This window comes from Cervus canadensis, chromosome 29 (genome assembly GCF_019320065.1).
Source record: "Cervus canadensis isolate Bull #8, Minnesota chromosome 29, ASM1932006v1, whole genome shotgun sequence".
Taxonomy (NCBI): Eukaryota; Metazoa; Chordata; class Mammalia; order Artiodactyla; family Cervidae; genus Cervus; species Cervus canadensis.
Genome location: NC_057414.1, coordinates 24,334,305 through 24,458,013, shown reverse-complemented (window position 1 = coordinate 24,458,013; position 123,709 = coordinate 24,334,305). Strand labels below are relative to the sequence as shown.

Below are 123,709 nucleotides of genomic sequence, written 5' to 3'. Positions count from 1 at the left end.
AGATAAGGAAAAACAGCAAATGTCTATTTACACTATAGTGTACATATATATGCTTCTCTGTCTACATATACACACCCCCGACAACATCACTAAATGTGCAAACACATACATACACATAAATAATGCACATGAATTAATAAAGATTATGATAAGATAAAAGTTGACAAATGTGTCAGAATCACAAGTAAAAATTTGTAATGGAAAAGAATAGGGAAAGGATGTCAGTAGTTTCTTGTTCCATATTCCATCTGTTAATAATCCTATTGTGACCTTTTATTTTCCATATGATTTCTTTTTCTCTCAGGACTGCACCTCTTTTAGGGTTAAACACTGTGGTTTTAGCAGTTGGCCTGGGAAACTACAGACCCTACTAATCTCTGGAGAAAGGATTTTCCCCAAGATAAGAAATAGAAAATGTTCCATCTCTCCTGCAACTGTAAGAATAGCAAATAGAACAAAACCTGTATCAACAAAGGTTGTTTCTAACAAAGGAGTTTTTTTTTTTTAATGACAACAAAAGAGACACCAGAGACAGTCACGATGTCCTGTGACAGCAACCCTCTAATATTTTATTTATAATTTAGATATTAATTTATGTCTTTGAAGCAAAATTCTTTTCTGATGGAAGCTGTTAGACTGGAAAAGTGGATAGCTGGTTCATGCCAAGGCAAGAGCCCAGAGCTATAGAAATCCTCACCATTGCTGTAGGGTGTGTGAGCTGGGCTGCCCCCCTGGAACGCAGAATAACACTTCGTTGTGAAACTAAGGGTGTGCAACCAGCCCTGTCCCTATTTTGATATACATGGCACAACGCAGGTATTATTTGTATTGCTCTGACATTTAAAACATGACTGCTTGTTGGTTTATTTTTCTGGTTACTAATGATTTGTGCATCTCTTTGTGAGCTTATTTCTTATTGCATGTTGTCCGTAAACTATTTTTTTTTCTAACACTTTATCCATTTTTCTATTGGGGCTACCATCTTTTCCTTACTGACTCAGAAGTTCCTTGTATTTTGGAAATATTAATCCCTTGCCATATTTTAAATATCATCTTTTCCCACTCTCTATCTAGAACTATGTTCTTATTGTTGATGTAATCAAATTCACCACTTCCTAATTTTGGGTTTGTGCCTTTGAAATTTAAGAATTCCTACACCATCTCTAGATTACAAATATATTATTTGATATTATTTTTTATTAACTTTACAGTTTATCTTGCATTTACACATTTAACACTTCTGAAGTCGACTTTTGTATGTGTATTAGGTAAGGGCCTAATTTTCTAGGCAAGAATACTGGAGTGGGTTGCCATTCCCTTCTCCAGGGGATCTTCCCAACCCAGGGATTGAACATGGGTTTCCTGTATTGCAGGCAGATTCTTTATTGTCCGAGCCATCAGGGAAGCCCTGTTAGGTAAGGGCCCAGCTTTATTTTTCTCTTTCCAAAACTATCAAATCATCCTATGTTTAATGATTTGTAATGTCTTCTTGATCATATACTATACATGTGGTCCTAGCTCTGCACTCTCTATTCTTTCCCATTGGTCACGTGTCTTTAGTTGAGCAAATACTATTTTTGTTACTGTATTTTGCTGTTTATCTTAACTCCTGGTACGTTAAGTTCCTCGTCTTAATACCTTCTTTTTTTGAGGCTGACTTTTTTATGCATTGACTTTTCTTTCTTTCTTTTTTTACTTTTTTTTTCCACTTATTTTTATTAGTTGGAGGCTAATTGCTTTACAATATTGTAGTGGTTTGCCATATGATTGACATGGAGTGCTAGCCAATGGAATTTACATGTGTTACCTCATCCCATTCGCGCCTCCCACCGTCCCTCCTCAAATCCCCATCCCTGCTGGGTCTTCCAGTTGACCAGCCCAGAAGCACTTGTCTGCATGCATCCAAGCCTGGGCTGGTGATCTGTTTCACCCTTGAATTAGTATATTTGGTTTCAGTGCTGTCTCTGCTGAACAATCCGACGCCTCGACCTTCTCCCAAAGAGTCCAAAGTCTGTTCTGTACATCTGTGTCGTCTTTTTTTCTGTTTTGCCAATATAGGGTTATCATTACATCGTTTTTAAAAGTAACCATAGATATGTGTTAGTATACTGTATTGGTCTTTATCTTTCTGGCTTACTTCACTCTGTACAATGGGCTCCAGTTTCATCCATCTCAATAGAACTGATTCAAATGAATTCTTTTTGATGGCTGAGTAATATTCCATGGTGTATATGTACCACAGCTTCCTTATCCATTCATCTGCTGTTGGGGACTTTTATTTCTATATGTGAATTTTAGAATAATAATCTTCTGTTCCAGAAAAATTCAACTGAAATTTTCAGTATTACATGTGTGGATTAATCTGGGATCGAATTAACATCCTTAATGTTAAGTCATCCCATCAGTGAGCTAGAAACTTCTTTCCACATTTGAATCATCTTTCAAGGTGTCTGTTAGAGTTCTGACACCTTCTCCATTGGAGTTCTGTGAATTACTGGTGAAAGTAATTGCTAGGAATTTTATAGCTTTGCTGTTACTATGAATAGTTTATTATTTTGGTCATGCTTTCTATTTGCGTATTTCTACTATGGAAAAACCTGTTGGTTTTTGGATCAAGTGTGGGCCATCTTATTAAATTTACCTATTAATTGGAGTAATTTGTTGATATTGAGGTTTGGGGAGCTGATGATTACAGTAATGAAAATGATGACAGTTTTATCTCTGCCTTTCCAATTCTTATATCTCTTCTTTCTTTTTATTTTCTATGCCTTGGCCAGGGCTTCCAGAACTGTGTTAGACAATAGTGGTGACAGTGGGCATTCTTTGCTCATTCCTGATTCTTCAAGTGATGGGCTAAAAGTTTTTCCATTATAAAATCTGTTAATGTTATGAAATTAATTTAATTTTAATATTATTTCATCTTAATTTTATAGAACTAAGAAAGTTTCCTTTGAAATGTAATTTTCTAAAGGATTTTTCTCTTCCTTTTAAAAAATTCTTCTTATTGTTGATTTATAATGTTATGTTAGTTTCTATATGCAGCAAAGTATATCAATTAGATATATATCCACTATTTTTTACATTCTTTCCCCCTATAGGTCATTGCAGAGTATTAAGAAGAGTTCCCTCTGCTATATGGGTAGGTCCTTATTTATCTATTTTATATATAGTATTATGTGTTTGTCAATCCCAGCCTCCCAATTTATTCCTCCTCACCCCCTGCTTTATCCCCTGGTAACTACAAGGTTTTTTCTCTACATCTGTGACTCTATCTTAAAGGAGTTTTTAAAAGAAACATAACTTCAGCTTTATTAAACTCTCCTTTTTTGATCAATCAAGCTAATATTATTTTTCTCCTTTAGGCTAATAATGTGATGAGTTACATTAATTGTAGTCATAATGTTGACCAATTCTTGCATTTCAAGAGGAAACCTCATTCAGTTATGAGGAATTTTTAATGCTCATATTTGGTTTGGTAACACTATGCTCTGTTTTGAATTGCTTGCACCTTTAGAGGTGAAATGGGACTATTGTTTTCTTGTATTGCCCATCTTTCACTTTAGAATCAAGTTACTCTACTTTTTTAAAATGAGCGGTATATCTTTACTCTTGATTAGTTTTCTACACCAACCTGTGTAACATACTCTTAACTGTCCCCTGAGATTTTAGCAGACTCTCCTGGAAAACCAGTGGCCTTAGTAGGGGATACCGGGGAGAAGAGATCTGTGACAGCCACTTTTGCTTATTTAATAATTAACTAACTTCCTAAAGACATCTATGTCTCTTTGCAACAAGAGTAACAACAAAAAGGTGCTTACTCAAAGTTTGAGGCTGTTCCTTCTAATCCTTGCTAGTCTAAATTAGCAAATGATGTGCCACTGTGAGTTGATGAAATGGAGATCTGAGGCTCCATATTAAGTTTAACTTTGAACCGGGAAAGAGGAATTCAGATTAGTCTCACTCACTTGGGTCTGTGTGGAGAGTCTACCTCTGCGAACTGGTTTTAACCAGCTCAGAATACTGCTGCTGAACAGCTTTTATGCTGAGAAACACTAGAGTCACTGCAAAGGGTTTCATGTTGTGTTGAGTTGTAGCTATTGTTGGTGTTGACTGTTGCGGCTTCTGCCAGAAGTCACTGGGTGTACACGCATGAACTGTGGGTGTTGTCTTACCTGTGAGTTGCCAGCAGTTTGCTGAGAGGAGAAACGTGGTGGATCTGGTCTCAGATGGTTGTTTCCAGGTTGGGAGTGACTGGCGTCAGATTAATGTGCGATTCTAGGAAGTCGGTCTTTCCTTATGACACCAGCAGTCAGTGGAGGCTGTTTTCCTACACGCCTGGACCAGGGCAGAGTGAGGAGCCCCTCCTAGCAGGTCACCTCAGAATCAGGGTCGGCTGCCCTCTACCAGAAAAACAGAGATCCTCAGGAAGCTCAGCGCAGATGTGCAGTGTATCCTTCTTCTGGTGTGTCGATTCCACGCTCATGTGTCTTTTCTTTTTTTGAGAAAAAATAAAAACATGCAGCCACATAATCAACAATGTACACGGCATTAATAATTTCTTCAGTGCTATTTTCTTTTAATCTCCCTGGTGAACTGAAGGATGAAGAGGAGGGAAGCCAGCCTTTCTGGTCCTAGAGCTGTGCTTCTTTTCCTTTTGGTAAACTGGGAACTTCACAGGCCTCTCTCTCTCTCCTCTCTCTCTCTCTCCCTCTCTCTCCCTCTCTTTCCCTCTCTCTCTCTCTCTCTCTCTCTCTCTCTCGGTGCTGTGTAGTAGAATTCCAGTTTGGCGTTAGAGAAACTTCACACCCTCGCAACTGCTGGCAAAAGAAGAGCTGTCAGTGTGAGGAGAGACTATCCCCTCTTCTCCTGCAGCTACAACAAATACAGGAGGGTTCTCTGTCTCAAAAACTTTGGGCCTGGTGCACTGGGAAGACCCAGAGGGATCGGGTGGAGAGGGAGGTGGGAGAGGGGAATCGGGCTGGGGAACACATGTAAATCCATGGCTGATTCATGTCAATGTATGACAAAAACCACTACAATATTGTAAAGTAATTAGCCTCCAACAAATAAAAATAAATGGAAAAAAATAAATAAATAAAAAGCAGAGATGTCACTTCACCAACAACAACAAAAAAAAAACTTTGGGACCTAGGCCCCAAGTGTCAGGGTATCCTGTGGGGTTTTGTTTTTTGGTTGCAAAGCTTTGGTGTTCTTCTCTTCCACTTAATTATAACAGAAAATGAAGGTCTCTTAAACCTCTCAGTAGTCTTATCACACATGGCTATTAGGAGAGGGGTACCTTCTAATTTATAAACCAGGTCTCTTTCAAAAATAAAACAATTTGCTAATTGTCTCTCACTATTAACTATTAATCTGGGACGAGAGGCACCAACAGAGACCATCTCTGCAAACCAAGACACAGCTTCTCATGGAAGACTCCTGGGAAATCCCTTTAAGGCCTGAAGACTCTGAAATCACCATAACAGGATGGTTTTCTATTGCAAGAGAAACAAGTAAAAAGAGCTGACCACTACAGTCGTCCATTGTTCTAAGCATGGCCCTGCAAAGAACTGGGTGTTCCTTCCAGAAGTCTGAATGCCTTAAGTTAACAAGGAAGTGAACTTGCAATGCTTGACTTGGTGTTTAGAAATTGTACTTGCTTTGTCTCTAATGATTCTATCAAATAAGAAATGACTGGAATGATGCAAGAAAGTGGGAAGTGAATTCCAATATCAAATGGCTCCAAACAGAGTCAAGAGTTGCAAAAGAATGTGATCTCTGGCCCATGATTTCTGCCCCGAGGAAGGTAGAAGAAGGGATGTGGACATCACAACCCCCGTCTTTGGAGCAGCCCCAGGGCACATCTAGGGCCAATGACTATAGACAGTTGACAACATCCCCTCTCCCCACCATGTCTACTCCTGGGACAAAGTCAGCTAAGCCAGCTCAGGGACCTAGGCTACCCGAACCACAGTGAACCCCAACTTTCCCAAGGAGTGTAAGTTCTGTTGAGAATATTTAAATACTGCTTAGCTTTGCCTTGGATAAAAGCCAGACAGAGAAATCCTTTAGACAGTTATCTGCCCTACATGTTCATCTCATTACACCTACAGGAAATAAAACATGTCCCAGACCCAGAAAGAGGCATCATCCTGATTTTGAGAGGCTCTAATCTAAGACAGGGCTTCCCAGGTGGCTCAGTGATAAAGAATCTGCCTGCAATGCAGGAGACATGGGTTCGATCCTGGGTCAGGAAGATCCCCTGGAGAAGGAAATGTCCACCCACTCCTGTACTCTTCCCTGGAAACTCCCACAGACAGAGGAGCCTGAGGGGCTACAGCCCGTGGAGTCACTGAAGAGTCCGACACGGACTTGGTTACTAAGCAACAACAAGTCTAAGACCGTGGTTCCCAGACCACAGGGTCATCCTCACCTGCTGTGCTTCCTCCCGGGCCAGTGCTCTTTCTAACATCCTGCTCATGATTCCCTGAGTCTTGTAACAAATTGGCAATTCTTCGCCCTCCTTATTCTCGGGATTACTACTTGAGCACAAGCCCCATGTCCTTCTAGACTCTAATTTACCATCTCCCCTCGTCTCAGTTCGCAAGTCTCCGTGATTTGCTTGCATCTGTCTTGGAGATCTGTGCCTGTGTCTCCAATGTACGGCTTACATTCCTTCTCTCCTGTGAACACTCCAGGGAAGAATCCTGAGGTGGGGCTCCTGGACTGGGCCTCACTTGGCCTCCTGCCGTCCTCAGGCTTCCAACCCAGGGTCCCAATGTCAGGAAGAGCAGTTCCATGTCCTCTGGGTCCCCCCCGTCTCTGACATATCACACACGCATCATCCCTTCTCCTCTGGGAAATCCAGTGACTGAAATTTCCCTTTGAGATGAAGAGGCAGAGATGGGGCAAGGAGTTCATCAGAGATGCCACCCCTGTGAGAGCACCTGCATGAAATTTCCTCCCAAGACTGCCTTCCTGAACTCACAGAATAAAGCCCAGTCCTGCTTTTCTGATTGAAACAGCTATTCTCTGACATCATACTCTCCAGCATTCTTGTGATAAATCAGCTTTCTCTGTAACCGTCCTGAACCATCTATGCTGATAATTTAACAGACATCTGGACTTTTCCTGTTCATTTTTATGGTGTCATTTCTACACAATATCATAGCAAATTTCCTCACTGTAGTTCAACCTTCCTGGGATTGCAATGACCTCTCAATATGGTCGACCTACTGTTATGACCATCAACAGCATCTGATCATGAATACACTTGAAGCTGGAAGACTCCCTTTTCCAGTGCTGGATCCACCATGTGGGTGCTGGAAGTTTGATTTTCCTGAGTTTTATCTCCTTCCTTTCCTGCTGCTGTACCCTGAGGTCCCAGCTTCACCCTGAGGTCCCAGCTTCACCCTGAGCTGTTCCTTGTAATGGACCCTTCTGCTGGTCCATTTGCCCTGTATGCTCACATTCTTTACTCAACTCTCTTTTTCTAATGTTAATCTTTGGAATTCCCAAGTGGCTCAGGTGGTAAAGAATCCACTTGCTGTGCAAGAGACCCACATTCGGTCCCTGGATCAGGAAGCTCCACTGGAGAAGGCAATGGAGTGTTCTTGCCTGGTATTCTTGCCTGCCACTCCAGTTATCTTGCCTGGGGAATTCCAAGGAGAAAGGAGCCTGGTGGGTTACAGTCCATGGGGACCCAAAGATTTGGACAAAACCAAGCGACTAAACACACACATCCTTCACAGCAAAAGTCAGTACATTAAAGTGGGGGATGAAAAACACATTTGTCTCCTGGAGTGAGACTAGAAACGGGCAGGAAAAAGCCCAATATGCCACATTCTGAAAGTTGCCAGATTGCACAATCTAGGAAAATTAGATGTGAGTGAAGAATAACACTGCTGTTTTCAATGCTGTGTTCTGGTCAGGAGGGATTTCCCAAACTTTCTTCCCTTCTTTCTTTCTTTGCTTCCACCCCGTTTCTCATTTGCTCCACTGGCCAAGTGTCCGTATATAAAGCACCGGCCCGTCTCCCTGGCAGGCAGCACAGGCAGCGCAGCTTCACCGGGAGCCTCAGCAGGAGGGCACGGCCAAGGGTGAGGTGCTAGAACTCTCCAACACTTTTCCTCTTCGGAGACTTTCTCTTCACCAGCATTCTTGTGCTGCAGCCCAGCTCTCTGCTTCCTTCTTGAATCTACTGTTCATTCTGACCATTAGAATCCTCCAGGCATGAGCACGTCAGGGGGTAGGGCTCCCTTGTCTGCTTCTTCTGTGAAGGCGGTGATGGGGTGAGCACGCGGCCACAGACACTGTGCCTCATCCACCTCTTCTCACATCACAGACAGGCGGCAGGAACTCACTCCTCGTGCCTCTGGGAAACTTGCAGTGCAGCTGGGTTTCTGGCTGATAGAGGATGAGGGGACTGGAAAATGGTTTATGCTAAAAGCCCGTTGCAATCCTCCATGCAGGAAATCACTGGGATTCCAAGATTTCACATGGAAATGAGAGCTGAATCCTCTGTGTTACAACCTATCGTCTATCTATTGAGATAAAATTCAGAGAGATTTACATTTGGAATGTAAGAGTGTATCCACATTACAACTCAGCCTCAAGACCTGTCATTCTTGGTTGAGTCTGCTCATCTCTCTGTTGCAGGATGAACCTTTCCACCAGCATCATTTTCTGCTTCCTGATCCTGGGTGTCGGCAGCCAGAGATGGGGGACATTCCTCAAGGAAGCTGGTCAAGGTAAGGACCAAAGGATGGGTCGGGGAGGCTGTGTCTGCTTCCCCAGGATTCACCTGAGCAGAGGACACATCCCCACAGGGCAAAGGCCATCAGTGGGCAAAAAGGAGCTTGGTTTGCATGGTAGCACTTCCCGAGGCTGTTCTGGCAGCTTTGCACTCTTTTTGGGGATCCCCAAGCCTGAGGTCACATAAAGTCTGGGCCCCAACTTTCAGCAGGAGTGAGGAAGATATCTGGGGGGCCGGGTGCGTGTTCCCAAAACACCGGCAGGGCTCTGCTGCCCCCTCGTGGGCAACTAGAGATGGCTCATTTCCAAGTCTCCTGTAGCCAAGAAGTGGGTGCAACCGATGAATACTTTTAACTAAAATACCTGAATTTTAGTAGCTGGTGAGGACTGTCTAAGAACTTTATGTGCAGGAATCGACTCATTTTCCTCCTCAAGGTTTAATCCTTGAGCCCTGCAATGTAGGGACCATTACCCTTTATCAGAGAACCTGCTGCCCCAAGAGATTAAGATAGGTTCCAACGTCCTCCAGCAGAGCAGGATTGAACCCAGCATCCTGAGACCTTGCTGTTAACCTCGGCCCTTCTACTGCCTCCCAGACAAGAGTACACGTGGAGAGTGAGGGGTCTGTGAACACGCGTCCTGCTCATTATCTGAGTAGATGGCAGAGAGTGGGGGTTGGTGCCTCTGGAAGGAAACCGGATAGAGTTCCCCTCCACATAGTAAATGGGAGCATGAGTTTTCTTGATGATGGTTCTGCTGAGGCTGAGACCTGGTGAGAATCCTATAGCAAGAGACATAGACCTCACTAGCCAGAGCAAACTGGCCATAATTTATTTCTCAAAACTATTTGCTATTCTTATTTTTCTGTGATAATTGCTGAATAGTTGTTTTAAGAGTTTGTTCTTAATTCCATCTAAATTCACACAGGCCCAGATAAAAGTATCTTTTCATCTCCTAGGTCAGTGTTGTTCAAGGGGCACTCCAGGATGACTTGCATGAGAATCACCCCTGGTCTGGGTGCTTTGGGGAACGCAGGGGTCTGGATCCACACACAGTCCCTTCCCTGAACCACAATCCCTGGGGCTCTCTGCAAATCTGTCCATTATTAAGCACCCCAGTTGATTTTGTGCACAATAAATATTGAGAATCACTACCTGGTTTTGCACCCAAGGGACAAATATGTCGTGCATTTGGAAGCACTTCTTAAGCAACTCTAGACTCCAGGGAACTATTTAAATCTGTAACTCAGGGTGAATAGCTATAGTAAGAATATCATAGCCCTCAGCAAAACTATTTTTCTGAACAGTGGAAATAGCTAATACCTAAAATAAAGATAAGTTATCTCACAGAGATATTACATAAACTGTGATTATAATCCACGTTATATTTTCCTCTTTTCCCTAATGAGCTAATCTTTGAAACCTTTGCCATTTCATTCTACCTAGGTTGGGTTCTCTGCCCATGCCTCCCTGATCTTCATTCTACTTTATTTATTTTTTTGCCCTACTCATCTAAGGACCAGCGAGGTGATAGTATAGTGAGCACCTACAATGTTCTCCAAACTCAACCTATATTTCCTCAGTTCTGCTTAACCACCCTGAGGGAGGCATTACTCCTCCATTTTACTGGAGAGGACACTGAACTTTAGAGCTGGTGGTTCAGTTGCCCCTTTTCTGCATCTGATTACCCTGTTTCATCAAAGCCCTCTTAGGGAGCTCACCTTTACCACCTGCTGATTTAATTCTGATGGTTGCCCATGTGCAAACATGCCCTCAGTATTCAGATGTACTCAGGCCCAAGTTAGTCACCAGGGCGGGATTTCTCCCCTTGACCAGGCTGGGAGTATCCTATATTCACAGCCTTTCTCAGTATCGTCCTTCCTCTCAAGCTCTGGTCAGAGCCTTTCCTGCATCTTTCCAGGTGGAGGTTTATTGTGTAAGCAAACATCCCCTAAAGAAACAGCATCGACCTCTTCTTCCCACACATCACACACCTCCAGAAACAAAGTTCCAACAGACTTAGAATGAAACCAAACAGAATAAAACTTGCACCAAGTGTGATACTCACAACTTCAGATCAGGGAAGTAAGTGAGAAGTAGAGAAGTATTCATTTCAAGCCAATATAATAATCTCCAAGGGCATAGTTGAAGGCTGAAACCTAGAATCAGTGGCAGGAAATAATTTATTTCTGTCTTTCACCAAAACACAATCACATTCATCTCATCATTTTCTTTTCCTCCCAGGGGCTAAAGACATGTGGAGAGCCTACAGAGACATGAAGGAAGCCAACTACAAAGGTGCAGACAAGTATTTCCACGCCCGCGGAAACTATGACGCTGCCCAAAGGGGACCAGGGGGTGCCTGGGCTGCTAAAGTGATCAGGTACCAGGGTCCCTGGGGATGCAGGGATGGGTGGGCAGAGCTTGGCTGCCTTGGACAACCTGGAGGGGCCGAGCCCTGGAGAACTTTCCTGTAGGGCTGTGGGCCCCCCTCTTCTTGCCCACCCTCCTGCTCTGCGCCCAGTGTGAGGTCTGGGTGTCTGAGGAGCAGAGCGAGGCTGGTGGGCCAGGCGACTCTCCACCCTCCCGCTCTGGGTGTGTTCACGTAGCACAGGGCTGAGGTGGGCTGAGCCCGGGGAGCCTCAGGGTTGTGGCCCCTCTTTCCTGGGCTCCTCTCAGAGTCACTGATCCCTTGGAAAGAGGAGAGATGGGAAGGGTAGGGCTGGGGCTCATAGTCCTGGATTAATCCCCTCCTGCCCTCTTCCTTTCCAGTAACGCCAGAGAGAATATTCAGGGAATCACAGACCCTCTGCTTAAGGGCATGACCAGGGACCAGGTACGGGAGGACTCGAAGGCCGACCAGTTTGCCAACGAATGGGGCCGGAGCGGCAAAGACCCCAACCACTTCAGACCTCCTGGCCTGCCTGACAAGTACTGAGCTGCCTCTCTCTCTGCTCAGGAGACGGGGCTGTGAGTCCCCAAGGGCAGGGACACTGAGCTAGAGCGTTCTCTGCCCACAGAAGGCAGCGGATCTAATAAATGCTTAAGAGATGGCATACTGAGGCTGTGTGTCCTTCCTGGTATGAGGACAGCCTGTTGGTTCCAGGGCTGATGGCAGGACAGCCACGTGAAGCTCAGCCTGTGCCTGTGTGTGTGTTTCCGGGACACACCCTCAGCATCACTCAGGACAGACCCCTGTCCAGCCTTCCCCCAATCAGACCCGCTCCCTCTCCAGGCCCCTCTGGTTCCCCCGGGGCCGTTTCCAGGCCCTTCTCAGTCCAGGCCTTCTCCCTCCCTGCAGTTGTGTCCTGCCACCTCCTCTGTCCCCGGGCCAATCCCCTAGCTTGTCCTCGGTGCTGTGAGGGGTCAGGGACACAGTCACGGGAGGACTGGATGCTGGAATTGTGCTTCAGAAACTGCCACCTTGCCCTTCTAGTAGCAGCACCTGCAAGTCCAACTATGAACCAGTTTCTGTCTGTGCATCCAGAACCACCTCCCGTGCTCCTTCCCCTCACTCTAGTTTCCTTGCCTTATACAAGTTCCCAGGAACGACCATGTCAAGAAGTGGAGGAATAGTAACATCAAAATTCAGAGCCAGGAGGCTTTGTTTGCGTTGGATACGAGTCATGTCCTTGAGAGGAAGTAATTTTCCCTTCCTGGTCCTTTCTCAATGCAGGGAAGCCAGCAGCAGTTACTTCTTATTGTGGAAAACTGTCCCTTATGGCAGGGGTTTGGGTCTGTTGTTGTTGTTTAGTCGCTAAGTCATGTCTGACTCTCTGTGACCCCGTGGACTGTAGCCCATCAGGCTCCTCTATCCGTGGGAGTCTCTAGGCAAGAATACTGGAGTGGGTTGCCATGGGTCTGATAGAGTGCAGGAATTATAAGTGATTCTGGAAATCATAAATTCCTAGAAAACCAAGAAACTTCTTCCTCAGAGAAAAACTTTGGTTTTGGTGTTCAGTTTGTTTTGTTTTGTTTTCAGATTTGATGTTTACGAATTTTTCAGATTCCAATAAGTAGAATGATCTAAAATCTTAAAAAATGGTGAATACATTTCTGTATCCAACTTTCATATCAAGTAATAATACACTTATTTTTCCTTTTTACAAAAATTTGGAAAGCTTCTGTATCCAGCCTTGCCAATCATCCTCTCTCTAATGTTCCCTTTCTTTCCCCTCATTTTGCAAAAATTTTAGACCTTCAGCACCTGGGATAGAAATCTAACAGTAAAGAATCTCATAACAAAAGGCTTCTTACAACCTGGGGTCCATTCAGACTCTACCATAGAAACCCCTAAACTCAGCAGAGCTTTGAGCCTGTTCTCAGCAGCTGATGGGCAGCCACATTCTCCTTAATCCCAGCTAACTTTTTTCCCTGCTTTATTTTGTCAGAGACTCACTTTTCTGAGATACAGCCATAATCCTCCTTAAACTTCTACCTACATCTCTGACAAGGCCTTCTGATGGGACCTGTATGAGAAAGCTCTCTTGTGACTACCTTATACTTCTTCTTCCTCCTTGACAGGGAAAGTCAACATGTCTTTCCTCTCTAGAGATCATTTTCTCATTAATCTTCTCCCCTTGGAAGTGCTCCTCAAACCCACGTTCAGAGTAGAAGTGTGTGTTTATTTACTCTGAGCTCCACACCTACCCTTCTTTGCCTGGCTTGTGATTCTGGAGCTGGACCCTACGAACACATCCCCAGTGCCAGCTGGCCACGGTCCTAACCTCTGCAGTTTGGGGTGCTAGAGGGACGTTGCAGGAGAAGACACTTTCTGGTTAGTGGTTCCCTTCCGCCCAGCTCCTGTGGCGCGCTTGTCCTGCACAGGACACCTGGGGACATTCACCTCAGTGAGGAAAATGTGCTTGTTCCTCATGATACACACCACACCTCAGAGTCCGGACCCTCTGTACCTGCTTCCTGAATAAATTCCCACATTGAAAACCCAGACTTCACTCCATGTCACTCTTTACTCTGGTACCTTCTCCTCTTCCTCTTTATCATCAAACTTGAGAGTCTGTCCATCTGCACTTCCTGCTTCCTCACTTCTGACTCACACTAGAAACTACACCAGCCTGATCTCTGTCCCCACCACTCAGCAAAACAGCTCTGGTCACCACTGACCTCCGTGGTGCCAAGACAATTGACAAGTTCCTGTCTCATATCAGGAAGGCTCGGAGACATGCTCATCACAGTTGTCCTCTTCCTCCTTTCTGGAAGGTTCTCTCTTGGCTTCATAATACCGTATCCTCCTTTTGTTTCCCTTTAATTTTCCTTTATCTCCGTAGCTGGGTCTTTTCATCTCCCTAAACTCTAAGGGTCCCTCAGTCTTGGTTCTGGTTCTCACTTTCTTTAAGTTTTTTTTTTCTCTCTTTTTTTTCCCCTAAACTTATTTAATTGAAGGAAAATTGCTTCACAATTTGTGTTGGCCTCTGCCATACATCAACATGAGTCAGCCATAGGTATACACGTGTCCCCTCCCTCTTTACCTCCCTCCCACCTCCCACCCCTTCCCACCCCAGGACTCTCACCTTTTAAGTCTCTAAATTTTCTCCAAGTGCAGGAAATAGCACCTATACACTGATGGTTCTGAAAATTACACCTCCCCCATTCAGAAACCTGGTTTCCCTGCTCCGTGCTTGAATATCCGACTGACCGCTAGACACCTCTGCTTGGATGGCTTCCAGAGATCTCACACTCACCGTGTCCCAGAGGGAACTCTCATCTGCCTCCAGAACTTTTCACCTGCAGGCCTCTCCATTTCAGCAGATGACATCACTGTTCCCTCTGTTACTCAGCCCAGAAATTGAGATATATGCCTGATGCTTCCCTTGCCTTTACCCCACATCCAATCCACTAGCAAGTCCTGAGATTCTATTTCCAAATTTCATCTCTAATCCATCAACCTGCTCTCACGTGCACCTCCAACAAACACAGTTTCTCACCTGGGTTCCTGCAGCCACTGTCTAACTAGTCTCCCCATCTTCATGGTTTCCCCTTCTGCTTAACTTGTGTATAACTTACCATCTAAACCAAGTCACTTTCCAGAAAGAAAAGGGGCATTAGTAATAATTATGCCAGGATGACAGAAATAAACTGGGACTGTCACAGGCAAAAGAGGCCTGTCTCTCTAGCACAGCTGATCTCTGTAAACCATAATCTGATCATGTGTCCCTTCTACTTAAAACTCTTCAGCAGATCTGGTCCCTGGTCATGTTCTGGCATAATCTCATGCCATATCCTCCTAGCTCTCTGCTCTCCAGCCACATTGGTCTTCCCTCAGTCCCACCAATGAGTCAAACTCTAATTTATAGGTATGTGGTATTGCCTTTGCCCAGAACATGCTTCCCACCCATTCTTCTCTAGGCTGCTTCCGTCTTTCCTGCACCTCTCACTTGAAATTCCTCTTCAGGATGGCCTTCTCCGACTACTCTGAGTGGCCTACCATAGCTATTACTTCTTTCCCAACAATTATCGATATGTGAGATGATTTTATTTATTTCTCTTTTTTTTTTTTAACTTCTTCTGTTATTTGGTTCCTGGTGGGGGGTGGGGCATTGTTTTGCTGGTTTTCTTGGTCTGTCTTCAACCTTAGATTGTAACAATTTCTGTCTCATTTAACTTTAAATATCTAGCACTAAGCAAGGTATCTGGCATGTAATAGGACTTCAATGCTTATTGAACAAGTGAATGAATGAAGGAATTAATTTTTTTAATTAAAGGGAATTTTTTCAGGGTAATACATTACAAAATGTATTTCCATTATACCACATCATCTTTATGCATTCACTCACTGATGGACTTTAAGGTGCTTTAGATGGTTTCCATATCTTGGCTGTTGTGAATATGCTGCAGTTAACACAGTGATGCATGGATTTTTTTTTTAATATTTTTAAATTGAGGTATAGTTGATGTAAAATATTTCATAAGTTTCAGATGGACAACACAGTGATTCACAATTTTTAAAATTTATACAGCATTTATAGTCATTATAAAATACTGGCTATATTTCCTATGCATCCTTATAGCTTATTTCATACAGAGTAGTTTGTACCTCTCAATCCTCTACCCCTATCATGCCCTTTCCTCCCTTCTGTCTCCCTACTGGTAATCACTAATTTGTTCTCTTTAACTGTGAGTCTCTTTTTTTTGTTATACTCAGATTTATTTTATTTTTTAGATTCCACATGTAAGTACGTCAAAGTTGTCATCACACACACAAAAACTGTCATTGTGTATGGTGATAGGTGGTAACTAGACTTATCTTGATGATCATTTCACAATATATACAAATATCAAGTCACTGTGCTGTATATCTGAAACTAATGTCATGCTATATGCTAATGACATCTCAACTAGAACAATAATAAAAGCCATTCCAATCATCACCCGGTATCACTGGAAGAGAGGAACCAGACAGCCTGAGCTTGTGTTTGATCCATTTGGAGTCACGTCCCTAGGCACCCCTCACAGAAAGTTCTTTTTCCAGAGCAAATTTATTTAAGCCTAAATAAACTGAGAACAGAAAGAGCTATAAAACCATCATCACCCGGGATTTGGCCAGAAATGCAAAATCTCAAGCTGTACCTCAGATCTACCACAGCAGGCAGGACCAGTTACATAATGTGTGGTACCAGTCCCAAATAAACATGTTCAGAAATTCTTAAAAATTCCAAGATGGTGAAAGCGGGGCATTAAACCAAGCCCAGGGCTGTGCTAGGCGTGGGGCTCTGCATGGGTGCACAGCGTCATGCCACGAAGACGGGCGGTTTAACTAGGAAAAGCCGAGGAATTCAAAACACTGATGTAAAGCCATGAAACCCAGGCTTTTCCTATTAGTATCAGATAAAATAATGCCTAGATCACTAGTATATGTTATCTTGAATATTCAGACGAATTCAGAGTAGTCCATCTGGAATAATATATTATTACCTGGGCAAGATGGGAAAACCCCAGTCCAGGAAAATATTCTCTGCATTCAGGACACAGCAGTGCCAGTATTTTTCTGTGTCTTCTGGGAAGAAATAGCAAGAAGGAATTTCCAGCCTCTCTTGCGGTTTGTGTTTGATCCACTAGACAAAGGTTGACTGGAAACTCCAGGCTAGTCATCTCTGCAAAACAGCGTTGTGTTGTAATTCTGTACTGTTCCTCAGGAAGTTTCATGGTACCCAGATTTCTTTTAAATGAAGGGGTGAGAAAAACTGGAGTTTGCTCTAAATTTTACCCTAAAGTTACTGTTCCCGGCAAAAGGGCAATTTCAGTCCCTTGTCAAGCCACAAAACAGTTAAGATGGTAAATTTTATATTATCTGCATTTTACAATTAAAAAAAAAAAACTTGCCATGGGGAACTGGAAGGGACAGAACCCTGGTGGAATTTCAGCAGATGGGCCCTGGGGCAAAGGGCGGGTCAGGGGTGAGCAGGGGGCACGACCAGAGGGCAAGTGCAGAGCATGTCCATGAACAGCGCCCAGGATGAGAGACAAACCTGGGCTCTGAAACTGAGAACAAGAATCTGGGAACAAGTCATGGAGGGCCTTGTCAACAACTGTTAATCAATACTCAGTCTAAGAAGAGAGGGGGGAACTCCCCTGGTGGACCAGTGGTTAAGACTTCACGTTCTAATGCAGGAGTATGGGTTCAATCCCTGGTCAGGGAGCTAAGATTCCACATGCCTTGCAGTCAAAAAAACAAAACATAAAACAGAAGCAATATTATAAGAAATTCAATAAAGTGTTTTCTTTAAATGGTCCACATTAAAGAAAAATTTTTTTTAAAAAGAAAGAGAATTTTATTTGAGCCAACATGAAGATTACAACTCAGGAGACAGTCTTACAGAAAGTTCTGAAACTGGTGGTCCCTGGTGGTCCAGTGGTTAGGACTCTGCCCTTTCACCACTGAGGGCGCAGGTTCGATCCCTGATCAGGGAACTAAGGTCCAGCAAGCTTTGGGATGTGGCCAAAAATAAACAAATTATTTTAAAAAAAAAAAGCCCCGACTGTTCCACCCATTAGAGGTCAAAGCAGTTATATGTTTTTGAGACAAAGAGTTATACATCAAAGTGTCACACTGACATTGACATAGTCCAACAAGGTGACCAATGGGTCATTGTGACTCTTACAGAGTCAAGGAAGGAAATCTTAACTCCTAAGGAGTTACCTTGCTGGTGCCAGGAGGAAATTGCTTTTTTTTTTCTTTTTGGCAAGTAGGCATTCCTGTGTCTTTTAAGGGAATCTAGTTAATGTAATACAGACACACAGTGTACATGAAAGGGAAGAGGATAGTAGTTCAAAAGGCAGAGAAATTTTTATGTCAATTTTTTTTCTTCTCCCACCTTAAAATAATTTTTTTTTAATCAGTTTTAAATACCAAGCATAAGGATTTGGGCTTTAATTGGAAAGCCGAGGGGAGCTACGAAAGTTTCCAATTGGGAAGGGGTTGAAGGTTATGTCTCAGAGGATAAGGATTTTGACAGAGGGTCTCCAATGAACTTCCCATGAGACCCAAGGAAACATTCACTCTCAGGGGCTGAGCTTTATCTACCAACTAGGATAACCTGAACAATGTGGGGATAGGTGACAAGTTGAAGGAGGTTAAACTAGTCCTCGGGTCTACACGTTGAAGTCTGGGGCAGGATTCCCACATTTGTACTTGTAACGAGACCCATGATGATTCTAATGCATGGCAAGTTTGTGAATCACCTGAGTGATACTGAAAGTGGGTTCCATTGTGGAACTGAGACTGTGTGCCGAGACTGCGTGGTGTGGGGCAGGGGGGGAGGCAGAGTTTAGAAGCGTTAGAGAAAACCACAGGACCAAAATGGTGCCACTCGTGCTAAAGCCCATGGAACCGAGACTTTAGTACAAGTTGCAGTTTCAACCCTCCCCGGAAATGTAATCTTAACCAGTGGAATTTTCTGGTCAGAGGTAATCTGCCCGTGGGCCTTCTCCATTCATCCCATCTCACCACCTCCACCCACAAGAGGTAATATGCATGATATAACAGTCTTAATGGTCCCTTTTCCACAAAAATATATCCTGACCTACAAATAATTCTTTCTTTTCTTTTGCTAATAACTCCCTTGTCTCACCCTTCTAAAATTGCCCTCCCCTTCGTATACCTACTCTTCTAGTTATTAGATGGGATGCTGCCTGATTCATGAGTAATTGAATAAAGCAATTAGACCTTTAAATTCACTGTTGAATTTTGTTTTTTAACAGAAGTGAAGAAAGTTCCCTAAAGACTGATGTAAGTGTCTCAGAAAGAAGTAAAGACAATGTGGGCTGGTGGCAATAGAGAATATAAAAATAAATAACTATTGGAAATAATCTCCAATGTTGAATTGAGGGGATTTACCTAGTAACTGAAAGTGAGGGTTGAGGAAAGGGGAAGAGACAAAATAAGATTTTGAGCCTTGATCAGGGCAGTGACAAATACAGACAAGGAAATTATTTCAATTTTGGGCTTCCTGCTCTCGTCCATTCATGAAAATCAATTACATAGGTCTGATTGACTATGCCAAAGCCTTTGACTGTGTGGATCACAATAAACTGTGGAAAATTCTGAAAGAGATGGGAATACCACACCACCTGACCTGCCTCTTGAGAAACCTGTATGCAGGTCAGGAAGCAACAGTTAGAACTGGACATGGAACAACAGACTGGTTCCAAACAGGAAAAGGAGTACATCAAGGCTGTATATTGTCACCCTACTTATTTAACTTTTATGCAGAGTATATCATGAGAAACGTTGGGCTGGAGGAAGCACAAGTTGGAATCAAGATTGGTGGGAGAAACATCAATAACCTCAGATATGCAGATGACACCACCCTTATTGGCAAAAAGTGAAAAAGAACTAAAGAGCCTCTTGATGAAAGTGAAAGAGGAAAGTGAAAACGTTGGCTTAAAGCTCAACATTCAGAAAACTAAGATCATGGCATCCGGTCCCATCACTTCATGGCAAATAGATGGGGAAACAGTGAGAGACTGTTTTTTTTTCTGGGCTCCAAAATCACTACAGATGGTGATTGCAGCCATGAAATTAAAAGATGCTTACTCCTTGGAAGCAAAGTTACAACCCAATCTAGATAGCACATTAAAAAACAGAGACATTACTTTGCCAACAAAGTTCTGTCTAGTCAAGGCTATGGTTTTTCCAGTAGTCATTTATGGATGTGAGAGTTGGACTATAACGAAAGCTGAACGCCAAAGAACTGATGCTTTTGAACTGTGGTGTTGGAGAAGACTCTTGAGAGTCCCATGGACTGCAAGGAGATCCAATCAGTCCATCCTAAAGGAGATCAGTCCTGGGTGTTCATTGGAAGGTCTGATGTCGAAGCTGAAACTCCAATACTTTGGCCACCTGATGTGAAGAGCTGACTCACTGGAAAAGACCCTGATGCTGGGGAAGATTGAGGGCAGGAGAAGGGGATGACAGAGGATGAGATGGTTGGATGGCATCACTGACTCAATGGACATGAGTTTCAGTGGGCTCTGAGAGTTGGTGTTGGACAGGGAGGCCTGGCGTGCTGCAGCTCATGGGGTCACAAGGAGTTGGACACGACTGAGCAAGTGAACTGAACTGATCGTTACTGGGTAAAATGATATTCCAAATATTTCAAATAAGAGCTAGTATTTATTACCCAGACACTGGCACTCTGTCCTGCATTTTGTAGGTAGTTTTGCTTCACACTTATTATCTCATTTAATCCTCTGCTACCTAAGGTAGGGCTACTATTAACCCCATTTCACAGATGAGGAAACTGAAACCTGCAGAAACAAAGCAACTTACCTGAGGTCATTCAGATAAAGAGCAGACATTCAAAGCCAGTCTGCCTCAGAACCTGCCCACTACAAACTGGCACTTGTCAATTGCTTCTGCAAGCATTAAATCATGAAATGCTTGCTGACCTTCAACATGCCCGGAAAGGAATTCAGGGTGGAGATCAAGAATGAAACACTCCAGTGATCTGGGAAAAACTGACTGAACAAGTCTTCAAAGATAGCTATTTTCAGAAGACTTTATGAGCTCAATTCTAGCCTCTCCTCTGAAAGAGCACTAAAATCATTAATGGTGACATTTGTTCCTCCTGATCAGCAGCAAGGTTCTGCCAAAATGTGTGCTTGGCTGCAAGCACCCTGCTTCACTGAAGTTATTTCTAACACTCCTCACGCCTACCTCTTTGGAAGTTTCTTAGAGCTATCGGAAATACCATCTCCCAGATTATAGTCGTCATTTTGCCTCAAATAAAACAACTCACAACTGTCACATTGTGCTTTTTTATCCCCCACAGTGGACAAACCCAGGCTAGCAGCCACTATGCCACTCTGAAGTCCTGTTAAACACCAGGCAGGCCTGGGGGCAGGAGGAAAAGTGAGACAAGCACAGGGCAAGTGAAAGATGACAAGTTGTCCTTGCAAACACTGCCTAATATCCAAGTAGGCTGTTCAAATATAAATGTCTAACTGAACAGGATTTTTGCCAGCTGAACTGACCGTGGCTGTATTGGGTTACTGGACCTGTGAGTCTGTACTAATGTAAAGGGTGAAGGCCCTCCTGTCACTATCAGACTTTGTCATTACACAATGACCATGCAAAAGATGGTCTAGAGGAAATCCCAGGAGGAGGAAACTGCCTGAACTGGCACAACTGTGCAATCTTTTACAGCCCATCTTTCTAGGGCACATCTATCCTCATTTATCAAAAGGGTACAAAGAATTTTCTAGCATTAAAGGAAAAAAAAATTTCACCTGAATTTATTTTCCAAGGAAAACAAGCAAAAATCCCATTCAGTTGGTAATGGACAGGGAGGCCTGGCAAGCTGCAGTCCACGGGGTCACAAAGAGTCAGACACCACTGAGCAACTGAACTGAACTGATAAGAAATCTATTATATTTGATCTTCATCCCCTTTCCTGGGCACAGTTCAGTTCAGTTCGGTTCAGTCGCTCAGTCGTGTCCGACTCTTTGCGACCCCATGAATCGCAGCACGCCAAGCCTCCCTGCCCATCACCACCTCCCAAAGTTTACTCAAACTCATGCCCATCGAGTCGGTGATGCCATCCAGCCATCTCATCCTCTGTCGTCCGCTTCTCCTCCTGCCCCCAATCCCTCCCAGCATCAGGGTCTTTTCCAATGAGTCAACTCTTCGCAAGAGATGGCCAAAGTACTGGAGTTTCAGCTTCAGCATCAGTCCTTCAGAGTTCCTAAAACCCTTGGAATTTCCAGTGACAGGTATCTTTTTGATGTTAATGAGGTGACTTTCGACCACACCTAAGGATGGGGGCTGGCTGCCAGTGCAACGAACCACGTGATTAGAAGGCTGGAACTTTCGGTCCTGACACTGGCCATTGGCCACAGAACTCAACCTCCAGCCCGTATCCCCTCTCCAGACTGCCGCTGCTTTATCTAGAGCTTCTGCTTGGTGAACATGTAGTGATCCATCTGAAGTGGTACTGGGAGAGGGCACGGAAATTCCTTGCCCGTTCCCCATACCATCCCCTCCATCCAGCTGTTCCTGAGTTACAGGCTTTTATAATAAACTGATAAATCTAAGTAAGTAAAATGTATCTCCAAGTTCTGCAAGCCACTTTAACAGATTAATCGAACCCAAGGAGTGGATCGTGGGAATCTCTGGTTTATAGCCAATTGGTCAGAAACACAGGCACACATGTGCAATACAGTGGGTTCAGTCCCCAGACCACAGCAATAAAGCGAGTCACATGAATTTTTAGTTTTTCAGTGCACATAAAAGTTGTTTATATTCTACCATAGTCTATTAAGCATGTAATAGCATTGTCTTAAAAATCAATGTATAAGCCTTAATTTAAAAATATTTTATTGCTAAAAAAAGTGCTAACTTTTTTATCTGAGCCTTCAGCAAGTTGTAATTTTTTTCCTGGGAGAGGGTCTTGCCACCATGTTGATGGTAGCTCACTGATCAAGGTGGTGTTTCCTAAAGTTGGGGTCACTGTGGTGATTCCTTAAAATAAGACCACACTGGAGTGTGCCACGTCATTGACTCTTCCTTCTCTTCCTTTCACAAAAGACTTCTCTGTAGCACGCAATACTTTACAGTATTTTACCCATAGTAAGAGTTCTTTCAAAATTAGTCAGTTTTCCCTCAACCCTGCCACTGCTTTGTCAACTAAGTTTATGTAATATCTTAAGTCTATTGTTGTCATTTCAACAATCTTCCCAGCTTCACCAGGAGTAGACTCCATCTCAAGAAATCACTTTCTTTGCTCATCCAAAAGATACTCTTTTCATCCATTAAGTTTTATCATGTGATTATAGTAATTCAATCATATCTTCAGGCTCCACCTTTAATTCTAGTTTTCTTGCTCTTTGCACATGTGCAATTACTTCCTCCACTGAAGTCTTGAGCCCCTCAAAGTCACCTATGAGGGTTGGAACCAAATTCTTCCAAATTCCTAATGATGTTAGTATTTGACCTCTTCCCATGAATCATGAATGTTCTTAATGGCATCTAGACTGGTGGATTCTTTCCAGAAGGTTTCCAATTTACTTTGCCCAAACCCATCAAAGGAATCATAACATATGGCAGCTATAACCTTACAAAATGCATTTCTTAAGAAATAATATTTGAAAGCTGAAATTATTCCTTCATCCATGGACTGCAAAATGAATGTGTTAGCAGGCATAAAAACAATGTTAATCTTGTATATCTCTATCTTGGGCAATGCAGTACATTGTCAGTGAGCAGTAATACCTTGAAAAGAATTTTTTTCTGAGCAGTAGGTCTCAACAGTGAGCTTAAAACATTCATTAAACCATGCTGTAAATACATGTGCACTCATCCAGGTTTTGTTGTTCCACTTACAGAGCACAGGCAGGGTAGACTTAGCCTAATTCTTAAGGTCCCAGGATGTTCACCATGGTAAACAAGCATTGGCTTCAACTCAAACACTATCTGCATTAGCCCCTAACAGGAAAGTAAGCCTGCCCTTTGAAACTTCAGAACCAGCCACTGACTTTGCCTATCTAGCTAGATGAAAAGTACTAGACGGCATTCTTTTCCAATATAAAGCTGTTCCATCAACACTGAAAATCTGTTATTTAGTGTAGCTACCTTCATTAATGATCTTGGATCTTCTGAATAACTTGCTGCAGCTTCTACATCAACACTTGCTGCTTCACCTTACACAAAAGTTATGAAGACAACTTCTTTCCTTAACCTTCATGGATCAACTTCTGCTAGCTTCAGATATTTCTTCTGCAGCTTCCTCATCTCTTTCAGCCTTGCTGTGGATCACGCTCTGGCTAAAGGGAATGCTCTGGTTGGCTTGAGCTTATGTCTAGACTACTAAAACTTTCTCCATATCAGCAACAAGGCTGTTTCACTTTTTTATGTATTCATCAGAGTAGCATTTTTAATTTCCATCACATACTTTTCCTTTACATTCACAATGTGGCTGTTTGATGCAACAGGCCTAGCTTTCAGCCTACTCCAGCTTTCAACATGCCTTCCTCACTTAGCTTAATCATTTCTACCTTCTGATTTAAATGAGAGATGTATAACTAGTCGTTCCTTTCACTGGAAAGGAATTATAATTATATAATTATAATTAAAATATAATTAAATATATAATAATAATGTAATTATATGTTTATATAATTATATAATTTATATAATTATAATTAAAATATAATTAAATATATAATAAATATATAATAATAAAAATAATATAATTAAAAATATAATTACAATTATATGTAATTATAAGGTTATTAATTGGCCTATCACTGTGTGTCAGGGAATGGGGAGGCCTGAAGAAAGGGAAAGAGATGGGGAATAATCAGTTGAAACAGTCAGAACACACATTTCTCGACCAAGTTCACTGCCTTCCGTGGGTGCAGTGATGCCACAGAACATTTACAGCAGTAACAATAAAGATCACTGACACAGATCACCATGACAAATAAGAGTGAAAAACTCTGTATTTTGCAAGAATCACAAAAATGTGACAGAGACACAAAGTGAGGAAATGCTGTTGGAAAACTGTACTGATAGACTTACTCAATGCAGGGTTGACACAAATCTCCAATTTGTTTAAAAAAATTACAGAACAGTATCTGTGAAGCACAACAAGACAAACTGCAATAAAAAGAGGGACGCCTGTACAGTTAACAACCTGGACTTGTGACTGGCGTCTTAAGGGCTGGCAGTTTTGTGGGAATGAGCCTTAACCTGTAGAATTCAATGCCATCTCCGGACTGAACTTTCAAATGAGTGGAAAGAACACTCAGCTGGTATTGGAGAACTGCTTGGTGTGGGGAAACACACAACACACACACCCTGCCACACACTGGTGACCAAAACTGTTAGGATTTCCTAACAGGAAGGAACGAACTGTCTGAACTGTTAGAGACAGAAACTTGTGTCTCTAGTTCTCTAGCTGTGTTAGAAATGAAAAAAAAAAGAAGTGAATCATTCAATGTATCCAACATTTTGCTTATTCCACGCTGAGTTTATACCACACCTTCCTGCAAATTACACACAATGAGCCTCATGCCTACATTCTAGTCAAGTAACATTTTAAATCAGATTTTACATTTATTATTAATAAAACATGCTGTGTAAGTATACAGAAGCCTGAAAATGGTAATCTAGTACTTGGCTTAAATAATACAAGTACTCCCCGCAGTCTTTATCAATACTCAGCCTGCCTTTATTATGGCTTTTAAAAAACAAACTTTAAAACTGCATGATTCCTTTGGGCTACTTTATTTAGGAAAGACTGGAGTAAAACATGTCTAGTAATGAATTAGTTTTATATAGGTTCGGATTAGAGAATGTCAAGCACTAGAAAAAAACATATTCTAAATTAGCTCAATTTAAATACAGGGCCATTTCATTTATACATTTAATTTGAAACTTCAGTGGTTCACTTATTTTAAGTGTTAATTCCATTCTACCAGGTCTTACTTTCGTAATTTCTCAAGTATCCCAGAGAAGATAAGAAAGCAATTCAATTTCTATCAACTACATTGCTATGTCTTCATGTGAACAGGTTGAGAAACTTTTGCTCCCTGCATGGCAGTCACAATAGGAAAAGAATTCCTCCAGTCCACCAACAAGGAACCAACAATACTATTGTCCAGCATAAGGGCTGCACAGCTGGGAATATTCACATTCTGCTTCCTTCCAGAGCATTTCATTTTAGCAAACAAGGACTGATTCCTTTCAAAATTCAACTTTGGTTGAAAAACACTGAGGTCACAGACAGAGCCACAAATGCAGAGGTATGAAGGTGCTCCCAAAAAGGTGCTGGGACCTCCGGTGGGGCCCTTCCTTCAAGAACAAATGCGTTCAGGAGGCTCAGGAGCACAATTCAGTCATTCTCAACATGTCGTGACACCCTGCTGCGTCTTCTTCAGCTAGGCCTGCTGAGACCAGAGAAACCGATCACATTTTTCGAGCATGCTTTGTATCAAGGCTCTGAAATCCCAAAGAAAAGAAACAAGCAAATTTAGTTGTCATTGTTCATTCTTCACAGAAGTAAAGAATTCAAAAAGCTGACTGACTCTGTGAATCAAAAGACAAAACTAACAGAGTAAAAAGGTATCCTGTGAATACGGCACCTTGTGCTATATAGTAAGGGAAAATATTTGCAAATCATATATCTCAGAGGTCAATATCCAGAATATGTAAAGAATTCATATGACAGAAAACAACGCAATTTAAAAGTGGGCAAAAAACTTGAACAGGTATTTTTCCAAAGATGACATTCAAATGGCCAACAAGCATATGAAAAGGTGTTCAACACCACTAATCACTAGGAAGATGCAAATAAAAACCATAATGAGATATCACCTCATGCCCATCAGGATAGCTAACTATCAAAAAATAATAACTAGTGTTGGTAGGGATGCGGAGTAACAGGAAGGCTTGAGCACCACTGGTGGAAATGCAGAATGGTGCAGGATCCATGGAAATTAGTGCAGGAGTGTCTTAAAAATTTAAAAACAGAAGTACCATCTGATCCAGCAATTTCACACCTGGGTAAACACCCAAAAGAACTGAAAGCAGGGTCTCAAAGAGAGATTTGTATCCTCACGTTCACAGCAGCATTACTCACAATAGCAAGAGGTGGAAGCAACCCAAGTGTCTATCAAGAGATGAGCAGATAAACAAAACGTAGTTATACACATACAATGAAATATTATTCAGTATCAGAAAAAAGGGAAACTCTGACAAATGCTACAAGATGGTTAAGGACATTATACTAAGAGAAATAAGCCAGCCACAAAAAGACACACACTGTGGTCCCAGACAGAAAGAAGAACAGTGCTTGCCAGGGCGGGGGCAGAGGGAGGAGAGGGGAATCGTGGGGACAGAGCTTCAGTTTTGTAAGATGAAAAGGTTCTGGAAATTAACTTCACAATGACACGAACATACTTAACATTACTGAACCAACTACTCAAAAATGGCTAACAGTAAATTTCATGTTATCTGTATTTTACCACAATTTTTTAAAATTAAAAAAAATTTTTTTTAACTGACTGAGCTGATCAGGGCTGTGTGTGTGTATGTGTGAGTCGCTCAGTAGTGTCCGACTCTTTGCAGCCCCATGGACTATAGCCTGCCAGGCTCCTCCGCCCATGGGATTCTCCAGGCAAGAATACCAGAGTGGATTGCCATTCCCTTCTCCAGGGGATCTTCCTGACCCAGGGATCAAACCCTGGTCTCCTGCATTGCTGGTATTAGGAATATGGTACAAATAATATTCTTAAAGAATTGAGTACACATCATATTTGGGTATTCACATCAACCTACAAGTATCTTGGTCATGACTATGAACAAAGTATTACTTTAGCCTCTTCCCTTAATCACCTAAATCAACAGAGGAGTCTCTGGCCCCCCATCTGTGAGTGAGGGGTTGGGACTATGTGATCTATACAGTCCCGTCCCCTCTGAAAATCTGTGGGATTCTACACTCTCCAAGCGCTTGTGGACAGGGCAGGACAAGGGCAGGACAGACAGACATTACCTCTGCCTTTTCTCGGCAATTCTCAGGATATCGCAGGTTCTGGTAAACCTCTCTGAGAGCTCCAGGGTCAAACCACATTCCTGAAGCAGTGACCAGGCCCGGTCTGGGCCCACGGCCTTAGCTAACAGGAGGGCCACAGTCTCCACAGTGATAGGGGAAGGCCCGTCGCTGAAGTTTCCATCTGGTGACTGCTGCGGGGCTGGCTTCGTGCTTGTGTTCTGCACCAGATGTAGGAGAAGCTTCCATTCTTCCACAGTTTCTGGGATCCAACCTACTCAAACACACAGAAACAACGTGGGCTCTGAGCACCCTGCCTACACACAGGAGAAACCGTTCGGAAAAACGTTTCATACCAAAACATAAAAATATTAAAGAACATAATCTCACCACCCCGACACAAAGCTGTTTTCTGAATATGTGTTGAATAAATAGCTCATGAGAAGGAGAAGCCATGAAATTAGCCTCTACATTCTTTCATCTGCTCACGCAGTAATAACCCAGGGCACACTCCATGCTAGGCATTGAACATGGATGTGAAACAGACATGATGAGTCCTGCACTGCTGCGGCGCTCATGGGCTAATAACGGAGAAAGAACTTAGTAAACTCGTAAACAAACCTATGCTCATAAATTGTAGGAAGTGCCTGCTATAAACGCGAAGATCAAAGAGCCATCAGAGAGACTGGCAAGTTCTGGAGAGGTTTTTTTTTTTTTTGAGGATCAGAGGAGGGCTCTATGAGAGTGACATTTAAGCAAAGAGCTAAAAGATGAGACAAGTTTACCACGCGTGTGCATGTGACCCGTATGCATGTGACATACATGCACGGAAGGTGTCAGGAAGGAGGGGTAAAAGAGCTTACGTTTCTGATCAGAGAAACATGGAAGATGACACAGGAAGAAACTAGGTGAACTCAAGGAACTCAGAGGTGTCGGTGAAGATTGAGAATGAGATGACAGGGCCAGGCCATAAGGGAATAGCTTAAGAATCTAGACTTTGAGTCAAGTGTAAGGAGTTTCAAGGAGGAGAGCCACATAACCCAATTTTTGTTTAAAAGAACCATTCTGAGTGTCAGTAACATGGTGGAGTGAAAGGCTACCTTTGTCTCTGCCATTCATCCTACAACCAGTAAAACATTCACAAGCCCACAGAGGTGCCTGTGTCCAATACACCGAGACGCTGGAGAATTTCCCACACAAATGCACAGCTGAAGGTGGCGAACGGGAACACACAGAGGCAGCAGAACCACAGGAACAATGGAGATGGTGCCCGCAGTGCCCAGACCTCCGGCCGAGAGAGGCTGATAGCAGCAGGGGAGGCGGTGCACAAGACTCCAGTCCCCCCACCACCCCCAGCCCCGCCAGAGTCGCAGAGCCATGAATCTTAGAGCACTGGACACGGCTACTCCTCCCTACTCCCCACTTCCCCACAACAGCAGTGGAACCTGCCACTCAAAGGATCCTGGACAGGAGGCGCACCAGGCGGCTACGCCAGCATCACCGGCAGAGGTAAGGCATCCGTGGCCCTGCAGGGACAAGAAGTGATGACGAAGGCCGCGTGGCAGAGAGAGACGGTGAAGGGCACCAAGGGCTGACTTTCAAACATAAACAGAAGCAGCTGAGGGAAGAGAAACCCAAAACGTGTGCTGCGGCGCCATCTGCTGGAAAACAAAGGAAAGGCCTCTACCTTGTAACCTACTGTGTTATCAGAGTCAAGCAGAGAGGGTTATTTGCTACTTAAATGTGCCCACAGAGGAACAATTTCATCAAACATCAAGAAGAACCATAGTAACACTTTATCACAAAAGGACAATGACACTTCTCCAGTAACCTAACTTAAAGTTACAGAATATTGTGAGCTAACTGATAGGAGAATTCAAAACAGCCTTCATGAGGAAAGTCAAAGAGCTACAAAAAAAAAGGCAGAACAGAAAGGCAGTTCAATGAACTCAGGAATAAAAGTGAACAGAGGGGGAAAAAGTGAATGAACATAGGAATGCTTTACAAAAGAGTTTAAAACTCTAAGAAAGGAGGACTTCTTTGGTGATCCAGTGATTAAGACTCTGCATTTCCAATTGAAGGGGCACAGGCCTGAACCCTAGTCAGGGAACTAAGATCCCACACACCATGGGATGCAAGGAGGGTTGTGTCCACAAATCAATTCACATGATACACCACATTAACAAAATCAAGGATGAAAACCATGAGATCATTTCAATAGATGCAGAAAAAGTATATGACAAGGTTCAATGCCCATTTATGATAAAAAAGATTTCAATAAAGTGGGTATAGAAGGAACATAACGCAACCTAAAAAGGCCATATACAACAAATCCACAACTAATAAAATTTTCAATGATGAAAAACTGAAAGCTAGTCCTCTAAAATCAGGACCAAGACAAGGATGGCCACTCTCACCACTCTTATTCAACATAGTACTGGAAGTCCGACTTCCAGTAGAGCAATCAGGCAAGAAAAAGAAACGAAAGGCATCCAAGTTGCAAAGGAAGAAGCAAAATTCACTGTTTGTGGATGATGTGATTTTACACACAGAAAACCCTGAAGACAAGAACTATTAGAAATAACAAACGAATAAAGCTGCAGGGTACAAATCAACATTCAATAATCTGTTGCAGGGGTTTCCCTGGTGGCTCAGTGGTAAAGAATCCATCTGTCAATGAAGGAGTTGTGGGTTCGATTCCTGGGTCAGGAAGATCCCACATGCCACAGAGCAGTGAAGTCTATGCAACACAGCTACTGAGTCTGTGCTCCAGAGTCTGGCAGATGCAACTGCTGAGCCCACATGCTGCCAACCACTGAAGCCCGGGCGCCTAGGGCTGTGCTCCACAACAAGAGAAAGCCATGCGGCAGTGAAAGCCTAGCACAGCTACAAGTAACGAAATAAAAATTATCTTAAAAATCTGTTGCATTTCCATATGTTAACAATGAGCTAGCAGAAAGAGAAATTAAGAAAACAATTCAATTTACAATGAAAACGAAAAGAATAATTTATTTATTAATAAGTTTAACCAAGGAGGTGAAAAACCTGTACACTGAAAACTATCAGACACAGTTGAAAGAAACTGAAGGCGGCACAAATAAACGGAAAGACACTGCCCGCTCAGGGACTGAGAGAATCCACGCTGTCAAAGTGTGCGTATTCCCAAAGCACGCTGCAGAGTCAACGCAATCCTTATCGAGATCCCAGAAACATTTTTTTTCACAGAAATAAGACAAAAAATTCTAAGATTTATATGTAACCATGAAAGACCCCAAATATCCAAAACAATCCTGAATGAAAAGAACAAAGCTGGAGATATCACACGCCTTGATTTCAAACTATATTACAAAACCACAGCAATCAAAACAGCATGGTAGTGGCAGAAACAAACAGATACACAGATCAATGGAATAAAACTGAGAGCCCAGAAATAAACCCATACATGTATGGACAATTAATACTAAACAAAGGAACAAGACACATCAACAGAGAAAGGATAGTGTCTTAAATAAATGGCACTGGGGACACTGTTGGGGACATTTTTTTGCATGAGGCAAGAAAATGAAAATAGACCACTACCTCACACCATACACAAGAATCAATTCAAACTGGATTGAAGACTTAAATAGACTCAAAACCATTAAACTAGAAGAAAACAGAGACAGGGCTCTCTTTGACATCAGTCTTAGCAATATCTTTCTAAATAGGTCTCCTCAGGCAAGGGAAACAAGCAAAAATAAACAGAGCTACATCAAAGTAAAAAGCTTCTGCATGAAAAAATTTTAAAAATTTAAAAAAAAAATAAAAAGCTTCTGCACAGCAAAAGAAACCATCCATAAAATGAAAAGATGATCTACCAAATGAGAGAAGATATTTAAAATGGTAAGGGGTTAATAACCAAAAACACACAACTAGATGAAAAACTGACCAAACGCGCTAAATAGACATTTTCCCAGAGATGACATACAGATGCCAACAAGCACAAGAAAAGATGTTACGCATCACTGATTATTAAAGAAATGCAAGTCAAAACCATATGAGATACCACTTCACACGTCGGAATAGCTATCATCAAAAAGTCTACAAACAGCAAATATTGGCAAGGATGCAGAGAAAAAGGAACTCTGTATACTGTTGGGAATGTAAACTGATACGGCCACTGTCGAAAACAGGGAGGTATCTCAAAAAACTGAAACTAGACCCACCATCTGACCAGCAATCCCACTTCTAACATTTATCCAAAGAATATGAAAACAGTAATTGGAAAAAATATATGCACCCCTATGTTAACTGCAGCACTATTTATAACAGCCAAGATGTGGAATCAACATAAGTGCCCCTCAATAGATGGGTGGATAAAGAAGATGTGATACACACACAGAGATTACGGACTACTCAGCCATAAAAAAAAAGAAGAAATCCTGCCACCTGTGGATCACAGATGGACCTTGAGGGTATTATGCTAAGTGAAATAAGTCAGACAAAGACAAACACCACATGATTTCACTCATAGGTGGAATAGACAAAACCAAAAAAAATAAAATAAAATAAAATAAATGAACAAACCAAACAAAAACAAACATGTAGACGCAAAGAACGAAGTAGTAGTTAGCAGAGGGGGTGGAGCCGGGGCAGGGTGAACTGGGTAAACGGGAACAAACTTGATGACAGATGGAAACTCAATATTCAGCAGTTAGATTATAAAAAAGTGAAAAATGTTGTACACATAAAACTTATATAATGTTATAAACCAATGTTACCTCAATAAAAGTTTTAATTGGAAAAAAAAAGACCCAGAAGGAAAATGAGTTAAAGATGGGTAAGAATAGAAATCTGATGTCCAATTATAAAGTTATTATAGTATCTAGACAAGTAGCTGGGACCAGAATGATGGTGGCAGAATAAAAGAAAGTAAATAGCTATGAGATATATATTGGGCAGTAAGATCAACAAGCTTTAACGTGATAAAATGAGTCAGGAGAGAGAAATGTCAAGAAAAGACCCTCATTTAATATACCAAGGGTAAGACCAGCTATTATTATTATTATTATATTAACAAAACATTAAGAGTACTTGTATCTGGGTGGGAAGAATTTTAGGTGGTATCTTCAGTTATTATTGCTATAGTTGTGATATCTGAAGCTAACCCTTGCCAGTCACCTGGTTTCTTTGCTCGGTTCTAACTTTCCTTCTATACCAACAGCACTGAAAGAAGCAGGTGGTCACACTGCTACATGAAGGATCCTGACGTCACGCTATGGGTATCTCTGCATTGAGATGAATAAAACAACACTACAAATCCGACCGAGACCACCTCTCTGAGTGGAGGATAAACCCTCAGACTTCAGTTTGTCAAAATCCTGGCCTCCTGCCATTTTATCTGTACTGAATTGATGAAAATTAAAAAAAAAAAAGTACCTAAATACTTTTAAAGGCTTAGGAAAATCTGACTGCTACTCTAAGTTCACCTTAATGATCTCTAACTGGGCTGTGTAAAAAGGCAACATGATGAAGAGAAAAAAACCTGAGCACGAGCTTTAGAGATGGTTGGACCTGGCCTGAATACCAGTTCCAGCAGTAACCAGGTGTATGACTGTGGGGAAACTATCCTTTTTCTGGGCCTCAATTATAGCTTCTGTGAAATAGAAGTAATAGTAACTATCCCACAGGTTTGTTATTTCATTTAAACTAGATGGAAAAGCATCTGGTAGAACGCCTCACACATTAGGCACTCATGAAACAGAAAAGTTGCCTGCAGTTTATTTCTAGTTACGATTTCACGATATACGAAGTAGTAAGGATCAAAAAAACTCCACAAATTTGACAAGTAGCTAGAATGAAGAATATGATCATTCAAATGATTACCACATTTCTTTATTAGAAAGTCTGTAGTGACTTCTAAAATACTATAACCAAGAGTAACCAACTGGAATTTACATACCATTGTCCCCTTCCATCAGGCTCATATCATTCAGATACACAATGTTGGTGAAGGCCTCTCTTCTTCTCTCCAGCTCCAAACAGAGAATAAGATATCCAGGCCAGAAACTTTAAAGAGACCAAAGTTGGTGAGAAGAATAAAAGGCAGTGAATTTACATGGCATTCTGCTGTCCAACACAGTAATATTAGCCACGTGTGGCTATTTACATTTATTTATTTTTGGCTGTGCCATGAGGCATGTGGGATCTCAGCTTCCCAACTAGTGATGGTACCCATGCTCCCTGCACCTTGGAAACACAGTCTCATCCACTGGACTGCCAGGGAACTCCCTATTTACATTTAAATTAAGTAAAATTTAAAAGCCAGTTCTTCAGTTACCAATACATATTTCAAGGATTTAATGGCCACATGTGACTAGTGACTACCATATTGGACAGCGTGATAAAATATTTTTAGAATACTTTCATTCCCTCAGAAACTAGAGCACTTATGAAAAAAAGAAAATTAAAGTTAGTGATAAATACTAATTCCCTGGTGGCTCAGACAGTAAAGAATCTGCCTGCAATGCAGGAGACTTGGGTTTAATCCCTGGGTTGGGAAGAACCCCCAGGGGAGAAAATGGCAACCCATTCCAGTAATATTGCCTGGGAAATCCCAGACAGAGGAGCCTGGCGGGCTACGGTCCATGGGATCACAAACAGACACAACTGAGCAACTAAGCGTGCACTCAAGGCCAAGCCCCAGCTCTGAGACGTTTAAGCTCATATACTTTATAAACTTTAAGGTTCAATACAAAACGAGCATATTTCTTCCCCAAACATGCACACTTTGGCAGTTCTCCTTGACCTTCCCCTTCCCTCATTTCCTATACCCAGTACCGAGAGCTCACTGTGTGTATCTTTGAAATGTCCCACTGGCTTTGCTCTTTCTGTTGCCCTGGAATCAACTCAGTCACATCTGAATTACTGCACCAGGTTCCTAGTTGGCCTTGATTTCTTGTCTCCATCTTCCTCGTGTATGAAACTAGAAACCTTCATTTGTCATGCCATTTTTGTACCAAAAAGTTTAAAAGGGTCTCTGCAGATCATAAATTCTTTTAACCACCTTTCAAGGTCCTATATGATCTCATGACCCACCACCTAGCCAGTCTCACCCCTCATTACCAATGAACAAATATGCATCAAGTGTCTACTACTTTATGAATTATGCACCGATGGAAAAGGAACACGCATGCTCCTATCTCCAAAAGACTGTAATCCAGGGGAAGCCAAAGATAACACGAGATAACACCTTTGGGCTATAAATAACTGACTAATAAGTGATATGAATAAAAAGCCATGTCAGTTTTCATGGCCTTGATCTTGCTGTTTGTCTCAGCTGACCTGCCCTCTACCTGGCTCATTTTTAAATACAAACCCTCCCCATTCTTAGGACTTACCTCCAAGTCTCACCTCCTCCCTGAGTCCTTCACCAGAAGTTCTACTGAGCCCATTCTGATCTCTCCCTTCCCAGAAACTGTATCAATTACAACTTGTGTCACACAGCCTGGTACTTAATTAAATACACCTGAGAACTGGAGTGACCGACTAAGCAAAAGGGGGAGAGAGGGAGAAGCAAGGACCAGTCTCATGGACACACAAAACAAAATATGCTCAGAATTTAAAACAAAAAAAGATGCTTACTATCACTTAAAACAAAAAGGCACTTCAGCCAAAAATAAAAAAAATGACAAAGCATATACCTTCAATCCCTGAACTACCAAGTTATTAACTAAAATGACTCTAACCTTATAACTTCAGCTTCTAGGAAAACTCTCACTTACCCATGAGACCTACAGATGTCGGTCATCTTCTCTTTTGTTGTAAAATCTGCAGGAAGTTTAATCAGAAGAAGGATGAGCTGACTGTAACCCCAGGAAAACAAGTGGGAATGAGGCCTGAGAATTGAAAAAATATCAGTAAATTAGATAGGAAATAAACTCTGTAAAAACGCTTATTCATCAGCTAATAGGCAAGGATAGAGTTTAATTCTATTTCTTCCATCATTATATTTTTCAAACATTTCAACTTGGCTTTCAAAACATTAAAATTGCTATTTTTCCTATGACAAATACCTGTTTATTTTTTTAAATTATACATTTTAGAAATCAAAAGAAAATTCAAAATTCTATCACTCACAGAGAACCATTTTATATCTTTTCAGACCTTTTTTCTAGGCATGTAAGATAGGCATTTTGGGAACTTTTAAAAGTTTCTTTAGGAAGAAAACATAAGGAATATATCTGATATATTACAAGCATCAATGTGTATTTTTTATGAATTTTGGTTTTTTTTAAATACCTTATTCAAGACTCTATATTGTATTTAGTTGCACTGAACAGCTTTAGCTGCATGCAACAAATTCTGATAAATTCTCTTTTCATTTTTGTTCTGTTACAAATGTTTTCTAATTTTCCTTGTTACATACAGATTCTCAGATACACTCATCATTCCAAAGTGGACATTTAATTTCCAAATACATGGGGCTTTTGAAGTATCCTTGATATTAACTTCTCATTTTTATATTAATTTCTCATTAAATGCTTCTCCTCTGCAACCACCATCTATGTCTTTTCTGTCTTTTAACTTTATTAAGGCCTTCAATGGCTGAGTCAAAAATCTCTCTTGATAAATGTCATATTGCACTTGAAAATACATGAGTTATTTTCAAATATCTTTTGATATTGCTTTCTAACATAATTTCACAGTGATAAGAGAACAGACTCTATGATTTCAATACCTTTAGACCACGAAATTTTTGCACCTTGTTTTATGTCCCTGAATATGTTCCAGTGTCTCCTGGTTTATAATCTTTGGGAACTTGAATAGAATTTGTCCCCTGCTGTTGTGTGAAAATTGTATAAATCTTAACTATGTTGAATTGGTTCATAGTGCTTTTCAGGTCTACTAAATCCTTCTACTTTTCTAGTCATTCTATTAATTATTCCAAGTTTGATATTGACATTCCAACTAAAAAATAATTGTAACATATAGTGGAACTATATGTAACTTTGTTCTGTATTTTCCAAGTCTCCTATAAAGGTGTTATCATACTTTCACAATTTAAAAAAGAAAAAAAATTCCTAGATTATGTATTGTCTAGAAATCCCTTGGCAAATTTCTAGGAAGAAAACATGCAAACAAATACGCACACACTTTTCCCTCTAACACAGGTTTAATCACCAAGAGTTCTGAATGTTGGTCCATAAAAGAGTTTCAGAGGCCAAGTTTAATTCTCTGAAATCATGTGCAATATTCTCCATGAATGTGTATTTTTCTGACAGGAATCATCAGATTCTCAGAAGGTCTGTGATTCAAACAAATGTTCAGAACTACTAGGCAGTACACTCAATTTGATTACTAACATGATTTGGGTAACTCTCTTCCACAGCTGTTCCTAAAATAAGCCCAGAATGCTCTATGTGAATAAACTAGTTCCATTCCAAAGGAGCAGCCAAGCTTAGAAATGACTCCTTTATACCTGGGGTTTCCTTCATTATCCATAGTGCTGGTGCTTGGGGGAGCATCATGGGACACAGCCAATAGCAGCCAATCCAACCTTAAAGACTCTGGTTGTAGAAGGGACTCAAGGAAGGATGGCCTAAGAGAAATGAAAGTTGGAGAGAAAAATCACCAATATTCGTGTTGAGAAAGGAAAAATAAAATGTGCAGATATGAAGAAAACGTTATTAAGGGATCAACATAGTGGACAAAACAACTTGAAAAACCTTCTCTACAAGATGTATAGAAATGCTGGTGAACATCTAATAGCCTTTTAAATGAACAGTTGAGCCTCAAGATAACACCAAAGAGCCAAAAAAAAAAGAAAGAAAGAAATACCAGTATATCAAATGTGAGCCAATCAGAAAAGGAGAGGGGAAAGTTGCCGTTCTCAATAACCTAGAGACATGTGTGTTTACTGCCATGGAAAGATAGGAAAAGAGGCCTCAGCCCAAAGAGGCTGAGAGAGCTGGAACTGACAGTCACCCACAGAAAGCTGGGATATCATCACAAAAAGGTAGCAGAAAATCCACTCACTGGCAGGGAAAACAAGGAAGTTTATCAGTCTTAGCCTAGGCCCTGAAGCGGGAGTTTAATTTCACACTGTTGATCTGAGACTCTCTGAGGGAGAGGCAGGAAAGAGAAGTGTGGTTAGGTGCACATTTGTGACGTGTACTGTGAATCGTGAAAGAGTGGTACATGACTGCCAAAATCCTCCTCTTCTACAGCAGGTACCTCAATTCCGTGTCAATTAATAGTAAAAATGTTTCAACTGATTATATGAGAGAAACAATACTCTATCAAGAGAAAGTGAAAGTGAAAGTCACTCAGTCCTGTCCGACTCTTTGCGAACCCATGGACTATACAGTCCATGGAATTCTCCAGGCCAGAATTCTGGAGTGGGTAGCCATTCCCTTCTCCAGGGGATCTTCCCAAACCAGGGATCAAACTCAGGTCTCCCACATTGCAGGTGGATTCTTTACCAGCTGAGCCACAAGGGAAAGGAAAGTCTTTAAAAAAAGAGAGAGAGAGTCTGCAAATATTCTTTCCTTCTCACCGTTGATCTTCGGGCCTTGATTTCACCAGACTGTCTAAATAGGCCAAAAACTGAACAGGATTATGATGACAAAGTTGCATGACATCTGAAGGCAAAATGGATGGGTAAAACCTGATTAAGGATCGAAGGGCTGATTCTCCAAATTTCTCATACAATCTGCATTTAAAAACAAAACACGTTAGTCTCCAACTTCAGTAAGATAATATAACTTGGTTACATTATCTACATATTTATTACAAATGAAAATAAATATACTAACAAGAAGCTGCTCAACATGTGATAGAGGAAAACTTTAGAGACTAAGACCAAGAAAACGCCTGGGCTTTAATGCATATGAACAATATATAGGACCACTCACCGGGTAGCATATGCAATCAACAAAGGACTGTCAAAAGGAACCAAGTCCTCCAATAACTTTAATCTTGTTGGAAGGTCTCCTTCTTCCATCTTTGTATGTGTAGGACTGGAACTCACCATTTCTAAAAGACAAAGCACACCCTTTTCCCTTCATCTCATAGCTGAAAAAACTTTAATTCATGAACACATTAATCAACAATCACTAGTCATCTACGTACTGTGTGAAAGTCCCAACAACATTTGTAAAGCATCACAGGAGAGACAAAAAAAGACAAAAGAGACAATCTCTGCTTTTAAGAACCTGAAAATCAAACTGGGAGACAAAGCATATTCAATAAGACAAAGGAATAAATAACCAATATGTAAGTGACTATTACTATTGAAAAAGCCTTCTTTTTATGTGTGTTATCCATATTACATATATAAGCTACTATATATATATACACATAGTATATATATAGTATATATACATAGAACATAAGTACCATTAATGCCAAATTCCATAATTTTTTTTCTAGAACTGGTATCCCTAATCCATCTTTTGGAACGTCTGTCCTAGGTGGATATATTAGCAAGAAATAAACTATTCTATCTGCATTACTATGAAGTATCACAGCACTTGAGCCTACTCAGCTATTATGATCTCTCTCTGCCTTACTTTCCTCACCTACTAAAGATCCACTCCAAGTGTTGGAAGGAGGAAATGAAACAATGCCAGAAAAGGGTTTAGCGTTAATATCTAGCACATGTAAGTACTTAATAAACAGGACATACGATCTCTCTATCAGTAAATTACATTAGGGATTTTCTGGTTTTCACACATCAGCATTTATGAAATTGTGCTTAAATCCAACTTCTCCAACACTGCTATATCATTTTCTCAATGACTGTGAGAAAAATAAAACCAATTTCTTATAATAGCTGCAAAAACTATTAAAAACTAAATTGAGTTGTAGATCAATTTCTTAAAAAAGGGAACACTCTCAACAGAAAACAAAATTAAATTGAGTAGAAAACTAAACGAATGGTTGACCAGAACAGACATGATTTTCTACTTAAATATTTTTCTTTAAACTTAAAAATGTCAACATGCTATTGACCTCTACACAAATTTTATCTTTAGTAAGGCAATCTGATTATTACCTTTCAATCCTTCAATAAAAGTATCCCAAACACGAGGACTTTCAGGGTAACTCAGCTTGATGCTCTCCTTTGCTCTTTTCAAGTCCAGAAGAAAAAAGTACTTCTTTAGGAACTGACAAGTCAGCATTTCAAGAGAGCACTGTTGCAAAGTGTGGTCGCCATGTCCACTCGCACTTTTGATCTCAGAATTCAATACACTCAGTTCCAAACACAATGTTGTCAATTCAGCCAGATCCTTCTGAAGACTGTCTGCAATACTCCAAGGAGAACATACTTGAAAAAGGTCATCATCCAAGGGCTCCCTCAGACTATTTACAGATTCACATGCTGTTTGATCAATAGTTTCTTCATTGCCTAAAGAGTCCCTTTCTTCTTTTTCATATTCTTCATCTAACATTCCCTTTTTTGACTCATCAAGCAACAGCATATCCTGGTTTGATTCCACGGATGAGCTGCCAGTATCTGAAATGCCTGAAAAGTCCTTCATAGCAAATGTCTTTTCTAACTGTGAAAGCCACTCCCGTAAAACCATTCTCAGGGACTTCGGTTCAAACAAAACCAGTGGGTCCTGTAGCTTGGTCCTATACAAGACAGACAATTATGAAACTTATGTTTTATGTGGTTTTCCAAAAACAAATTGTTTCATGTTAAATAAGCCTAACAGAGACAACATTACTTATCTGAATAAATGTCACTTGTCAATATTTTTTTTTCAACTCTTTAAATAAAAATGATCTTGGTATAAAGATAACACAGAAAATATTAACTTAGTACTAATTCTTGAATTTCAATTCCCAGTGAAGGTACCTCTGCCCCATACTATCTCAGGACCATTACTTATGATTTCAAAAAGTCATTCTCACTTACTATAAAACTTCATTCACAAATACTCACATTGCTTCTGCTGTTGCCATTTTGAGCTCTTGGAACTTGTCCTCTTCTGGAGGGTGACTAGTTATTTCTTCTTTTCCTCTAGAAAAGTATGAAAAAAGTTAGAGGGGATTAGAGCTTCCTTGGGTAAATACTACTAAGTGCTCACTAAATGGTATCTATTGTACTTAATGTTACATGAAGCAAACAGACAAGCATAAAAAAAAAATGGTCCATGGCTTCAAGATGAGTAAGCTCAAGTCAGAAAGAAAGGCATGAAAAAAACTCTATTATAAAAGAGAACAAAATAAATGCTAAAGAGCAGAATAAGCACTGTGCTCTGGGCACAGAAAAAGGAACAATTACTCTGACTAGGCAATCAAGAGGGTTTCACAGGGGGGCTAGTGGTAAAGAACTCTCCTGCCACTACAGAAGACATAAGAGACACGGGTTCAATCCCTGGGTCAGGAAGATCCCCTGGAGAAAGGCATGCAACCCACTCCAGTATTCTTGCCTGAAGAATCCCATGGACAGAGGATCGTGGCAGGCTACAGCCCATGGGGTCACAAAGAGTCAAGACACAACTGAGCGACTTAGCACAGCGCACAGGCAATCAAGAGAAGCTTCCCCGGGGAGGTAGTATTTGCCTTAGGAAACAAGGGGAGAAAATACTGCAGCGGGGAGAAACGGCATGAAGAAAAGCAGTGAGGTGCACACACCCAGTTCTCTGATAGGACCAGAATCTCAAGTGCTTAGAAGGATGTGGCTAGAAATGAGGCTGGAAAGGTGGGCTCAGGTCAGGCTGAGGGCTGCCTTAAATACAGATGCCACAGCACTATCTGTACTTTTTCCCGGTATTTATATATATGGTTTCATAACTAAGTTACCCTAAGGGTATCACCCTTATATCTTATTTTATAAAAAACAGACACTGGCCCCCTGGGTCTCTCCCAGTTCCTGGTGATGCTGGGCTTGTGTACTTCCAAGGCCCAGATCCCCTGAACTATGAGAAAAGCCAGAGAAAAGATAAGATACACTGTGCCAGTCCAAGAGCTCTGCTGCAACTCCACAACACAAGGACCATGCCACCAGCATATCACTGGAAGTTACACGACGACATCGACGCCAAAGCTCTCGTCTTACAGGCCAGAGGGCATCACTCACCAACATCACTGTGCTAGTCAGAAGCAGAATCGGAACAAGGCCTAGATCCTTGGTCATCCTATCCTAATACTCCTTTAACACCCTAGACGTTTGAAGAGACTTGGAGGTGAGGGAAGTTGTTCAGCGGAAAGATAGAAGAGGCGCTCAATTAAAATTCTGTCTCGGGAATTCCTTCCTAGTGGTCCAGTGGTTAGGACTCTGTGCTTCCACTGCAGAGGACATGGGTTTGATATCTGGTCAAGGAACTTAAGATCCTGCATGCTGCACGGCACGGCCACACACACAAAAAATATCTGTCTCAACAGACTTGCTCTTGGTTGATGTAATTTTCCAATATTTACTTTGCAGTATTTACAATTTTTATAAGCTACACAATCTACAATGAGGAGAGTTACTGTGCACCGCCGCCTTTAAAAAAAAAATGTACTTTGTGGTTCTCTCCAAACTGACAACTATGTCCTCTAGAATTTACAGACTTCTCGGCAACAACTTACTCAGTGTCTTCCTCCTTTGGGCAAGTGACTGGACTCATGTCCTCGTCACAGGACATCTCATCACCCCGAGGTTCTTGTCTCACTTTCAGATCAGGGCTCGTGTGAAGGGTGCCAATCTTCTCAGTAGTCTTCCGCACAAAGCTGGAGACACTGGAAGTCAAATACCAATAAACTAGCATTAAAAAAGTCTCATTACTGCCAAGAATGAAAATTTCAGGGCACGAGTTCTCCAGGTTCCTGTTAGTCTCTGAAGGGAACTGGGACTTACTAACAAGACTCTGTCTATTGTAACTTCCCTAATCAAACTACATATTTCACATAAGGCCCACACAAATTTTATAATATAAAAAGGATGCACATCATTTACTGAACTACTTTGATTCAGCCCTAAAGAAAAGGTCTTTAATTCCAGCTGTGCCTGCAATGTTTCTGCATGTGATCATCCTAGTCATAGAACTTCTTCATGAAACTCAGCTGCTAACTTGTCACATTTATCCTTCTTGGAAAGCAAATATGTATCCAGTAGAACTCAGATTAGCAGCCCTGGCACAAAGTCTTCTCTTTCATGGTCAATCCCAGGCCCACAGAGTAGTTAGAAAGATTTCTGAGGAGTCTCCAACTCTGAGCCCAAACTGAGAAATGATTAAGAAATGACTAATGCTATGTGGAAACTTTTCCTATCAGGGATGAGGGCAAAAAAAGATTTTTAAAACTTTTGCTCAGTCTGAGGGGGAGGGTGGGGGTGGGAAACCCATTTGTAATAACTCAAATATCCAGCTACTCTAACAATCTTGAGGGTAGTTAAATTCCCCAAAATGGAAATGAGAAGTTTAACAACTTCATATAACAGGCTATATGAGGAATAACCTAGTGACTTCCTTTTAAGTCATTTAAAATGTCTTTCTATACTCAGCACAGACATGCCTAATATGACAACAGAAGTAAAACCAGAAATAGGATTAAATGACAAGACTAACGAGCTTACCTTTCCTTGACAGCCTGAAGAGACACAAGAGGAGATGGAGAACGAAATGATAACGGAATGCCGAAGGGGAGAAAAGTTTCACTTTTATCCGCCTCAAACGTCACTGATGCGTGAGAAACGTTGTCTGGATGAATGGAATCAGGGAAAAGAAACAAAATCTCATCACATGAAGAGTTTTTTAATCTTTAAAGAAATTCTGAAATGAATAAACCAAAGGAAATAAAAGATTCAATACCAAAATCACAACTGACCCAAATACAAATGAGTGGAACACAGGTTTACAAGATGCCCAAGATGGTCCACATATAAAACACTTAGACAGGTACCTTAGTTTTTCCTACTAACCCTGAATCCCCATAGTCATAAAGGAAGGTTAGAGTCTCTATTAATCTCTTCTCAAGAGTTCGGCCACAGGAATACTTGAACATCGAAAAGTGAAGGCAATGACCCCCAAAACTGTAGTAATTTTTCATTCCTAATGAAAAATAATTCAGTTAGTTAGGATAAAATTGTTCCACTCTTTTGGTTAATGACTTCCTCTCTTAGCCTTTCCTGCACTTTAATACAAGATCAAAATTAGGAACTTTACCAAATTTAGTTAGCTTAAACATGAGAGGGAAAAATTCCAACTAAACATAAACCCATTCCTCTAATGGTGAAGAGATCAATAAGTCTGGATGGAAAGTCTATCAACTTAATAAAAATTATTAACACCTTGTAGAAAAAAAAAGAAGCCACAGAAAATAACTGCTTCACATCAGCAATCAATAAAAACACTTTCCTTTCCTCACCTTCACTTCCCTGGGAGCCACAGCAATGATCTGGTTGGTCCTCTTCTTGATGTGAGGCGAACTCTTTAAGTCTCTCATCTTCTGAGAGCGTTTGGCTATGAAGGGAACAAGAGTCCTCATCTGACTGACTGCCTCTTCTACTATTAATGATGCGATAAATACCAGAGTCCAAGATGCTGAAACTTTCCTAGAAAGAAAGAGAATTAAAGAAAAACTAAAATGTTTATAACACGATATAGCTCTTTTAAGGAAAAAGTCAACACTAAAAGAAACAAGTCATTAATGACAATTATGGCTTATTAGAACAAAACGGTGAGCAAGGTCTAGGCACCTGGCAGCCAGGTCCCTCTCACGTGCCTGCGGCATCATGCGACCAGATTTCTCTAGCCAGACTCCACAAAGCCTGGCAGTGAGAATGAAGCCTGGCAGTGAGAATGAGGATTAAACGAGACGATCCTGAGCTGCCCTGAGACTCAAGCTAACATGAAGCATCTGAAACCACATACTAGGGGCAATTTAACTTGTCCTGAAGGCTACATAATGTACATTTTCAAACAAGATATAATAAACAATGACAAAACAAAACGCAGCTCTAAGACACACATAAAGAGGTGCTTCAGAGGGCTGTCCAAGAGCTGAAAGCAAGCCCCTCTTGACACCCGCCAACTCCCCTCCAGTATAAACATTGGAAAGAAGTTAAGTTTGGGGATCCTGGAAGTTAAGTGAGGACAACCTAATGGAGAACATCTCACTGTACAGCAAAGCCCTTTGAAAAGTGCGAATACCTACATGTGATGAAATGGAGCTTCTTCTACTGCTACACGCTGAATCCAAAGGCTCCAATTTTAAAATTAACTCTTCCAGTTGGGAAATTAGATCACCATAGGTTGTTAAGTCCAGCTGAGATTTCAAGTGTTCCAATTTATCTACAGTTAAAGTTTTTCTTCCCTAATAAAAATGACAAGTAGAAATCCAATAGGAGAGCTTTCCATTTGGAACTAATTTCATCTTCAAATTGCCAATACATTGACAGAGGTCTAACATAGAACATAAAACCTCAAAGGTGCTTTAAAAGGGCTTTAAAGCTAGTGAAAGACTTAATGGGAATTTTCTTAGGAATTAAACATTTAATTAAGAGTTACTGCACACATAATAATTTCACTTAAAACAAGGCTGGAAACTAATATAAATTTGTTGGTAAATTTTATTTGGGGGCTTCCCTGATGGCTCAGATAGTGAAGAACCTGCCTGTAAGGTGGAAGACCCAGGTTTGATCCCTGGATCGGGAAGATCCCCTGGAAAAGGGAATGACTACCCACTCCAGTATTCTTGCCTGGAGAATTCCATGGACAGAGGAGCCTGGAGAGCTACAGTCCGTGGGGTCACAAAGAGTAGGACATCACTAAGTGACTAACACACACAGGTACAGTTTTTCTCACCCCCACTCCCCATCCCGGACTTCTAGGTCACGCTTCCTTTGGGGATTTCTTACTGCTTGATCTGCAAGCTAATGTGCTGTTCACAGTTGCTCAGTTGTGTCCAGCTCTTTGCAACCCTATGGACTGTAGCCCACCAGGCTCCTCTGTCCATGGGATTTTCCAGGCAAGAATACTGGAGTGGGTTGTCATGCCCTCCTCCAGGGGCTCTTCCCCACCCAAGGGTCAAACTCACATCTCCTGCATTGGCAGACAGATTCTTTACCCCTCAGCCACCTGTGAAGCCCCCTGCAAACTAATAAATACAAGCAACTGTGTAGCATAATCCCGAAAGCTAGAATGATCTTAACAACCCAGATGAACATGTAAGCTCTCCGACTCACTCTGCTGGCAATGACAGAATTCTGGAAAAGACAGCAAGTTCGAGCAGCCAGGTTCCACAGGCCTCTCCTTATCAGACGTTCCACACAGCGCTCCACAGACAACAGGGAGAGATGTGAGACCTTCCCATTCAGGTGTAGACAGAATAGCTCATTCTTGCAAACAGCCACATCCTGAATATCTACAAAAATCATAGGGGAGAACATGCAGGATGCTAACCAAATATTTTTCCATTTTTGTGACTGGACGAAATTACTTTAATATATTCATTTTATATGGTTTGGTTTGATTGAATTTCACCTCTATTTTTATATTTTCATTTCAATGAGAAAATCATATTTTAGACACTATTCTAAAAAGATCAAGAATAAGAGGAATACCTGTCTGATCTAAAACCCTATGTTTAAAAATGCTATTTTTTTGTGAAAAGAAGGGCACTTTTGAGACCAGACTATCACATTTCTGAGAGTAACAAATTTGATGTCAATGAACAGACTTTAACACATATGTAAACCAACAAACTATTCCTAAAAAAATACCTGTCTTGGCAGAACGTCATGAAAGAATCTAAAACACTAGTTTTCACAGGAGACCCTCAGGAAACTTAATTCACAAGAAATCAATGTTGATCAGATCATGAGATAATGGTTCCTTTATCTTTTTTATGTTTTTACAAAGTACAAAATGACTCGTAAGTCAAGATACAATCTCTGGGCAATCATACTAAAAATGCTAGATTTATTTCTTTTGTTTTTGGTTTAAACCTGAATAACACAGTGACTGATACTCTTTGCCTCAGCCACATAAAATAGCTATTGCCCCCATAAGGACTTTTCAAAATCCCCCCTCCCCTGCCCCCTGCCCTGTTTTTTGCACACGAAGAGTATTTATTAACTCAGGGACTCCCCAATATGTCAACCCTGAATTATTAAGCCACAAAACAGGAGTTAAAGCAAGGTTTCTAAAAGAGATAAAGATTAAGGGTAAGTAGAAGGGGAAAATTAACCCATTCAATCCTTAGCAGTGGTTGCTAATACTTAAGAATAAATGAAAATTTTATTTAAAATAACTAACTATAAATTCACAAATGTATACTTGGGAAGTATCTTATAATGGAATACACCTATGACATTAATCTTTAAAAGAAATGTCACCTCTTTCTACTTTCTACTTCTTACACTGCAAGAGAATCCTCCTACAATAATTAAATCTTTCACAAGCATGCGATTAAAAATTATGTAAGAAAAAAAAACACAATTACCTTTGACTTCACTCCAAAGAAGAACTTGAACATTCTGAGGAATGAAAATATAAATTCCTCTTTCTGTCCAAGTCAGCACACAATGCTCACTGCAAGAAAACATGGAAGAGGTCAAGAGAATTCTGGTCTGCTCGGAATCAGAAGTTTATGATGTAATTCCCTGAATTCAGATCCTCACATTAGCTATTAAAGCAAGATCTGCCTGTACAGAGAAAACCCAACAGTCAATTAGGCTAATCATGTCCTATCACCTCTTTTTTGTCTGTGACAAGAGCCCACCATAACATAACATGATGCCAAAATGGGAAAAATTCAGATACACTAAATATCTTCTACAAAAATAAAAGGCTGATATCTTACCTGATGTTTGTTAAAATATCTAAACCTTCCATATCTAGTATGACAGGGGCCCATTTAAAACAAAGACTAAACATAACATTTTACCATTCCTCACTGCTCTGGTGAGCTACTTTTAGGGAGGGAAATACTTTGATGTCCTTAGTTTTATGTGGGCAATAAAAGGTTGAAAACTCCCAGTCAACTCTGGGAGGTTTTTTTTGGTTTTTTTTTTTAATGAAAAGCTATACCTGTATTATTTAACCTTGCAGCAACTCATCAAGATAGAAGCATTATTCCTATTTTGTAAAAAAGAAAAACTGAAGCCCAGAGAGATACATAATATGTCAAAGGCCATTCAGCATGAATATACAAGAGTCCAAATTTATCCCAAGGAGTCTGGGTCCAAAATCTGGATTTTTTTCTCTACACCTCACAGAATCTACTTCTACCCTCACTGAGCCTCAATGACCCACCCACTGTTATCTGGAATCCTGAACATTCCACTTATCTACAGTCTTGAAAAGTCACAGATTTTCTAGCTGCCAAACCCAATAGCCTCCTTCTTCATTTTCCTTCTTGAGCCCCAAGCAGAGGCCAACCCTGCACATTGTTCCCTCCTTCCTGAATCTCACTTTCCTAGACTCTGGACATGCTTCTTCATCCACCTCCCTTCCAGTCCTCTGGCACTCTCTCTTAGCTCACTTCCTTCTATATTCCTTTGTTTGTATACCTCACTTACTCTCTCCAGGCTGCTATTGCTTTTTTATACACCACTGGTAATTCCTACTTCCTGTTCCTGGTCAGAGCTTTCTCCATATATAACATTCTTATCCTAACCACCTCTCAGGATTAGCAGCGGTTTTACTCCCCTTTGAAATCCTCCCTGACAGCCCTCAGCCATTGCTCACAACTCTTACTTTTGATTGCTGTTAAACATTTTCTAGAAATAAACTATATCTCTCCAAAAATTATGATCTTGAGAACAGGGACTTTTATTTAGTTTATGCCTCCAAGTGCACTACAAATGGTAGGTACCAGGTGGTTACAAAACCAAAAGTGATATTTAACAGGAACTGGGTCATCACACAAATATTAAACATTTTGCCAATATAAGATCAGATTTCTGTCCCTACAGGAAAGTAACCTTTGTCACAAAGAAGAAAGAAATGGTCAGAACCATAGTTAAAACTAAAATTGGAAGGTTGCCTTTAGGAGCCAGAGGGGAAAAAAAAAATCAGACCAGAAGATCCCTGAATACAGACACACAGGATCATGTTTTTGATACTGAACTTCATACTCAGCTTGGAAAAATTCTGTAAAATAGATATGGGATGGGGCAGGGGAGGGGGAATTACATAAGAGCTGAGACTTTGTAATTTATACAGCCTTTCATCCCCTTATAATAAACAAAAAGTGACACAAGCCTAACAACATTGTGTGAAAAGTTAAAGAAGGGAGGGATTTCCCTGGTGGTCCTGAGGCTTAGACTCCACACTCCCAACGCAGGGGTCCCAGGTTCAATCCCCGGTCGGGGAGCTAGAGCCCACATGCACAACTAAGAGCTCACACGATGAAATGAAAGAGCCCGCAATGCAGATCAAAGATCCTGCGAGCCACAACCGAGACCCAGCACAGCCAAGTAAATAAATACAAATTTTTTTTTTTTTTTTTAAGTTAAAAACAGGAAAGTGGTATCAGTGTACCCAAAAGGAAATTAAGTATACAAATTTGCTTCCTCGTGGGATTTCCTCATGGGATTCGTGGGTGTAACAGTGAAAGTTATGATGATACACAAATGGGGGGGAAAAGGTAACAAAAAGTCCTCTTACTGACTTTTTTATTTAGTCATTATTTGAGAACTTTCTACGTGCCGAGCACTGTGCCAACAGTGAAGGAGCTAACAGCGTGGTGCTGGGATGGAGATGCACAGTACATGAGACAGGATGGTGACGGAGAAATGAACAAAAGTGACAAGGATGCAAAGGAGCAAGCGTCTGATGTAAGCCACCGGAGGAGTCAGGCAAGGCTTCAAAGTGGCACTAATTACTACTTAAGCTGAGGAGTAGGCAGAGCCAGATCATGCAGGGCTTCGTTAGCTAGGCAGGAGCTCTAACGGGAGCTTTAAATAGCTTAACTCAAAAAACTAACACTACCAGGAGAACCACGCAGACTGTGGCCTTACCATTAAAAAACATACTCTTGGGTAAGGAACTTCCCCCTACACCCCACACCACAGTCAACAAATGTTTAAGTGTCTATGATGTACCAGGCATTATGCCAAACATTGAAAAAAACACAGTAAATAAAACAGACACCAAGCCCTCATGGACCTTACTGTCTAGGAATAAGATAGGCATAAGTATTCTTGCCTGGAAAATCCCATGGATGGCAGAGCCTGATAGGCTACCTTCCACGGGGCCACAAAGAGTCGGACACGACTGAGCGACTTCACTTTCACTTTCACATATATTTGAATATGTAATGATAAACTGTGATAAGTGCCATAAAGAAAGAGTTTTTAATATGCTTCATCTATGAGCAAATAACTAGCTTTCTCCAGTTAACTTTCAGGATAATTATGGATTTATCAAAGAGTTACACTCTTTACAATTGACTTCCAAATATTTCAGTGTAGGTAGTGCAACATATACATACATTAGTTAGGGGTCATTAGTTGACATTTCAAGTGCTTTGTTTTTTGTTTTTTTAATTACATTCAAAGAGAGGTTACTTAGCCTTTGAAAAACTCAATCAGGAGCCAAACTCCAGACTACCCTGTAAGAGCTCTACAGAATGTTTCCTGAATCTGCATTAAAGACCTTGTTAATTAGCCTAAGGGATATTAGAAATAATATCCTATTGCTGAAATAAGAGAAGCTCAAGACACACAGGCTGACTGGAAACCATACACTGGGCACTCCCACGCTTGTAGAACGAGCTGGAAGAACTGGCAAGCCCAGCAGCTAACCGCTCTCAGTGGCACTCTGTGCTACCACTTAATAGTAGACTTTTTTGTACCTAACCCAACTAGAAAGCTAGCTAAACTCTGACGTCAGAACATGGCTGGCTGGATCCAGCTTGAGCAGATCTTTCATGCAAAGCAACTAAAGAACAGGGAGCTGAAATTTCATGTTTACAAGAACAAACTCTACAACTACTTTTGCACCTGCTTGCTAAGAAACATACATATGCAGCAGATTCCGGTCTGAGGCTTGCTTTCATTGTTGTATTCCACCAGGGAGGGGAGGTTATGAAAGAATGTGTACCTACAGCTCTGAGCTCTAGTTGTCAGATGTACCCAACAACTATAAAGTGTTCAAGTGGTTTAGGGCAGTTCAAAACAGAAAGGGAAGTGTATTTCTATGCTTTTTTTTCATTCCTCTTATATATAGCACTTTACACAGTCGTTTCCTGATTCTCTAAAAATGATTTAGTACAAAAACAAACTTAAAAAGCTAACTGCCTCTGAACAAGAAACAGATGAAGTTGTCTTTTTTTTTTTTAAAGGCTCAAAGAGAGAAACTTACCTAAGATGTAAAAGTTTGGGGAAAGATAAAGACTGGGAAGATCCAATTGTATGATCATACTGAGGTTCTGATCTAGGAAGTAAACATGATTAATGATTTAATCACAATATAAAAGTATCTTTTTCAATACACAGGAAAATTTCTGCCTACAAAACAAATTCAAGAGCCAGTTCACTGTATTTGCTCTTGTTCAATTTGCTTTAACCATACAAAAAATAATTGATTAAAGACTTTTAGGTTTCTCTGAATCTTTTTAAAAAAATTCTATTTCACTCTTAAAAGGTATGATAAAATCTTTGCTGCATATAGAACGTCAGAGGTTTCAACCCAACCTCCAACCCATGTAAGTTCCTCAAATACTTTCTGCTGAACATACAAGTCATTACCTTGGATTAATCACAGGAAGAGGTGGTGAGGAGAGGAGTTTCTTAAACTGATGTGTGCTTAAAACTTCTCCATCAAAGTTCACCTCCCACATCCTGGAGCCAGGGCGAGCACAGTATATTAGGGGCTGCTGGCCTGCAGAGCACCTTCCCGGGAAGAAACAAGCTCCATATTCTCCATCTCTTTCCTTGTTTCCAATTTTCCAAAATTTTTCTCTAATACCCCCCACGAAAAAAGAGAAATCATGTTTACTGACAGAAACGTCAAAAGCACTGGCACTGCAAATCCGCATGGCTATAATAACCCCACCACAACATCCTCCCTTTCTTCCTATTAGCAATTTACTGGAACGAACAACAGAATGGAAAGATCAAAACAGGGTTACAACTCTCATTTGCCATTAACTATTTCTGTTACAGGAAGCAAAACACTTCAGGTTAGTACTCAGTTTATTAGCCACAGAATGAGGGTCAGAGTTAATGTGAAGGCTCTTTTTCAAAACTAAAAGATGAGTGCTACCAAACCATTTCCTACACCCTTAAATCCTACTGACTGCTCACGTTGCTTTTCAGCTACCCTGTGGAGGCCACTCATCTACTCTCCAATCCTGTCTCCAGGCCACTCGTCTGTCACAAATACCCAATAAACGCCTCACTCTTTCCTCAAAACGCTAAGTCCTTCTGGAAGTCTGTACCTTGGAACATTCCGTTCCCTTAGGATTACACGAACTAGATATATAAAAGAACAGCACATACAAGTATGGCTCTTCCCAAACACTCCTTTATTTTTCACGAGCTAACTCCATCCTTCCTCCTCTGACAGTCTTCTCTGACTCCTACAAGCAGAATTTCAGGCTTCCCATGCCATGTTTTCAAAGCATTCACCCCACTGTATGTGGTAGTGGTGTCTACTTGAGCAGTAGGTGCTAGTGGTAAAGAACCCACCTGCCAACGTAGGAGACATAAGAGACTCTGGTTCGATCCCTGGGTAGGGATTTTGATCCCTAGGTAGGGAAGATCCCTGGAGGAGGATTCTTGTCTAGAATCCTCCAGTATTCTTGTCTAGAGAATCCCCATGGACGGAGGAGCCTGGCAGGCTACAGTCCACAGGGTCGCAAAGAGTCAGACACGACTGAAGCGACTTAGCACCCACACACACACCCTGCACTTAACTTGCTTCATGGATAAAACAAAACATCAGCTTTACTAGAAGAATAGTTTTAAGGATTAACTAAAATAAGCCAGAAATGTATTTTACTTCCCAAATAAGGAACATAAGTAATGAACTTATGTTCATAACTACTTCTATTGCTCTGTACGCACTTCAAAGCACTTTCACATCCATATTCTTCTAGTAAAGCTCATTAACAATACTGACAGAAAGTAGCAGGAAAAGCAACCGCCTATCTCACTTTGGTTAGTTATCAGGAGCCTTGGTTTGAACAAAAAAAATGTTTGTTTGGAAAGGAACATAGGTTGAAACAAACAGAACTTTAATATAAATAAAAGATTTTCATTATTATACTATCCATGTTCCCCCAAACTGAATTCTAGCTAATGAAGAAGGCATTTCTAAAACATGTTATTTTTGCAGTTGGCTATCCTCATAACCAACTCTAGTCACAATCCTGTGAAATGGAAATTAGCAATTATACTGCACAGAGATAAAAATAAACCTCCAAAAAATAAATAAATAAATAAATAAACCTCCATTTATTTAGCTCTTTATACCATTTCACTAGATTCTCAAAACAACCCCAGGAAGGTGTTAATTCAGTCCAGTGTTCTGACCACTTGTCAGAATGTTAGTCAAATTTCTGAACTGGACTGTGTGGTAAACAGGAAAAACCACAGATGAAGAATATTTATGAAATTTGTGAGGTTAATTAATATTTTATCAAAATCTCAAGGGTAGATTTAATGGCTAAAAGGTCCAATGTCAAAGGATATACTAGAGGTAACTGAGGTACAGAAAAAGCACAAAGTCAAGACAGAAAGATTCTATTCTGCCTCCTCCAGCTGTGTGATGTCAGGCAAGCTCTATTACTCACTAGGTCTAGGCTAAAAATGAACAGGTGACACTGGATGATGTCCAGTTCTGTAAGTCTAACTTCATCACTGATCCACAGTCTGAAATAAGTCAGAACCAAGTACATCCCCCTTCCTACTAATTCCGGGTAAACGGACCCTTTGCGTCTCAAAGCCTTGCTCCATAGCTGTATACCTAGGTTCTGATACCAGACACCTGCAACCTGCTATTTCTGGTCTCATTTCCACAAGTCTTTCTCATCCCAAGACAACAAAGTGCAACCTCTCCTCACTGTCTCACGAGATAGAAGAACCCCCAGAAAGACATAAAAAGTTTCCAATCCTGGATAGTTCTAAGAGGACCAATTTCCAAACCCTGATTTTCCACACGTACACTTCCTTAAAATGATCTGAGAGCCCATGTACTTAGTTAGAGTGACATTTAGAGCTGTCACTCTCAGTATGGTGCAAACTTACCAATGTGATCCCCAGCAACTCCCATCTCAAGCCAGCTGGACACATCTTGGAATATGCCTAATTCTTTTTCGCTGCTCCCCAAGAGGCTGTACCTTCCTACTAGAACAGCCTCACCCCTCCTACCCCTGTGCCTTCAAACTTCACCTACTAAACCTCCTCATCAAGTTACTGAAGCTGGCTGGCGGACTCACAGGGGGTTATTAAGCAATTCTCTCTTCTTTTATATGTGCTCAAAATTCTCCATAATAAATTTCTAAAAGAGGGAATGGGTTCAGAGGAATATGGTAGCTGGTCAAGGCTACTGGAAGGGAAAAGGCAGGGTGGGGGGCAGTGAATATTTCTATGCAGTGAGAACGGCTGAGGAACTTAAGCACAATGATACACAAGATTTATTCATTTCAAGCCACTTCCCGTTCTGTTCTGGTATTTCACAGCCACCACCAACACATTCCTTTGCCATTCACAGGTCTTTTGGCTTGACCCTTGAGATTTCATTAAATAATTGTCAGCTTCACAAAGTTTTCAATTATTCTTCACCCAATTTTACCTTTTAGTAAAATTCTATTAAATACACAGCAAAATTCCCTATCACCATAAAACCTGAGCTTCTGAGCCATGTGGGAGAGCAGTTCTCCTGGGTTCCATTATCCTTGTTCTCCACCTGGGCACCTTTCCCAAAAAGTCTCTTGCTTTTCCAGCAAAAGAAAAAAAAAAAAAACAACTACACAGCCAATTTCAACAATAACAACAAACTCAATCAAAGAAGACTCCCTGATTCCCCATGCAGCAACAGGCCTTTGTTCAGCCTTCCTTCATGGCACTTAGACCAGGCTTCTTGGTAGAATGGAGTATTTGCCTTAGTCACCCACTGGACTCTCATCTATATCCTCTCTGCTCTCTAGCATCAACTTGCACAGAGCTGGTTCCTTATTAATATCTGTATAACTGAATTGAAGAAACTGGGCGAGATGACTTCTAAGTCCCTTCCAGTTCTGAAATTCTATATTTCCAATGACTCATGGTTAGTAAGCATACCTCTCAGTGTCACACAAGAAGGATCGAGTAAGCGAAGATACAAGTAGTCTTCCATCCAAATAATCTAACTGAACAACACAGGAATCAACTGTCGTTATTGTCTGAACAGGGAACATCACAAAGGCAGCAGCTGCCTAAAGGGGACGTGACAAGAAAATAAAATTTATCTTTATGTATACACATAATCTTCCTCTCTTTACCTTTTAAATGAAAACAGCTTAGAGGGCAAAACAGAAATTTTAAACGGACCAAAATTAATTTGCCTGTTAGACTATCAAAGTTTCATCCATTCATTTCGTGAAATAATTTTCTATGTAACTGAAGAGGAGGATTCTTTTTTTTTTTTTTTAATTTATTTTTGGCACATGGGCTTCGGCAGTTGCAGCTCCTGTCGCTCCGGGATTGTGGCTCATGGGCTCTAGAGCACTGACTCAGTAGTTGTGGCACTAGGAGCTTAGTTCCTCCGTGGCATGTGGGAACTTCCCAGACCAGGGATCAAACCCATGACCCCTGCTTTGGCAGGCAGATTCTCAACCACTAGACCACCAGGGAAGCCCAGAAGAGGAGGATTCTTAAGGCTCTGTTTGTGATTATCTATTCTTACAGTTGGAATGAAAAAGACGAAATAAGTCTCGGAATATGAGAGAGAATTGTTTACCTGTAGACAGTACTTCTCCACTTGGAAAAAAAGACAAACTAGGGCTAAGAATCCCAAATGTATTTTGGATGAAAAATACATTATGAATCAAGTGGTAACTGTGATGGGTCATCATGAATATTTCATTAACACATCAAGAATACTATGATGTGTTAACTAAAATAATCAGGCAATGGTATTCAGATCTCTTCTAATCTGCCACAATCCTCCAAGGAAATAAGCCAATGAGAAACAAGTTCCCCACTTCTGATGTAACAGCTTTGGAAAAGGAGGACAGTGAGAAGAAGGTCCGCTGTCTTAATGACAAACTGGAGCATTCCAGGAAGCCTCAGGACCCACACTGCTGAGCCCAATCCAGGGGGTACCTTTAAGATTCCATTCACAAGTTACATCCATCCTGGAAGAAAGTATACCTGCACTCAAGAATTTCTTCGAAATGGGGACCAGGAGAATAGGAGCCTGGGCAACTGAGCATTCCTCCACGTCTGCCATTTTATTCACGTAACTAACAAACAGGCATCTGTTCTTCCTTGACAGCCAACTATTAAAGAACACTTTATTTAAGTGGGCCATCCAGGTGAATTATGGAGTAATGTGATAGAGAACATGCAAATTATGAAAGTTAGCTCACAGCCATTCTGCAACATGACCAAGATAAACCAGGGTACCATACATACTACACGCAAACAAGTTTTCTCAAAGTTAATAGTCTGGGCCCCAGATAACTCCGCAAGACATACAGATCAAACTGTGTTCTTTAATTGAAATTCTGTAAGACAACACCTTATATATTCACCCACTTACACAAAGCACTGAACTGGTTCTCACCTTTGTTTGTTTAGAAGTGTTGAGTTTGATGGCAGAAACTTTCCCCAAATGATCACCTACAAATACTCTAAGAATAGCTGTATCCCAACAGAGAGCTGTAACTTTCCGGCCTTTGTGTTCTGAAGACACATAAATTCGTTCTGGTTTCCCACGACGCTCTTGATTTAACTCCCAAACAACTACAAGACCTTGACTGTAAGAATGGAGACACAGAAGCAAATTTTTGGCAGTGGTGAAAAAGGTACAATTCCGCTGCATCACAGTATCAACTATATTAAATATATAAGCATATTCTTATTCTTCAGAAAAGAGGAAGTAGAAAGCCAAGATATTAATCTCCTTGCTTTAGTCCACCAATCCAATACAATACAGAACTTTGAGGTTCTAAGTTATGCTACCTTTCTATTTTGAGGTCTCAGAAATGTTGCCTCATATTAGTGTTTTCCACAAATCCTATGGTGACCAAGTGCGCACCTTGGTTTGCTTGGGTCTAAATGGTTTCCCAGGTCACAAGACTTTCAGCGCTAAAAAAGGGTGAGGCCCAGGCGCACCAGGATGGTTGGTCACCCTAATACACACACAACCCCACATTTTTCAATTTCAGATGCATTTGGGAAAGATCAGATAGCTTCAAAACAGTTTCTCACCTGGTCGCCACAGCAACATAATCATCATCATGTAAACAGCAGGCGATCTGAGAAATTGCACCTTCCTAGAGCACAGAAGGAAAAGTATTAGGCAGCTCCTCAAAAATGGGTAATTTACTACTCAATCTCAGGTTTTACCTTCTTCTTTTATGCCAAATGATATTTACAATGGAAAACTCACATTTATGACAGATACTCCAGACGGTACATGACAGGGGAACCCTTAATCTTACCCTGTGAGAAAGAAAAAGCCTGTGCTTCCAGCCTTCTTTCTGAATGAGGTTGAGTCCTCCACCTGAGCTGCCCAAAGCCAGCCATTTTCGAGACACGGCTATACTTGTGCACTAGAAACATGGAAACAGACAAGTGAGCGACTCGGTCACACAGCAAATAAACTATCTACGGAAACAAGATTCTGAGAACCTGCATCAGATTCCTGCCCACCGCCCCACCCACTGCCCAGTCAGACACAACTGGACTCAAGCTCTTATTCTAGAATAGGGAAGGATACAGAACAAAGGACATTTCAGTTTTAACTTTTTAATTGAATCTCAAAATGGCTGAACAGGCTCAATTGTATAAATGAGTAATTTCCCCCTTTGGCAGAAGCCAGTTACTAGCCCATTCATATCTTCTGGGCAATTCAGCTAGGTCATTCCAATGCTGATCACAATGATGGAAGATCAAGTACCCAGGGGATAAAGCAACCACTTTAACAATCTGTTCAGGTAAATCCTTTCTAGTCTGTATGATGAGCACTGAAAACCCACAGCTCTGAGAGCAAGTGAGACTGCAGACGACACAAATACAAGTCGCTGTACTATGACTTCTCCCCACACCTTCCTCTCCTTATCCATCAGAAAAAGCAGTGGCCATGCTGTGCCCAGTACATTACGGTAAAAATTACTGGTTGGCAAACCAACATTCCCAATCCTCTTCAACCTTGTTTCTTTCCACTATAGAAGCTGGAAAATCCAAATCTTCACTTACCCAGTTTCTTTTGCAGCTAGGGGGAGCCCTGGGACTCAAGTCCAGCTAATGAGACTAAGCCCTGTGGGGGCTTCCTGGAAAACTCTGCCCTCTCAGATAAATGGTAGAATCTGAAGGGGGAAAAAGCCTTTGCCTCAGGCACCTCCATCTCACCTGAGCTGCTACTGGAGATAATCAAGAAGCCAGCCCACTTATCTTGCAAATGTGACCAATGGTCAATACACAGAAACTAGCAGAGCAGGAAAGACGGAGAGCCTGGGTCCTAAGGAATATCAGTGGCCACCACACTAAACCCAGAAACAACCACCTCCAACCAGGTTACAAACACCTTTATTGCTTGAGCCATTACTGAGGAGATTTTCTGTAACTTGCAGCTAAAAAAAACGTCAGCTATCAACCCTCCTAACTGTTGCTCAGATTACTTTGCCTATTTCTTCCTGTTCCTTTGCTCAGAGGCTAGAAGGGTGCTCTGGGGTGAGGAACTGGTTATGAGACTGTTCTTTACCACGTCATTCCTGAGTTCATCAAATGAACTCAGAGTGTCAGAGAAGCTCATACTCCTTCCCACAGAACTAATTTTTGGCTAATTTTGTAATGCTAAATTTTAGTTCTGTTCCCTAAAACAGAGGGGGTACATCAAATTCCTTGTTTTGAAATGAACTTCATATAACTGCAATGGTTCTTGTTGTTCAAAAGGCAATGAGGTATACTCATTTAAAGTATGTTACCTAGATGCCCATCAGCAGACGAATGGATAAGGAAGCTATGGTACATATACACCATGGAATATTACTCAGCCACTAAAAAGAATTCATTTGAATCAGTTTTAATGAGATGGATGAAACTGGAGCCCATTATACAGAGTGAAGTAAGCCAGAAAGATAAAGACCAATACAGTATACTAACGCATATATATGGAATTTAAAAAGATGGTAATGATAACCCTATATGCAAAACAGAAAAAGAGACACAGATGTATAGAACAGACTTTGGGACTCTGTCGGAGAAGTCGAGGGTGGGATGTTCTGAGAGAATAGCATTGAAACAAGTATACTATCAAGGGTGAAACAGACCACCGGCCCAGGTTGGATGCAGGAGACAAGTGCTCAGGGCTGGTGCACTGGGAAGACCCAGAGGGATGGGATGGGGAGGGAGGCGGGAGGGGGGATCGGGATGGGGAACACATGTAAATCCATGGCTGATTCATGTCAATGTGTGGCAAAAACCACTACAATATTGTAAGGTAATTAGCCTCCAACTAATAAAAATAAATGAAAAATAAAAAATAAAAAAATAAAGTACGTTATTTTCAATCAAATATTACTTTCTGAGAGAGTTTGGGGGAGGGGGCGGATTCAGTAGTCAATATCATGATTTACAAGGATGGGAAAGAATTCAATCAACTGCTTGAAAAATAAATCAAGAAAGCACTAAGAAAATATTACTCCTATGCAAAGTATTACAGCACAGGTGAGAACACCCAGGATTCTATAAAAAAATAAAAAATGTGGGGGGGGTGTGCACATGTAACAGAGAGCGCACCAAAATATGAATATGAAAATAAAACTGATACAAGGATCAAGAAAATCACCTTTAGACGAGTGGAGTCCAGCCTCAGGGCTGAAAGTAATGGATCCAGAGACTCAAATTCTGCAAGAACATGGCTGTAGGACTCTGGTATCACTGGCACAAAAGTCATTTACCCAGAGAGATGAAACTACGTTGAGGGACAGGCACAGCGATCCTGAATAAAACCTGCAGAAATATAATTTAAGAAGCTCACCCCTCTTTCAGCAAGCATTAAATGAACAGGTGTTACAGCAAAGAACAAAATCTAACTCCATGTTGGATCTGTTCCTTTTAACCTTTGCTCCCCATTGCTGTTGCTATCCATACATAAAGGCCTGCCTCAAGGAACCCTGCCCCTCTGCCTGAATCTTAAACCAAAATGCCTTTGTTCAGGACCCTCTCCACCTGGGCATGGCTACAGGAAGGGGGAAATTAACAGTCCCCTCCCTGACATCGGCCATTCCAGGAGATAGTTGCAAGATTAATAGCCTTTTTACTTTACTTCCTCACCTTCCTCCCCACCCCTATAAAACAGTCTGGTATCCAGACCCCAGTAAGATGGTTATTTTGAGACATGAGTCTGCCATTGTCTCAGTCAGCCACCTTTCCAAATAAAGTTGTTCTTTGCCTCAACACTTCTGTCTCCGATTTACTGGCCTGTCAGGCGGTGAGCAGAGCAAGCCTGGACTCGGGAACAAGTGGAGAAAACAAGGAAACATGAGAAAAGGACAAGGATTCCCTCCTCTGGAGCTGCCTGGCATCCAGGTGGAGAGAAAACATGTACAAGTAACATTATGTGTGACAGTCAGCTTGTACTGTTTATCACTCCCTGACTAAAACTCCCAGGGAACGAAATCCAGACTCTCAAGGTTCTCCACAATCCTATCCTACTCTATTTATCTAACAGTATAGAAGAGACACTGCAGAACATAAGGGGAAATTTTGTCAAGCTCCTCTATGGTAAAAGAGCAACTCCAGCTGCAATGCCTTGGGCTATAAATAATCTGTCTTTTAAGTCTCTCACTACATTCAATGGTTATGAGCCCACAATTCAACAGTGTTTAACAGGAAAGGGCCTCTGGATGGCTTCCTCCAGCCTGTAAGTGAGAAGTCGGATGCCGAGAATTAAGCACACTAAGGGGAATGAGAGCTTCACTATCAGACCTGATAGGAAAAGATAGGAGTAAGAATTCACATTCCTGGGATTGCAAAAGTCAGACACAACTTAGTGACTAAACAAAAGAATACAAGGGAGCAAATGCCAGCTTCCCAGTGAAGACTTTGTAAACTAACACAAGCATTCTTACCGCTTCAACAACACTCAAGTTTATGTTTCTGTCAAATTATATGAGTTTCCAGAAAAAAGAAATAGAATTTAAGAAAATTCTACCCATTAATTTTCACTTTTCCTCAATGTTTTGTTACCTACCAAGCTGAGAATAAAAAGCAAATACCACGGAAAAATTCAGAAATAATTGTTTATACTTGTTTTTAATTATTTATACCTTGTGGTTTTGGTGTTTTTTTCCCCCAAAAACACATGTATTCACTCACTCACTTACTCAACAAATATGTACTTAGCACCAACTATGTGCCAGGCATCCTTTTAGGTCCCCGAAGTACAACAGAGGACAAAACGAGTCCTAGCATTCATGAAGCATACTTTCCAGGGGCAAAACACATATAGAAGCTTACAATACTTTTTACTGCATACACACAACATAGTTTTATTTTCTGCTATTAATGCTGTTTTTAATACAGCTTGATCTCTGTAAGAATGGTGTTCTGGGGAAAAAAAAAATCTTTAGTAGTTCTCCTATACTCAAAATATTAATTAAAAATCTTCTCTCATTCTTTCACCCATTCACATTATTAAGTGTTACAGACACAGAAAAATCAGGCTCACCAGACAAACAGCTCTGCTCACCATCCAGTTCTACAAGGGTTAAGTCTTAACCTGCTGCAGTTGCTGACCCACCAGGGCACACTGAGAGGAAATTAAGTCAACAGGATGAGGCCCACTGCTCCAGACAACAGGCCCCTCAAACAGATGTTTATCTCAGGAAGAATTTTAATCACCTCAGATTTTTATACCTCCCCATACATAGAAAAGCACTAAAATCTGTTCTTTGTGATTAGCAGTAGTCTTTTACCAACATATAGGCTTGCCTGCACTTATTTCCTAGCTAAAATTCATATGTAAACTGTCTTCTCAACATCTTCTAGTAAAATATGAGGCACAGTGGTGCTAACAAGACAAAATAATTCAGAAAGCAGTCATTTTATAATCAACTAAGGAGGAAAGACAAATCACACACACACACACACACCCTCATAAGGGGAACAAAAGCAAAGTAATACGTCAGAACACAGAGGACAGAGGGATCACACTGAGTTAAAAGTAACCACAGAAAACTTTCTAAGGGAAGTAGCACTAGAGCTGAGGAAAAGGCAAAGGGTAACAAGGCAGCAATAAGCCAAGGATTTACTGTTGTTGTTCAGTCACTAAGTGATGTCCTACTCTTTTGCAACCCCATGGACTGTAGCCCACAAGCCTCCTCTGTTCATGGGATTTCCCAGGCAATACTGGAGTGTGTTGCCATTTCCTTCTTCAGGGGATCTTCCCAACTCAGGGATCGAATCCATGTCTCCTCCATCGGCAAGTCAGAGGATATATTTGGAGAATTTACGTTTAGTCTTTGGTTGAAACACAGGATACAAGCAATGGAATAAAAAAAGATAACGCTGGATATTAATTCAGGTACAAGTTACAAAGCACTGTGAATCTCAAACCAAGGGACCTGAACAAATTATAATTTGGTAAGCAACAGAAAGGCACTGGTAATGGTAGTACTGGTAGACCACATAATTTCTGTGAAGTGCTGTGGGAAGACACCAGAAACCAAGGACTTGAGAAAAGGGGTTAGAAGTGAGAAACGAAAGATAAGGACTCAAGACATCTTGTGGAGAAAGAGAAAACCTCTCTTGACCTTATGAGCAGGGGAGACTCAGACATGTAGGTAGTAAGCGAACAGAATTTAGAATGATAGGGACTGAAGATACAAGAAAAAGAAGATGAATCACTGTGTAAGATCCTAAGGAAGATAGAAAGGAATGACATCAAGACCACAGTGGCTATCTCTTCCACTTGCAAACTTAAACTCTGATATGGATAGACCATTTGGCATTGGTCTCAGTGAAGAGAGAATGGCCTGGAAATTATGACCTAATCGGGTAAAAAACCTAGTTTCTATTTCTCTGAAAAAGACTTAACGGAGATGAGAATGAAAAGAGAACAGCATCTACAATGTCAGTTCTCAAGAGAAGCTGCTGGGTGTTAGCGAAAGTGAAAGTCGCTCTGTCGTGTCTGCCTCTTTGAGGCCCATGGACTGTAGCCTGCCAGGCTCCTCTGTCCATTGAATTTTCCAGGCCAGAATACTGGAGTGAGTAGCTGTTCCCTTCTCCATGGGATCTTCCCAACCCAGGGATCGATCTCAGTCTCCTGCATTGCACACGGATTCTTTACCATCTTGAGCTATCAGGGAAACCCAGTGATAGTGTTACACCCATTCCAAATTTATACCTTCCCGTGTGCTTACTATCTCTGAATAGACGCTTTACCTCCCAGACCTACTTACCAAATTCTTCCCAGGTTTTCAGGTCCAGCATAAGTTCCACTTCTCATAATTCTCAAAGTGGAAGACTCATAGATAACTCGGGGCACACATCCACATAATTCAAAAATTAATCTGAATTAAGTTTCTGGATCCCTGAACATTTTCAGGAAGGGAAAGGAAGTGCTCCCCCATTATACAGAGTGAAGTAAGCCAGAAAGATAAAGACCAATACAGTATACTAATGCATATATATGGAATTTAGAAAGATGGTAACGATAACCCCATATGCAAGACAGAAAAAAAGACACAGATGTATAGAACAGACTTTGGGACTCTGTGGGAGAAGGCGAGGGTGGGATGTTCTGAGAGAATAGCATTGAAACAAGTATGCTATCAAGGGTGAAACAGATCACCAGCCCAGGTTGGATGCATGAGACAAGTGCTCAGGGCTGGTGCACTGGGAAGACCCAGAGGGATGGGATGGGGAGGGAGGCGGGAGGGGGATTGGGATGGGGAACACATGTAAATCCATGGCTGATTCATGTCGATGTATGACAAAAACCACTACAATATTGTAAAGTGGGCTGCACAGCCCATTCTTCCACAGCTCACACCATTATAAGGTACTTTTTTACTACTGGGCTGAAACCTGATGACTTGGAGCTTTTATTCCCAACTGTGGCTTCTACAGTTTAAGAAAATGTCTGCATGCGTGCTAAGTAGCTTCAGTAGTGTCTGACTCATTGCAACCCTATGGACTGTAACCCTCCAGGCTCTTCTGTCTTGTGATTCTCCAGGCAAGAGTACTGGAATGTGCTGCATGCCCTCCTCCAGGGCATCTTCCTGACCCAGGGATCAAACCTGTGTCTCCTGCATTGATAGGCAGGTTCTTTACCACGAGTGCCTCCTGGGAAGCCCAAGGAAATGTTTACTCCTTACAAAACAGTCCTTCAGTATTTGAAAAATATTATGAGGTCTTCTAAAAATTTACCACCACCAGTTCTTCAGTCATTCTGACCTGACAATTTCCAAATTCCTCTCAGTTCTGATAAGCCTTCCACACAGGACCTTTAGTTTGCCTGAACATGTCCTGTCCAGAATTGAACAGAAAACTCTTCAGGAGCTTGATAACCAGAATAGAGTAGAAACACTAACTTCCTTGACCTGGACACTAAGTTTCTATATTACATCCTAAAATAGTATCAGAGGCAGTTTTTTGTTGTTGTTGTTTTTCCAGGTCTGTTTTTAAAGTAGCCATGTCACACTTCTGATTCAACAGAGCAAGAAGCTAACTAACACCCAAAGAAATTTTCAAACAAAATTAATATAATCTTCCTAGCTAGTACCTGGGCTTCCCTGGTGACTTAGTGGTAAAGAATACGCCTGCCAATGCAGGAGACACAGATTCGATCCTTGGGTTGAGGAGATCTCCTGGAGAAGGAAACGGCAACCCACTCCAGTATTCTTGCCTGGGAAATCCCATGAATAGAGGCGCTTGGCGAGCTGTTATCCATGGAGTTGCAAAAGAGTTGGAGACAACTTAGCAAGTAAACAACATCAGCCAGTACCTAGATACAGTAGTATCGAGCTCAAATTGAAAGCTGCTATTAATCAAATTCAACAATGGATATAAAAAGTACCCAGAAATTTTTAAGCTGTTCAAACAAGAAGAGTAGAATGTTGATACTTGTTTAAGTTTGGTTAGGTACACATGAGGGTTCATTATACTATCCTGTTTATCTTTGTGTTTGAAATTTTTCTGAACAAGAATTTTTCTTGAGGTACATACAGTTAAATTACAATGCTGTCAGTTTCAAGTGTACAGCAAAGTGATATAGTCATGCACATATATGCATTCAAGACTTTTAAGTAAATTCGTAACAACAAGAATCTCTGTACAAATCTTTCATTCTATAAACTTTCTGTGCCTCCATGGTTTAATATATGCTATTTCTGGACTCTTCCTCCACAGAAAAGACCCGTCTCTCCGCAAAACTGAGTTTAACTATTACTTCTGTCACAGTTAGCCTAGCAAAACACTAAGCAGAGGGTGGCCATAAATGCTTACCAAAGCCAATGAAAAAAACCTTCTGAAGAGTTGGTTTACTAAAGGTCACAGAGCTCATAAGCAGAGGTGAGACTAAAACCCACTAATCCTGAGTCCAAATCTAATTACCTTTTCATTTCCCCTATTGCTTGATGGCAACATAAAAGAGCTGTATGATCAAAAAAAAGGTTTTTCTCTTGGCCTAGTACTCATTTTACTGAACCAGTGTTTGCTGTGTGAACACCCAATGCAAATCACAGCGTTCTCTTTTCCCCACTACCTAGTGAAAGGAAGAAGAGGCAAGACAGAAAAAAGGAAGAAAAATTAAAGATATTATGCCAAGAGGAAGTTGGGGATTCCCTCATAATGGGATCTTTCTATAAAGGCTGAACGCCAAAGAACTGATGCCTTTCGAACTGTGGTGCTGGAAAACACTCTTGAAAGTCCATTGGACAGCGAGGAGATCAAACCAGTCAATCCTAAAGGAAATCAACCCTAAGTATTCTTTAGAAGGAGTGATGCTGAAGCTGAAGCTCCAATACCTTGGCCACCTGATGCGAAGAGCCGACTCTTGGGAAAAGACCCTGATCCTGGGAAAGACTGAGGGCAGGAGAAGGGGCGACAGAGGATGAGGAGGTTGGATAGCATCACTGACTCAAGGGACATGAGTTTGAGCTAACTCTGGGACACAGTGGAGAGCAGCGAAGCCTGGCGTGCTGCAGCCCATGGGGTCGCAAAGTCGGACACGACTGAGTGACTGAACAACAACCCAATAGAGAACTCCTCTCTACTTTAGACCAAGAAATGGCGACTCACTCACTCATGCACTCAACATGCTTCGCACGCATCATTGCAGACCTCTGACCACAAGCTCCCTGCCTAGCGGAACTCCTAACTTAACACCAGTTAACTTTAATACTACATTCAGATCTCTTGAAAGAAGCCTCGATAATCAAGTTTTCAAAGCCAGGCTCACAGCCTGTAGACCTCAGCCCCTCTCCCCCACCTCTAGGCCAGCAGCCCCCAACTTTCTGTGGGTCACAGCCTCTCTCCCGGTTACGCGCCCGCACACTCACCGCGCGCTAAGAGCCGCACCTGAGCTTCAGTCTTCCCTCCTACTCCTCCCCTCCCAGGCGAACGTCATCCCGGAGCGCCGGGGACGCCGGGACAAAGCTGTTAACGGTACTTCCTCGTCACGTGATGGGTTACGCCCTGCTTGCGCGTGGTCCCTCCCCCTCCGGCCGCGGTCGCGATTACGCTCTCTGCGGCCTGCCTGCTGCTTGCCGAAGACGCAGCGCCGAACGGCACCGGAGGAGCCCTAGGCCAAAGGGGTGAGCCAGCCAAGTTCCTGGGACCTTTCACCGCCTAAAGCCGGCGAGAATAAATGAAACAGGCGGGCACCGGCGGAGGAGGGAGGGAACTAGCGGAAGGTGTCATGGCGGCCGCGCTCTGGGGTCACGTGCCCCGCCGGCCCGCCTTGGTACTTCCGGTCACGTGCCCTCAGAGTTCTCGCAGCCAGCGATGGAGGCGAGACCCCCTGGTAACAGAGGCGGTGGCGGCGGCGGCGGCTACTGGGTTTCAGCCTCTTTCCCGCAGCATCTTTAAGAAGCTCAGCGAAACTCGACTCGACCCAGCGCAGTAACTTACTCCCTGCCCAGGGCCGTCTCCCACCTGGTAAGTTTAGACCGAAAAATGGGGGTGGACGGGTGGGTGATGAGCTGACAGGCCTGGGGGCCGCAGGACGGCACGGAATCTGCCCCTTTTTCCTGTATCCCTGTCGCCGTTGCTGCAATTCCCAATTCTGCTGTCTCGGTTAGCCCTTTATTATTCTGAATAGAGGAAGAGGCGACCCGTAATCTGCTTGTCTATAGGAAGCCAACCCCTCCACTGAAAGCAGGGACTCAAAAGATGTACCCTAAGCTGGGATGAGACTTGGCTCATGAGGGTGAAGGACGTGGAAGCCTCTCTCTGGCTGAGGAGCCCTTCCCGTTAGAGAATGTGCTATTGAGTCTTTCGGTTTCTGTAAGGGAAAAGCTTTCATCTTAGTTCCACACACCTTTTGCTTCGCTTGTCAATCCTGTCCCTCTTAAAACGACCTTAACACCTGTGCCAGTTCACCCCACCCCCGCCACTCACACACCAAGTTTTGATCTATGCCCAACTTGATCATGTTTAAGCACCAACACATGGAAATATATTATTTATTTTAGAAATTCTCCAAGGCTAAATTGTGTAAGGAAGTGTTTTCGTTGACTCTTAAACACCTGTTTTAGGGTCTATAAAATGGGGGGGAGGGGACGGGAGGAAAGAGATAAAAACTTAACCTTTTGCCCATTAGCAGACCCAGTTTTAAAAACATACCAAAACTGTGTGGTTTAAAGTATACCTTGCAGTAAGTACTGACTCCATAAGGAAGTGGAACAATTTTTCCTCGTGAATTCTTACCAGAAACCCCAGACGTATAAAGCAGCATGTCATGGTGGAATTGCATTTGGGAGCACCCATCATACCCACTCAGCCTCCCCTCTTGGAACACAGCTTGAAAATCACTGAACTCGACTTTGGTAACTAAAGCAAGGTTGCCAACCCTAAGGTAGATTTTGAAAAATCAAAGGTAGAAAAATGAGATGGAGGTCACAGCAGAGGGGAGGGTAACCTCAGGCTTATGGCATACAAAAGGACTAGACTCTAGAAGGAATTTTGTACCTTTTAGCAGACCAAAATCCCTGGTTTGGAAAAGAGGGAGATAATTTGGAGCCATTAAACCTGTTCTGCTACTCTCAGCCAACACTTAGCAGTGCGGCAGATTGAAAGATTTGAGTCTCTTCTGGGTGATATTAATAATAAATCTGTATGGTAGTGCTCATGTGGGGAAAAAAAATCCACACAAGTGCAGAGAGAGCTGTTTAAAAATACTAGGAAGGTTGATGCAAAGAGAGGAATTGGTTAAAATCAGTGCACCAGACGAACAACTTCAGTCAGTTGTGGCTGCTTCTTATACCTCCTGCTCTAAAGGCTTATATCTTCTTCCTTATAGTCTGTCTGTATATCTTTTAGCCCTGCTTTTCTGTACTGCTGGTTTTTCCCTCACCATCAGAAGTTGTCAGAGCATTTTGCCCGCTATTTCTACTTCATGGATACTGCTACTAGAAGTGTCTTTAGTTCTTTCCTCCTTTCTCCACTTTGATTACCAACTGATGGCTGTCCTCTCACTTTTGGTATCCTACTGTTGTCGGCATGCAGCATTTATTAGTGAATACAAGCATACACTTGCCTCTGTCTTGCATCTCTGTCGCATTTTCCTCCTCCTTCCTCTCCCTGCACTGCTGTAAAATGAAAAAGTGCTTGGTCTTAAAATTGCTACTTCAGTTATTCCATTTAATGTCCTTTTTACATATGTGACTATCCTTAAAACAGTACATTTTGGTCACTCTTTACATACTTCCAAGGTCTTATTCCCTGTAGTGCTGAATTGTTAACATTTTTTAGGCTTGCCTAACGGCAAGCAGCATTCCAGATCTCCATTTTGTATGCTGGCAGACACAGAAGCACTTTCTCTAATAATAATCCTCCTTTTAGAGAGTGATACGGAATTTATTTCATGTGTCGCCTGTTTTGTTTTCCTGCACCATTTATCTCTCACGTTGGAAAGGGAATGGAAATGCAGAGATACAGGATGTAGGAAATGGAAAGTTAAAGATTTCTGGCAAGTAGTTTCAAATTATTCTTACCCCTGTTTACTTATAAGCCAGTTATTGGAATCTGTGAGAAATGGTACTCTGATCTGTGAATTGAGTTCCTGGAGTTTAATCCAGAATGTATGTACAAAGGTTTCTTGTTTCTTAACCAAGATTATACCCTTTTAACAGCAGAGATCTTCCATAAACGTCACAGGTGTTTATTGGACTGTTCCCTCGGGCTTAAATATGCTGCTGGGCCCTGTATTGCCATGAACAACATATGCAGCCTCTGCCCTTCTTTATGAAGCTTGCAGTCTTTCCAGAAGACAGACATTGAAGAGTTACTTTAAAAATTAATTACAGTAGTGATAAGTGCTGTAAAGAGAAGAACAGGAAACCTTGCCTGGTGACTTTGAAACTTAGAGGAGACCAAAAAATGAGCACAAGCATGTTGATGGAAAGGGAGGAGACTGTGTTCAGGCTCAGTGCAAGTAAATATTTAACTGCAAGTGAATTAATGCCTTTGCTGGAGGATTTTGCTATTTAAAGAAGTCTTGTGGCAGATTATTTCATAAAGTAATCTTTTAAGTAAAGCTACATCTCCAGCAAGCCGCTTTATTTAAATGTAACCACATCAGTATTTTTCCTAAGCAAAATAGTCTGTGGCTCTTACAGAGTTCTACTAGAAAGAACTTTTGCCTCCCGAAGGAGCCACCTTCAAGAAAAATCTAGAAATCTTAGACACCATTGCAGGATGGTACCACTGGTTCTGTTAAACTTCCTAAAACTGGTCCTTCTGTGGTTAACAGAGGTGCTGCAGATGAGCAGGGAAATTTGCCAAGCAAGTTACCTGTAAGACAGTTGACTAGTTATTCCCAGTGTTCAATAACTTAACTCTGATGCATTTGTAAAGCTCCCTCTAAATGGATTTTAATATGAATGATTTTACCTTTTGTTTTTCCCAAATTGATTTAAAGTAGCTAACTAATAGTTCTATTAATCTAATTTATCCTCCACTTTACAGTTCCCCTGTCTTCATTCATCTTTCTTCCTTACCGACCCATCTCAGAAAAGTTTTTCTGTACTTTTCCAAAGCTAACACTTTTACTTGTGTCTGTAAGCCCAGTTAATTGGGGACTTTCTCTATCAACTGTCCTTGCTTTTCCTCCATACATGGACATACTTAAAATTATCCTGTCATTATTTGCTTATCCCCCTCCACACACCCTCCCCACCTGTCTTTCTCAGATTTTAATTCATGTTTCCTAAAACATGGTTCCTGTGGTATGCAGTTTAATTTTACAAAGTATAGATAAGTTTTTTTTAATTTTGTAATAATTAATGTTATAATATTAATGTTAAAATATTTAATGGTTCCATAGATGTTATAAAAATTACTCTAAGTTAAAGTTTTAATACTAAATAAAAATAATATGCATATTACAAAACTTGAAAATAACAGTTACTTTAATTCTTACCCACACTAGCCACCTGTAACATTTTCCCATGTTACTTTATAGATACAGTTTGATAGATCATAAACTCTTGGAAAGACTTTTTTTTTTTTTAGGTATTTAGTTACTTGACTGCACTGGGTGTTAGTTGCGCTGTGTGGGATCTAATTCCCTGACCAGGGATCAGATCCGGGCCCCCTGCATTGGGAACCCAGAGTCTTAACCACTGGACCACCAAGGAAGTCCCTGGAAAGACATTTTTAATAACTTTTTCTCGTTACAAAATACAGTGTTTATTGTAGATAGTCAAGAAAACAAAAAGAACATTCAAATCATGTGTAGTCCTGTCACCATAGATAACCACTACTAAATTGGGTATATGTCTCTCCTGTCATGTATATTTGCAGAGTAGCATAATGGAACTCCAAGGTCAGACTGACCCAGATTCAAACCCAGTTCTACTTCTTGATGCTTTGGGAAACCTTCTGGATTTCTTAGACCCAGTTTCCTTTATCTGCAGAATGGAACTAATAATAGAACCTACCTCAGGATTGTTAACTGGGAACTCAATGAGATAATGCCTATAAAGAATTTAGCCCAATTCCTGGCATGTATTGCAAGCATTCAATAAATTTTAGATAGGTTTTTTAAAATTTAAGAATATATAATCAAACTAAGGTTTTTTGCTTGTTTTGAGCACCTACCAGGGAATTTTTTTAATGGCATTAAATAGTCCTTTAGGGACTTCCCTGGCAGTCCAGTGGTTAGGCCCTGTGCTTTCACTGCCGATGGCCCAGGTTCAATCCCTGGCCGGGGAACTGAAATCCCACAAGCCGCAGCACAACCAGAAAAGGGAAAAAACAAACACTTCTTTAAAACCATGGTTTTTCAAACTTTTTAAACAACAGTAATCAAAATCTCAGGAGGACATGAAATAAGTAAATCAGTTAAAAGATGTCATTAAGAATTTTAATCCTTTATCATATGTGATGTATATTAAAGCTGGAGGTTGTAAAGTGGCATGGGAAAATGCTTTCAATGACAGGTAAATAAGTTGATTAACTTGGGGCATTTTTTAGAATCCTTTTTTGTTACTGGACTTAATGAAACTCAGTTCCAGCATTTATAAATGCCTGCATAATACAGACTATCTTTACCTGCATGACTTAGCGGCACCTCAGACTCATTTTCAGAGCTGAATTGCTTGTCTTCACTTACAAACTTGTTTTTTCTTCTTACTGTTTCAGTAAATGGAATCACTATACTCATGTCAGTAACGCTTAGAAGTGGGGTGTAAGCAGCTCTGACATCTTCAGCACAACATCTATTAATTCTGCTTCCTCAGTACCCCTCCTTGTCTCTTCCTCTCCATTCTCACTGCCCCCAGCCTGCTTCAAACCCTTCTGGTCCCTCTCTTCAGTCTCTCTCATATTGTCTCAGATTACTTTCCTAAAATACAGATTGCTCCCTCATTTCAGTCTTTTAGAAGGTTTCTGTTGTCAGCCACACAGTGAGGTATTTTCCATTGTCTGCCTCCATCTTAACTGTTCAATTTCATATCCCACTGATCCCCATTATGAATTTTGTGCTACATCCAGAGCAAACTAGTAACCAACCCTAGCCCCAGTCCTCCAGTTCCAAACCTTTGCCCCAAGCCATTCCCTTTGATTACAATGCTTATTTTCTTTTCTCTGTCAAAACCCTCATTTAAGGCCCAATTCATGAATAACTTACATATTAAAAAAAAAACAAAACTACTCATTCATGTAATAATATGGTGAGTTTCAAAAAGCCAAAAACAAAATCATAGTGCTGCATGATTCCATTTCCAGTGAAATCCTGGAACAGACAAAAACTAACCTGTGATAATAGGAATCAAAACAGTTGCTGGAGGGTGGGAGGAAGAGAATAGACTAGAAAGGGACGCGAGAAAACTTAGGAGGGTGATGGAAATGTTCTCTCTCTAGTTTTGGGTAATGGTACATGGGCATAAATGGTTGTCAGAATGGATCAAACAGAACACCTAAGAACTATGCATTTTGTTGTTTTGTTAATTATAACTGTATATTTCTTAGTTGCCCTAAGGTATCCATGACAAAGCCTCTTATATGAAGAAGTTAAGTGCCTGAGTCCTAAATCAGAACATTTTTTAATCTCCCTGAACTTTACACATTCTAATTTGTATACACTCATAGGCCTATCTTGCTCACTAGACTGGAAGCTTTCTGAAAGCAGAAATTGCCACCGGCAGACATTTGTCATATTCCCTAGACTCCTTAGCTCAGTACAGAACTATTGAATAAATGTGTTCACACTGACTCTTTTCCACTTGGGGGTTGGAGTAACCTGTAAGGAAACTTACAAAAGGGAAGATCTGGCTAATAAAAATTCAGGTAGTCACCTTCAGAGAAATTAAAATTTGAGTCTTTTTTTAACTTGTGTTTTTAATATTTAAATCACTGCCTCAGTGAATAAGAAACGTTACAATAAAGCTTCACTTGTTTGGTCAGATTTAATTCTTATGACACCTGTGTATGTTAACTTCTCTGAAATTATAACTTACACCTGAACGAGTAAATCTTTTTTTTTAAGTTATATTTTAAGTCATTGCTTTGAGGATGAAAACTAAAGTCATAACTTCACCAGAAATGGCATATGTGCCCTTTGTGCTACCAGTTTCCCCATCCCAGCCCATGGCAGACTTCATCACTTGTGGTATCTTTCCTGCTGAACCCAGACTCATTCTAGATAGCCACACTCAAGGCGCTAGGATTTGGGTTAGGTGGTTCAGAATCCCAGAATTGGGGAGAAGTTGGGGGAATCTCCAGGCAAACGTTTGCTAGGTAATGGATTAGCCATATGCAAATAAAACTAGCAGTTGAAGACATTTCATTGTTAAAAGATGTGGGAAATAGTGTGTGAAGCGTTAAGTGTTAAATTATTTCAGTTTTATTTTTAAGTACACAGAAAGAAACTTAGACCAAGTTTTTAGATCTGGGAGTGGTTTTAGGAAGGCTGCACAAGCCCTGTGGCTCTTGGTTCTTTGAGGTGAAACAATTTGAACTGAATTGTCCAGCAGTATAATTCTAAAGTTTTACAATTCCAAGAATAGGTTATAGACCACATATTTGTAGTCAAATCATACATTTAAAATTTAAGAATATAACTGAGGAAAATAAAAAGAAGTCAAAAATACTTTTATTAGCATATGTAGAAACGGTTTGAAAACTGGCAGGTGTGTCCGTTTTAATTGTTGTATAAATTCACGCCTGTGGTATGAGCAAAATGAATTTAAATTTTAAAGGAATAGCGCAATACTTCACCTTTGAATGAGGGAAATGACTTTTTTTTCCCTTTCCTTATTACTCATTTTAGATTTAGAAAGGACTCAAAATTAACAAATCCAACCCTAGTTGAGATGTGAAATCTTTTTTTTTTAGCACCTTCTAGCCGTCATGGCAACTTCATCTGAAGAAGTTCTGTTGATTGTAAAGAAGGTGCGACAGAAGAAGCAGGATGGAGCTCTGTACCTCATGGCAGAAAGAATTGCTTGGGCACCTGAAGGCAAAGATAGATTTACCATCAGCCATATGTATGCAGATATCAAATGTAAGTCAGCTATACTAAGGTGTGATATATGTTGTTTTTGTTAGTAATTTTATAAGGAGACAGCTTAGACTATCTTCGTGGATTTTCTGTTGTAATGTCAAAAAATCAGTTGTATTGACATTACAAAGTGGGGTCACTGAATGTATATTATTCTATCACCTGCTTTTCTACAATAATAGAGTATATACAACTTCACATGTTAATCTATCTCATGTGAAGTTCTCCACACATACTTTCTTTTTAAGAGTTGCCTAATAGTCCACTGGATGGATTTAGTTGTTTATTTAACCTATTGAAGGACGTTTAGGAAGTTTCCAGAATTTTGTTATTGAAAGCAGTGTTGTAGTATTGACCTGTGCACTAACATCTTTTTGAGTAGGTCATATGTATGGGATACACCTCTTCAGTGGACTTGCTGGATCAAATGGTTCATGAATTTAAAATCTTGATAGATGATGCCAGATTGCCCTTAATAAAATTGTATCATTTAAGTAAAGTTGTCTAATCTTCGGTGATGTGGCCAACATCTATTGAGAAAATAAGCTCAGTTTTATATAAAATGTAGATGGGAGAAATACAGAGCATAATATATTTATATTCTTCTTATGATTTTCAAGTATGAAAGCTAACATCAAAACCCCTTCTCTTTTCCAATTAAATTAACTTTGAATTTATTACCCAAAGGGTAAGGCACTTTGTGGCTCAATAGTTAAGTTTAAAGGCACCAAGTGAATCCTGAGATTTAGAACCTTGACTCTGAAAGGGATTTCTGCAGTTCACCTATCTGAAAGATCTTGAATAGAAGGGATCCCAGGGGAGTCTGGGCAACAAAGCCCTTGACAAATTGTGGTATCTTAACTGTGACCATTAATATGAATTCATTTATCTTCCTGGATATGAGATTCTTCTCCTAGATAAAATCCTTTGCAGATTTCAATAAATAACACACTTTAAACATAGATAGTCCTCAACTTGCGAGAGGTCAGTGTACAAAGGTCCTTTGTATGTGAACAGTTCCCCGAAGGGCTTACCTCTAATTTGCTGCTGGAAATGACCAAGAGCTTCATCTTTCTCCCCTGAAATAACTTAGTATCTTAATTTCCAAAAGGAAATACTGTTTAAAATTCATTATATTAATAATTCAGTACTGCCTGAGCTATCTGGTCTTTGTCTACTCTCCTGCCAACACTACTTCCTTTTAAAACTTTGTTTCTGTGGAGAAGTGCCTCACCAAGTCTCTAATAATAATCTTGCAAACTAGCATTGGTGGCTTCAGTAGCCTCACGAAATAGGAACTGCCTGTATTAGCACTTCTCTTAAACGGGAAGCCTGCTCTATGCCTTTGCAAAATATAGACTTCCTATGATTCTCACAGCATGCAGTAGAGAACATGCCTATCCCCTATGTTGGGAGGAGAGCACATACCCAAATCTAGATGTGCATGAAATCGGTTTTCATTTTAAGTTGAATATTTGAAAGAATGCTCATTTCTGAAAGAAGCCATTGAAAGTTTTCAGTAATAACATTACTAAGGTAAAAATCAGCAATTATGTCAGTTAAAAAACTTCAGAAGTAGGCCTCTCAGAGGCACAAGCTAAGATAGAGCAAGAATAAAGCAATGACTAAGAAAAGATACCTAGAAAGGAGTGATAGTTTGTTTTGGAGGAATAGAATAGTGGAACAGGCTGGCTGACAGTGTAAATGGCTTCATATTGCTACTTTTAGCAGTAAGGTATTTTATCTAAACTGTTGGTTTGGAAGCAACATCTTCATTGAAAATATTTCTCTTTATTTAAGTGTTAGTAGATTGCTTTACAAGGAGCTCTCAGTTATGTGTTCACACTACCATGATTCACGTGTTTAGTGAGACAAAACCCCTTCATCTGTTTCCCTCATGAAGAAGACAAGCCATGAGGCCCACTTTTTAAGAATAAGGGATTTCTATTATGGAAGTATATTTTGACATTTCCAGCCCCAGCTTATTTGTCACAGTTACAGAAAAGTTTAAGGAATGGTGCAGTGTATACCTGTAATTATATCCTATCTAAGTGTTGTTATTTTGCCATATTTGTTTTATTATATGTGTATACACTTTGACTGTTCATGACATGACACCAAGAAAATTTTAATAACTATCCATACCACTTTGGGATTTTTTTCCCCAGTTGTCCAAACATTGTTTTTTATAGCTGTGGGGGTTTTTTGGGGTTTTTTTAATCAACATCTGGTCTAGGTTCATGTATGTAGTTGTAGTTTTCTGTAATCTCTTCTTTAGGAGTATGGACTTGTAGACTATCATACATTCTGATTATGTCAGATCAAGGTTTTATTTAATTATTTCCTGTATTTCTTATAAACTAAAAGTCAAGTCTGCAGTCTTGACTATACTGAAGTTAAACATTTTCAGCAAGAAGAGCACCTAAGTGGTGGTGCTGGCTTCCTGTTCTGTCACCTCAGAAAGCCCATAATGTCAGATTGTTCATTTTTAATGTGGCTAAGTTTGATCATTTGATTTAAGTGTTGATGCCTGATCTCTCAAATGTAAAATTACATATTTCCCTTTGCAGTTATTAAATAAGCCATGAGCTATGTTTTGGAGTTTTTTTGAATTATGACAAATCATTTTTATTAATGATAATGTCAGGTGGAAGCAGCTGTTGGTGGATTCAGGACTCCCGAGTTGGCTGTTTAGAAAGCTTTAGAGAAATCTGCTCAGTTGAGTGGAAACAAAAGCCCTTCAGCATCCAGAGGTGGACTAGTGGGTAAGACATGCCACATAAAAAGAATACTAAAGAAGGAACCTTAGTGTTACCAGTGAATTTGTTGAACCGTGCTCTGGTAATATGCAGCTATTTGAAAAGAGTGGATTTCTTAAGCATCGAGATTGGAATAGGGCAGCTAAAGCCCGAAGAAAGCCTGAGTCTTCTTGGGATGAGCGGTAACTTACTGAATGACTGCACAGTGCAGAGTTCCTAATCTAACTAGCCTTGTGCTTCTCTTTAGGCCAGAAAATCAGTCCAGAAGGAAAAGCGAAAATTCAGCTTCAGCTGGTCCTGCATGCAGGGGACACAACTAACTTCCATTTTTCCAATGAAAGCACAGCAGTGAAAGAGCGAGATGCAGTGAAAGACCTTCTTCAGCAACTGCTTCCCAAATTCAAGAGGAAAGCAAATAAAGAACTGGAAGAGAAAAACAGGTGAAGGAGGAAAAGAACAGCCTTTTAAAGAGACACTAGGTCTCAGAAGTCAAGTAATAGTTTGTTATTTCTCACCCTTTGTGCTCTGATAGTGTAGTCTAGGAAAATACAGGCTTTGTTATCTTTATCTCTGTGTTTGGTTTGTTTGTTTTTTAAATTAGAGGGAAATTGCTTTAAAATGTTGTATTGCTTTTTGCTATACAACAATGCAAATCAGCTGTAATTACACATGTGTTCCCTCCCTCTTGAATCCATCTACAGGGAAGGAAGGGAGATGCAGATGTAGAGAATGAACCTGTGGACACAGTGGGGGAAGGAGAGAGTGGGACGAGTGGAGAAAGTAGCATCAGCTTATGTACAGCGTCTTGTGTCAGATAGCGAGTGGAAAGCAGCTGTGTAACATAGGGAGCTCAATTTGGTGCTCAGTATGTTTGGTCCTTCAGCATCTTAACTAACTTTGGCTTTCAGCAAATGCGATGAATTAGAAGTTAAACTAACTGCCTCAAGCCAAATATCAGATTAGGAATAAAACTGTAATTCAAAGATGCCAAGGACCCTTAATTCTCTGTCACAGAGAAGATACTAAGAAGTGTGTTTGTGAATGAGAAACCTGAAAAAAGTCATACTAAGATGTTTAGAAAACATCTAAAATAACAAGAATTTCTGGGACTTCCTGGCAGTCCAGTGGTTAAGAATCTATGCTTCCATTGCTGGGGCATAGGTGCAATCCCTGCTCAGGAACTAAGATCCTGCATGCGGCATGGCATGGTGAAATAAATAAATAAATTTAAAATAATGAGAATTTCTGACAAGATGAATTATCTTTCTGTGCTTATAGCTCCGAGTGTTTATCACCATGAAAAACTTAGTTGGTAGAAAATCCCTCTTCCCCATTCAGCTTTTCATGAAAGAAACCACAGTACAGTACAAATACAGCCTTTGTGTCTCTGGAATATAGGGATGAATAGGACCAAATCCAAGCCCTCAAAGACTTTAGCCTTTGCTTCTTCAACTGCCTTCCATTTATCTGTACTGGATTTCTTCCTCCAAAAATGTTTTTTTGCTTTTAACTACTAACAAATGAAGTAAATTACCTCTGCCGCTCATTCATCACAAAATGAAAATTGGGTGTTTTGTGTAGCTAAGGTCTTTTTAGAATGCTAGGTACCTAAATGGTGTTTTATTCTAAAAGTTCAATATGTTGGTATATATTCTATCACCAGAATGCTGCAAGAAGATCCTGTTTTGTTTCAGCTTTATAAAGACCTTGTTGTGAGTCAAGTCATCAGTGCCGAGGAATTCTGGGCCAACCGTTTAAATGTGAACGCAGCAGAGAGTTCTTCCACATCTAATCATAAGCAGGATGTTGGCATTTCTGCAGCATTTCTGGTATGTGACCCTTCTAGATTTCTAAAGAGGAAAAAAACCCTGGTATATGTGCTAATGATGCCATTTTTTCTGTAAAATTTAGTATTTCCTTAAAGTAAATAAACAGATACTTCAGTAGCCGTGATACTCTTCTAAAATGGACTTTTGAAAATGAATCTTCTAGCAATTGGACTAATGCTTATTTCTCCTAATACTTTTAAAGTAAGGGCTTTCAGATATCTTTTTTTCCTTTTTTAATGATTTCAATATTTTACCTATAATGCAAGTTTAAATGTAAAATGACCATCGTGTTACAAAAAAGTAAAATTTGGGAACTTCTCTGGCAGCCCAGTGGTTAAGACTCTGCACTTACAATGCAGGGGACACTGGTTCAGTTCCTGGTCTGGGAGGTAAGACCTCACGTGCTGTGTTGCATTATCAAAAAGTTTTTTTAAAAATTTTTTTTTAATTAAAGACGATTCGTAAAATGTATCTTGAAAGGAAAGTTGAGAATACTGTATGTATGGAATTAGAAAGTGAGTTTCAGTCTATACTTTGGTAAAACCAAAGCATTATTTATACACTTAACAAAAATTTCAGTACCAGTTACATGTTTGGCATCTTCCTGAGTGCTTAGCAGTGAATTGAATTAATAAGGCCTTTCTTAAAAAAAAAATCAGATAATATGTTGTAACCAAATAGTTAAATATTTGGTAACTGTAAGCTTTACGTTAAATTTCCACTAGGTATCTGCCTTTGGCCACATTTAGATGTGTCTGTTTGACCATGTTGTGTTTTCAGAAACACAGATTTTACTGGTCACTAAAGTTATGTGAAGCAGGTCAGATTTATTTGACCCGGCTCTGTACCAAAAGTAAAGGCAAAGGATTTGTCTCTGTATTTCATTCAGAGAGTCTGTTTTTCATCCTTTCTCCTGTGTCCATTGGGTTCTTAGACATCTTGGCCCAATACTCTTTAACAAATGTCTTTATTTTAGGCTGATGTCCGACCCCAGACAGATGGATGTAATGGTTTGAGATACAATTTAACATCTGATATCATTGAGTCCATTTTTAGGACCTATCCAGCAGGTAAGAAGAATCAGTTTTTTCAGATAGTTAAAATATTTGTTTGAATGAATTCAGTGAAATATCTGAAAAACAAAAAGCTTACCTTTATTCCTGATAAAGTACAATAAAATAAAGTGCTTTATCCAGTGCCTGACATGGTGGATATTAAGAGCTTAGCATGTAATGTACTGACATCGATCCATGGCAATGATGACTTTCTCATTCCTTCCACTGGTGGTTCTTAAACTTTATTTACCCTTTAACATAACCTGAGTAGGCTGACATACTCCAGAGGCATCAGTAAATGAGTGTCTACAGCACTAACTCAGATCATCCTTCATGCTGCCTGCAGAATGACTTTTCTGACCCACAAATCATTTCCCTTGGAGAAATCATCTAAAGCATAAATGCCCTCTTTGAGGAAGACGTGGTCGCCACTGCAGCGGAGCTCATCGCCGCCCGCTCTTGTTCCTGACTCACCGCTGTTCGCTCTCGCCGAGGAGCAAGTCGGTCAGGAAGCCGCGCCGCAGCCATGGCCTGTAAAGACACCAGCAAGACTCCCATGGAGCCAGAGGTGGCCATTCACCGGATTAGGATCACCCTCACCAGCCGCAACATGAAGTCTCTGGAGAAGGTGTGTGCTGACCTGATCAGAGGCGCAAAGGAAAAGAATCTCAAAGTGAAAGGATCAGTTCGGATGCCTGCCAAGACTCTCAGAATAACTACAAGGAAAACTCCTTGTGGTGAAGGTTCTAAGACTTGGGATTGATTCCAAGTGAGGATCCACAAGCGATTCATTGACCTGCACAGTCCTTCTGAAATTGTCAAGCAGATCACTTCCATCAGTATTGACCCAGGAGTCGAGGTGGAAGTCACCATTGCCAATGCCTAAATCAACCTTTTTAATAAATCAATAATCAGTTAAAAAAAATGAAGTATAAATGGTTTGATCCTAGCTCTAGTGCAAGTGCAGCCGAGGTTGAGAGCAGTTACTCCAGTCTTGTTCTAACCACACAAAGCTCTCAAACCATTTTGTTCTCTCTCCCGGCTTCCTCAGCTTCTGCCCCTTTACTCCTCAGGACTCAGTCTCCTAGGATTCACCTCAAGCATCACTTCATTGCCACTTCTGTAAAATCTGACTTCCTTAGACAGATGTACTCCACCTCCCCATTCCATCTACAGGGCTATGTGTCTTACCACATTATAATGTAGTTATTTTCTATTATTCTGATAATAATTATGTAGTGTTTACTCTTTGTCAGACACTATTCTGAGGCTTTTATGTGTGTTAACATTTAATTGTCACAAATAGTACCTATGAATTAGGTTATCATTACCCCATGTTACAGATGAGGAAACCAAGATAAAGATTAAGTAATTTGTCCAGCATCACATTGGATGATAATTGGTGGACCTAGAATTTTAAACTCATGCTTTCCAGCTTCAGAGACCTTAACCTCTTAACTTAATCTCTTAACTTAATCTCTTTGATTATTAGACAACACAGGCTTCTGGAGTGCTGAACTGTTAGTCCAGTGGGTTATGGAGATCTTTATTTCCCCAGCACCCAATATGGTGCTTTGGACCAAAAGTGTCGATATATAAATGATCAAACAGGCAAACTCAGGTCTTCCTCTTAATCTTGATGTTCCCAGTAAAACTTTGAAACTTGAAGCTTATTAATTTTCTTGGTGCAAAATAAGGTTTTGTTTCTAATTTAAGATTCGTAAAGGTAATGTCTAATGTGATCTCTCAAGTGATGTTACAGTTAAATTATTATATATTGTTTGTAAGGTTGAATACTTTTATAATTTGGTTTTGCTCTTGGACTGTTTTTAAACTAATTTGAGAGGTTTTAAGAATTGGAAATTCACTATGTAACTATTGTGGTTTTTATTCACAGTAAAAATGAAATATGCAGAAAATGTTCCCCACAACATGACAGAAAAGGAATTCTGGACACGTTTCTTTCAGTCCCATTATTTCCACAGGGACCGGCTGAATACAGGGTCAAAGGACCTCTTTGCAGAATGTGCCAAAATAGATGAGAAAGGTAATTGCTTATCCCTGACACACTCTAGCATTTAATCTGCTGCTCTCTAGTCATCAGTGCCATTAGTGATTATTTTGCTTTCTGGGAAAGGTAAAACTTAATCAACTTTTTATTTCATTGATTCTCTAGGGTTAAAAACAATGGTTTCATTAGGAGTGAAAAACCCGCTACTTGACTTAACAGCTTTGGAAGATAAACCATTAGATGAGGTAAGTAGTAGTAAAAGGATTTACAAGAGACAATAGTCTTTTCCCAGTCTTCAACATTTGTATTTTAAAATTGCCTGAAGTATAGATGTTCTACTTGTGAGAAGGTAAAACAGAATAATGTTATTTGAAGTGGTTTATCAAAAGTGCTTTTTGATAGCACTATTCATTATTAAGATTGCATGGGAGAACTGAAATTCTTCTGTGAGTTGGTAGAACATTTTTTACAAGAATTTTTTTAACTCCCTTATCAGCAGTTGTTTCAGTTCAGTTTAGTTCAGTTCAGTCGCTCAGTCGTGTCCGACTCTTTGCAACCCCATGAATCGCAGCACGTCAGGCCTCCTTGTCCATCACCAACGCCCGGAGTTTACCCAAACTCATGTCCATCGAGTCAGTGATGCCATCCAGCTATCTCATCCTCTGTCGTCCCCTTCTCCTCCTGCCCCCAGTCCCTGCCAGCATCAGGGTCTTTTCCAATGAGTCAACTCTAGGCATGAGGTGGCCAAAGTATTGGAGTTTCAGCTTCAACGTCAGTCCTTCCAGTGAACACCCAGGACTGATCTCCTTTAGGATGGACTGGTTGGATCTCCTTGCAGTCCAGGGGACTCTCAAAGAGTCTTCTCTAACACCACAGGTCAAAAGCATCGATTCTTCGGTACTCAGCTTTCTTCACAGTCCAACTCTCACATCCATACATGACCACTGGAAAAACCATAGCCTTGACTAGACGAATCTTTGTTGGCAAAGTAATGTCTCTGCTTTTTAATGCTATTTAGGTTGGTCATAACTTTCCTTACAAGGAGTAAGTGTCTTTTAATTTCATGGCTGCAGTCACCATCTGCAGTGATTTTGGAGCCCAGAAAAATAGTCAGCTACTGTTTCCACTGTTTCCACATCTATTTCCCATGAAGTGATGGGACCAGATGCCATGATCTTAGTTTTCTGAATGTTGAGCTTTAAACCAACTTTTTCACTCTCCTCTTTCACTTTCATCAAGAGGCTTTTTAGTTCCTCTTCACTTTCTGCCATAAGGGTGGTGTCATCTGCATATCTGAGGTTATTGATATTTCTCCCAGTAATCTTGATTCCAGCTTGTTCTTCTTCCAGCCCAGCGTTTCTCATGATGTACTCTGCATATAAGTTAAATAAGCAGAGTGACAATGTACAGCCTCAACATACTCCTTTTCCTATGTGGAACCAGTCTGTTGTTCCATGTCCAGTTCTAACTGTTGCTTCCCAATCTGCAAATAGGTTTCTCAAGAGGCAGGTCAGGTGGTCTGGTATTCCCATCGCTTGAAGAATTTTCCACAGTTTATTGTGATCTACACAGTCAAAGGCTTTGGCATAGTCAAGCAGAAATAGATATTTTTCTGGAACTCTCTTGCTTTTTCGATGATCCAGTGGATATTGGTAATTTGATCTCTGGTTCCTCTGCCTTTTCTAAAACCAGCTTGAACATCTGGAAGTTCATGGTTCACATATTGCTGAAGCCTGGCTTGGAGAATTTTGAGCATTACTTTACTAGTGTGTGAGATGAGTGCAATTGTATGGTAGTTTGAGCATTCTTTGGGATTGGAATGAAAACTGACCTTTTCCAGTCCTGTGGCCACTGCTGAGTTTTCCAAATTTGCTGGCATATTGAATGCAGCACTTTCACAGCATCGTCTTTCAGGATTTGAAATAGCTCAACTGGATTCCATCACCTCCACTAGCTTTGTTCGTAGTGATGCTTCTAAGGCCCACTTGACTTCACATTCCAGGATGTCTGGCCCTAGGTGAGTGATCATACGATCGTGATTATCTGGGTCATGAAGATCTTTTTTGTACAGTTCTTCTGTGTATTCTTGCCACCTCTTAATATCTTCTGCTTCTGTTAGGTCCATACCATTTCTGTCCTTTATCGAACCCATCTTTGCATGAAATGTTCCCTTGGTATCTCTAATTTTCTTGAAGAGATCTCCCATTCTGTTGTTTTCCTCTGTTTCTTTGCATTGATCACCGAGGAAGGCTTTCTTATTTCTCCTTGCTATTCTTGGGAACTCTGCATTCACATGGGTATATCTTTCTTTTTCTCCTTTGCTTTTCACTTCTCTTTTCACAGCTATTTGTAAGGCCTCCTCAGATAGCCATCTTGCTTTTTTGCATTTCTTTTCCATGGGGATAGTCTTGATCCCTGTCTCCTGTACAATGTCACGAACCTCCATCCACAGTTCATCAGGTACTCTGTCTATCAGATCTAGTCCCTTAAATTTATTTCTCACTTCCACTGTATTGTCTAGGTATTAATAAAGGTTTATGCTGTATCTGAGTAAGTGTGAAAAAATATTAGATAGGGAAAAGATGATAAACATTGTTGGTTGCCCACTATTTACCAAATGCTGAGCACAGTCATGACCCTTACTCCACATTAGCCCCATTTTGTTTGAATAGCTGGACCATCAAGTATGAGCTACCTACCTCAACAACATGACTCCAGACTTAGAAATTCATGCAATGCTAGAGAAGTAGGTGATCCATTCTGATAAGGCTAATGCTGTCCCTGCTTCTGTCTTCTCGTCTAGAAAGGACCTTGCCTTCCTCAGTTACTCTCTGGACACTGTTAACTTTTAGTGCCCTTCCTTTCATTTCATTTTTATTTTCTTGCTTTCCTTTGGCTCCTTTTCTATTGACATGTGCTCCTATCTTTTTTCTCTTAGTGTATGCATGCTCCAGGTGAGGAAACCAATGTTAAAATTTTATCTATAGTCCAAATTATTAAATTAACAGAAAATAATCCTTGGTGCCCCAGTGAGTTGTTTGCCTAATGAAATTCAGTTGTTTTCTTGAAAATTCTCAGCACTCAGTCAGTTCCTTGGTGAATCTCAACACATTATAAACATAATCTCTTTAATCACCCTGAAAAAATGAAGCTAAATAAACCACACAGCTGTTAAGTACATTGACTTTAAAACCAAACTACTTGGTTTTAAACTGTAGATTTTTTTAATGTTTCTCATATCAGTTTTCTTGTAAAATGAGGTTAATAGCTCTGACCTTGAGGAGAGGTAGGAAATTTGGAGAGGTGGTGTTGAAGGATACAAACTTACAGCTAGTAGATCATTTTTGTAGACCTAATGCACAGCATGGTTTACAGTAGAAACCTCAGGTTGCTCAGAAACTAGATCTTACTTCTTAGTAAGAGAAACGATAATTATGTGACATAATAGAGGTATTAGCTACACTGGTAATCATTTTACAATCTGAAATCAACACACTGTAAACCTTAAACTTACACAATGATTTATTATTTACTTTTTTTTATTATTTACATTTTTAAAACTATCCATGTTGTATTCCCTTGCATGGATATGTAAAAATTTATAAAACCAAGCCTTTTAATAAAAATGTTGGTTGATTCAATCTTTCCCTCCTCTTTGCCTATCATCCTCTAGTAATTCTGTCCCAGGATATGGGCTTGGGGCTCCTTATAATTACATTCTTTCTGTTCCATTGCTAAAAATATCAATACTAATTGTGTAATGATGACTCCCAATTAGTCCTGGTCTGGCTAACCCAAGAAGTCCAAAATCATATGTCCAACTCCCTACTTGGTATCTTCATTTAGCTTGTTTCCACACACCCCTCAGCATAATATGTCCAAAATGGAGTCTTTGATTCCCATCCTCAAAAACCTGTTTCTTCTGGTCCTTCCCTATGTCAGTTAAAAAAAAAACCAAAAACAACATTAGCATGGACTCGGTTGTTCAAGCCAAAACCTAGTAGTCTCCTTGATCCCGCCCCTTTGTTGACCTCCAACATTCAGTTGCTCAGCAAGTGCTCTACATCTCAAAACTATCTGCACAGACACATTAGCCTCCTAATTGATCTTGTTTTTGTTCCCTATAGTTTATTCTTCCCTAGCAGTGAGAGTTATAAATCAGATCATAATGTTCCCCTATGTAAAAACTTTCTCAGGGGTTTCTCATTGAACTTAGAATAAAATCAGAACTACTACCAGGCTCTTAATTTGGCCTCTGCGTACTCAGTTGGGGCTGTTTCTTGGCCCACCCTTCATTCGAGGTATACTGAACTGCATACAAACCCATGACATAGTATGTTTTGCATTACTCCTATACCTTCTGTTTAAGCAGTTTCTTCTTCCTGAAATGTTATTCAGTGTTTGCTTTGCAAGCACCTACCTATTCATCTTACGATGCTCCATGAAGCTCGTTTGAACCTACCCTCCCCGCCCCCCACCTCTAATGGGATTGACCACTTCTTTCGTAGCACCTGTAAGTTTTAACTTAAGTGTAATGGCTTACAGCCCAGCATCCCACTAACCAATATTTTAATGTTTTGCTAACTAGTCCAGAATTGCTCCTTAGGGAAAAAAATGCAGCACTTAGCAGTTAAGATAATTTTGTGATACTAAAAGCAGTTGTTAGCATTTTTTATTTTTGTGTGTGTGTATGTTACTTATTTTTAAATTTTTACCTGTAAATATTTTTTAAGTCCTATATCCAGAAAATTTTTTCAGCTCAACAATATCTCTATTAAATTGTTCCTTGCAGGGCTATGGCATTTCCTCCGTGCCATCTACTTCTAATTCTAAATCCATCAGAGAGAATAGTAATGCTGCCATCATCAAGAGATTTAACCATCACAGTGCCATGGTCCTGGCAGCAGGTCTCAGGAAACAGTTAAGTACACATGCAAAGGTGCACTAACTGGGTTTTCCATGATAGCCAGTTGGAGTTTTGTTGTTCTTCCTGTAGTATTTAACGTTAGTCTTTTTCCCTTTGTTTTCAGAGAAGCACAAAAGGAGCAAAATGGTGAGCCCAGCAGCATTGATGGAAATTCCGGAGATGTAGATTGCTTTCAGCCAGCAATCAAAAGGGTATGAGTAAAAAGTCTGGAATGCTTATGGCTCAGATTTCTCCAGATATATGTTATGTAACTGACAGTACCTTATGTTGACCCTTGATAAGTTCATAGGGCTTTAGTTCTTCTGGCCAAGCTGTTAAATATTAGGCTTAAAAAATACTTCCTCAGTTTTGGCTTACTAGCCTACTTTCCACGGACTCAAGTCTGTTAACTGTTTTTATTGTTTTATTTATCTCCACCTATAAACACACATAAATGTTAACATAAATGTTAACACATAGTTTTATTTTCTGGAAGAGTACCCAACAAAGGCAATATGACAGAAAGAAAAAACTAAAGATTTGTGTATTTGATTTAAAAGATAAGATTTGGCCCTCATGTTACACCTAGCATTTTAGAACTAGAAATGTCGTTCATTAAATACTGAAGATGGATTGTGAAGGGAGTATGAACAGTTACCTACTTGTATATTTCTTCTCTCTCTGCAACTTTGCCAAACTTCTGTATCCCTCAATTTTAAGTTCCTCCCTCGTTGTAAAAATTATGATAAGGCTTTCTTAGAGGGCGATCAGGCAATATAGTGTATTAAATTTTTAAAGGTTTATACCCTTAATTTCACTTCTGGACAGTATTCCACTTGGGACTTTTTTTTTTTTTTTTTTTTTAAAGATATGTGCAAAAAAAAAAAAAAGATGTGCAAAGATTTAGATACAAATACACTGACAGTATTATAATTGAGAAAATAGCAAACATCATGATATTCATGATACATCCCTACAGTGGAGATTGATGCATACAGCAAATAATGACTACTTTAAAGGATTAATGATTCGTTGAATTAAAGTGAGTTCACATACACCGTGACAATAGTTCACTTCATTAAAATTAAACCATTTTTTAATTGCCTTACATGCCATATTAGGTGGCAGGAAACAAAAATGAGTAAGACTGGGTTTTTGTCCTCAAAGAATTTAGTGTCTATAGGTAAGACAAAATGAAAAGAATAATTGTAAAACAGAATTTAAAGTATAGTAATTGTTTACAGTCGGAACCAGAGAGTAAGTAGATAAAGTTTGCAGAACAAACTAATATGATACAATTTAGTTTATGAACTTTAAGAGATTATAGGTCCTTTATGTATTTCAGTCACCTAATATGTTTCTACAGGGATATACACCTTTAAAATTAACAAAGTGAAAAATTTCTTCTCTGAAATAAGCAAAGTGAAGCTAAAATATAAGCTAGAGATGTTAAAAAGAAATGTAGGAAGTGATTCTTTTCAATATTGCACTGAGTACCCTTGATTCTTGGTAGTGATGAAATTGTCAAAAATCACTGAATTTTCACAATATTCAATGATAAACTGACTCAGGATGTTCTTTCATGTCAGTAGTTGTCTGCTGTATGTTCCACAAGGGATTTATAGAATGAGAGATCCTGGAATAATAATAGATAGAGTCCTCATATTCATGGAGCTTTCAGTTAAGTGTGAAAGTTAGGTGGATGACCAGGCCTTGGCAGAGATTTAGGATTTGGATTTATATAAGAGGTTGGGTCAGGACATGACTTAAATCAGGCAGCAGCAAGCGTAGAAATGAGCTTGACATACGGGAATGGTAGTGAAAGACATCAGTATGCCTTGAAGTTGACTCAAGGGTATAGAGATGAGAAAGTAGTAAAAACACACTGAGTCTAGGTGAGGTGGGACTGATTGATACATTACTCTGAATAGCATGCTGAGGTCAGATTTGTTCCTATACAGTCCAGGAGAAAGCACATTAGTAAAACCAAAATAAAGAATGCAGATGTAAACCCAAGTACATGGAGGGATTAAATACATATATGATAAACATGGCATTTCGGAATCAGTGGGGAAGGATGTTATTCTACAAATGGTGTTGGAGGACTGATTAATAATACTTTTTAAAAAACTGACTCCCTGCCTTATTCCTTATTTTACAATAAATTCTGTTGGATCAAAGTTTAAGCAAAAAAAAAAAAAAAAATGCACAGAAGAATAGGCATAAAGGGAATAATTAAAACAGAAACACCAAAGTGGGGGCAAAAAATATTTGCAACACGTGTAATAAAATTAATTTTTTTAATTTAGTTCAAGTAAAATAAACATTTTCATCTATCAGATTTTCAAATATTAGAGGTTTAATGATGCATAGTATGGTCAGAGTATAGGAAAACAGTTACTCTGTTAAGTGGTTAGTGAAAAAATAGGTTCAGCTGTGTGTAGAGGGGACACATGTAGGAAATGCAGCAATAAAAAGTGTCGTGTTGATAATTATAGGCGAAGTTACAAGAATCCATTGAATATGAAGACTTGGGAAAAAATAATTCCATAAAAACAATTGCACTAAACCTCAAGAAGTCAGATAGGTAAGTTTGGTGACTATTAAATTAATTTGAAGCAAAATAGTTTTATATCACAAGTTGGTACAGAGTTTATTCTGCAAATGTAGTATTCAAGTTTTTATCAGTTTGTTACCATAAAACAGTATTGTATTTCTTTAAAAAGTTACTTTGTACATCTCAGGAAAGGATCCTAAATGATTGAAGCGAAGAAAATAAATTTTAGCTATCTGCTGTTGTCTTCCTATTACCCTTATTGGAATTAAGTTATTTAATTGAAATATCTTTAACTCTTTACTTGGGGGGAATGTTGTATGGAGACTGCTAAAATGTTTGAAAGACAAATACTGAGCGCCCTTACTCTGTGTGAGGAGTAATTTTTGGCTAATCTTCAGGTATTATCATGGTCCAACTCCAATCCAGTCGCTGCAGTATGCAACAAGTCAGGACATTATTAATTCTTTTCAAAGTATTAGAGAAGAAATGGAAGCTTATACACCCAGATTAACTCAGGTAGGTGACTTGTACAGTTTGAAAAACAGAATTCCCAATTACTTCCTCAGTTTATGAGCATATTCATATTTATAAAACTCATACTTTACTTGGGGTAAAGACATATTTCTGCTTAATAAATTGAAAAAGTCAGGTAAAGAGAAGTATTTGGCATACCTGAAGTTCAGATGATAATGAAAATAAGATAATGAGTTTTGTGGTTGCTAATTTTTTTTCTTCCATATATACAGTTTTATTGGAAAAATCTCCCAGATTTCCAAAAAATTTCTGGACATCATTCTGTAGATATTCTTTGTTTTTTCCTGCCCTTAGACATATTCAGTTGATCAGCAAGTTCTGTCAGTTCAGTAATTCTTGACTCCATCACCTTGACTTAGGTAAATGGGACAGGTTTTCAGCACGGCCACTGCAAGTTATTTAATAAAAGCATGATTCCAACCACATCACTCTGCAACTTAAAAACCTTTGCTGCCTCCCTTTCTTCTCATAGTAACTGTCTGAATGTTCTTTGTCTTACTCGCCAAACCCTACAATCTGACCCTAACCCACATCTCTAGTCCCAACTCCAGCCATATCTCCACCATTTCCTTCCCCACATAACTTCAAAAGAGTCCTCTACTCCAGCCTAACACACTATAAACTACCCAGAGGTTTTTAATTGTATCATCTACATGCTTCCCGTGCTTTTTCTCATGCTTTCTCTCTTAAGAGTGTCGTTTGCCTGTTTCTGTGTCAAGGAGCAAATAGTAATAATTCAAAATAGTTCAAATTCCGTTGCCTCTGTAAAGCAGTCCTCAGCATGCCCAGTAACGAGTTATTTTTTCCCTTTTCTCTGTTTTCATAAACACTCAGACACTGAGTTGAAACCTGAATTGCTTATCAGGTTGAAACCTATAGTGCTTATCACATATGGGGACTTACTTTTTAACCTTTAACCTTGAAATAATCTTAGATTTACAAAAAGTTGCAAAAGTTTTTTGACCCATTTTGAAGGTAGAACCCTTTGTGAGCATGCTGAGTTGCTTCAGTCATGTCCAACTCTTTGCAGCCCTGTGGCCTGTAGCCCAGTAGGCTCTTCTGTCCGTGGGATTCTCCAGGCAAGGATCCTGGAGTGGCTTGCCTGCCATCCAGGACATCTTCCTGATCCAGGGATTGAACCCTAGTTCTTAGTCTCCTACATTGGCAGGTGAGTTCTTTACCACTAGCGCCACCTAGGAGCCCCAGATCCCTTTACATCTAAATAACACAGTACAGTTATAGAAACAGTAAGTTAACATTGTTTAAGTCTTATTATCTAATCTGTATTCTTTTTAAAAAAATTTTTTTTTCTTTATTTGGATGTGCAGGGTCTTTGGAGAAGGAAATGGCAACCCACTCCAGTATTCTTGCCAGTAGAATTCCATGGACAGAGAGGATCCTGGCAGGCTACAGTCCTAGGATCACAAAGAATCAGATATGACTGAGCAACTAACACACATGGTCTTAGTTGAGGCACTCAGGATCTTAGTTGTGGCATATGGGATCTAGTTCCCTGACCAGGGATCACGCCCAGGCCCCCTGTATTGGGGGCATGGAGTCTTTTTTTTGGGGAGCATGGAGTCTTAGCCATTAGACCACCAGGGACGTCCCTAACCTATATTCTTGGAAAAATTTCACCAATTGTACCATTAATGTCCCTGTAGCAAAAAAAAAACAAAAAACTTTTTTGGTCCAGCATCCAAATCAGGTTCACGAATTGCATTTGGTTCTTAGGTCTCTTTAGTTTCCTTTACAGTGGAGTAGTTTTTCAGTCTTATCTTTCATGACCTTGATGTTTGAAGAGTAGGTCAGTTTTTTGTAGAATGCCCTCAACTTCAGTTTCTCTAACATTTTCTCATGATTCGATTTCATTTTTGGCAAGAATTCCACCAGGTTGATGTGTAAGTAACATGTCGTCCTCTGTGCATCATATGAGGAAGCACATGTTTATTTGTCCTGCCTTGCAGTGTTAACTTTAATCACTTGGTTAAGGCACTATCTGATTTCTCTGTGGAAAACTTACCTATTTTTCCCTTCATAATTAGTAAGTATCTTGTGGGGAGATACTGTGTAACTGTTTTGTTTCCCCTCAAACTTTTACCCACTAATGTTTCAGAATCTGTTGATGATTCTTGGTGAAAACAGTTATTACCATAGTGATAGGTAAATGGTGATTTTCTAATCCTATCCTCCCATCAGTTGACCTTCTGAACCTCCCTGACTCATTCATATTTATTTACGTTTCTTTATAAGCGTGGATTCTTATATTCTGTGGGTTATAAATTGTTGCTGTCCTTTTTTTTTTTTTAACTGAAATATCTTACGGTAAAATTTACCTTTTCAGTATATTCTTTTGAATTCAGTGTGTATATACAGTCATGTAATTACCAACACAATCAAGATAAAAAGCAAGTTTTGTCACCCCTGAAAAGGTACCCTTGCGCCTTTGTAGTTAGACCCTTTCCACGCCCTTTATACTGGCTCCTGTATCTTTCTGACAGTATCGTCATCAGTTTTGGGCGCCTCTTTAGTTTATGGCACAATGAGATAACTCCAAATTCATCTTACTCTGTCCGTGCTTGCCAAGTGCTGAGTAGGTTTAGAAACCAAGATCTGAGTACTAGGTGGGATGTCATTTGCTACTGGTCTCCTTGTCCCGTTAGTGGAGAAAGCAAAGAAATATGTGTTGTACATACTTATGCTCACATAACAAATATGGGATTGTTTGACTACATCTTTCCTTCTAGACTGTAATTGTCCAGCATTTGGCCCTTGGGCCAAAGTAGTTCCACCTAACTTTTTTTTTTTTACATTTATTTATTTAGTTAGTTCAAATTTAGAAAAGCACTTATTTTGTACAAGTTCTTTTTATTGTATATAGTCAACACTAACTTTTTTAAGCTGTGGTTAGTTTAGATTTTTCCCTCCAAAAAGTGATTTGATTATCTGAGACACATGAAGAGATTATCTGCCATCGGGTATGTGTACCTGAGGGTCGCCAGTGACTAGTCAGCAAGTTTAGCAATCCCTGAAACTTCTGGTTACAGTGCATTATAGCACTTTCTGACAGAAGGAAATAGGAATCAAGTGAACTTTCATGTCTCCTTGACTCATAGTTGACATGTAATGTGCTCTTTACACCAAGTTAAGTGTTTTGTCTTGTTTTTTCATCCAGCCTGTACATGCCTGGATTTCTACCTGTAAAACACACTAACCCTGTGCGTGAGCTGTTCAGCGAATGATATATGATCCTTGCTGTGGCTGGGCCTTGGTACTTGTTAGGCACTCATTGAAGAGAAACATCAGTTATGGCCCTGAATGTTCATGTGGATACAGTGGGGAATGTAGGTTTTTTCCCCCTTTTGGCAATGTGTATCCACTTCCTTGAAAAATGACAAGTGATATATTTCTACTTTGCTGGATTTTCTTACATCAACTGCCAGCCAGGGTTTATCATTTGTTTTTTTGACGTTTTTTTCTTTCCTTAAACTCAGCTTTACCTTCAGTGCTAAGAAGTTGGTACTTAAGAAAGAGCTTGGCTATATCACTTATATGTGGACTCTAAAAAATAGTACAAATGAACTTATTTACAAAACAGAAACAGACTCAGACATAGAAAACAGACTTGTGGTTACCAAGGGGAAGCGGGGTCAGCGATGGGGGAGGCAGGAGCACCCTGGGGGTGTGGGGCCAGCAGGTGCACACCACCAGAGAGTGGAGAGAGAACGTGGTCACACACAGAACTGAGTCAGCTTGCTGCACGCCTGAAGTGGCACAGTATTACCAATCAGCTCTACTCTTCAAAGGTGGGGAGGCCTGACCAGACAGAAGGGTGTGTATTTAGAGGTACCTGTGAATTTGTCTGGTATCCCTGGAAGATGAGTAGGTGTTCTGGTAGCCTTCTGGGGAGTGGTTCACTCCGGTTGCTGCGGATTGTGTGTTTATGGACATCTGCTGTTAAGCTGCAATGCTCTCCTCATTGCTTTCAGGTTCTCTCCAGTAGTGCTGCCAGTAGCACCATCACAGCCCTGTCCCCTGGAGGAGCACTGATGCAGGGAGGGACGCAGCAAGCCATAAACCGTACGTGCTGGGCCTCCTCTTGCTACCCCTTACCTAAAGCAGCTCTGAAGAGCAATTTGAGCAGAGTGCTGAAGTTGTATTGGTTTTCCTTTGGAACATTTCCGGGATCTGTGTTTTGTTTTTATGCATCCAGATCCTGAAGCATACCTAGACAAGAGCTTAACGTTTCAGTACTGTTTTAATATTACAAACAGTGGCACATTGCTATGTCATACTAAAAGGTTTTTTCCCTCTCCTACCTCTTAAAGCAAAACCTGAAAAGTCCTCTGAAACCCCAAGGGAATCTAGTGTCAGTCACAAAATCACTAACTTAGAATAGCACAGCCAGGTTTAACATTGGCAGAGTGCACATTCACATTTATACTGTGACTATAAATTCTCATTCTCTCAGAGACGTGGGAAAATAGCTTTTATTCTGTGAACCTCTTTTTCTTTTGCAGAGATGGTGCCAAATGATATTCAGTCTGAATTAAAACACCTATATGTGGCTGTTGGGGAACTTCTGCGGCACTTCTGGTCCTGTTTTCCTGTTAATACGCCATTCCTAGAAGAAAAGGTTAGAACTGATCCCAAACACAGCCAGCTATTGTGATAATGTGAATTAGTGAGGTGTTATCTTGAAGTTGGAAAACTGTACTGAATGTTTACTATGTGCCAAACGCTACTTTGCCTATATTGTTTCACTTAAGCCTCACAGCTTCCTCATGGAGTAGGTATTGATACCCATTTTGTAAAGAAACTTGAGATCCAGACCAGTTCCATAACTATTAATTGTACATCTTAAAACTTAACTATCATTTTTCTGTACATCAGAAACCAGCACAACATCGTTAAGTCAACTATACTTCAATTTAAAAAAAAATAGTAATAACTTTACTATATAAATCATCTTACAGACAATCTTTAGGGACTCTCCTGGTGGTCCAGTGGTTAAGAGTTCACACTTCCAATGCAGGTAGTATGGGTTCATTTCCTGGATTATCTTTAAAGCTACAGAAAAAGTGCATTTTCACCTATAATTTGCTAAAGAATAAAAAATCTGGAATAGTGGGGATTGGCCAGGTTGCTGGGCGTCCTTTCTCCTACTGCTAGTACTACCTCTTTAAAAAATGCTTTGACCCAGAAATTCAGCATTTGGATATGTAAGAAAATAATAATTAAGAAGGAGTATATGCAAATATTGAGCCATAGAGATGTTTCTCTACCACTCTCTGTGTTAGAAATGGTCTGAAATCTATCAGAAGGGGATTAGTTAAAGATACATCGATTTTAAATGATGACCTAATACTTAATGACTTCAAGATATTCACATTAAACCAAGTGGAATTTTATAACAGTATATACTGTATGTTTTCCACATACACATTTATACACATGCACAAAAATATCAGGAAGGATAGGAATTACAAACCAAAAAAATCTAAATATATGCTTCTCTCCCTGGTGGAGCCAGTAAATCTTAAAGAAAGAAAGTAACCTTGTGTATATTTTTCCCTTGATCTCTATAGGTTCTTGAGAGTCTAATTCATTATTTCTGTCATCTTTTTTAGGTAGTGAAAATGAAAAGTAATTTGGAACGATTCCAAGTTACAAAGCTCTGCCCATTCCAAGAAAAAATTCGGAGACAGTATTTAAGCACAAATGTAAGGCAAGACTCTAATTTTGGCCTGATTTTTTTTCTCTGTAGTAAAATGATGAAATTAACTGTTTTCCTGTAATTGAGTATATATGTTGTTTTTTATGTCACTGGGAATCCTGTTTTTTAATTGTAAAATGTATCATACATTCATAACTGTGTAAAACACAGTTGCTTTTTTAAGCAGTAAAGCAGGTGTCTGTGTGCTCGCCAAGCGTGGTGAGAAATAGCACCGTACCTTGGGCGCCCCTGTCCGGTTGCCCACACCGCCTTCACACTCTCTCTAGGCCATGACTAACCCAGCATTTGTAATAATCATCTTCATGCTTTTCTATATAGATTTACAACCTATGTATATGTTCCTTAAAATGTTTATTTTGAAAACCTGAGTATCAAGTTACATTCTAGCAGTACAAAGAAAGGCAGAATTGCCATTCTGTGAAAGTGAGCTAGAAAATTCCTGGGTTATGGCCTGCCTTCAGCTTCCCTGGTTGACAGCAGGGCAGCAGTGAGGTGAGGAGTGAGAAGTGTCACCCTGCACCCAGGATTTTTAATGTTTTTAATGCGAGGCTAGAGCAACTACACACACACAGCCACCACACAAGATTGTTTCTCCCATCCAAGTACTAACCAGGGCCGACCCTGCTTAGCTTCTGAGATCAGACGAGATCGGGCGCATTCAGGGTGGTATGGCCGTAGACAAGATTGTTTCTCTGTGTGTAATGCAAGTCTTCCCAGAGATGACTAGGAAAAAAGTAGCATATAAAACTATTTTTGTTCAGTGTGTAAGTAGGGTAATCAAAACAGGAAGTTTCACAGTTGAAAGCTGAAAAATCTTCATTAGTAATATTTTCAGTAAGTTTTTATTCCCTAAACATTGGGTGTTTTTTTTTCCTCAAAACATAATATTATTTATAATCAGAAAAGAAGCTTGAAGTATCTTCCCACAGCAGAGCAGGGATCTCAGGTTTCAGTTGATGTGCCTTCTCATTTGATTGTATCTGCCTGGAGCACTGTAAAAAAGATTCTGGTAAAAAGAATTCTGAGGCCCTGAGCAGCCTTACACGAGGCTGTGGTGGTCATCTCTTGTAACTGGTACTGTGGAAACATTGTGGCCTGTCAAGCAGAATAAATGAGTTTTATGTAGTTTACAGACAGAAGTAAATAACATAACACTCCCCTACACAAACACACTTAGTGATAACAGATGTGGTAAATAAGGGTTTGTTTTGTTTGTTTTTAACTGTGCCTCAGATTGAATCCAAATTGTTGGCATGCTATAAGGATTTAAGCCTTCCTATTCTCTGTCTTCATACTGCCAAAATTGACTTGGAGACTTTACAAAAATTTTACTTCCAACCATGTAAATTACACTGTCCAATTCCAAGGAAACAGATAATCCAAGGACATTCTGCCTCAGGAGTCTTTATCAGCTTAGATCAGTGTGATCCTGATGACTTCTAGTTATGTTTATAATGAGGGCAAAAAATTTTTTCTACTTAAGGTACATAGTCCTGACCTAAGGGGTTTCATAGTGCTTGTGTGGAGCTTTAAGACCAATTACATTTTTCTATAATCTACTGAATTATGTGGAAATCCTGAAGTATTAAGAGCTGGAAGAGACCTAGAGAACATAGAAAAGTGCCTCTCAAGCTTGGCTGTTCGGCAGAATTAAGCTCAGAAGCTTTTGAAAATCAAAAGATTTCTGGGTATCATCTCAGACCTGCTGCCTCAGAATCTTCAGGGGAGTAGGGCATTTTTTATATTTTCTCTCAGACAGTGTTGATGCCACCTTCGGGATCTTACTTAGAAGTCTAATGTTTAAATCTCAAAATCACCAGTTTAGTTCACCTGTCTGATTTGACAGAAGAAACCAAGGCCTGTAACGCTGGCTTTCCTGTGGTTCTGTGGCTGGTTAAAGACAGGGCAGACATAAGCCTAAGCAGGGCAGGTGAGCTTCCAGCTCTACTGTACACCACCCCTATCCCTCTTACCTTTCTATGCAAAATGTATCTGAGAATACCTTCACAGAGGGCCTGCATGTTGCCTAATTGGGGAAATAAAGCTTTGCAACTGCGCTCTGAAACATGTACCAGATCTGAATCAGAAGCATCAACCTCGCCAGCCTGTTGTTGCTTAAGGGTAAGGGTCTTGTGTTTGTTTTTCAGTTGGTTAGTCACATAGAGGAGATGCTCCAGACAGCCTACAACAAGCTCCACACGTGGCAGTCACGGCGTCTGATGAAGAAAACGTGAAGTGTCCGCAGCTCTCACAGGTTTTGTGAGGCTGAGAACTGTGGCCTGCAGTAACTCTGGAAACCTGGCCTGACAGACATGCAGGTGATCACACAGAAGTGACGAGAAACATCTGCAGCACGCCGACTCTTGGAGCTGATGCTGTTGTACTTGCACATTGAGAACTGAAAGGAAAGGAACTGTGATTAAACTAAAAGCTGGGGAAGTAAATTAAGGCAGAACCAAAATGAGCTAAGTTGCAAATATATATATATATATATTTTAAAAAGACACTGTTTACTGCAGTTACTCAGGAACTGCTTTTGATTCACATTAAGCTGCTTTCAGAAATTTAAAAAAAAAACAACACTTTTTAAAAGGGTGCATTGATAAATCTGAGGGTTTTTTTTTTTCTGTGTAAATTTTTTTCTTAAGTTTATGGCACAGGGTACACCTTAAGTATTTCTCCTCCATCTTCCACTTGGCTCCTCAAGTTTTGCTGAATTCTAGCTGTACCTTACATCAGCAAGTTAAAGAGAGTACTTTAAAAAAAGCAGAGGGAGACTGTTGCTCAGCCATCCAGAAACAGTTGTAGTCAGAAGACATCATTGGTCCTGTGTTTCCTACGGAAATAAGAAACAATAAATATTGCACTGAATGTTTGTGGTTTAGAGTCCCTAACTGGTAAAGAGGGGACATGTTTGCAGAAAGTCGAGTGAGGTTTTTATGCAGAATTTTGTCAGAGGACAATGGCGCTGCATGTTTTTCTTTGAGTGCAAATGTACATTGCTAAGATTTTTTTTTTTTAAGATGGCATGTGCTTTGAAAAGAGGAAATTGCATTTTTAAGAGTTTGAAAATCTTATGAGTGAGAAATATAAGAAATCTTACTTATTTTCACCTCTTTAGAAAAAAAATAAAAGATGTTTCTCATATCTCTCTTTCTCTAGTATTTGACTGTTGGCAAAGTGATAATCATTACCTAGTGACTACAAAGCCTAAATGCAAAGAAAAAAAAAGATATGTTTATGTTTTTGGAATCCATGCCATATTTTGTTCCTAATAGGATCAACTCACTGTTCATCTAAGACTTTAGATGTATTAAAATTACAGGAAAAAGTAAAACTTTTTATAGATAACTCTCTTAACTGCAACACATCTTGTGGATTCTCCTTATGTGTGGTGCTTACTTGGTTGGGTTGCTCGAGGGCTACTCATTACTTTTTTAAGCCATTATACAAGCTGGTTATTTTCCATATAAAGTGGCTACAGTAGGTCAAAAACCAGTTCAGATTTCGAACCAGTAAAAGGAAAGCAACAACATCACTCTTCTGCTTCAGTCCTGCTGTTTCCCTTCCAGACCAGTATAGTGATGGTGTGTTATACCTTATAGTTTTACAAAGTACATTTCAAATGTATTATTGTCATAACTACTCTATAAGCAATAGCAATGGAGCAGATCAAAAAATGTTTGAAATAGAAGAAAGAGTATGTCTGGGATAAGTTCTCTGTTAAAGATTAAGTGATAAATATAATGGAATGTTAAGTAAGAAACCATTGGGGGAATTGGGTAGGCTTCACTAAAGAGGTGACATTTTAGCTCAGCCTTGAAGATAGAAGAGGGAAGGGTGTGATGAAGGTGTGAAGGAAAGGAAAGGCATTTTGGGGCAATAGTGTTGGGGAGTTGAAAGTGATAAGAGGCTGAAGAAAATCAGTTTAATTCAAGTTGCAAATGGCTTTGTATGCCAAGGTAAGGAATTCAGGTCTTGGGACTTCCCTGGTGGTGCAGTGGCTAAAACTGCAAGCCTAGTACAGGGAACTCAGGTTCCATCCTTGATCAGGGAACTTGATCCCACATGCTGCAACTAAGAGTTCCCAGGCCACACCTAAAGATCCACAAAAAAAAAAAAAATCCTGAATGCTTCAACAAAGACTGAGTGCAGTCAAGTGAATAAAAAAGTTTTGTTTTTTTTAAATAAGAGCTATTTTTAAAAATTCAGACCTTACCCATTAGGTGTGGGTGAATCTTGGAGAAAATTTTAAGCATAAGTTGTTTTTGTGAGGGAATTATGGTTGGTTGACTTGTAGATAAAAAGTCCAGCAATTAGAAATGCCAAAACCTACATAAGGCTTTGGAACAATCCAGACTGAAAAACTGGGTCCAAAGTGGAATTCTGATAAATAGAAAGAAGGGAAATAAAGACTTTCATAAGAGATGAGATGAAGTCTTAATAAGGAATGAAGGACTTAACAGGAGATTTCACCAAAGGTAGTTCTCAGTTTCAAGTCCAGCTAACATCTGATATACTTGATCCTTGGAGTGCTTTCAAATTGAACTTTGGCAGCTGTTCAGGCCTGCCATGACCCCACCTTCCCATTGTGGAAAATGATAGCAGCTACCGGTGATAAAGAGCCGTGATAAACCAGCACTGTGCCAAGCACCCTTAGAAAAGACTTTGATAAGTAATTTACCCCAGTAAGCGGCAGGGCTTAGGCTAGACTGCTAAACTCCAGTAGTCACTTAGGTAAGATACCGGTGAAGTTGGAAGCTTTTACTCCCTAGCCCAGGCTTTTCTTGCCCAGTTTTTCCTTTACCCTGTCAGTCATTCCTGCCTCCAGTTCTACTGTATGCTGCTTTTAAGGCAAATCACATTATGGGGTTAGTCTGCTTAGCAGGGCCCATTAGCCTGGAAGGCTGCAAAATGTCATAGCATAGGGAAAGTATGCCATGCCCTAGAAGAATGAGTTTCTCCTGGAAAAAAGCATAAAATCAGTAGTCTAGTTTACTTTGGACTTACACTACAAAACGAGTAGGATACCCTGTGTTGCCTGCTTCAATCTGAAAAAACAAAATTGCTTAAACATCCGTAACTTAGGTAACCCACTCATCCAGGCTGAGGGTTTAATCCAGAAAGTGATTTCCTATTGGTGCATATGTCATCTGGAGCCACAGTGGCCTTGGGATGGAAAGCTGCCCGTTTTAAACTTAGGTTTGCTGTTTCCAGTGTCAGAACTTGCGTGGGATTCCTTAGTGCATTACCTCTGCCCTTTCCCAGTTTAGCTTCTTCAAGACTCAGCTGTTCTCCCAGTTCCTGAGGCCAGGGGAGTCTTAGTTATTTTCAGCTCTTTAATTATCCAGAGCTGGAGCAGTTCCTAGAACTTGGTTCAGGGATGATCAGACTTGGTTTGTAGTCCATATCCTTGATTGGGTGTGTATTTAAGTCACAGAAAAGACTGGAAACTAACCACAGAGTCTGGTTTTCATAAGTCTTTCCCAGAACCCCTAATATGACAAACATGGAATTAATTGCACCTTTTGAGGTGGAGCCAAAGGTCCAGGTGTTCCCATTTCCCCTAACAATACAGCTTGAAAAACCTATACCCTCTCTGGCCACCTAGTAACCTGCTGTGTTTGTTGGGGTGGATAACGGAAGTAGGCCGAAGGGAATTTCCCCGGCCTCACTTGGCACTCACTGCCATGGGCCCAGGTTTGATCTCTGGTCAGGGAACTGAGATCCCATGAGCCCAGAAAATAAAAATTCTCTTAAAAAGTAGGGTGAAGTTGAAGCATAAGGTAAAACTGGCTCAATCTTTAAATTTTACTCATCTGTAGTCATAGAAACAAATTAGCAAGATGGTAGGCTTAAACCCACCTTCTTGTTCAGTTGCTAAGTTGTGTCTGACTCTCTGACCCCATGGATACTCTGTCCATGGGATTTTCCAGGCAAGAATACTGGAGTGGGTTGCCATTCCCTTCTCCAGGGGATCTTCCCAACCCAGCGATCGAACCCAGGTCTCCTGAATTGCAGGCAGATTCTTTACCATCTGAGACACCAAGGACACCTAGCATGCACCTTAGCAATTAAAACAGACTGAACACTCTAAAAGATAAAGGTGGTCAGATTGGATTGAAAAACAAGACTCAACTATACGCTAGTTGAAATGACAGAAATGTCTACTTACCTCACTGGATTTGCCCTCCCCTCATGTCAAATTCAGGTTCACCAGGTGTTAGAATTCACAGACCTCCTTTACTCAAATGTATCTTTGAGTAAAGATACATGTTCAAGTAGCTGAGTGGTGAGCTGAATAGTGAAAAGGAAATGACAAGATCACTGACCATTAATGTCCATTTTGTAACTACAAAAGTGTAATTTTTTAAGGTTTGAATAGGACTGATATATATAAAATAGAAAATGTTTCTGTATCCTTACCCCAAATCTCATTCTCTTGAGGTAGTGCTTAGTGCATCTTCTCCCAGATATTTTTTCCATGCACTTAAAATTATTTTTCTAACCTACGGAGATTTTTCTAGCAAAGAAACACCTGTGAACACATTTATACCCTTTAAGATAAACCCTGACAACGGGGCTTATCTCCCTCTTAAGAGCAGCCACTCATGGTCCCCTTTATGTAAGCTAAATTTTGTGAATTTTGGTCTTACCCATTAGTGTGCTACTTCTGGTACCCAGTTATCCATAACAACAGGCTATGTCTGGACTAAATACAAAAATTCCTTGGAATTTTACTTGTACAATCAGATTCTTGTCACCCAAGACCCACAGATGTAAGAAGCAGAGAAAAAGGAGTGCTGTATCAGGCCCTCCCAGGATGGACTGCTGCCTCAGTAGTGGCAGACACATGATGTAGCAGAGTCATTGGAGCCCAGACTTTGAACCTACACTGTTGGACTCAAGTCCCAGCTGCGAAGCTCACTAGCTATGTGACAATCTGTGCATTGGTTTCTTCTTCATCTATTAATTTAGTGTTATAGTAGCACTTAGCCGATAGGATTACCGTGAGGATAAGAGTATACAGGGCACTTGGGACAGAGTCCGACACTTGTGTGTCAGGTGAGTGTCTGCTGTCCTTAAGGCTGATACAGGTTTTCGCCGAGCCATACAGTAAACTGCAGCATCTTATTGAGTTCCTTGTTTAGAAACCTGAATGGAAGAAAATTCCCTCAAAGAACAGTAAAGGTGCTTAGTTTTGTACATTTACCCCACCCAAAATTGCCCCTCAAAACTAATTTTCATGGCTTATTTATTAATAGTCGCTTCTTAGTGGTGCCCTGCATCCTCCAAATTACATATATGAAATTGCTTATAACTAATTGCACACTTCAGTTGCAGTATTCACGAAATACACTCTTTCCACTCTTTTGAGAACCTGAAAAGAACATTTCTGTATTCTTCCCTGGAATGTAAAATTTAAAATATAGATTAAAAAAAATAAATAAATAAATAAAATAAAATAAAATATAGATTAAAGGACAACTGTAAGTTAAAAGAAACTATAAGTTAGAATCCAAAATCTGTTTGAAATGAATGTTTCATTTCATATCTTGTGTTTTATATTTAGGGAAGAAAGCTTTCCTTTTTTTTTTATTAGTAGGAATGGGGGAAAAAGCACATCTTACTATATTTTAACTACTTGCTAAGATTTTTTTCTTAAAGACGGAAGTTGGAATCTACATAGAAAACAAACTTATGGTTCCCAGGGGGTAAGCAGAAGGCGGGATTAATGGATGGTTGGTTGGGGTTGACATATACACATTACTATATATAAGATAGATAACTAATAAGGACCTATTGTGTAGCACAGGGTACTCTGCTCAATACTCCATAATGGCCTATATGGGAAAAGAATCTAAAAGAGGGGGTATATGTATATGTATAACTGATTCACTTTGGTATACACCTGAAACTAACACAACATTGTAAATCAACTATATTTCACTAAAAAAATATTTTGATAAAGGAGGTTGGGGGCTTCCTTGGTGGCTCAGTGGTAAAGAACTGGCCTGCCAATGCAGGAGACACAGGTTCGATCCCTGATGGGAAAGATCCCATATGCCACAGAACAACTAAGCCCCATGCATCACAACTACCGAGCCAGCACTCTAGAGCCTGTGCTCCGCAAGAAGAGAAGCCACCGCAAGGAGAAGCCCTCAAACCACAACTAGAGAGTGGCCTCCACCCTCCACAACTAGACCCAGCACAGCCAAAAATAAAATTATTTTTTTTAAAAGAAGTTGGGGTCAAAGAAAAAGAAGATATGTTGAGTTAGCAAGAGAGCAAACTTGAAGCTTGATAAAATACGTGAATGGGTTTCTCTTCAAAACAAGGTCGCTAACAGGCTTCAGTGAACACATCCCCAGACCCAAAAGTGGTGACTTTGTAGTCTGGACGGTAGCATATCACAAGTATTGCTTAGACAAGAAGAAATTTCCTGAAAAACCTGATAGTGATCGATTTTCTGGGTTACATGAATAGGTTGTTAACAATCTAGTAAATGAGTAAGTGCTTCAGCTCTAAAGCTGAGCTGCCTGTGTTCAAATCCCAGCCCACCACTTACTTGCTATGCCATTCAGTTCAGTTGCTCAGTCGTGTCCGACCCTTTGCGACCCCATGAACTGCAGCACGCCAGGCTTCCTCGTCCATCACCAACTCCCAGAGCTTGCTCAAACTCATGTCCATTGAGTCTGTGATGCCATCCAACCATCTCATCTTCTGTCGTCCCCTTCTCCTGCCTTCAATCTTTCTCACCATCAGGATCTTTTCCAGTGAGTCAGCTCTTTGCATCAGGTGGCCAAAATATTGGAGTTTCAGCTTCAGCATCAGTCCTTCAGGATGGATTTCCTTTAGGAAATTTCCTGGTTTGATCTCCCTGCTCTCCAAGGGACTCTCAAGAGTCTTCAACACCACAGTTAAAAAGCATCAGTTCTTCTGCACTCAGCCTTCACTGCTCAGCATCCTCACTTGTAAAGTGGGCATAATAAGAGTACTTATGGAAGGAAAATTGAATAAGCTAATATAAGCTTGCAGGGCACAAATTAAGGACTCAATAGTTGTTCTTTGTACCATTTATCATTATTTACCTCTATCAGACTTCAGCTCAAAGCTGATTGATATCAACATTGATAGGGAACTGAGGCAGAGAGTAAGAGGGAAAAAAAATTAATGTTTATTTGATCTATTTACCAAACATTTGCCATGCTATATGTACATCCTTAATTAATCCTTATGATTCACTCAGTTATTTTTTTTTTACAGTTTTTTAATTAGAGGATTATTACTTGACAACATTCTGATGGTTTTTGCCACACATCAACATGAATCAGTATTAGGTGTACATATGTCCCATCCCTCTTGAACCCCCACTTCCACCTCCCTCCCCATCACACCCCTCTAGGTTGTCACAGAGCACTGGCTTTGGGTCCCCTGAGTCATCTATCGAACTCACCAGCTATCGATTTTACATATGGTAATAAATACGTTTCAATATATTCTTGCATATCTTCCCATCCCTTCGTCCATCACTGTGTCCAAAACATCTGTGTCTCCTTTGCCACCCTGCAAGTAGGGTCATCAGTACTATCTTTCTAGATTCCATATATATGTATTAATATACGATATGTCTTTCTATTTCTGACTTATCTCACTTTGAATAATAGACTCCAGGTTCATCCACCTCATTGGAACTGACTCATATGTGTTCCTCTTTATAGTTAAGGATTCACTCAATTATTTATCAAGCTCCTACTATGCATCAATCTACAGCCCCCACTATATAAAGTCTGTGGTCAGGAAAAGGTGATGGTTATAATAGACTGTGCCCTCATGGAACTTAATAAACTGAGGATTGGAGAGGTGAAATAATTTGCCTAAAGACCCTGACTCCTACTTGAGAGTGGAGAGCTAAGATTCAGGCTCTGCTCCTCAAAGCAAATCTGTGCAGCTGCGAACTATTCACCTCTCCCTAATCGCCTTATTGTCTCCCCACCCTGCTATCAGGCCACACACACTGTCAAGCACAGATGGCTTCATTTTCCTGATGTGCAGTGACAGACTCAGATTCCTGGACCTGAAGCCCTAAGGGAGAGCCTAGTAGGGTTCAACTCTGCTGTTGGTACCTTAGCATCCGTTATGCACTAGGTCCTCAGAAGAATTCAAAGAGTTTTCACTGTCCTGTTTTCTCCTGACATTTTACTTTTGAAAAATAAAATTTTTTGCAAATTTATACATGCTCATCATTTAAAAAATCAATAGCACTAAAAGCTACATACCAAAACATCATGTCCATCAACTTCCCTCTTCACAGAATTCATCACTTTCAACTCCTTTAGCTTATATTATCATTCTCAGTTTATCAAGTTTGTTATTCACTACTATTACGACAGTTAAGGATTTGGTGTTCTTATACCATTGTTCCCATTTCCCTTTCTCCAGCTTCCCAATATAGTTATTTCACAGGTTTCTCTGGTAATCAACAGTCAGTTTTCACACTTTGATAATGTAAATATTGTTTGGTGCTTCAAGTAAGGTCCTGGCAGGAAATAAATGGCACCCTCAAACTGGGTAATTTGAAGAGATTAATAAAGGAATGGTTTCCCAAGGTGCAGGCAGAGTACAGAGAAATCGTAAGTTATAGTGTCGTATCCTAGTTACCAGTCCTAGGCCTGATGGGGCGACAGAAAGAAGTAGTTACCAGGAAAGACAGGAGCTTAGGGACACAGACAATTCAGTCCCACATGGAGGGTTCCGTCTCACTCGCCCTCTCCCCCAGCCTCCAGGGATGGCAGAGGGATGGGGGCACCATTACTGTGTGTTTCCTTCAGGTCAGCCCCTCAGAGCCCAGAGCAGGATGGAGAAGAAGATAGTGAGCCTGCAGGCCAAATAGATGTCAAAAAAAAAAAAGATGTCTTGCACCACAACCAACCAGGGAACCTTTCTTGAGCAACCTTTTGTCCTTCATCACAGTTTTCAGTGGGCTTTTCAGGTGGCACTAGCAGTTTAAAAAAAAACAAACCCTCCTACCAATGAAGGAGACATAAGAGAAGCAGGTTTGCTCCTTGGGTCAGGAAGATCCCCTGGAGGATGGTATGGCAACCCACTCCAGGTCCAGAATACTGGAATTCCAGTATTCTGGAACTGGAGCCTGGCGGGCTCCAGTCCATGGGGTCAGAAGAGTTGGATACGACTGAAGTGAGGTAGCATGCATGCAGATTTCAGTTGGCTCCATCTTCTAACATTCCTATGGCTACTTTACTCCAAACTCTGGACGGACTGTAAAACCCCTCAGCTGGCACTTATATATGAGCAAGTTGTTTTCAAGTGGGTTAGAAGCTCAATGTGCACAGGCAGGTCTGTCAAAGGGCTATAAAGGGCTTCCACGAGGGTGACAGGGGAGGTGGCTTTGCCACCTGAGTCTCTCAAAAGTCAGTATTTGGGGAACTTTTCTTTGAGGCCATTCATCTCTCCAGAGAAGTAGCTCCATGTCTCTACTTGGGAGTATAATCCCGATGCTAACTCTCTGGGAACTGCCTCAAGAAGGGGCTTCTCTGTTTGTATGCAGACATGCTCTTGTGCCCCTGTCTTTAGCCAGTACCTCTCACCACTGTGCTTCATCCTGATTGCATTTCCCCAGAAAATAGACCCCCTATTTTCAGTGAGGGTGGAGGCAGGAGGAAGTCATTTTGTTGCACATATAGGGATAGGAATCTGGGTGTCTAATAGTCTCATATCCATTGTTTCAGCCCCACACCGCACTCCTTCCAATTCCCAAGCCCATATAGTGTTTTGCAGAGCAAATCAGCTTCCATCTCTTCACCATGCCCTTCCGTGGGCACTTGAATTTCATCTGGTTCTGGTCACACTAATACCGACTTTCTAAACGATTGTCAACAGACCTCATCTGAGGTTGTCTCCTCTTCCAGTCTCTAGGTCTTTGTATAATTATACTTTTGTCTGTTCTTTTCCTGTTACTTTAGTGGGATCTAGGGAAGTAGCTAAGATAAACATGTGAGTTCAACCCACCATGTTTAATCAGAGTTGTTATTGAATTTTGATGGCTTGATTTTAGAATCAAGATAAATGCTCACCATTTCATGACTAGAGGCCCCATAAGATGATTGCTTTAAACTGGAGGGGGGAAAAAAAGCACAACCAAGAGCTTGAGAATTACATTTTATTCAGCAGACATATTGAGGACTTAAGCCCAAGAGACAGACTCTCAGCTCTGAAGGACTGTTCTGAAGAGGTCAGGGAGGAGGCAGGATATATAGGAGTGTTGCAAAAAACAAACCAGGTAGTTGAACATGAAAAGATTTCTGCTAATTAAAGAAAAAAACAAATATCTGAAAGTTAATGAATTTAGCACTTTGTATGGGAAGATTCACTTTGTCTGGGCTTAATGAAATTATTCCTTTGACATGCACCTCAGCTGTCTGGTGTCAGCATCCTATTCCTTTTCATCTGCTCAGGGGGCACTGTTGGCAGTGGCTACATTGGCTGATGACTTGATGGCCACGACATCCTTTGTTTACCAGTTTGGCCAGTGGACTGCTTTGTCCACAACCCAAACCCCTTGTAGCTATCTTCAGGTCCTTGTGATAGGGCAGCAAAGTTACTGAGTTCGTGCTTTTACCCCTAATGTGTGTGTGAGCTTGTCACATGATCCCACTGCAGTTGTTCACTAGCCCAGTGTTTTCTACGGTGTGGTTAGCACCCCTCCAGGGGGTTGAGTAAGGATCAGATAACAGCATTTCAAAATTCTGATTGGATAGTGATATCAATTCAGTCTGGTTCAGTTAGTCATGTCCGACTCTTTGCCACCCCATGAACTGCAGCATGTCAGGCCCCCCTGTCCATCACCAATTCCCAGAGTCCACCCAAACCCATGTCCATTGAGTCAGTGATGCCATCCAACCATCTCATCCTCTGCCGTCCCCTTCTCCTCCTGCCCTCAATCTTACCCATCATCAGCGTTTTTTCAAATGATTCAGCTCTTCACATCAGGTTGCCAAAGTATTGGAGTTTCAGCTTCAACATCAGTCCTTCCAATGAACACCCAGGACTGATCTCCTTTAGGATGGACTGGTTGGATCTCCTTGCAGTCCAGGGGACTCTCAAGAGTCTTCTCCAAAAACACAGTTCAAAAACATCAATTCTTCGGCACTCAACTTTCTTTATAGTCCAACTCTCACATCCATACATGACCACTGGAAAAACCATAGCCTTGACTAGACAGACCTTTGTTGGCAAAATAATGTCTCTGCTTTTTTTTTTTTTTTTCTGCTTTTTAATATACTGTCTAGGTTGGTCATAGCTTTTCTTCCAAGGAGTAAGCGTCTTTTAATTTCATGGCTGCAATCACCATCTACAGTGATTTTGGAACGCAGAAAAATAAAGTCAGCCACTGTTTCCACTGTTTCCCCATCTATTAGGCATGAAGTGATGGGACCAGATGCCATGATCTTAGTTTTCTGAATGTGAGCTTTAAACCAACTTTTTCACTCTCCTCTTTCACTTTCATCAAGAGTCTCTTTAGTTCTTCTTCACTTTCTGCCATAAGGGTGGTGTCATCTGCATATCTGAGGTTATTAATATTTCTCCCAGCAATCTTGATTCCAGCCTGTGCTTCTTCCAGCCCAGTGTTTCTCATGATGTACTCTGCATAGAAGTTAAATAAGCAGAGTGACAATATACAGCCTTGACGTACTCCTTTTCCTATGTGGAACCAGTCTGTTGTTTCATGTCCAGCTCTAATTGTTGCTTCCTGACCTGCATACAGGTTTCTCAAGAGGCAAGTCAGGGGGTCTGGTATTCCCATCTCTTTCAGAGTTTTCCACAGTTTATTGTGATCCCCAGAGTCAAAGGCTTTGGCATAGTCAATAAAGCAGAAATAGATGTTTTTCTGGAACTCTCTTGCTTTTTCGATGATCCAGCAGATGTTGGCAGTTTGATCTCTGGTTCCTCTGCCTTTTCTGAAATCAGTGATATACTCTTTGGTAAAGTAAACGAAACTGGTTTATCAGGCACATATTTGTTAAGGGTGAAACTGTGTAAAATACAGTGAGTTTAGAGAAGTGCATTGAATAGGGTAGTATAAGTGCTATTTGGGAATGGCAAACATCGTGACAATGACTGATATTTGCTGAACACCAGTGCTGCTCAGTTGCAGCTGGTTAGAGCTACATGATTCAGAAAGAAGACTTAAGAAACACATTTCTTTCCCAAAAAAGCCCTAGGGCCTGTGCTCTTCCTTCAGCTGGAGTGGAAACTAAGGATTGTCCAGTGTGGGCATCTCACAGTTTGTTGTCGTGGAATGGGTGCAGAAATCCTTCCAGCCTGACTGGAGTTGGCCAGTTGTGCATTGCACAAGGGTGTCTGCAGAGTGTGGGAACTAGAAGGGCAAAGCAGGCCTGTGGAGACGGCCTTCCTCTTAGAGCTGTGTCTGTCCCCAGAGACCTCCCCTCCTTGGCACCTTGGCTCCTGTAGCTCTGAGATGCAGCCTGAGCGCATGGAGGGGCTGGTTCTTAGCCTCAGGGAGGCTGCTCACTTGGCTCAGAATGGCCCTGGCCCAGCTGCTGCTCAGAGGAGCCAGTGCAGGTGGGGAGGCAGGTGGCATCAATGGTCTCCCCCAGCTCCCGGCCACCTTCCTCTTCTTAGCCCGGGGTTCTCGAGAGCTTCCTGCTGTTAGTCCCTCAGTGGTGCCTGACTCTCTGCCACCCCATGGACTGTAGCCCACCAGGCTCCTCTTGTCCCTGGGATTTCCCAGGCAAGAAACCTGGAGTGAATTGCCTTTTCCTTTCTCTGGGGGATCTTCCAAACCCAGGGATCGAACCTGGGTCTCCTGCAAAGCAGGCACATTCGTTACCATCTGAGCCCCCAGGGAAGCTCCTAAGGAATTGTCTTCAGTTCAACATTCCTGATTGCCCCAGAGGAACTGAAAAGGGAGCTCATATGTATTGCGGACCTACTGGGTGATGGGAGCTTTACATTTAAACCTCACAACCTGTGAAAACAATATTATCCCCATTTTGCAGAGGCTCCATGAGAGGAGGTAATTTGCTCAAGTTCTCACAGTGAGTGGCGGAGCCAGGACTGAAACCCAGGGCGATGAGAGGCCAAAGGAAAGAGCCTCCCTGAGGGAGAGACACCAACAGGACTGTCCCCTGGAGACAAGGGTCTTACCCTGCTGCTCTGTCTGGACATTGCCTGGCTGAGTGCCTTTCCAAACTGAGAAAAACACCAGCGAGGGAGGCCAGGGTCTCATGGGCAGGGGCTGCCTTTCTGGATCCATGCAAAGGGCAGAGACCAGCCGGTGTGTGGCAATGACCAGGCAGCATGGCCAGTGTAGGGTGGCCAGAAACAGTCATGTGTGTTGCATCATAAGCTAAGGATCATGCATAGAAAAATTATGAAAACTGTAGCCCCTCCCTGACCAGCCCAGACTTGTATATACAACCAACTGTAGTACTAGGTAATAAAGTATACAAAAAAAAAAAAAAAAGTTGGATAAGGCAGGCATGCACAGGTTCTGGAAGAGCTTCACCTAAGGAAAGGGTCAGGCTGTGCCTGGGTACAGAGCCAAGAAGAATGCTCAGAACCAATTAGAGTCCAAAATAGATAAAACACACTGTCAGACCAGTGACCACAAACTCAACTCTCTCCTCAGCTCATTTCCTGAGATAGGAATACAGCCTATTGAGCAATTTCCTTGTGCCAAGTCATTTCGTTTGCCTTAAACCTATTTGGTGGGTACTACTGTTTTTCCTATTTCACCAAGGCATGAGGTCTGTAGAGTGACTTGTCCAGATGGAATCATGTTGGGGTGGTTCGAACCCACTGACTCCCAAACCTGAGGTTCCCACAGAGACCCTCTTCCTGAGGGACAGTAAGTCTGGGGCCACAGAGGACAGCGGTACGGATGGAGGCCCCGCCATCTGCCCCTCATTGTCCCGCAGGAGAAGTGACAAGCTTCTCTCCTAGTGCTGGGAGCTTGCAGGGGGACGTCTGCGTTCAGAAAAGCCTGGATAGAAAGGTAGACAGGGCCCCCCTCAGAGGGGGTTAATCTGGGCCGTGCGGTCCCCCACGCGTCAGTCCCAGGACTCACAAGATGGCAGGAGAACAAGCAGGCTGACAGGAGCTGTCCCAGATGATCACATTAGCTCCCAGCACATTCCTGACACTCGGCCGAGGAGGGGTAGCCTCCACGGAGCCATGCCTCATGTCAGCTTGGATTTTCTGCTTTGCTGGGTCAGTGAGAGGCAGCGGCTTCCACAGAGAGCCCTCTTCAGCGTGGCCTAGCAATTTCCTGAGAGGAACTCCCCATCATCCTTGCTGCATCTGGCCTCCCTGCAGAAAACTTGCCTGAACACCACCCAGATTTCATGCCTTTGAGGCCAGGCAACAGCACATCTGGCTATGTGACTTTGGGCAAGTGTCGTTACCGCCTGTGACTCCGTTCTGTTTCTGGAAAATAGGAATAATGATGTTCCCTTTTCCACAGGGCAGTTGGGAAGATTCAATCAAACAATGCCTTCAAAGGTTTTAGTAGGAGTGCTGGGGGGCTTCCCTAAGTAGCTCAGACGGTAAAGAATCCACCTGCCGATGCAGGAGACACATGTTCATTCCATCCCTGGGTCCAGAAGATCCCCTGGAGGAGGGCATGGCAACCCACTCCAGTATTTTTGCCTGGAGAATCCCATGGACAGAAGAGCCTGGAGGGCTACAGCCGATGGGGTCACAGAAGCGTCAGACACGACTGAGCGGCTGACCAACAGCAACAAAAAGAACTGCTGGGTACATACATACTAAAGTGAGTGAATTTGCTCAGTCGTGTCTGACTCTTTGCCAGGGATCGAACCCGGGTCTCCTGCATTGGAAGCAGACGCTTTAACTTCTGAGCCACCAGGAAAGTATTCCATAAACATGAGAGTGATTATTATTACAATCCTCACTAAGTCTGGATCCACGAGGTTTGGTGTCCTAGCACTGACTAGAAAGCACCCTTCAGCAATCGCAAGTAATTTCAAAATAGCTCAAACCTGAGACTTGCCCTTTGGCAAAGTGAGAGGGGAGATGATGGTGATGTCCACGGCAGCACTGACCATGAATTCTCTGTCCTGTCAAATCTCCTCTCATCAGTCAGCAGAAGTTAGGGCAACTCTCTTCCAATCTCCCACCTCCACTGCCTCCAAAATTTCCTTGAGATATTTTCTATTTCTCTTTATTATAGAGACTAATATCCTGTAGACCCAAATCCTTCTTTCCATTGCCAGTCCAACCACAGAATCTTCCCCAACTGGGTATTGATTCTGCATTATAAAAGCCCAGTGAACAAAATGAGCAAAAACCAAACTCCCCTCCCCCAAGACTGGGAAAAGAAGTTGATAAGGAGAAGGAATCCCCCAGGGAGCAGAGAAGGCTGTGAACCATGCCTATACAGTATCCACATAACTGAATTTCAGGTTCCCTCCCGGAGATTCGCAGAGGGCAGAGAGAAGTAGGTCGAACTAGGCGTAGTTCTACTTTGCATTCTGATTTGGTTTTCTCCTGGAGATGGAAATCTCTAGGAAGAGGCCTCCCCAGTTCTTGACATTGTGGCGGTGAGTTTCAGCTCCATCTCTGCTCCCAGGGTGCCCACCCCACCATCCCTTTCACTCTGGAGTCTTTGACTCCACATGGATAAACACCCACCTGGTTAAGATCCTGCCAGGTCCTCAAATGCCTCGGAGGTCATTTATCGGGATAACAAGGATCTGGGATTATTGCCTAATCCATTGCAAACTGTCTCCTGTCCCCCGCCCCCCGCCAGGGAGAGCAAAGTCTTATGCCAACTAGCACACTGTGAAACTGTCAACTTTCACCCATTACCCTAAAGAAGGTTTATCACCAGAAGCCCCACAGTCTGCCCTGAGAAATCAATTCCATGTGGGAGGGAGAGCGTGGACTCCAGTGAAGAGCCTTCCCAGCCTGCCCCATCCCAGGACTTTTCTCAGAGAACTCCCAATGGGTCTGAAGTCTTCCAGGGAAACTCAGCTGGGCTTCCTCCCTAGGCTGTTCCTAAGTTCCAGGAATGACAGCAGGGTGTGATGGGCCCGCAGCAACAGTCAGCCCCACTGGGGTCTGCAAGGGAGCCCTCCAAGGGTGTTGGCTCTGGATTATTGCCCAAGGCAGGAAACAATGGCCCCTGGTTGCCATGGAGATCTTGGCACAGCCTGTGCCCATCTGTGGCTGACAGGCAGCCTCCCTTAGGAAATGAGGAGGAGAAATTTGGTTGCTTGAGAACTAGCTCAGATGAGGGGAAGGGTCTGTGACATCATGAGCCTGCAGCTGAGGGAGCTGCGGAGGAGGCTGAGGCTGGGAGCTCTGCGAGAACCGTTCCCCACTCAGATGGCCTCCTGCCAATCCTCTGACTTTAATGGCTGGGGTGTGGCCTCCTGCAGAGTGAGGTCTCTCTGTCAAGCTGCCAATCCCAAGCCAGGGCTGTTGCAAGAGGCTCTAGTACAGTGGAAAAACCCCAGAAGTCGAGCTGGGAGTGGAGCCACACCCACAGTGCTGGGAAAGAGCCCAGGCTGGTGGAGAAGGCCGTGGTGTCTGGTGCAGAGAAGAGAGCGCTAGACTGGTTGGAAGGTTCCTGTTTCTTAGTCAACACCCTGAAACACGAAGGTAGGATCAAGAGCATGTCACTGCCCTCCCCTTCTCCCAGCCCTACTTCCCCAACACACAATGATGTTGCTTCCCTATAGGCCGATCCTATTGAGAGTGTAAGCAAAGAGTGTGTGGGTGTGAGGGGCTCACCTCCCTCTGATTCAGGGGGTAAAGGAGGACCGAGACTGCGAGGGCTTCTCCTAAGCTTTCATCCCTTCTGTGGCTAAAACTGGTAGATGAGCTCAGTTAACATGTCCTTTAAGATGCCTGACGCTGCAAGTGTGTTTGTGCAAAGGGCACGGCTTAACCCTGCACACACGTGGACTGTGCAAGGCTAATGGAGCCCCAGGAAGAGGGAGACTTTATTAGAAAGGGCCCTGAAGCATCTCTGGGGGCAGGTGAGCCATCTGGACCTTCCGGCAGCCCTGGATGGGGTACCTTGCAGAGGATTTATCAGAGTCACCCTTTGATATTCAGGGAGCAAAGGGTCAACTGCTTTCCAGTCTGTAAGCCACCCCAGGAGAAACTGAGGCACAGAGTAGTGGAGGAGAAGGAAGACTAGGGCAGGAGTTTGAGATCCACCTGCCTGCCTTCCATCTCTGAGGCCTGAAGCGGTTACACTTTTGAGGTCGGGCAGTGCCACCAGTGAAACAGAGGTAAAAATTCTTGTTCTGCTTTCCTCTCTTGGTTGAGGTGAAAACCTTGAGAGAATGGACATGAAAGCCTGCCCCCTTCCCACAAGCTACACATAAAAGAAGGACCCAACAAGTTTATCCAGCTGCAGGGAGGCCTTCTCCACATCTGGACCCACTGTGGCCTCTGGTCCCTCCTGGGTTTCAAAGGAGCTCTCTTCTGTTCTTCTTAACAAAAGTATGTGTGTTAGTCACTCAATTATGTCCGACTCTGCGACCCCATGGACTGTAGCCCCCCAGGCTCCAACGTCCATGGGATTCTCTAGGCAAGAACACTGGGGTGGGTAGCCATTTCCTTCTTCAGGGGAATCTTCCTGACCTAGGGATCAAACCTGGGTCTCCTGCCTTGCAGGTGGATTCTTTACTATCTGAGCCACCAGGGAAGCCTTGAACACAATCCCAGGCTCCCTTCTTGTACCCTTGAAAAATGAGGTGGGTCTACCTTTTCAGCTCAGGGTCCTCTGAGCAGGCTCAAGTGACAGGGCAGAGGGGCTCCTTCTCCAGCAGACCCTGCTTTGTGAGGTGTAGCTAGATGAGCGCCTAAACAAAATCCTAGGACCGAAATTTCAGTGAAGGTGCCCTGCAGTCAGCAGCTGCACAGACAAGAAGACCTCTGTTCATTTCCCACACCCTGCCCCAGGAAATTACCAATAAACTTCCCTGGCTGTATTCCTATTTACAATTGGCTTGATCCTCTTGGAATTTTAGAGGAAATTGTTCTTCTTTGAGGTAGGCTTGGGAATGTAATTCTCCATTTGGTAAGGTTTAAAGATTTGAAACATCTACCCAGGAATCAAAGAGAGATGGGTTCCTGTTATCCGTGATTCACTTTCAAAGCCCCGTGAGACTGTTTTTATTAACAAATCCAGTAGCCACCAGAGCCTTAGGAATGTTGGACCCCATTCTGGAACTATTATGGGGAGGAGAGAGTGCCAGGCAAGGATTTCCTATTGCCCCAAGTGGAGCGAGGAGCCTTGAATATCTGCCTCTAGTCCTACAGCAGCCCCAATCACTTTCCAAAATAGGAGGTGGCCTTGTCACTGAGTCCTAAGCAAAACTAAAAATGAAGGTGCTCTGAGCCTCCCTGGATGTTTGAACCAAAAGAGACAGACCCTCTTCTGTTTACAGTCAGGGATGCTGGGACTACAGAGGGAATCTGATTGCCACGATATCTTCATGAAAAGCTGGAGTGAGAACCCCAGGTCAGTGTCGCCTTTCTATCAGGCCACTCACTCATCTTTGCTAAGCCATGATTGTCACTGTCCTTGCCTCCCAACCTGTCAGAGGGAAAGGCTATCAAAGGTTCGCACAGTTCTCCCCTGCTGTGATTAGATAAGGGGCACGTTCCATCACAATGAGAATTGTTTGGCTTGGAGAGGTCCTGGGACTCCCTCTGCGGCACCGATTACTGAAGGTCTCAGTTTAGAAGCCCCTTACATTCTGGTGACAGTCTTTGCCTTGGAATCCATCAATGGGATGGAAGACTTGAGGCCTAACTCCCTGCCTCTTCCTACTGTCCATGAGATTCACCAGGCAAGAGGGTGCAAAGGTTAAATAGCACCATCAACTCAACTGACATGAATTTGAGCAAACTCTAGGAGATAGTAGAGGACAGAGGAACCTGGTGTGCTACAGCCCGTGGGGTTGAACAACTCCCTGCCAGGGGAGTATGAAGATAAAAGGACACAGGTCTAATCTCTTTCCTGGGGTAGAAAGTGGCTAGAAGGGTAATGCTTTAGTCTGTTCAGGCTGCTATAACAAAAGACCATAGACTGAATGGCTTATAAACAAAAAACATTTCTCACAGTTCTGGAGGCTTGGAAGTTCAAGAGCAAGGTACTGGCAAGTTTCTAGTGAGAGTCTGCTTTCCAGATCATAGATGGCAATCTTTTCACTGTGTCTTCGCATGGCAGAAGGGACAGGGAACCTCTCTAGCGTCTCCTTTATAAGGGCACTAACTCCATTCATGAAGTTTCTACCTTCATAACCTAATCACCTCCTAATAGCCCCACTTCTAAATACTAGTATCTTGGGAATTAGGTTTCAACATATGGCTTTTGGGGAGACACAGGCATTTTGTATACAGCAAAGAGAATCAGGAGTTTCTGAGGGGATTCTGTTAGGGGGTCAAGTAAGGAATGAACTCTGGAGGGAATGACCGTCTAATTCAAAAAGGGAAACAGAGGCAGCATCCAGCACCTGAGGGTGAGCCCAGCTCAAAGGAGGGGAGAAGGAGTTGGGGGTAGGGAGCCATCAGGGTTCCAGAAGAGATGGCACCCAGGAGAACTTGAGGAGTCAGGGCAGAGGCTTCAGCTTCCACTCCCATCATGAGAGAAGTAGATAGGGTTGGGAGGATGACATGAAGTGGTCTCCCACTTCATGAGCAGGGAGGCACCTGCTGTATTCCCAGAGAGAGGAGCTTCCACTTTGGCACATACACAGCAGGCCCTGGCCTGTCAGAGATGGAGACCAATAAAGCCATCTGCATCTCGGACCCCGCCACTCCAGTCATCAGCTTTGTAGCCATGGAAAAGGTGGGGGAAGAAAAGCCAGGCTGTCAGTGAGCCTTCAGAGGGACTGTGGGGGCATGCACAGTGTGTCGGAGAAGTGAATGTTTCATCCAGAATTGGTTGGAGCTGTGTATGTCCTATACTTTCTGTTGTGTATATGCAACAATATCCTTATTCAGGACCCTCAACCATCACCTCTCAACCATCTTGCTTTCACCCCATCTCTCCCATTCCCCCCAAACTTCGGTGACTTCCAGTGACCACCAAAACCCAAAGAAGCAAACTGCCAAATCTCTTAGCCTGACATTTAAAGCTAAAGATTCACCAGATATACCTTGAATTTCCTGACTCCAAGCATTTGTTTTCCGCTTTCTCAACACCTGATCATCGGTTCAAATCTCTCTCTTTCTCTCTCTTTTTTTAAGGCTGAGTTCGGATCCTACCTCTTCCAGGAAGCCCTCACAGGTATCCCTGGCCAAAGGACCTCTCTCTCATCTGAATGCTAGAGCAATACTTTCTACCTCTTTTGTGTCAGTGCTACATTTTACCTTGCACTTTAACTATTGAGGGGGATACTGTTGGTTTTCTCCATTAAATTTGTGGAGAAGCCCTAGAAATTTGTCTTATTCATTTTTGTATCCCCAGCACCTATAATGATACTCTTTACATAGCAGCCATGTAATTTGAAATATATTTATTAAACTAAATGTTGGTGATATGGAGATAGATGAATGAGAAAGTTTCTGCCCATTAGGAGCTTACAATCTAATCAGAGAAAGAGATGCACAGCAATAAGAACTAATTTAATATAAAGCCAAAGGAACAGCACTTGACCTACGGAGGTATGGGGTTTGGGTGGGCAGGGATGGTGGCAAGGGGGATCATGCAGGTTGAAGGAACTGCCTTGGTGGAAGTGAGTGGCATATTTGGGGATTGTGGTAAGTACCCTTGGGAATGGCATGCAGAAAAATAGGAGATAAGGCCAGAGAAGGGATATGGGCTTTGGATCATAAAAAGTCTACTGAGCCTTTTCAAGGAATTTGGATTTTATTTTGGAGGCCATTGACTGAGGGGCCACTGAATGCTCTTGAGGAGGAAGATAATATATACTTACTGGATGAAGGAATGACGTGTGTTTTGGGTAGACACCATTCTCTGGCCAGGGTCACTTTAGGAAAATCTTAGGTTGGATGCGGAACAGCACCCATCCTCTGCTGAACAGCCAGCCTGTCCCCTGATCAAATCACCTCTTTGTGAGATTCTCCCTTTTAAAGAAACTGCCCCCGCCCCCCCAAAAAAAACCACTTCGTCAGGATGAAAAATCTGTTCTGCCTTCTGAAACAGTTTCCTGCCCCACCCTCAGCTTTGACTTTATAGTACAGAAGTTCTTGTGTTTGGATTGCATTAGTCAGGATTCTGTATTAGTCAGGGTTCTCCAGAGAACGAATATTTATATATAAAATGAGATGTATTATAAAGAATTGGCTCATGCGATTATGGAGGCTGAGAAGTTCCACGATCTGCTGTCTGCAAGCTGGAGATCCAGGAAAGCAGGTGGTATGCATTCCAGTCCCAGCCAAAGGCCTGAGAAGCAGCAGTGTCAGCAGTGTAAGTCCCATGAGGATCAGAGACCCATGTCTCGGCTCAAGCAGATGGGCAGAGATACCCACTGACACCCACTGCCTCTCATTTGAAACTGAACTTTCTGAACCTGGGCTTGGGCGCCCTATTTCTTGGCCTTTGTGGAATTGGCGGGGGGTGAGGGGAAGGAGGGGGACAACATCCTATAGAGGAAAAACTCACAGTTTGGAGTCCTCAGCCTGGATTAAAGTACCAGCTGAAATCAATTATTAGCTGTAGAACTTTGGCAAAACCAGTTATCTCTTTGTGCCTCAGTTTTCTCATTTGAAAAATGGGGATAATTATGCCTACTCCAAAGAATTAAAGTCAAGATGAGGATGGGGACTGTCTAGCTTGCTGCCTGACACACAGGAGGTGCTGAGTAAACAGTACTTCTTTCATATTTGTAGAGTTAAATAGAAGCTCCAGTTCTACATAAACAGAGGGAAGCTGTGCCTGGAATGAGCTGTTGTTAGGTGCCTTAATTTAGAGGACTGCAAACTCTCTGCCTAGATTATCTTCAGAGATGGTCACAAAGCCCAGTTGTTGAAGATTCCTACCCGTCTCCCCAGCCTAACCTCTGCTCTCGGGGCTCTGCCCTGCTCTTACTGACGGCTGTGGTTGCGCTGATAGGAAGGCAGGGGCCCAGCCCTGGCTCAATGAGTCCATTGTTGCAAAGTTTGAGGAACCACAGACATTTGCAATTCGCACCCTGCCCTGATGAACCCTGGAGAACCTGTGGCTGGCCCTCAGTCCCTCCAGCTGTGTGTTTGGGGAGACAGCCTAGATTTCTGAGCGTCCTGGAGTGATGGGAAAACTGTTTTTTGTTCTTTAGTTGTTAAGTCACCTCTGATTCTTGCAACCCCATGGATTGTAGCTGGCCAGGCTCCTCTGTCCATGGGATTTCCCAGGCAAGAATACTGGAGTGGGTTGCCATTCCCTTCTCCGGGGAATCTTCCTGACCCAGGAATCAAACTTGGTCTCCTGCACTGGTAGGTGGATTCTTTACCACTAAGCCCCCTAGGAAGCCCGGGAAAACTGTTAGGATGTGCTAGAAAGCTTCCCTGTTTTCTTCTGGAGCTGAGGTTAGAGTTTTCCCTTCAAAACCAAGGAACTCACCAGTAGGGATATTTTTCACAGCTGGTGGCTATTAATCGGTGCCCCAGGTGCATGGAGGAAGTGGATTCACCTATACCCTTAAAACATTCATGGGCAGGTAGGATAGCTGAGTCACACACGCACTTCTACTGCAAGACGGTTGGCAGGATGTACAGACTGGTGAGGTGCAAGCAGACAGGAGGGGGATACCAAATCTGTGGGTGTGTGAGGTTGGAGGGAGGGGAGAGGGGGAGAAGATGGGTACAGTTCAAAGAGACAGCAGAGGAAGCCCGGCCAGGAACCAGCGTGAACCAAGGCCTGGAGGTAAAAATAACATATGTTAAAAACATAAAACCTAGGCTGTTCTGGGGCGTGGCTGGGACACAGGTACTTGACCGGTAGGGCAACAGGGAATGCAATCAAGAGGCTGAAGTTTTACTTTGAGTTGTGAGACCTGCAAGTTTTAGCCGTGGGGGGACGGGCAGGGTCGCGTTTTGGAAATCACTCGACTTGGGTTAAGTAGACTGACACTGTGCTAAGAATTTTCTTTTTTTCAACAAATATTCTGTCGTGTGTCGGTTACGTGCTAGAAATTGGGCAGTGGGCAACAGCGGCAAAAATTCAGTTGAGCCTTCCTTGAAAGTAACTTCCACATTTTATGAAAGAGGAAATGGAGGGTCGGCTTGATCCCAGCTTACGGCTCTGTTTTGTGCCAGAAGTAGCATGCCTCTGCGCAGTCTTTCTGAAGTCTCGGCGCACGTGGGTCGGACCGCCTGCGGGTCCTCCGCTTGCGCGCGCCGCCGGGGCATCTTCACCGCCCCGCCCGGCTGGGAGCCCGCCCCCACCCCAGAGCACACGTGGGTTCTTGCACGTCCGCCCGGCTCCCCCTTGACGTCAGCCTCGCGGTTCCATTTAAGGCCCCTCCCGCGCCCCACTGGGTACCGGAGCCGCTGCCGCCAAGTCCGGATCCCACGCCGCGCGCCTCCGACGCCTGCCCGTTCGACGGTCACTACCGGTACGGTCCGGCCGGGCGCACTCTGCGCCCGAGGACAAGGGCGATCGCTTTAGGCTTCACTGGCCCAGGCGCTGTCCATGGGGGTGGGGGGGTCCCCGCTCTTGGGTGGTGTAGGCGCTGCTTCCAAAGGGCATAGTCCTGAGACCTGGGCGGTGGCCTCACACTACCAAATGGTCTCGGGGGCCGGCCGAACCCTGCTGCTGCTCTAAGTGGGCACAGTGGCCTCTGGCCGGGCCGGGGAACCAAGGAGGTGGTCGCGCACCTAACCTGGGGTCGATGGTCCGGGTAGATGCAGACGGAATGGGAGACGACTGGTTGGGGAGGGGGGTGGAGTACACCTCCGGGCTTGAAATGAGCAAGCAGCACGGAGCTCGAAGTCAGGTTGCCGGAGTCCACGGAACCAAAAAAGCCTCAGCAGTCTGGGGCTGGTTCCCGGAAGCCGGAAAGCCGCTGGGTGCGCTCGGATCGCATTTTAATCCTGGCACTCTCGGGAGGTGGGCTCCTTGGGGCAGCCGCTGCCTGCAGAGGAGAGGGAGCTCTTGGCGCAAGTTACTTTTGTTAAGCAGCTGCCGCCGTATCGGTCGGTGTACTAGACGTGGTGCATGCAAATACGAAGGAGAAAGGGTACCAGCTCTTCCGCCTCTCAGTAGAATCAGAGGAGGGTCATCTGGTACCTTCATCTCCTTTTAACAAACCGGGAACCTAAGGCCGATTAGGGCATCTCTAAGGTCCCAGTAAGTGCCTGGCAGAATTGGGGGAAGGTAGACAGACCCTCTTTCTCCAGGGCTCCACTCCCACCCGTATCCCCACACTGAAGGGAGCGCTGGAGCCCAGAGCTTCGGTTTTGGTGAAACCAGGAGACGTCTGCAGAAAGCACTCCCTTCCCCCTGCCAGGCTGCAGAAACCTTTCAGGGCTGTCTAGAAATAGCAGTGATTTGTCAGGAGAGACTCGATTCCAGCTTGGTGACTCTGGGCTGCCTGCCTGCAAGTCCTCTCAGATATTTTTGCCCTTTGGAGCAGTGTCAAGATTAGACGTAGTGCTTTCGGGATGCAGTCTATGAAAATCTCTCCAGTGAACGCAGAACCACCCCTACCCCACCCTACTCCCCACTCTCCACCGCCCGCCCCCCCCGCCCCCCACCTCCCCGGCTCTGGAAATCGAGGCTTCCACCAAGAGGAACTTTATTGATGAACTTTAGGGGTCCAGGCTTCAGGTCTCTGCAGCTCTCCCTGCAGTAACAAATTTTCCTCATACCAGGCCTCACGCCTTTGCAACAAAGATCACGGCGGAAGCCACGCGAGGTGCCTCCCTGTGAGCTGGCTAACAGTCCCTGGTGCCTGGTATCAAGATTTAAACTCTGGTTCTGGCAGCGCGCCAGGCCGGGGAGGCAGCCAGCCGGGCTTCACGAACAAGTGTGCTTCAGAGCACGAGTTCAGTCTGAAAAAGTCTGGATTCCGAGCTCATTCAGACCCCACAGAGCAGTAGACTTCCTCCTCATCAGGTCCGCTTACGGGCGGGGCTCCGCAAGCCAGCGCTGGGCTGTCGGGGCTAGCGCTCACCTCTCAGTAGCCTGCGGCGCCTAGGCGCACGACTTTTGCCTCCCCCAGCGCTGTGAAGTGCGCTTGCGCACAAGATGAGGCGCGGGGCCTGGGCGAGGGAGGGGCGGCCGCTAATCTTCCGGGTCTGGGCGGGGCGTAAACTCCGCGGGCCCCTGCACACTGGCCACTGGATGGCCACTGCTTCTTCGGGGGCGGGGGTTGGGGACAGGGAGGCGAAAACTAGAGCTGCGCATGAGCAGAGCTCCCACGAGTTCTGGCTAGTGCTGTGAGGACGTTAGAGCCGCTTTACGCACGTACCTGTGGTCCTTGCGGGGCTTGGCAAACGTCCTGAGGATTGGAGTAGAGTACTTGTGGTCTTTAAGGGCTTGGCAGGCGTCCTGGTGCCTGCAGAAGTGTTGGGCCGGCGGCTCATAGTGATCTTGTTTGTAGAAAGGCTAGCTCCGCTTGGAGTTAATAAATCAAGATGAGTGAGCCTTCAGGAGGCTATACTTATACCCAAACTTCAATATTATTTTTCCACGCCAAGGTGAGGAACTTTACACCAAGACCCTAGTCAGACCAGAGCCCGGCATTAGGCCTTTCGTTTCTTTGTCTGTCGGTAGGTTTCTTCCCTTCTCCCCCCTTGTAGTCATTTCTTGTGATTTTTAGGGGCAGGTATCCCAAAAGGAAGCAAAAGAAGCTTTTTCAGAACAGTTTTCGGAAGGATGCCAGTGACAGTGCATGTTTTTTCCCTTATAGATTCCTTTAGGTTCTAAGTCCAAGATGGCAACTCTCAAGGATCAGCTGATTCAGAATCTTCTTAAGGAAGAACATGTCCCCCAGAATAAGATTACAGTTGTTGGGGTTGGTGCTGTTGGCATGGCCTGTGCCATCAGTATCTTAATGAAGGTAAGTGAGAGAGCCTTTCACTTTGCAAGTCCCTTAAGGATACCTTGATTCCATCCAGCTACTGTTGCTCTCCAAGAATTGCATTATCACATCGTATATACAAATATATAAGCTCATGCACTCATTGAAAGAACTTTATGTGAAACAAACTTTTAAAACCTGATGCTATACTAAAAGGGTATCTAAACTACAAAAATTAAAGGTTTCTAGGTTGGAGACCCAG

General features: G+C 41.7%; 4 protein-coding genes and 1 pseudogene across 8 annotated transcripts; 4 read left to right on the top strand and 1 right to left on the bottom strand.

Annotated features, from left to right (window-relative positions):
- Nucleotides 1-7,952: 7,952 nt before the first annotated feature.
- Nucleotides 7,953-11,809, top strand: LOC122430882 (serum amyloid A protein-like). The gene is made up of 4 exons (XM_043451808.1): nucleotides 7,953-8,099; nucleotides 8,659-8,750; nucleotides 10,998-11,136; nucleotides 11,526-11,809. The coding sequence occupies exons 2-4, from the start codon at nucleotides 8,660-8,662 to the stop codon at nucleotides 11,689-11,691; spliced, it is 396 nt and encodes a 131-aa protein (XP_043307743.1). The 5' UTR covers nucleotides 7,953-8,099; nucleotide 8,659; the 3' UTR covers nucleotides 11,692-11,809.
- Nucleotides 11,810-25,203: 13,394 nt separating this feature from the next.
- Nucleotides 25,204-66,716, bottom strand: HPS5 (HPS5 biogenesis of lysosomal organelles complex 2 subunit 2). 4 transcript variants are annotated; one of them, XM_043451346.1, is made up of 23 exons: nucleotides 66,401-66,715; nucleotides 59,683-59,846; nucleotides 57,335-57,445; nucleotides 57,102-57,166; nucleotides 56,455-56,647; nucleotides 54,969-55,102; nucleotides 51,432-51,644; nucleotides 51,046-51,117; nucleotides 47,180-47,268; nucleotides 45,921-46,099; nucleotides 44,891-45,049; nucleotides 44,102-44,288; nucleotides 43,311-43,431; nucleotides 42,326-42,475; nucleotides 40,692-40,769; nucleotides 39,798-40,378; nucleotides 38,656-38,776; nucleotides 38,298-38,453; nucleotides 37,221-37,340; nucleotides 35,524-35,637; nucleotides 33,702-33,808; nucleotides 27,764-28,034; nucleotides 25,204-26,211 (listed from the first exon to the last, which is right to left on the bottom strand). In XM_043451346.1, the coding sequence occupies exons 2-23, from the start codon at nucleotides 59,788-59,790 to the stop codon at nucleotides 26,151-26,153; spliced, it is 3,390 nt and encodes a 1,129-aa protein (XP_043307281.1). In that variant the 5' UTR covers nucleotides 59,791-59,846; nucleotides 66,401-66,715; the 3' UTR covers nucleotides 25,204-26,150. The 4 variants fall into 4 exon arrangements, with proteins under 4 accessions (XP_043307281.1, XP_043307280.1, XP_043307279.1 ...); XM_043451345.1 differs by having other exon boundaries at nucleotides 43,311-43,434; nucleotides 66,420-66,714; XM_043451344.1 differs by having other exon boundaries at nucleotides 43,311-43,434; nucleotides 66,401-66,713.
- A 63-nt stretch (nucleotides 66,717-66,779) lies between these two features.
- Nucleotides 66,780-98,818, top strand: GTF2H1 (general transcription factor IIH subunit 1). Its single transcript, XM_043451348.1, has 15 exons — nucleotides 66,780-66,998; nucleotides 73,899-74,067; nucleotides 77,071-77,263; nucleotides 78,487-78,652; nucleotides 79,629-79,722; nucleotides 81,605-81,754; nucleotides 81,884-81,963; nucleotides 86,511-86,638; nucleotides 86,749-86,836; nucleotides 89,123-89,211; nucleotides 89,580-89,697; nucleotides 93,705-93,795; nucleotides 94,236-94,351; nucleotides 95,346-95,438; nucleotides 97,600-98,818. Exons 2-15 carry the CDS (start codon nucleotides 73,914-73,916, stop codon nucleotides 97,684-97,686), a joined length of 1,647 nt encoding a protein of 548 aa, XP_043307283.1. The 5' UTR covers nucleotides 66,780-66,998; nucleotides 73,899-73,913; the 3' UTR covers nucleotides 97,687-98,818.
- LOC122430621 lies at nucleotides 79,732-81,582 on the top strand (annotated as a pseudogene).
- Nucleotides 98,819-114,016: 15,198 nt separating the features above from the next.
- On the top strand, nucleotides 114,017-123,674 carry LOC122430779 (L-lactate dehydrogenase A-like 6B). 2 transcript variants are annotated; one of them, XM_043451597.1, is made up of 4 exons: nucleotides 114,017-114,121; nucleotides 115,924-115,997; nucleotides 117,731-117,770; nucleotides 123,337-123,674. In XM_043451597.1, the coding sequence occupies exons 2-4, from the start codon at nucleotides 115,930-115,932 to the stop codon at nucleotides 123,532-123,534; spliced, it is 306 nt and encodes a 101-aa protein (XP_043307532.1). In that variant the 5' UTR covers nucleotides 114,017-114,121; nucleotides 115,924-115,929; the 3' UTR covers nucleotides 123,535-123,674. The 2 variants fall into 2 exon arrangements, with proteins under 2 accessions (XP_043307532.1, XP_043307531.1); XM_043451596.1 differs by lacking the exons at nucleotides 114,017-114,121; nucleotides 115,924-115,997; nucleotides 117,731-117,770 and adding an exon at nucleotides 120,732-121,038 and having other exon boundaries at nucleotides 123,337-123,422.
- The last annotated feature ends 35 nt before the right edge of the window (nucleotides 123,675-123,709 follow it).

Excerpts from the sequence above, each read along its gene's own strand:
- HPS5 (XM_043451345.1), bottom strand. The coding sequence starts at position 59,790 with ATGACTTTTGTGCCAGTGATACCAGAGTCCTACAGCCATGTTCTTGCA. Across the intron at positions 55,103-56,454 it reads ACACTTCTAAACAAACAAAG|GCAGCTGCTGCCTTTGTGAT; the intron begins GTGAGAACCAGT and ends CGTCCCCTTTAG. Across the intron at positions 43,435-44,101 it reads TGGCTCCCAGGGAAGTGAAG|ACAACGTTTCTCACGCATCA; the intron begins GTGAGGAAAGGA and ends CCATTCATCCAG.
- LOC122430882 (XM_043451808.1), top strand. The coding sequence starts at position 8,660 with ATGAACCTTTCCACCAGCATCATTTTCTGCTTCCTGATCCTGGGTGTC. Across the intron at positions 8,751-10,997 it reads CCTCAAGGAAGCTGGTCAAG|GGGCTAAAGACATGTGGAGA; the intron begins GTAAGGACCAAA and ends TTTTCCTCCCAG. Across the intron at positions 11,137-11,525 it reads TGGGCTGCTAAAGTGATCAG|TAACGCCAGAGAGAATATTC; the intron begins GTACCAGGGTCC and ends CTTCCTTTCCAG.
- GTF2H1 (XM_043451348.1), top strand. The coding sequence starts at position 73,914 with ATGGCAACTTCATCTGAAGAAGTTCTGTTGATTGTAAAGAAGGTGCGA. Across the intron at positions 93,796-94,235 it reads GACGCAGCAAGCCATAAACC|AGATGGTGCCAAATGATATT; the intron begins GTACGTGCTGGG and ends TTTCTTTTGCAG. Across the intron at positions 94,352-95,345 it reads CGCCATTCCTAGAAGAAAAG|GTAGTGAAAATGAAAAGTAA; the intron begins GTTAGAACTGAT and ends CATCTTTTTTAG.
- LOC122430779 (XM_043451596.1), top strand. The coding sequence starts at position 120,747 with ATGCCTCTGCGCAGTCTTTCTGAAGTCTCGGCGCACGTGGGTCGGACC.